The sequence below is a fragment of the Rana temporaria genome, chromosome 1, assembly GCF_905171775.1.
Source record: "Rana temporaria chromosome 1, aRanTem1.1, whole genome shotgun sequence".
In the NCBI taxonomy this organism is placed as follows: domain Eukaryota; kingdom Metazoa; phylum Chordata; class Amphibia; order Anura; family Ranidae; genus Rana; species Rana temporaria.
In genome coordinates, this window is record NC_053489.1 from 157,371,159 (window position 1) to 157,515,337 (window position 144,179).

Here is a 144,179-nt window from a genome sequence, read left to right on the forward strand (position 1 = left end):
TGTTACGCAGAGTCCCGATGATATTTTTAGTGGCATCGATGGAATTGGGTTTTAGAGTGAATTTTGGTGGTTGCGACGGATTTATGTGGGTATTAGGTTTGTGATTTGTGGGGGAGTTGGTGACGGTTCCATTTTGCTGAATACTTTCACGGATTTTTATTTAATTTTATTAATGAAATAATCCGATAATTCGTTGCAAAATTCTTGTGAATCAGAATTGGGGGCCTCTAAACAAGCTGGATTCATAGTCTGAGTGACCAGCTTGAAGAGTTCTCGGGGGCGGTTAAGGGCATTTGCGATGATGTTGGAGAAATGATTTTTTTTGGCCGTGAAGATTTCTTTGTGATATTTCTTTGTTATTATCTTGTAAATGGTGTGGTTTTTATCTGAAGAGCACCTTTTCCACGCAGGTTCTGCTCTTCTACGCTCTTGCTTTAGCAACGTCAGCTGGTCATTAAACCAGCTGGAGTTGTTTTTCCGGATGCAAGTTTTGCGTTTTGGTGCTACCAAGTCAGCTGACTGTAGTAGCGCCTTGTTGATGGCGTCAAGTGTTTCTGTGGCTGTTTGTTTTTTCATGGGTTGTTTTTATTTTGTTCCCTAGTGTTGTTTTAAAGAGTTCCAAGTGGAGCTTCTTCTCAGATATAGTCCAGTGAGTTGTCACCGTTTTTTTTTTTTTTTTTTTGGGCTGGCATTTTTGGTGATTGTGAATTTGATGGCATGGTGATCGGTCCATGGTTGCGGCTCATTTCCCAGGACGTCAATTTCCAAATCTTGTTTGAAAATGAGATCGAGCGTATGGCCTGAGGCATGAGTAGGGCCATGTGGGGAATCAGGTTACGCATAGATATGCCTAAGATCCGACAGGTGTAAGTGACTTACACCGTCGGATCTTAAGCTGCAATTCCAGGCCGGCCGCTAGGTGGCGCTTCCGTGTCTTTTACGCGTCGAATATGCTAATGAGCATTTACGCCGATTCAGAAACGAACGACCGCCCGGCGCTTTTTTTTTTACGTCGTTTGCATTCGGCTTTTTCCGGCGGAAAGTTACCCCTGCTGGGGATAGCAGGGGTAAGTGCGGCGTATCCTATGTTAAGTATGGCCGTCGTTCCCGCGCCAAGTTTTGAATTTTTTACATCGTTTGCGTAAGTCATTCGCGAATACGGCCAGACGTAATTTACGTAAACGTCGAAACCAATGACGTCCTTGCGACATCATTTGGAGCAATGCACGCTGGGAAAATTTCCGGACGGCGCATGCGCTGTTCGATCGGTGCGGGGACGTGCCTGATTTGAATAGTACAATCCCCCTAGCCGCGGAATTTGAATTCCGCCGGGGGATTTACGATACGCCGCCACAAGTTTTGAGGTAAGTGCTTTCTGAATTAAGCACTCGCCTCAAAAACTTGCGGCGGCGGATCATAAATCAGATTCGCGTAACCTATCTGAATCCGGCCCATTGCATACAGCTGGATGCTACCCATCAAATATATCCTACACTCTGATTCAAGCAGCTGTTGATTCATCTATGTGATTTACTTAATTTAGCTTCTAAACAAAGGTGTTGTAATCAGACAAATGCCCCCTTTACCTTTTACATGTGTTGCAAAAAAACGTTATCCTCTGAAAAATGTTATACTGAAATAGGCTTTCTTTGGGAAAATGCTACCCATTAATGAATTACAATAGTAGATGGTTATATATTTCTCATTGACATTTGTATTCTGTAGATACACTGCATTTACATCTACTCCTGAAGAAGAGAGCAGCGACTCACGAAACGCACCGAGTTATACAATGCTTGTGTATTACTGTACATCAACAATTCTAAATATATATGTATGTGGACGCTTGACAATGTTGTGTTTTATCACTGCCAAGTGGTTTGGCACCTTTGTTTATGCATTTCATATACGATGAATGTTATACAATTTTAATACATTTATAAACCATGTTTACTTTGTATACTCTCATTGACCCTTTTGTGCTCACCTCATATAAAGTCCCACGGGCGCAATTCTTCTTTGTAGCACGTTATAGGGGGTTATTTCTCAATTAGTTGGCCATGTTTTAAATCCTTCTTACATTCTACCAATAGATGAATAAATACATAGAAAAAACTATTGCTAAATCAATGGAGTAAAAAAAATAGTCTCTCGCTACTAACAGTAAATTTCTATAAAGTTGCAAATACTTCTTACCCTCAGTGAAAGCATTCCCACTGCCAATATATAAAAAAAGTGCATGGAACATATATGTATCTACTTATAAAAAAAAATCTTACAATGACTGGTGGTCTTCTTTAAAAGGGCTTTTTGTGTATCCACAAAGCAATCGAATGAGTGAAAGTAATACATTATATGGAAAAGGAATATAAAACAATAACATTTAACTACTGTATAGATCCACTTATTGTGAACGATAGTATGAACAAAGCACTGAAGGTCACCACTGGGAAAGTACAAGGTTCTTTTATTAAAGTCTGGCTGTCCTCCAGCAGGCAGGGTGCTCCTTCACTGCACCTATCACATTAGGAATCTGCGCATTGCATCAAGACACAATTTTATTGACACTTTTGGGAAGAAATGTGATCAAAATACTAATGTCTATGCTGTAAATTGATATCACATTTTATATGAGTTGGTGCTAAATGAAACACGAACAATGGATGAATGTAATATGCAGTGAACAGAGCACACAGTGCAAGAACAATCAACTTTATGCCCGATCAACATTTTTTAAATAACCACAATAAATAAAATGAAAACATATTTTTTTCACAACAAATAGCAATGTGCTCTCTAAATGATAATTGTAAAATAATCCTCATGCATCCACCTAAATTTAGGTGACTAAAATAAACAATGACAACTTAATACTTACTGTTATTCACTACTTTATTTTTGTTCTGCGGTGAAAGCTGTGCTAGCTATCTACCTAGTTGCCCTTAATAAACTATAGAAAAGCCGGTTATGATTATTCTAGTTATTAGTAGGTTTGTGCCTCAGTGGTTTGCGTGCAGAATCTCAAACCAAAATCTAAGTTATAGTTTTGTTTTTTAATCCAAAAGAATGCTTTGTTGTATTAAAATGGACATGCAGTAACAAATGACATGCACCTATGCTACAAGGTCTCTGCAATATACCGTATTTTCCTGCGTATAAGACGACTTTTTGCATCTAAAATCATGCCCCAAAAGTCGGGGGTTGTTTTATACGCCGGGTACCTGTCTGTCAGACGGCGGCCATCCATTATTCAAAAGCCGCGCTTCCTCCTCAGACTGTTCCATGATAGGCGGAACACAAATTTTCCCAGCAGAGCCTCTGTTCAGTGTTCTGCCTATCACGGATGCCTTGTCATCCTCGGCCTCAGATGAGAGGACATCCGTGATAGGCGGAACACTGAACAGAGGCTCTGCTGGGAAAATTAGTGTTCCGCCTATCACGGAACAGCCTGAGGAGGCGCAGCTTTTGAATAATGGACGCCTGCAGCCTGAGAAACTCTGCAAACATACAAGGTAGGAAGATCGTCGAGGCAGGCATACTGGCACAGTGAGGCAGGCATACTGGCACAGTGAGGCAGACATAATGGCACAGTGAGGCAGGCATACTGGCACAGTGAGGCAGGCATACTGGCACAGTGAGGCAGGCATACTGGCACAGTGAGGCAGGCATACTGGCACAGTGAGGCATGTATAATGGCACAGTGAGGCATGTATAATGGCACAGTGAGGGGTCGTCTTATACAGTGAGTATATCCCAAAACCAGCATTTTAGCTGGAAAATTGTCTTATACGCCGGCAAATACGGTAGCATACACAGAAGGAATGTATGTATTACACAGACAATAAAGCAAGTTATCAGATTGCTAAAAAAAAAAAAAAAGATATAATCACAGCATGTTTGCAGAAGTATGTACATATTTATAATGTATCTAGCCCATATAATTATAGTGGGATTGGTTGAGAAACTAGGGAACCCTAACCAAAAGTTTTGTGTGCTGTCTCGAAACAGGAATATTTGGAACCTAGTAGATTCTTTAAACACCACAGATAATAAATATGTATATGGGACTGCAGCCTTAGAACATTGGACCTTAAACACATAAGCGCTACTTACCCCAAAAGTGCATAGAAAATATGCAACATATGTGGGAATAATGTGACTATGAATTAAAGTGTTTGTTTACCAATGCCAGAAATCTGCCAAGCAAAATAGGATTTAATTGGTATTGCTGAATCGTGGCTTCATTCTTCATATGACTAGGCTATTAATATTCCTGGCTATGCTCTCTTTTGTTAAGACAGGGTAAAACAGAGGGGTGGTGGTGGCTGTCTCTGTGTGAGAAGTGATCTCAAAGGGAGTGTGAAAGAGGACCTAATTGATGGAGAGTATGATGAGTCTTAAACATTATGGGTGGAACTGTACATGGGGGTGCATACTGCAAAGGTTATCATTGGAGTTTGTTAAAGACCCCCCAGTGTTAAAGATGAGGTGTAGACTGAGCTCCTTGCACAGATGGAAAGGGCTGCAAGGGCTGGAACCAGTGGCGGAACTACCATGGTCACAACAGTCGCACTTGCGATGGGGCCCTGGCATTCCTTCACTGTGGGAGGCGCCCAGCGGGGCTGCTATTCACACTGCTCTGAGTGGAAAGTCTCTCTCTTATAGAACAGCATCACAGGGACACTGGCCTTCACAGTTCTATCTCCCCCTCACACGGGATGACAGAGGACACAGCCAATCTGCTCCCCCTTCCCTCTCCTGTGTGTATAGCAGTGTGCACCTTCCACCACACTCTTCTTAATCCACCACTTGTGAACACTCGCCCCGTCGGGGTTCAAACTCACCACAATGAAATGAATAATAGGCTTTTCAGTAAATCATATTTCATTAGCCATGAACCTCTGCAAACAGCATCTATCAGGGAGCCACTTGTAGGAGGGAGCCTCAGATAAAACAAGTAAAAACAAAGGAAGCCGACATAGCGTAATCCAGTTTTAATTGTCCATGGCTAATGAAATATGATTTACTGAAAAGCCTATTATTCATTTCATCGTGGTGAGTTTGAACCCCGACGGGGCGAGCATTCACAAGTGGTGGATTAAGAAGAGCGTGGTGGAAGGTGCACGCTGCTATATTCTCTCTAAACATTCCTCCTTGGACATTTTCAGAAACACTTACCTGCTGTTTTCCATCTATCATCATTTTTATGGTGGTGGTGGCCACGCTGCCACTTAACATCAGCGCTGTTTGTACTTTATTTTATTGAATGGACTGATTTGTCTTATTTATAAGTGTTAGAGTACCTTTTTGCATATATATATATATATATATATATATATATATATATATATATATACACACACACACACACACACACACACACACATCACTGGTGTCCCTTAACAGGCTGAACAGTGGAGCTGGCTTATACCTGAATTGAGGGGGTAATTCTCACTAATGCGTGTGAAGGGCCTTGAAAGGTTTTATCTAGTAAGGAAGGTATTTTTGTCTTATCGATCCCTTGGGCAGCACGATGTGATACACCTATCGTTAATTGGAAGGACACCACCCTTTTTTCACCTAAGGATTAACTGGTGTTTGGACACTTTCATCACTTTAAACATTTATTGTGTCTTGGATTATATGAAGGACTTTAAGGCCTCGTACACACCAGAGGATATCCGCTGGCGGATTTGGATCTGATGGCTGTACACACCATCAGATCTAAATCCGCGCGGAATACATCCGCGGTGACGTGTCGCGCCGTCGCCGCGGCGACGTGCGCGCCGCTGGAAGGTAACTACTTCCACGCATGCATCGAATTATTACGACGCATGCGAGGGATGGGAGCGGACGGATTGATCCGGTGAGTCTGTACAGACGACCGGATCAATCCGCTGGACACGATTCAAGCGGATAGATTTCTTAGCATGCAAAATGAAAACCACAATATAAATGCTCATAAAAAAAAAAAAAAAGAAGGAAAATCATACAATTTGTAAATGTTTACCCGACTACCTTGCTTTTCAATATACAGTGCCTTCAAAAAGTATTCATAGCCCTAGAAATTTTCCACATTTTGTCATGTTACAACCAAAAACATAAAAGTATTTTATTGGAATTTTATGTTATGGACCAACACAAAGTGGCACATAATTGTGAAGTGGAAAGAAAAATATTAAATAATTTTCTATTTTTTTTTACAAATAAATATCTGAAAAGTGTGGCGTGCATTTTTATTCAGCCCCCTTTACTCTGATACCCCTAACTAAAATCTAGTGGAACCAATTGCCTTCAGAAGTCACCTAATTTGTAAATAGAGTCCACCTATATGTAATTTAATGAAAATATAAATACAGCTGTTCTGTGAAGCCCTCAGAGGTTTGTTAGAGAACCTTAATGAACAAACAGCCAAGGAACACACCAGAAAGGTCAGGAATAAAGTTGTGGAAAGGTTCAAATTAGGGTTAGGCAATAAAAAATATCCCAAGCTTTGAACATCTCACGGAGCACTGTTTAATCTATCATCTGAAAATGGAAAGAGTATGGCACAATTGCAAACCTACCAAGACATGGCCTAAACTGACTGGCCGGGCGAGGAGAGCATTATTCAGAAAAGCAGCCAAGAGGACCATGGTAACTCTGTAGGAGCTGCAGAGATCCACAGCTTAGGCTGGAGAATCTGTCCACAGGACAACTATTAGTCGTGCACTCCACAAATTTAGCCTTTATGGAAGAGTGGCAAGAAGAAAGCCATTGTTGAAAGAAAGCCATAAGAAGACCCGTTTGCAGTTTGCGAGAAGTCATGTGGGGAACACAGCAAATGTGGAAGAATGTGCTCTGGTCAGATAAGACCAAAATTTTACTTTTTGGCCTAAAAGCAAAGCGCTTTGTGTGGCGGAAAACTAACACTGCACATCACTCTGAACATACCATCCCCACTGTGAAACATGGTGGTGGCAGAATGAAGTGGGGATGCTCTTCTATGGCAGGGACAGGAAAGCTGGTTAGAGTTGATGGCGAAATGGATGGAGCCAAATATGGGGCAATCTTAGAAGAAAACGTTTTAGAGTCTGCAAAAGACTTGAGACTGGGGCAGAAGTTCACCTTCCAGAAGGACAACGACCCTAAACATACAGCCAGAGCTACAATGGAATGGTTTAGAACTTTAGCTCAAAGCATATTCATGTGTTAGAATAGCCCAAAGTCCAGACCTAAATCCAATTGAGAATCTGTGGCAAGACTTGAAAATTGCTGTTTATAGTTCTCTATCCAATCTGACAAAGCTTGAGCTATTTTGCAAAGAAAAATGGGCAAAAATGTCACTCTCTAGATGTGCAAAGCTGGTAGAGACATCCCCCAAAAGACTTGCAGCTGTAATTGGAGTGAAAAGTGGTTTTGACTCAAGGGGGCTGAATACAAATGCACATCGCACATATTTATTTGTAAAAAAAATTGAAAACCATTTATAATTTTCTTTCCACTTCATAGTTATATGCCACTTTGTTTTGGTCTATCAAATAAAATCCATTTACGTTTTTTGGTTGTAACATGCCAAAATGTAGAAAATGTCAAGGGGTATGAATACTTTTTCAAGGCACTGTAAATATAGCAATACACCAGCGCTGCACATTACACCTTTAGGACACGTGCATAACATTCAATGGTGAAAATATTTACTAAAGAAGAACTGAAGTCCTTTGTGTATTGAGCATCAAGCAATCTGTACTGTATAGTTTCATTTTTTTTTATCTAATATTTTTTTTTAACCACTTCCAAAGCGGGCCTAGTCTGGCACTCCTCTCCTACATGTAAAAATCATATTTTTTTCCTAGAAAATTACTCAGACCCCCTAAACATTATATATAATGAGTTAAAAAGAGACAGTAAAGTTAGCCCACTTTTTGTGAAAAATTATGTTACACAGAGTAGACACCTAGCATGTCACGCTTTAGAGTTGTGCACACTCGTAGAATGGCGCCAAACTTTGGTGCTTTTCAAAATCTCCATAGGCGATGCTTTAAATGTTTTTACAAGTTACCTGTAAGAACGATCAACCAGCTGAACTGCCGCTATGATTGTTCTTACAGTGCACAGAATCATATAATGACCTAAAGAATTAACCCAATCAGCCCAAATTAACTTTTCCCCTTACGTATTTTACTTTATGTATGTATTTATTGGCTGCTTTAATTTTTTAATTATTAAGAAACTTTAAAAAGTTTTTTATTCCTTTTGTTTAAAATGAGTGTCGAATAAAGAAAATACACAAATTTGAAAAAGAAGTCACACATTTAATTTAATTTGTAAATAACTTTACATTGCTTTATACCATAATTGTGACATTCATGTCATTTTAAATAGGTCAAATTGAAGAATAACATTTGTACTTTTTATTTGCAGTATTGCCATTTTTTAGCTAATGCCATTCAAAGCAATTGTTTAACTTGCCCCTGTTGCTTTAGTGAACATAATAATATTGATAATGTACATCATCTGTCCTAAGGTGGCCATTGGTGGATTGAATGTGTGGCCATTACAGTTGAAAAGGAGTCGATCTACTGATCGACTTCGGTTCAAACACTGTCAGATAAAAGCCACTCGATCATCGGCTGCTGCACTGATCTGTGTATTCTGACAGCGGGGGAGTCTCCCAGCTGCGCTATTTTATTCTGAAGTGGGGATTTCACCATCAGCCTGCTGGCTGAATGAAAAAACTGAACCATGTATGGCTAGCTTTACTCAATAAGGCAATGTAACGATGAGGTGCAAAGTGCAAAAGCTCATGGCAACATGTTAAACAATCATACATTAACATACATTAACGCAGAATAATTAATACCAATCGATCAGTTTTCTCTATTTTGCAGCTCCAGTTTACTAAGGGACATTTCCAGCTTCTTAAGGTCTACCCTGTGCATCATCAGAAACTGTCCATTGAAGTGAAACACAGGAATGTCATATTTATATCGGTCGTACCAGATTGAGTTTTCAGGAAGGGTGATGTCCACTTGTTCTAAAACAAACTTAAAAAGAAATTATAAAATTAATACACAAAAACACAATTTTACATTAGGATTTCTCATGTTGAGTTTATGCATGCAGCACATCGTTAAATCCTAAACATTTTTCCTTTTCTTTTTTTTCTGGAAAGAATTGGGAAGGGGGAAGAATCTCAGTTTTGTTTATTTTTCATGGTTGGTTGTCCCCTATTTGGATATATTTCTTCAATTTTCACTTTTCTTTTTTAATATTTATCTAAATGAATAGGAAGTGACAACAACTTCCTTAACACGTACATAGGTAGTAATAAGGGTGTTCTAGCAGAATGAGAAAAATTTAGAACCTCTGCCAGGTTTTTCTTACTGTCAAAGGATCACGGTACATATTTCCTCTTATTTCCAGTGCAGATGAAGTGTGTCAAACAGAAGAGAAAATTAAGACATCAGATCTCATTTAAAACCTGAGGCTGTAACACTTCTCCAATCTATCGAAAATAAAGTTTGGTTTGGATTGGACTTTAATAAAGCAAAGAGCAATACCCTATTGTAAGCAAACATAAATTATCTTTCTAACCAGTTTCAGCTTTTGGAAGGTGAAAACAGTTTAGTTTCTTTGAGTTACTACATTTTAAGCAACATTGTTACATTATACATTGTATAAATGCATGTTTAGAGCATGTACCCACTCGCTTTAAAATGACATGAGAATTAGATCATAAATCATACTTTGTTACCCACCCTAACTATGGAGGTCTGCAGGTTACACCATGGTTGAGCAGAGTTTCTTAAAATCAGGAGCCAATACACATGTAATAAATAGTAGAAAGTCCCTCTCTCTGCTAGCTTATAGTGCTCTGAACATACCGATATGCTTTTAGGAGGTTCTCCACTTACTAGGGTCAGTCACTCAGTGACTTAAGGCCTGTACACACAATCAGAACATCGGACAAGAAATACCACTTTAAAAGCGATCGTACGATAATCTGATCATTAGTACGCAGCTTTTGTCTAAAATTATCTGAAGGGACAAACACAAAAAAAAATTCTTGTACGATACCAGATCGTACAATTTTCGTTCAATCAGTACAGTTTTCATCCGAAAGTACAATACAAATGCAATACATTACATCACTTCCAAAATTTTAATTCAATTGTACGAGAATTTTCCTACTTTAGTAGCCTCTTCTTTTTTGACATGCACAGACTAGCATGCAAAAAACAAAAACTAATCATCTGTACCAGGCTTTACATCCCTTGCCTTAGGTTTCTGGGTTGATAAGATAAGCAGTTCTAGAGGTTAATTTATGTTAGGGAGTAGGCTGTGGTTATGCATAGGGTCAATAAAACCTGTAATAAATGAAATATGTAGGCAGCTTTTTTTGATCCCCTGCTGAAAATGCTAGTTCCCTGGTTGTTGTGGATTTAAAGCAAACATGTGCTTTGCTCAGCCAAGGCAAAGCAATGGGTTTGCTTAAAACCCCTCCATTCCCAACAACATATACCTATATATCCATCCTGGTCTCATCAATTCCTTCAGAGCCAATGTAAATGTCTGGCACTTGGGTATGGAGGAACATGTGGCTCAACCATGTCACAGTGCTGGGGCAATTGACAACGTCTTACGACGAGTGCATAACCATGTATAAACTTTAAGTCTGGCAATTCAGGGCTGCAGATATATACTAGTGACATAAGGTTGGGATGTGTGCCTGCCACAGGCAGATGCAGGCATTCAACACACCCAGATATGTCAAACGCTGGAAGAGTCTAGCTGTAGTTCTAGCTCTGCAAAAAAATGGAAATCTGATGCAAAAAAGTCAGTAATGTTATAATACAGGTATTTTACCATAGTGTGCTTGTTTACACTTTGTAATTTAAAAACAGTCTCTTACTGTAAAAGTAAAAAAAAATAAAAAAGAACAAAGATTCAATCCATGGATCTTTAGTATAGATCAGTGGTCTCCAAACTGTGGCCTTTTGTTTGCCTTTTTTTGGCCCTTGCCACTGACACCAAAAATGGGGCATACTTCCTGCCCCTAACACAAACTAGTATTTCTCCCCTTAATACCAAAGATCTGGCATTATTTATTAAGTCTAGAGGACAGTAAACTGGCCCCTTTTTTTTTTTTAGAAAGTTTGGAGACCCCTGGTATAGATGTATCTGAAAAGAATTGTATGTTGCCAATAGCAACCAATCAGCATTCACCCCCCTTATATGTGGTGGTCAGATACAGTATGAAGAATCCAAAAATGTGCCATATGCTACAGAATTCTTAAAATATTGTTTGGATGACCATGAAGACACAGTAGTTTGTAGAAGATACTAGAAGTTAAGAACCACTCGTCTGGACATACTTTTTAATCTATAAACTGAAAAAGCAAGAAACAATATCCAAGAGTGGTCTCTGGATTGTCAGTTATTACCTCATTAAATTATGAATATTTCCATAAACACAATTTTGTCAACAGAACGCCATATCTATTACTCCTCCCAAGATTTTTTTTTTTTACTTTGCAGACAAGTATCTTGTAACAGCATGAGGTCATACTACTATTATAGTACTGGTGACCGTTCTTGTTTATAGTAGTACAGTGATCTACACTACAGAAGCGGTTGAAAATGTTGTCATGGACAGCTTGGTAATTCTGCAAAACTGATGAGGACCACCTACTGTAAGGTCATTTCCCAGGTGAAAATGTGTTTTCTAAAGGACAACTAATATTAGTCCAAATTTAAAGTTTCCTTTTTTTAATTAGTGAAATTACTTTATTGTGTATCTGTGGTCCAACTGTTAAGAACCACTAATGTACTGTAAAGGTCCCCAACCTATACATATAGGTCCCCATTGTATACATTTCTATAGGGGCAAACACCCAAAATGAAGCTAGAACCGTGCATTCTATCAGAGCAACTAAGTGGACCTTAGACTATAAATGATCCCTGGTAAAACACAGAAATCATATTACAGTTTTGTTCAAAATTATTCAACCCCCCAATGCTGTAAAGGGTTTTAGGGAATTTAGTGTACATTTGTAATTGTATTCAGAATGAAATCCTACAAGGACTTCCTAAAGAACCATATGCAACTAAAATGACATCAATTGGTTTTGTAATACAGTAGTAAATGTTTATTTTGTGAATTCTTCATTTACACAAATTATTCAACCCCTTGAGGCTGGGTTCACACTACTACACTACTTTCATCCTACTTTGCTCTGCTACATCGGTCCTACATTTATCCTACATTGGTCCTACATCCATCCTACTTTCATGAACAGGATACTACTTTGGTCCGACTTCAATGATATTCAATGGGCCTGAAGTAGGATCAATGTAGGACCAAAAGTAGTACAGGGAGCATTTTCAAAGTCGGACCGACTTGTGTAGGACGCTACAAGACGCTCTCATAGGGAAACATTGAACACAGAGCAAAGTAGGATGAAAGTAGTGTAGTAGTGTGAACCCAGCCTAAAGACTACCACTTTAAAGAACAGAGATTCATTGAAGTGTTTTCAATGAGGTATTGAAAACAACTGTGGATGTCAGGGAGCAGCAATAAAGCCTAATGAGCACCAGGAAGACAAGAGAAGAGGTGATTACTCTTCACAGGAAGGGCAATGGCTATAAGAAGATTGCAAAGGTGTTAAACATACCAAGAGACACCATAGGAAGCATCATTCGCAAATTCAAGGCAAAGGGCACTGTTGAAACGCTACCTGGTCGTGGCAGAAAGAAGATGCTGACTTCGACTGCTGTGCACTACCTGAAGCGTAGAGTGGAGAAAAGTACCCGTGTGACTGCTGAGGAACTGAGAAAAGATTTGTCAGATGTGGGTACTGAAGTTTCTGCTCAGACAATACGGTGCACACTGCGTAATGAATGCCTCCATGCCAGAACTCCCAGGCGCACCCCCTTGCTGTCTCCAAAGAATAAGAAGAGTCGACTGCAGTATGCCAAAAGTCATGTGGACAAACCACAGAAGTTTTGGAATTGTGTTCTGTGGACTGATGAAACAAAATTAGAACTGTTTGGGCCCATGGATCAACGCTATGTTTGGAGAAGGAAGAACAAGGCCTATGATGAAAAGAACACCTTGCCTACTGTGAAGCATGGCGGGGGGTCAATCATGCTTTGGGGCTGTTTTGCTTCTGCAGGTACAGGGAAGCTTCAGCGTGTGCAAGGTACCATGAATTCTCTTCAGTACCAGGAGATATTGGATGACAATGTGATGCAGTCCGTCACAAACCTAAGGCTTGGGAGACGTTGGACCTTTCAACAGGACAATGATCCCAAGCATACCTCCAAGTCCACTAGAGCATGGTTGCAGATTAAAGGCTGGAACATTTTGGAGTGGCCATCGCAGTCACCAGACTTAAATCCGATTGAGAACCTCTGGTGGGACTTAAAGAAAGCAGTTGCAGTGCGCAAGCCTAAGAATGTGACTGAACTGGAGGCTTTTGCCCATGACGAATGGGCGAAGATACCCGTAGATCGCTGCAAGACACTTGTGTCAAGCTATGCTTCATGTTTAAAAGCTGTTATAACTGTAAAAGGATGTTGTACTAAGTACTAAGATTGAATGTCACTTGGGGGTTAAATAAAACTGATAATGATGTGAGCACAGAAAATACATTTGTGGTTATTTCATTATAAATGTTATGTTATATTTGTCTGACCTACACGTGCCTCTTTGATTTAATTGTAAGCAGGATGACTGAATGATCAAAATCAATGTCAAACTGGCCAAAACAATCAATTTCAGTGAGGGTTGAATAATTTTGAATACAACTGTAAAAGGGGGAGAGATTGTTTTTGATTCCTAACTCTTCCCACTGTAGACCATTATTCATATTTTTTTGCTACATTCTCCAAAATTTAAAGCAGTGTTCATGAAGTGTTCACAAATGTTCTGTGGCATGTTGACATGCTGTGTGAGCATGACAGTGGGATGTACCATTATTGGTGGCAGTGGGTGACTTGAATATTTGCAGTGTGGCACACCACATTTCTACATTGCTAGTAGGGATGAGCTTCGTAATCGAGTCGAACTCATGTTCGACTCGAACATCATATGTTCGATCGTTCGTCAAATTACGAACGTTTTGGGCCGTTCGCGCCAAATTCGAGTTACGTTTCACAGCCCATAATTCACTGCGGCATCGCAGTGCATTGCTGGCTGATGATTGGCCAAGCATGCACTATGACCCGCATGCTTGGCCAATCACAGCTTGCAAAAAACGGAGAGCCATAATTGGCCAAAGCCAGGGTGGCTTTGGCCAATTATGGCTCAGGGGGTTTAGTACACGCCCCACACTATAAAAGGCCGCCTGCATGTTGGCCTTGTGTAGTGTGTTGCGGTGGTTAAGAGAGAACAGAGAGAGACAGAGTGTCATTTTTTGCAGGTAGATAGAGCGGCAGGCAGGCAGGCTAGTCAGTTAAAGTTACAGTGTGTAGAGGATATATATGCATCCCAGGTGTTGTATATATATTTATACACTGTATAGTTTAGCTAGATCAGCTCTTCCTAATTTACTGGCAGGCAGGTGATTGTGCTAGCTGCAATATTCTCACGTGGTGTATTGCCTGTGTCCTCTGAAGTGTGCACCATAAAGCTATGTGGTGTGTGTACTGCCTTTGTCCTCTGTAGTTTGCACCTTAAGCTACGTGGTGTGTACTGCCCGTGTCCTCTGCAGTTTGCACCTAAAGCTACGTAGTGTGTGTACTGCCCGTGTCCTCTGCAGTTTGCACCTAAAGCTACTTAGTGTGTGTACTGCCTTTGTCCTCTGCAGATTGCACCTAAAGCTACGTAGTTATTTTTCTCAATGATTTTCATCCATATTGCAGGGACATTACATTAAAGCTGCAAGCAGTTTTAAATTACCTTTTTCTTATAGTAATCTCATTTTGTGCAGGGACAGTTCTAAACATGTGTCACTTCACAGGCATACTATAGACACCCACCAGGTACAATATTTAAAGGAATTTTTCATTTTTATTTTTTTATTTATTTAAGCATCATAAAATCACTGCTCCTGAAAAAACGACAGTTTTTAAAACTTTTTCTTCATTGATACATGTTCCCTGGGGCAAGACCCGGGTTCTCAAAGACGTTTTCACAGGCATACTATAGACACCCAGCCGGTACAATATTTAACCGCTTAACGACCGCCGCATGTATATGTACGTCCACAGAATGGCACGTACAGGCAGATGGGCATACCCGTACGTCCTTGCCTTTCCGCGGGTCGGGGTTTCGATCAGGACCCCCCATGTTACATGCGGCGGTCAGTAGCTCTGGGAGCGATCCGGGATGACGGGGCGGCTATGGACAGGGAGAGTCGTATGTAAACACGGCTTCCCTGTGCTTCACTGTGGCGGCTGCATCTAATGCGTCATCCCTTTTATAGGGAGACACAATCGATGACGTCAGACCTACAGCCACACCCCCCTACAGTTGTAAACACACACTAGGTGAAACATAACCCCTTCAGCGCTCCCTGTGGTTAACTCCCAAACTGCAACTGTAATTTCCACAATAAAGAATGCATTTTAAATGCATTTTTTGCTGTGAAAATGACAATGGTCCCAAAAATGTGTCAAAATTGTGCGAAGGGTCCGCCATAATGTCGCAGTCACGAAAAAAATCGCTGATCGCCGCCATTAGTAGTAAAAAATTTTTTTTTTATAAAAATGCAATAAAATGATCCCCTATTTTGTAAACGCTATAAATTTTGCGCAAACCAACCGATAAACGCTTATTGCGATTTTTTTTTACCAAAAATAGGTAGAAGAATACGTATCGGCCTAAACTGAGGAAATTTTTTTTATATATATATATTTTTGGGGGATATTTATTATAGCAAAAAGTAAAAAATATTGCATTTTTTTCAAAATTGTCGCTCTATTTTTGTTTATAAAGCAAAAAATAAAAACCGCAGAGGTGATCAAATACCACCAAAAGAAAGCTCTATTTGTGGGGAAAAAAAAGGACGCCAATTTTGTTTGGGAGCCACGTCGCACGACCGCACAATTGGTCCGGGGCTTAAGTGGTTAGAGGAATTTTTCTTTTTTTTTTTTTTTTTATTTAAGCATCATTAAAATCACTGCTCCAGAAAAAACGACTGTTTTTAAAACTTTTTTTCCATTGATACATGTTCCCTGGGGCAAGACCCGGGTTCTCAAAGATGTTTTACGGCAATAACTTGCATATTAGGCTTTAAAATGAGCACTTTTGAATTCGAACGTTCGAGTCCCATAGACCTCAATGGGGTTCTTAATGTTCGCGCGAACGGTCGGTCCGTTCGAAGGTTCTGGTGCCAACCGAACTGGGGGGGGGGGGGGGTGTTCGGCTCATCCCTAATTGCTAGTAACCAGGATGCAATCATGAATGTAGCTCCTTGGCAACACTGGGGAGGGGGGGCGTTAATGTTCACAACATTGGGTATCTAATACTATTTAAGCATCAAAGTTCAAGGTAAACTTCACCACTGAACCTCAGGGGTGTGTCAGACCTCTCCAGAGAGACCACCGCTTCAACACAGAGAGCAAGGATCCTTCTCTGTGGAATGCTGGCCGAATACAGGTTTTCTACTCATGTTTTGGCTACATTGCATACATTTCATATTAATGTATCTGGAAAATATGTAAAGTAGAACTCATGCCAAACGTTATTTTTCCATTTTTGATAGGGCAAGGGAGAGTTATAAACCCCTGTCAGTCTTTCTAGCCATCTCTATACTACTGGGATATCCCTTCACTTCCTGTTCTATAACCACAACAGGATATCCCTTCAAAGTTAATGTCCCCATTGAAATATCTCCCCTCTAATCCTGTTCTGCGCAAAATTTGTGAATCTTTAAATCCCAGTCATAATGGTTACAAGGACATTAAGGTGAATCTCCTAAACAGGGACAGAGATAGCAATCAAAAACAAACACATTTTCTAATACCTCCCCACTCTAAAACTAAGAAAAAAAGCATTGTCTTTAGTTACACTTTAAATTTAAAGTTCAATTATGCTTCAAAATAACCAATAACCAAACTTTAAAAAAAAAGATTGCTAGATGCTGGTGCTTGGAAAGTCCTGAACAGGCTATTCCCATGCTCCTAGCAAATGTATTTCTTGCATACACTGCCTGTGGTGCATGTGCATTGCATATACACTCCCAGATCATTCCTAGCATCTGTAAGTTGCTGAAAATGTAGTCCAGTGCTAGGACAATGTAACTCCAGCATGCATGTGTAGAACGTAAATCATTAGTGACTGCTCAATGGCTGAAGATTAAAGATGCCAGATGTGAAAGAATACAAGAAGATGGCAGTGGCAGTCAGCACTGGAAAAATGCAACTAACTTTGCAACTTGCCCACTGCATTTCCCTCTGTCATGGCAGAAATACCTGAATTACAAGCCTGTCCAAATAAGAGAGTTTTTTTGTTTTAAATAACACAGTTAAAACATACTATATGTATTTTAACACTGAACAAATGAGTCTGTCTAAAGTTTCAAATTTAAAGAGGTTGCAATCAAAGATAAAAAAAAAATGCATGACATTTTTTATTTTTTCAACCAGCTCCCTGGGCAGGAACTGTCTCTCCCTCAGAGTGGACGTCATTTGACATCCTTTGCATCGTGGCCGCTGGGCTGTCCTTTGCTCGCAACCTGGTGCGCGTGCCTGGCCACGCGATGTCCGCTGGGCACCCGCGATTGCCAGCAATCATGGCAGGAGTGTGGATCTGTGTGTGTAAACACACAGATCCACCACCTTTCAGAGGTGAGGAGACCGATGTGTGCAGGGCAGGACTTAGAGTGGTGGGGGCCCCTGGGCTTGAGTGACTTTCGGGCCCTACCTTCTATACATTAGAAAAATGGGCGTGGTTCATGCAAAATAGTGGGCGTGGTTAAAATTGGCGTGGCTCGGAAGGGGGTGTGGTTAGAGTCTGAGATTAATGAGGGATAGAGGGAGAAAGAAATAAAGAGGGAGAGAAAGAAAAGAGGGAGAGAGAGAGAGAGAGAGAGAGAGAGAGAGAGAGAGAGAGAGAGAGAGAGAGAGATGGAGGGACAGCAGGCCCAGATCCAACACCATACAAAAAAATATGTGTATCTATCTATCTATAACAAGCTCTTTAATGCATATTTGCTACCCCCTGCACACCAATGACTCTGCCGCCGCTAAAATATCCACAAGCAATATTTCTTGGTCCAAAAAGAAACAAAAGGCCTACTTGTGCACTCACCGGAGTCTTTGGAAAAAACGAGAGCTAAATAATAAAAATCATTCATTAGTCATTACAGAAATATTCCCTTTTCCCTACGATTTACATCCTAGTAATTATCATCTGACCAGCCTAATACAAACCGCGAAAAAACGAAGGTCAACTAGCAGCGACAAGTGTTCATTATACAATAATTACATTGTGATTGTGCAGACAGAGCCTTGAAACTGGTTTACCTTTCAACAGCCTCCGGTGTTCTGCCGAATAAGTTCCCCTGGGGGATAAGGACCCCCCTGTACTGCGCAGGCGCGGCTTGCCGTCTAGAGCTGACTTCGTCTCAGCTCTACATGATCGGCTATTTTCGGAGGCTCGGTTCAGGTTCGTGCTGCACTTGCGCAGTACAGGGGGGGTCCTTATCTGCCGAGGTAAAAAATTTTCAGCATGACACCAGTAAACTTTTTCGGCAGGACACACGGTCAGTGTCAGACTGTCAATAGCTCAGGGCGGGCGCTACCTATTTATGTCACGTGTATGGAGAAGGACACGAGGGGGAGACGGGGACCCTGAGTACATTGTGGGGGCCCTACGCAGCTTGCGTAGCAAGCATATAGGGCGGATCGGCCCTGGGAACGGCACACACAGAGCGTGCCGTGACTCAGTGGACGGGAAGCACATGCGCTGAAGAAATAATCAAAGAAAAAAGTAAGGAGACTTAGGAGACTTTAACAGGCAGGGGCTCCCTATTGGACGGGGCACATAGGCTTAAGCCCAGTCAAGCCCAATGGTAAGTCCAGTCCTGGATGTGTGTTCCCAGTAAAGAGGAACACAGATCGGTCTCCTCCCCTTGCGAGTCCCCCTCCCCTACAGTTAAAATCACTCCCAGGGAACATAATAACCCCTTCAGCGCCCCCTAGTGTTAACCCCTTCCCTGCCAGTCACATTTACACAGTAATCAGTGCAGTTTTATAGCACTAATCGCTGTATAAATGTGAATGGTCCCAAAAACGTGTCAAAAGTGTCTGATATGTCCGCCGCAATGTCACGGTCACAATAAAAATCGCAGATCGCCGCCATTACTAGTAAAAAAATAATAATAAATAAAAATGCCATAAATCTATCCCCTATTTGGTAGACGCTATAACTTTTGCGCAAACCAATCAATATACGCTTATTGCGATATTTTTTTTTTTTTTACCAAAAATATGTAGAAGAATATGTATTGGTCTAAACTGAGGAAATTTTTTTTAATTGATATTTATTAAATCAAAAAGTAAAAAATATGGTGTTTTTTCAAAATTGTTGCTCTTCTTTTGTTTATAGCGCAAAAAATAACAACAGCAGAGATAATCAAATACCACCAAACTAAAGCTCTATTTGGGTACAGTGTTGCATGACCGCGCAATTGTCATTCAAAGTGCAACAGTGCTGAAAACTAAAAATTTGTCTGGGCAGGAAAGGGGTGAAAATGCCCTGTATGGAAGTGTTTAATAAGACTGCCTACTCTAGCATCATATATTCCACTGGAATTTACTGTAGAACTGTTAAGACTCTATAATGTTACTCAAAAGTTATACCATCTCTGTACAAAGTGATTTGTGAAAGCTTTGTGCATACTTCATTATGTGCCACTGTGTATTAAAAGAACATAACTGTCTGTAATCGAGCTTCAGTGTTACTAAATATTTAATTTCCCTTTTGAAGGAAGAAAACGGAAAACAAATGCAACAAGGGTCAAACGGTTACAGCCAACACATTTAGAAAGTACAAACAGAAGTCGAAAAACCAAGGAAAATTGTGAACCCAGCATCAGAGATAGACTGCAATCTATTCTGAACCATTTCAAAGTGCAATTAGAGGGAAAGTTTATTATCATATAAAATACCACCCAATCCCTGAGATCTTTAACCCTTTGATAGGATAGCCAGTGTTTACTGGATAGCCAGCAAGTTTACATGAAATAGTTATGGTAAACTTAAAGGAGTTGTAAAGGCAGAAGGTTTTTTATCTTCCTGCATTCTATGCAGTAAGATAAAAAGCCTTCGGTGTGTATCAGCCGCCCCAGCACCACCTAATACTTACCTGAGCCCCATCTCTGTCCAGCGATGTCCACAAGTGCCTCGGCTGTCAGAGACTCTCTCTCCTGCTTGGCTGAGACACAGCAGCGGTGCCATTGGCTTCTGTGGCTGTCAATCAAAGCAAGTTAGCTAATCAGGAGAGAGAGGGGTGGGGCCGAATGGGAGCTCTGTGTCTGAAAGGACACAGGGAGCTGCAGGTCGGCTCGGGTGCCCCCATAGCAAGCTGCTTGACAGGGGGAGGGGTCATGAGCAGTGAAGAGGGACCCGAGAAGAGGAGGATCCAGGCTGCTCTGTGCACATCCAATGCACAGAGCAGGTAAGTCTAACATGTTTGTTATCTTTTTTTATAAAACAAGACTTTACAAATCACTTTTACAACTCAGCCCTCTTTAACAACTAGAAGGGAAAAGCAAGGTAGTATTTTTACGCAGGTAAAAGGCAAGCAGCAATTTATTTTTTATGTTTCAATATGTGAATGAGAACATGTAAAAAATTATTGTTATCCCAAAACAACTGCAAAAGTTGAAATACACTTTAAAGGATCAATATTATTTAGAACATTGTTTTTTGTTAAAATTGTATTCATTTTAAAAAGCAGGTACAAGAATGTACACGTGTTACATAAATAAGCAAGTTTCTGCACAAGGAGGAATAATTAGTAGCTTTTTCAGTTTAATATTCACTTGAGTGACCCTATGTTTAGTAGCCAAAGTGCAGTGTGTAGGTTTTTTTCAGGGCCTGGCAATAGTTTGTTTTGCTTCTGTAATGACTTGTAATAGCTTAAAGTGGCTTCTCCTCAGTCCCTGGGTGTTATTATTTTTAAGGGCAATCTGGGGGTCCGGTTGGAGGGCAACATCAAACAGGCAGGTAAAGATCTAAAAGATTCTTCTGTTAAAAAACAAAAAAGATCAGTACGGCTTTTCTGGCACAAGATCTTTCAAAGAGGCAAGCCTACTAAATATGTAAGTAAATGCCGGCCTTGCCACAGCCTCAAAAGCAAGTAGAAAGGTAACCTGGAACGTACTTTGCTTTTCTCGTTGGAAAAAGGTATCTGGACAGCATCGTATAGGTTGTTTCCAATGGTGTAATATTCTGTAATGATTTATAAGTGACCAACCATATTTCTGACTAATTTTCCTTCCCTAGGGAGAGGTTCAAATTTGTCGTCCATAATGTAATATAAGTGGAAGGGACAGTCATTAACATAGATAATAAGATACCATAAAGTTGTGAGATAGCCTATTCACATGCGGGTTACTGGAGCACAATTCAAAGTCTGCTGAGGTTGCAGTTTGAGCCTGGTAAACGTCTGATTTGCAGGTGACAAAATATTTAATAGCTCAGAAGCTTATTTTGCTCTAATCCCTATCCAAAGCTAAAAAACAAAAAACAAAAAAAAAAACAACAACTTTAGTTAAACCCTACGAACAGAATAAATCAGAAAACCAAATTATTATCTGCTTGTTGCCCAGCATACATACAGAAACATCCTGGGCAGCAAGTGGTCATACCAGTTTTATGGCTGCAGCAGGTGATCAGCTTTCATGCAAAAGTGATCCGGGCGGCTTTACAGCTGTAAAGCCACTCAATTTTTACAGCGCTGCAGAGCCCCCTATTCCCTACTCCCTCTGCTGCTGATCCCAGTCTACCCCGTTCCACTGGGGAACCCAGGGACATGGTAAGCAGTCGGATTGGCTGCCTATAGAGGAGATTGGGAAACATCAGTCCCCCAATCTCCACTGTGTCTAATGAAGTCAGAACCGGCAAGGACTTTGTCACTTCTGGTTTCAGAACTGTCATTCCCTGGCTAATACGGCCATGGAAGCAGCTGATTTAACAGATATGTGTTTGATTAGCTGCTCTGAAGGGCTGGGAATACATTAGGGGTCCAACGTTCAATTTAATAAAAAATAAAGGTAAATAAAAATAATTATTAAAAGCATCCCCTGTGCTTACGTGCAAATGCATACGCAAGTCCAGCATGTATATGTAAACAGTGATTGCACCATACATGTGAGGTACTGGCCTGAATTCCAGGCTCATAGCTCACATGTAACTCTAAACTGATAACCTGATAACCTGTAAAAGCTTTTAAAGTGTTGCGTATGGACAATTTTTTTTTTCGGCACTGTGTCGCTTTAACTGACACTTGCGTGGTCATGCGACACTGTACCCAAACAAAGTTGACGTCCTTTTTTCCACAAATAGAGCTTTCTTTTGGTGGTATTTGATCACTTCTGTGGTTTTTATTTTTTGCGCTATAAAAAAAAAGAAGAGCACCAATTTCGAAAAAAAAACCCACAATATATTTTTCTTTTTGCTATAATAAATAGCCCATTTTTTTTCCTTCAGTCTAGGCCGATATGTATTCTTCTACATATTTTTGATAAAAAAAAAAAAATCACAATAAGTGTATATTGATTGGTTTGTGCAAAAGTTATAACGTCTACAAAATAGGGGATAGATTTATGGCAATTTTATTATTATTATTTTTTTTACTAGTAATGGCGGTGATTAGCGATTTTTATCATGACTGTGAAATTGCGGCGGACAGATCAGACACTTTAGACACATTTTTAGGACCAGTGACTATTATATAGTGACCAGTGCTATAAAAATGCACTGGTTACTGTATAAATGCCACTGGCAGGAAAGGGGTTAACACTAGGGGGTGATCAAGGGGTTAAATGTGTCCCCTCAAGTGTGTTCTAACTGTGTGTGGGATAAGACTGACTAGTAGAGATGACAGATCGTTGTTCATACTTCGTACACACGATCAGTCTCCTCTCTACTGAGAGAACCAGGATTTGTATTTACACACACAGATCCCGGTTCTCATTCTGTCATGAGCGATCGCAGGTGCCCGGCTGTAAGTCATAATCATCAAAATGAAAAGAAAGAAATGCTTGAAATAGATCACTCTGTCTGTAATGCATCTACCGGTATATATAATATGAGTTTCACTTTTTTAATTAAATTACTGAAATAAACTTTTTAATGATATTCAAATTTCTTGAGTTGCACCTGTAAGTGTCATTTTATTAAACAGTCAGCAGGTACAGTTTTTAGTAGCTGCTGACTATAAATGTTTTGTTCCTAGGCTGAAGAGACACTGCAGCTTGTGTGTCTTATTATAGTATGATAACCTTGGAATTCCATAGTTAGCAAGAGAACAAGCAAGAAGCAAATCTTTTGGGTGTTATGCAAAAGAAAGCAATCCAGCTATGAACCTAGAAGCCCCATTACTTTGTTTTTATGTGCTATTTATGTGCCAACATATTATTCTAAACAGAACAAAGCTGCATTTTTATTTCTTTGTACTCCATTAGTTGGCTTGAAGCATATCTAAACCCAAAATCGAAAATGTATTGCAACCTATCAGTACTTAGTAGTAGTAGATGTATGCGTTTTCTTTTTCTCAGTCTTTTTCCTTTATTTTTCATCTGGTAATATTGCAAATATCAAACTTCCTGTCCCTTTGTGTCTGTTTTCCACTGTATCTATGGGGCAGTCATAGTTGGCATGCAGGCTAGAATTAAAACATTTCTGCCTTTGTTTATATCTATTACATGGTGGATGGATGGGACTAGCAGTTTACACAATACAGATATTGTTCTTTGTGCTTTTTTTTCAGGTCACAGAAAATGGCAAGGGCACAGCAATTCTAGAAACATCAACAGATATTTTCCTTAACCACTTGACCACTGGGCACTTAAACCCCCTTAATAACCAGACCAATTTTAAGCTTTCGGTGCTCTCACATTTTGAATGACAATTACTCAATCATACAACACTGTACCCAAATGAAATTGTTGTCCTTTTTTTCCAACAAATGGAGCTTTCTTTTGGTGGTATTCAATCACCGTTGTTTGTTTTTTTTTGCGCTATAAAATAAAAAAATACTGAAAATCCTGTAAAAAAATGAATTTTTCTTTGTTTCTGTTATACAATTTATCAAATTTGTAATTTTTCTTCATACATTTTGGCCAGAATTTATACTGCTACATATCTTTGGTAAAAATAAGTACAAATTGGTGAATATTATTTGGTCTTTATGAAAGTTATAGCATCCACAAGCTATGGTGCCAATATCTGAAAATTGTTCGGGGGTATTGCAGAGTATTGCGCAGGGGGTATTGCAGAGTATTGCGCAGGGGGTATTGCAGAGTATTGCGCAGGGGGTATTGCAGAGTATTGCGCAGGGGGTATTGCAGAGTACTGCGCAGGGGGTATTGCAGAGTATTGCTCAGGGGATATTGCAGAGTATTGCGCAGGGGGTATTGCAGAGTATTGCGCAGGGGGTATTGCAGAGTATTGCGCAGGGGGTATTGCAGAGTACTGCGCAGGGGGTATTGCAGAGTACTGCGCAGGGGGTATTGCAGAGTATGGGTATTGCAGAGTATTGTGCGGGGGTATTGCAGAGTATTGTGCGGGGGTATTGCAGAGTATTGCGCAGGGGGTATTGCAGAGTATTGCGCAGGGGGTATTGCAGAGTATTGCGCATGGGGGTATTGCAGAGTACTGCGCAGGGGGTATTGCAGAGTACTGCGCAGGGGGTATTGCAGAGTACTGCGCAGGGGGTATTGCAGAGTACTGCGCAGGGGTATTGTAGAGTATTGCACAGGGTATTGCAGGGATGGCTGGATCTGTGACTGCAATAGTCACAGATCCAGCCCACAGCACTGCTGACACCCGCTCTCTCCTCTCACACTGTACCAATCGGTACAGAGAGAGGAGGGAGGAACCGGTGTCATCAAATGACGCCGGTTTGTTTACATGTGATCGATCTGTCATTGGACGGAGCGATCACGTGGTAAACAGCCGCTATCAGCTGTAATTTACCGCGATTCGGGAGCGCGATTCTGGGAGGACGTCCATGGACGTCCTCCCAGAGTTAAGGAACTGCCCTGTAGCCGTAATTTGGCTATGAGGCGGTGATTAAGTGGTTAATATGGCATGCAGGTACCGCCGCACACTGTATTCAACTCCAATGTAAGGTAAATGAAAGACGGGCTTCAGTTTAGATTCCAGCCCATTGGATACACCCCTCTGACACGTTTTACCCACATTGGGCTTATAAGAAACGTTCAAGATTTTTTACTACCTAGGTGGATGCAGCATCGGTCCAATTCTGGCTCTAAGACTGAGAACCAAGGACCCAGACTATCAACAACGTTCTACCACTTTACAGGATCACTTATGAAAGTAGACAGTGCCCAGCAAAGTTTGACAAGGTGTGGTCTGGATGGATTGATGCCAGGGGTTAAGGTTTGGTTTTGGTCCGAATAATATGCTGTACCTGAATACTTGGTGATGTTTTATGTGATCAGTGACATGTGATTTTCACCCGCTCTGCTTTGCGCTCTCCCCCCCTGCCCCTTTCCCCCCCCCCCTCCGAGGGGTGCCTGTTTTTATCCTATTCCCACTTCTTTTCCCTCAGGTGACCCTTGGGGGGGCGGGGGCTGAGTATGAATCCTGGTATGAATATATGTCTTCTCCCTTGGGGTTCGGGGGAGGGTTGGCTGGGTGCGGGATATGATGTTTTTCCCCCTGCTATGGTATTACACTTAGTAATTTTATCCTGCTCTAAGTTCCTGAGGCGGTCCTGTAACTTTTCTTTTGTATTTGACTGTACCTATATTTATCTGTGACAATGTAAACCTGATTTGTTTTCTCAATAAAACATCTCTGTTAAAAAAAAAAGACTGAGAACCAAGCAATCAACATCGCTGATTGCTCAGTTCTCAGAAAGCTGATGACTGCTAGTGCTGAGCTGTGGAGGGGGCAGGAGCGACTGGTCCAGGCTCTCAGCAGCTCTCCAGGTGCTGGTCCAGGCTTCTGGGCAGATATGGTTGTGATCTTTCCCCAGCCTGGACCGGCTCTGTGACATCAGCAGGCTTCGAGTCACAGGAGTGCACAACAAATTGCACTCCTGTGATCCACAGGAGAAGTACAGCCAAACGAGTTTTGGCTTTTACTTCTCCTTTAATTGTTGAATACAGTTAGGTCCATATATATTTGGACACAGGCACAATTTTTTCAGGTATTTAACAAAATGTATTCAAGCTATAGTTATATAATGGATATGGGCTGAAAGTGCACACTCCCAGGTTTAATTTGAGGGTATGTACATCCAATTCGGAGTAAAAGTTTAGGAATTACAGCTCTTAAGAATAGCCACCCCCCATTTTCAAGGGACCAAGAGTAATTGGACAATTTAATCAACAGCTGTTTCATGGCCAGGTTTGGGCTACTCCATTATTTATTCATCAATTAAGCAGGTAAAATGTCTGGAGTTGATTCTAAGTGTGGTATTTGCATTTGGAATCTTTTGCTGTGAATCTAAATCATGTTTTCAAAAGGAGCTGTCCACGCAAGTAAAACAGGCCATTGTAAACCTTCAAAACGAAACAAATGCATCAGATAGCAGCAACATTAGGAGTGGCCAAATCCACAGTTTGGTCAATCCTGAGGAAAAGAATGCACTGGTGGGGCTCAGCAACATAAATAGGCATGGACGTCCACATAAGAAAACAGTGGTGAATGATCGCAGGATCCTCTCTATGGTAAAGAAAAAATTATTCACAACATCCAGACAAGTGAAGGACACTCTCCAGGGGGTGGGCATATAATTGTCAAAGTCTACAATCAAGAGAAGACTTCATGAGTGCAAATACACAGGGCTCACCACCAGGTGAAAACCATTCATAGGCCTGAAGAATAGTAAAGCCAGATTAGACTTTGCCAAAAAACATCTAAAAAAGCCAGACCAGTTCTGGAAAAGCATTCTTTGGATGGATGAAATTAAGATTAATCTGTACCAGAATGACAGGAAGAAAAAAGTGTGGAGAAGGCGTGGAACAGAGCTCATGATCCAAAGCACACAATGTCATCTGTAAAACATGGTGAAGGCAGTGTGATGGCATGGGCATGCATGGCTTCCAGTGGCACTGGGTCATTGGTGTTTATTGATGACGTGATAGAAGCAGACAAATTAATTCTGCAGTGTTTAGAGATATACGATCAGCCCAGATTCAACCAAATGCAGCAAAAAAGTTGATTGGACGGCTCTTTATGTACAGATGGACAATGATCACCTCTTTAGCTAATGGATCTGAACATAACATAAACAAAATGATTAAATGTAAAAGCACCCATGTAACTTATGTCATTGAATGTCCATGCCGGAAGCAATATGTGGGCAGAACCACAAGAGAGTTACACATCAGAATACGGGAACACATAACCAATATCAAAAACGGGTTTAACAAACACAGTGTTTGCAGACATTTCAGAGATTACCACAACCGGGACCCCACATGTATGATCTTCTATGGAATTGTTAAGATTAAGGGACATTGGAGAGTGGAAAATAAAAAGATTAACCACTAGCTGCCGGTCGTACGACTTTGTACGGCCACAGTGTGGATCCCAATTGCCAAGAGGCCGTCTATATACGGGCTCCGGCCTCCAGCCACTGGGGGGCGCGTGTGTGCCCACCGCATCACTGAGATGCCGATGCGCGTGCCTGGCGGCCGCGATGTCCGCCAGGCACCCGCGATCGGCGGTTACACACAGATCCACATCCTGTCAGGGAGATGCTGTGTCCCTTGTACATAGGGACACAGATCGGTCACCTCTCCCAGTCAGTCCCCTTCCCCCACAGTTAGAAACACTATGCAGGGTACACATTTAACCCCTTCCTCGCCCCTAGTGTTAACCCCTTCCCTGCCAGTCACATTTAAACAGTAATTAGTGCATATTTATAGCACTGATCGCAGTATAAATGTGAATGGTGCCAAAAATGTGTCATAATGTCGCTGTCCCAATAAAAATTGCAGATCGCCGGCATTACTAGTAAAAAAAAAAAAAAAAAATAGAAAAAAAAATAATTCTGTCCCCTATTTTGTAGGCGCTATAACTTTTGCGCAAACCAGTCGCTTATTGCGATTTTTTTTTTTTGTTACCAAAAATATGTAGAAGAATACGTATCGGCCTAGACTGAGAAAACATTTTTTTTTTTAATTGGGCTATTTATTATAGCAACAAGTAAAAAATATTGATTTTTTTTTCAAAATTGCCGCTCTTTTTTTGTTTATAGCGCAAAAAATTAAAACCGCAGAGGTGATCAAATACCACCAAAGGAAAGCTCTATTTGTGGGAAAAAAGTACGTCAATTTTGTTTGGGAGCCACATCGCACGACTGCGCAATTGTCAGTTAAAGCGACGCAGTGCCGGAAGCTGAAATTTCACCTGGGCAGGAGGGGGGTATATGTGCCCAGTAAGTAAGTGGTTAAAGTATCTCAGAATGAGACCCGATGGATTTTTCAGCTAGACACTCTCCAGCCCTCAGGCATGAACATAGATCTAGATCTTAACTGTTTCCTAACCAATTTGTTAGGAATTTGTTAGAAAAAATTTGTTTTAACACTTATTCTTTTTTTCCTAATTCCCATTTTATTAGGTTTTATAATTATCTTCCACCCAAGACACTTCCAATGTAATCACACAAATGGTAGGGGGTATTTGGATAGTAGGAATATTCCTTGTTCATATTTATTTTTATTTAAAATATATCACCACATTTAATTTTATTGATTCATGCATAGTCTTTATTCCTGGTTTATTTTCGCCTTAATTGATGTAGGAACATAATAGGATTAGTGCATTACCATGGCACATATATACTGTATTTAATATTTTTTTAACAAATTTTTTTAACCTAATTTTGACCAATTTTTTTAGCTTGTTGTTATCCGTCTTAATATAGCACATCGTGACCTGGGGATTAGACGTTATAAGATTCCAGTAACGCATAGCATGTTTTACAACCTTGTATTGATCTGTGTCTCCAATAATTTAAACGGCCGACAGGCTAATACTAACAATTTAATTATAGGGAGTAAGACTTATGTCTCCAAAATCCCACCAAACATGGCCGCTGCCTGACTATTTGTGGTCTTCTGTCTTCAAAAACCTACCCAAAATGGTGGGCGATATATTTCAGGCTCCAGTCTTCAATATCACACCCAAAATGGTGGAAGACAGGTCACGGTCTGCTATAAAAAGGAAGTGAAAGTGACGCTCAGCGTGTTCCAGATGAAGTTACACAACAAAACCGGTAGAACACGCTACGAACGTCACATCGTTTCCAGGCATCAGACTGTTATCCACATTATATGCCATACTGTTTTTGTCTACATGTGAGTACCCATTTTTTGTTTATTTAAAGTATAAAACTATACTACACTATCTGGGGCTCCTTTCTCTCCTATGTATGAGCTATTACTGGACTAACATCATCAGCGCAGGGGGACGAGTAACGGCCAGAGGGCTACACAGTGGCCTATACTGTGAAGGCACCAGACCCTAAGAAGGGGTGAAAAAGTTGGTGAGTGCGGGGTGTATAAGAGCACGGATTGCAGTGATCACGGCATACAACAAGAGCACAAAGCACTTTTAGAATCACTCAGCACTTGGCAATTGGATTTGTTTACTTCCAATAAGGACATTATGTTGCACTAAAATAAAAAACAAAACATTTTTTTTGTTTATCAGCACATCTTCTAAAGGGTTAATATAGGTTCCCTAATGGTATAAGGAATTTTTCACATTTTCTTTACCTAGCAGTGTTTACATATAGGCACAATAGCATCATTATGCTGTGGTCCATTATGTCCACTGGTTGGCTGCTCCATGACTTCTGTATGCCTTTTATCTCCCATGGAGATACTGTACTTTCTTACCCATGGTTGCATTGTATTAATTTGCCATGGCACAGCACTCCCCACCCCACATGTGGTTCTCCTGATGTCTCATTGGCAGCCCTCATCCACTTGAGCAGTTGTCAATGCACCTGGATATTTGTATATTTTAGCAAAGCCAGTGTGCATGCCTGCTATACCATAAGATGTTTTATAAGCTATATTGAAATTTGGGACAAAGTAAACTGAACTTGGAATAGCTCAGTCTGGGCCAGTGTTTTTCTGAGCTGTGATTTCATACAATATTTCACTGTTCCAACTTCTGCTCTTCAATTACAGCAAAATCCTGCTGAACATTCTGTAATCTCTGACGTCAGTGGAAAATGTATTGCAGAATGTGCCATCACAGGACCAGAGAAAAGGGTTAACCATAGCTATAAAATGGTCCCATTTACCTTCTTACCATATATTAAGCCAAACGCCTCCAGGTTTAGTGATTGTATTCAGCTGCTAAATTCCCAGGTGGTCTATGTATTTTGTTCTGGCATTAAAAGCATGCACAAAGACTGAAAAAACAGTATACTAGGTTTGGATTTACGGGTCTCTGAATGGAGGTTTTCGGCTTACAATTTTTATTAAGGAGGAGCCCCTACTTTGTCCTTTCTGCTTGTTATAGCCAGTGTTCTTACACGCTACTGCTCCATAAATGCAATACAACCAGAGATGTATTGGCGGAGTTTGGTTAGTGTTTTTTGTTTTCTTGTCTTGAAAGTTTTAAAGCCGTATCTGGTTGCCATATTTTTAGCATATGGGAAAAACCCTGCCACTGACATGTACTTCTGAAGCTCATAAAGACACATTTTAGTTTGCTTATTTACCACTGCGTAGCCCGATTACTGTAAGTGATTCTTTCAAAAGCCTTCATAAAATGTTCTTTTATTTTACTGTATGTCTAATGCATGCCACCACAATTGACACCTTTAATGGTTTTCAATAACACTGTACTTAGAGTATCTAATATTAAGTATCTGGTTCTATTGGGCTGACGTTATATACTCGTCAGCCTATCAGACATTCTTATCAGCCTCTTGAGTAGCTTTGATTATGTTATAATTGTACTCGGGTCCCACCTCTGGTGGTGTACTCTCCTCTCAACCACATAACCCATTAATACAGTGGGGAAAAAAACTAATTTTTTTGTAAGTCTGCTCACTTACATAGAAATGAACCACTTCAGCCCCGGACCATATTGCTGGTCAATGACCGGGCCCCTTTTTGCGATTCGGCACTACATTGCTTTAACTGACAATTGCGCAGTCATGCGACGTGGCTCCCAAACAAAATTGGCATCCTTTTTTTCCCACAAATAGAGCTTTCTTTTGGTGGTATTTGATCACCTCTGCTGTTTTTATTTTTTGCGCTATAAACAAAAATAGAGTGACAATTTTGAAAAAAAATAATTATTTTTTAATCTTTGCTATAATAAATATCCCCAAAAATATATTAAAAAAATATTTGTTTCCTCAGTTTAGGCCGATACGTATTCTTCTACATATTTTTCGTAAAAAAAAATCGCAATAAGCGTTTATTGATTGGTTTGCACAAAAGTTATAGCGTTTACAAAATAGGGGATAGTTTTATGGCATTTTTATTAACATTGGCATTTTTATAGCGATCAGTGCTATAAAAATGCATTGGATTACTATAAAAATGCCACTGGCAGGGAAGGGGTTAACACTAGGGGGCGAGGAAGGGGTTAATTATGTTCCCTGTGTGTGTTCTAACTGAAGGGGGGGTGGGACTGACTAGGGGAAATGACTGATCGCTGTTCATACATTGTATGAACAGACGATCCGTAATTTCTCCCCGACAGGACCGGGAGATGTGTGTTTACACACACAGCTCCCGGTTTTTGCTCTGTAACGAGCGATCGCGGGTGCCCGCCGGGCGCACGCGCCCCTATTGCCTGGAACGTGAGATGACGTATAGCTACGTGATCTCGTGCAGCCGAGCCGACCTGCCGCTGTATAACTGTGGCGGCTGGTCGGCAAGTAGTTAGGGGTCTATAATTTTTGTCATAGGTGTATTTTAAATGATAGAGACAGAATAGCAACCAACAAAAACACATGATACAAATGTTATAAATTGAGTTGCAGTTCAGTGAGTAAAATAATTGTGGAGAAACCCTTGATGGTATGCACAGGGGTAAGACGTTTCTTGTAGTTGGTTACCAGGTTTGCACATATCTCAGAAGGGATTTTGGTACACTCCTCTTTACAGATCTTCTCAAAATCCATAAAGTTTCTTGGCTGTCGCCTGGCAACTCGAAGTTTCAGCTCCCTCCATAACTTATGTACAGGATTAAGGTCTGGAGACTGGCTAGGCCACCCCGTGACCTTAATGTACTTCTTCTTGAGCTACTCCTTTGTTGCCTTGGCAGTATGTTTTGGGTCATTGTCATGCTAAAAGACCTGTTCTGGGAAAAAGGTTCCCATGCAAAATTTTACAATACATGGGCCCTGACCGTTGGCCCCTCAATGTGGCAAAGTCGGCCTATACCTTAAGCAGAGAAACAGCCCCAAAGTATAATGTTTCAACCCCCTGTGCTTGACTGTAGGAATGGTGTTATTAGGGCCATAGTCAGCATTTTTCTTCCTCAAAACCAGACGAGTCAAGTTAATGCCCAAGAGCTCAATTTTGGTCTCATTTGACCACAGCACTTTCTCGCAATCCTTCTTGGAATCATTTAGATGTTATTGGCAAACTTCAGATGGGCCTGTACATGTGCCTTCTTGAGGGGGTCCTCGCAGGCACTGCGCCGTATTGTGTTACCAATGGTTTGTTTTGTGACTGTAGTTTCAACTGCCTTAAGACCAATTACAATACTCCTCCTGTGTAGTTCTGGGCTAATCCCTCACCTTTCTCATGATCATTCTTACCCCATGAGGTGAAATTTTGCAGGAATAGTCAGACTGGGGGCGATTGATGGTTATTTTGTATTGTATTTCTTCCATTTACAAATTATTTCTCCAACAGTTGTCTTCTTTTCACCAAGCTTCTTGCTGATGGTCTTGTAGCACATTAAAGCCTTGTGCAGGTCTACAATCTTGTTCCTTTGACAGCTCTTTGATCTTGCCCATGATAGTGAGGTTTGAAAGGAATTAAGATATTCTGTGGACAGATGTCTTTTATACACATAATGAGTTGTGGTTAGGAGCACCTTGTTAAATTGACAGGGCTAATCTGTGTACCACATGAGCACATACTGTATCCAATTATTCCAAAATATAAAAGACGCCAACCCTTTGTAAATCTGTGTGACAGCTGCCCCTTTAAGTGTAAATCACACTAATCATACAAAAAATATAAAATAGGCACCAATTAAACTAAATGCATCCTAAAATTGACATGTGCCAAGTATTAAAGATTACACTCACTGTGATAATCACTATTGTGCAATACCTAAAACAACAAAAAATGCACAAAAAAGTTGCACAAAAATGCCACAAAGATGCTGTGTAAAAACCTTTTTCGTTAATACCAGTGTTCTATCAGTGATAACTAAGCATATAAATTAAAAAAATAAAACAATGTGGTAATCACTATTGTACAAGGCCAAAAAAACTAAAAACGCACAAAAAAAAATGCACACAAAAAAAAAAAAAAAAAAAATCGCACACAAAGTTTCTTAAAGGTGCTGTGAAAAAATTCTAAATATTAGTGTTCTATAAGTGATAGCTTAGTGCATTTACATATCAAAGATGAAAAGTGCTGTAAAAATATGCAGATTGAAGTCCTTATTCAACTGTGACCAAGTCCTTGCACTTTAATTAAAATGAGTCCACCGTGCATCTTTATAGGATTCCAATAATGCAAATGCTCCCTCACCAGAGCCCAAAGGCCTGCTGGACCACAAAGCATGTGTAATGATATTATTACAATCTCTCAGCATGGGGTTCCAATTTTTTTCCTTTCCAGCTCACAGTTGCTCCTTTTATTAAAAAATATATGCGCGTACATGTCAGGGTGTCCAGACGGGAACCAGCTCGACCAGTAGAAACGTTTTAGTTCAAAGGATAATATCCAACACACTGCCATTACAATGGTACAGACAATGGGGCAGATCCACATACATCTGCGCCGGGCGCAGCGTATGTAAGATACGCTACGCTGCTGTAACTTACTTTGCTTTTGTTTGAATCCTCAACGAATTTGCGCTGTAAGTTACGGCGGCGTAGTGTATCTCTCGCGGCGTAAGGGCGCGGAATTCAAATGGATCTAATGGGGGCATGTTTTATGTTAATACGTTGTGACCCGACATAAACAAAGTTTTTTTGGAACTGCGCAATGACGTAAAAAAAAATCAAAATTGTACGCGGGAAGGACGGCCATACTTAGCATTGAGTACGCCTCAGTAAAGTAGCTTTAACTATACGCCGGAAAAAGCCGAATGCAGAAGACGACGGAAAAAAAATAGCTCATTTGCATACTCAATGCGGATTACGACGGGAACGCCACCTAGCGGCCGCCGAAAAATTGCATCTTAGATCGGACGGCGTACGAAGACGTACGCCTGTCGGATCTAGCCGAGATGCCATCGTATCTTGTTTTGAGGATTCAAAACAAAGATACGACGCAGGGATTTTGAAATTACGCCGGCATATCAATAGATACGCCGGCGTAATTTCTTTGTGGATCTACCCCAAAGTCGCTGTCAGTCCCACCAGATTTGGGCATGCGTCTCACTGCTCAAATGGACGTGACATCAAATGCGGTCCATGGTAATAGCGACGGCATTTCACTATGAATTTCACTGTATAGCTTCATCAGGAATTTTTTTGTGCATTTTTTCTGTGCCTTTTTTGTTTTTGGCACTGCACAATAGTGATTACCACATTAATTTTAATGTCTGAATGTACATGCACCAAGTTATCACTGATAGAACACTGGTATTAATGAAAACGTTTTTTACACAGCATCTTTGTGGATTTTTTTGTGCTACTACTTTGTGCATTTTTTTGGTACTTAGCACGTCAATTATAGGATGCATGTAGTTTAATTAGCGCCTACTTTATATTTTTTGTACAATATACTGTATTCAGTATGTGGGAGAATTATTGTTGGTTAGTAGGATCAAATACTTTTTTTTACAAATTTTACTCACTGAACTGCATCTCAATTTATAACATTTGTATTGTGTGGGTTTTCTCTGGATTTTTGATTGATATTCTAAATGTAGAGGGGGATGACAGAGTTAGTTAGCTCTCATCCAAGTGATTTGTGCAAATTGGGCCTCTGTTCTAGCTGGGCTGTGCTGTCGGTTCATTCTGTGTTCCTGAGGTGCTTTACCACCCCGGGGCGGCAGTGGAGTTCAGGCTGGAGTGCCTCTTGCCAGCAGCCAATCGAGAGGGGTTTTCCCTCACGGGGCATGCTGGGGAGGGTACTTCTGGAGCGGACGCCATTAGGCGGGAGTCCAGTTCTTGTTCCGGGTGTGGCACCCACCTTCAGGGTGACCACACATCACGGGCCATGGCGATATGGCCTACCAGACCGGGGCACACATGCTACGCGGTGTTCTTGGTTCCGGGACCACAATGGCCCGGGACAACTGAAGCTATGGTGGGGCCCCAGTGATCTACTGGGTTCCCAAGTTCTGAGAAGAGATCCCAAGCGAGATAGCTGTTCGCTGAGGAGTCAGCCTGAGGAGAGCCAAGAGAGGCAGGCAATCCAACAGGGCCTCGACAATTCATCGGGGTACGGGGTGACCGGACACTGGGAGGTTGGATGTCAGCAACCTGTCAGTCGGTGACCCAAACTAAGAAAACTACCTGAGGGTGATTCGGGCATTAATATTTCTGAGCAAGATTTACTTCACTATCTACATTCCAGAGAAGGGGGCCTGTGGCAGAAGTTCCACTCTAAAGTTCATTCCTACCAAGTCTGTGGCAGAGACTTGTGTCACTTCTCAAGGTTCCGAGTGATACCCTGGCTGCCAGGTCGGTGTGAGAGGCCTGTCCAGGTACACTATACCCACTCCGGCTGGAGTGGCGACAAAATTAAAGTATCGTTGGAAGCAGGATTGTTTCCGTTGCTGTTAGGCCTGAATCTGCAATTCTCCTCCTCACCCATCTTTCATCTATCTACCTCAAGTTTATTGTTTTCCCTGAATAAAAGCACAAGAAAGACACCTGCTGTTTGGACATTCCATCATTGCTGCTCTCATCTATCTACCCCTAGACGCTCGTAGAGGTAACACGCCATCCCTATTCTATAACCAGCGGCTCCTTCGGGGGTGAGCGCTACATATGTAAGTGGGAAAACTTACAAAATCAGCAGGAGATCAAATAATTATTTCCCCCACTGTATTTACTACTGTTTATTCCCCTTCCTTTACCCATCTTTACTTATCTTCCCTCAAAAGAATTTCCAAGACATTAGATATACCATGGAACACAGTGAAGTCATTGAGTGGAGAAAATATGGCACAACAGTGACAATACCATGAACTGGATGTCCCTCCAAAATTGATGAAAAGACGAGAAGAAAACTAGTCAAGGAACTCCCAATAGGCCTACAGCAACGTTAAAAGACCTTCAGGAATATCTGGCAAGTATTGGCTGTGTGGTACATGTGACATCAATCTTCCGTATTCTTCATATGTCTGGGATATGATGTAGAGTGGCAAGACGGAAGCCTTTTCTTACCAAGAAAAACATCCAAGCCAGGCCAAATTTTTCAAAAACACATCTGAAGTCTCCCAAAAGCATGTGGGGAAAATGTGTTATGGTCCAATGAAACCAAGGTTGAACTTTTTGGCCATAATTCCAAAACATATGTCTAGTGCAAAAACAGCACTGCACATCACCAAAAGAACACCATACCCACCATGAAGCATGGTGGTGGCAGCATCATGCTTTGGGGCTGTATTTCTTCAATGGAACAGGGGCCTAAAGCCTCGTACACACGTACAGAATTCCCAGCGGTAAAAAGTCTGCCGGGAAAACCGAGAACCTGCTTGGTAACTTTTTCCCCCTAAACACGACCGGGTTCCCTGACAGGAAAACTGCCATGAGAGCTTTGGTCGAGAATCCCGGCCGTGTGTATGCTCCATCACAGTGTTTCCCATACTAAAACTGTCGGGTTAAAAACCACCGGGAATCCTGGCGGGAAAAAAGAGAGCTGATTCTCTTTTTTTCCGGCAGTTTTCCTGATGGGAGCATACACACGGACGGTTTTCCCGGCCAAAAGCTCTCATGGCAGTTTTCCAGACGGGAAAACCAGTCGTCTGTACGAGGCCTTAGTCAAGGTAGAGGGAATTATGAACAGTTTCAAATACCAGTCGATATTGACACAAAACCTTCAGCCTTCTTCTAGAAAACTGAAGATGAAGAGAAACTTCATCTTTCAACATGACGAAAGCATACATCCAAATCACCAGAAGGTCAAAGTTTTGGAATGGCCCAGCCAGAGCCCAGACCTGAATTTGATTGGAAATCTCTGGGGGTGTTCTGAAGAGGGCTGTGCACGGGAGATGTCCTCGCAATATGACAGATTTGGAGTGTTTTTGCAAAGAAGAGTAGGCAAAAATTGCCAAGTCAAGATGCTGATAGACTCATATCCAAAAAGACTCAGTGCTGTAATAAGATCAAAATGTGCTTAAACAAAGTATTAGTTTAAGGGTGTGCACACTTATGCAACCATATTAATTACATTTTAAATTTTTACTTCCCTCCCACTTATAAGATTTCAGTTTGTTGTTCAACTGAGTTGTACAGTTTATAGGTCACATTAAAGGTGGAAAAAGTTCTGAAATTATTTATCTTTGTCTAATTTTTTTTACATCACAGAAACCTGCCATTCTAAGTGTGTAGACTTTTTATACTCACTGTATGTCTTGTGCCTTAACTATACAGTCTTAGCCAGGTTGAATTTGACTTTTCTGTTTTGGACATATTTCTATGAGATGGCATATTGCCTTTTCTGGATGGACTTATGCACTTTGTACACCTCTCAGGATTGTTCTGCTTTATTAAATTGTACAACTGTCTATTTCCTTTTTGCAAAAAAATAAATAAATAATTAAAATGGTTGTAACCCTATAAAAAAAAGATCCAGTTTCTTTAAAGCAGGATATACAGCACAGTGCTTGTGCGGAGTCATTTGTTCCTCTCTATACTGTAAAATACCTAGTCGATTCTGCCTGTTCCTGTGTCTCCCAGTGTGTGCTGACCATGGTTATCATGGCTGCTGATCCCATGGTCAGTTAACGTGTCTCTGTCATCCCGCTGCTCTCCCCCTGCCTGTCATCTATTGAATCAGTGCCCATCTGCTCCCCACCCTCCTGCTGCTATTGTGTGTAAAGTAACTGTTATCAATCTATAACCGTTTTTTTTTATTGTAATCTTAGCTTATTATAGTAACTACAGTTACTTTAGAAAAATATTAAAGTCAGCAACTACAAATACTGTAGTTGCTGACTTTTAATAATACAACAACACTTATCTGTCCAGGACTGTACTCACCCAGGCCGGTTCTTCATCAGTCGTTGGGGGCTCAGCGCTACCATGCCGAGTGTGGGAACCAGCCTTGTGGCTTCACAGCCAGCTCCCTTCTGAGCATTTGCTAACTACGCAGCCCTGTGTGAATGGTCCTGCAGCCTCTTGTGACCTATGATGTGCATGTGCAGGCAGGGATGGAATGGGGTGGGATCACCTAGGCGATTCCAGCGGAAGTGGGGAGCGGGTATCTGTCAAAACTAGGAGAGGAAAGTCGAAGAAGAGGAAGAGCGGAACTTCCTTTTTTTTGTGAAGTTCCACTTTAACTAGTAACTGTAATATCCACAGGTGAAGAGAAAAATCCACAGGTGAAACTCTTATATCTCAAGCAAGTTGTCAACTGGTACTCTCATTTGATCACCCACAATTTCCATTTTGCATAAGATTATCATTGAACATCGCCACTACTACTTGTGGATATTTTGGCAAAAAATAGTAATGCTTTCAGATTACCGCAAGACACATCCTCCCAATCATTCTTAGGGAAATAGCTGAATGGCCAGACTGGCTTTTCTAAATCCATCACTATTGTTTCTCTGCAATCAGGCCAATATCATATGTGTCTTTAAACTCTATTGTAAAGACAGCCATGTCCATGCACCGATTTCTTAAACAAATATGAACATTCAGTGGTCACATCGTATCTGGTCATCCAACCTTCTTTAATCTCATGTGTATTACTAGTGTTAGGGCCTCAGTTTAGGTTATAGTCACAGCTCAGGCATCTCGGCACAATCAAGTAATATTGATCAAGAGTAAATGAACTCTCTAAGACAGTACTGTACTACACTGCCCATACAAATCATAACAATTTTTTTTATTAAACCTCTATTAAATCCAATGTTTCTTTGACGTCATACACTTAAGGTCAAAGATAATAAACATATGGCAGAGGTTCTTCAGCACCAATTCCACATAGATTCCTTCCGTCTCTGACATTTGTGCTACATTTTCATCTATACAATTTAAAAGACATCCAAATGCAAATCAAATGGTTGAGAAATGTGGCAGCTTTTTGTGTCAGGAAACGATCAAGCTAAATTCCTCAATTCCAGCAATCATCACCAATAATTTACTGTGACTTTTGATTTCCATTAAAATATCAAATTACTCTCGTAGTCTCTGCTCGGAAAACAAAATATACTGAGACTTGAGTGCAGAAATCTGAGCCATCACATACTGTGAAATGTGTGTTTCAATAAGAAGACAAAATATGATTAGAGCAGAGAAGAATATGTGGAATTCGATCCACGCAGGCAATTTTTATTGACAAATACAATATATTAGTCCCACTGAGATTTTGGGTTTTTTAAAATTTACATTTTATTATTATGTGGAATTCAATAAAAATGTCTTATTCAATCACTGTTTTTCCACATTAAAATGAAATGTAAATTATGTATATATGTATATATATATATATATATATATATATATATATATATATATATATATATATATATATATATTTCACACTGCAACTTTGATTTCTGCCAATTGCTACACTACCTGTGTGATATTGAAAACAATTATCTCCAAGATTTATACTAAACCTAATATACCTACAATGAGAATATTAAAACCTTGTAAAAGGTATTCTTTCATGGAAAACAAGTAATAAGGATGAAGATGTCAAAGCAAAAGAATCACTTAGACTATGCTGAGCCACTGGCTAAAATATGCATTCTAGATGGAAAGGGGTTTTTGCTTTACCTTTTAAAAGTAGCTGCTAACACCAAAGCCCTTCTCCACCCCTCCCCCCTCCAATTAAAAAACCCTTACACAATCTTTACTTTTGTGGCTTAGATAATTCAAAAACGCTTTTTTTAACTACAGTAGTTTTGTAGTTGGGTGAATTCAGTGTGTCACTAAGGTGGAGCAATAGGAACATTTTTAAAGTGGTTCTAAAAGGGAGAATGTTTTTTACCCCAATGCATTCTATGCATTAAAAAAACCTTGTCTGCGGCTCCTCCCCCCTCCCCAGCCCCCTATATACTTACCTGAGTCTGATCTTGATCCAACACTGTGCCCAAGAGCTAGAGAAAAAGAGGAGAAAATCCCCCGATGCTAGACATTCACGCAGGTATTCAGTGGTAAAGTGACAACCTCAACTGGGGCTACCAGGCTGCCAGGCGACGCCCCCATGTGTTGGTTTGCTCCTTGGAGCTTAGTCATGGGGTTGGACACTATGCCCGAGAGCAGCGACTCTCTCTCCTCACTGGAGATAGGCAGGAGCCATTTGCTCCTGCTGTTGTCAATCAGAGCCAGTTAGGAGAGTGTGGGGGGAAAGGTTAAACTGTGCTGTGTGTGTCAATTGACATACACAGCAAGGCCTGGAAGCGGGCCTGCACGACTGCCACATAGCAAGCGCATTGCTGTAGGGGCACTCAGAAAAGCAAAAGGAGAGAGAAGTGCCAACGAGGGGCCCCAGAAAAGGAGAATCGGGGAAGCTCTGAGGTAAACCAGTGCACAGAGCAGGGGCCAGTATGATATGTTTGTTGATAAAAATAAATCCTTTATAATCACTTTAAGACTTAAACCTACTTAACACAAGATGAGACTAAGTACTAAACAAATTACAAACAAGTTGGGTTACTTTATGAAATTTAGATAAAAAGAGAAAGCAATGATTTGGAAATCTCTTAAACCTATATTTTATTTAAAATAAAAAACACATCAATTTTTTTAAATTAGAAAATGTATAATTTTAAGAAAAAAAAGATCATTTTGAAATTGATGGCAGTAACATGTTTCAAATAAGGGGACAGGACAATAAAAAAACTGCCAAAGTACAGCCCAAATTCCCAAAAAGTTGGAACAGGACCGTGTTTACCTGTGTAGCATTCCCTCTGCTTGTAAACATCTGGGAAATGAGGAGACCAATTGTTGGAGTTTTGGGAGAGGAATGTTGTTCCCATTCTTGCCTGAGCATATACTGCCCTAACACCTGGATGTATCTTTTAGTTTTAATGGTGCCTTTCCAGATATGTAAGCTGCCTATTCCATATACACTACTGCACCCCCATACCATCAGAGATGAAGGCAAATCTCCCTTCATCCTAAAAAATGTGCCCAATACTCAGGTGCACACAGGCGTGCATCATTATAGATGGGCACCACAAACTTATAAGCCCTCTTTCAATGGCGGAGAGCACCCCTCATGTACTAGGCTGGTATCTGTGCAAGTGAGAACATTCATTTACAAAATGTCATTGTTGAAAAAAAAACTTGGGAAAATAAAAAACCTCTCGATCGGTATGGAGACTGGATTATTTGTTCATGTATATTCATAAATTTTACACATAGCTGTAAGCAGCTAATACATTACCCTTTCCATATATGGTGTAAGTGTTTCCTTTGCTTCATCACAAAGAGGACACGGATCCTAGAAGTGACAAACAAAAGCCTTGTTAAGCTGTGCAATGACCCCCAGTTAAAAAGCTCAAAGCTGTTCTATCCCTTCCCCCACTCCATAAAACACTTATTTGGCAAGCAATTTCATGTTAAGTTAAAAAGATCCAGTTTTAATAATTGCATAATGCTGGCATATAAACAAATTCAAGAAAACAATAGTCCGGGCGCATAACACATTGGGTCTTCTTCCTCTTCGAATCTTCTCCTGGAGGAGGTGGCTCATTATACTGTACCATTATACTGCGGGTGCAAGGAGCCAAGGTGATGCCCCCTCAAGGGGTGGGCCATGGTGCCCTGCACTTGCAGAATGTCTTCAGTCTACCAAGTTAATTGGCGTCATTTACTCAGAAGACTAAGTATATCTTGTGGCAAAAAATCCATTAATGCGGAGAACCGTACTAATGAGGAGAGGAGTATTGCAGAGTAAGCTTTTTATTTTAAACAGTTTTTGGTAAACATTTAAAGTTACATAAAACCTAGACTATTAAAAACTCTCACTATATGCTATGTAACCGAGTGTTCATGCTCACAAAGCCACTAAAGCATTTGTTTTGTGTAGCGTTAAATATACGTAGTTGATCTTGCCTTCAGCTTTCCCTCCCATCTTCTGTGTCCCCACTGCAGGCTGAGACCAGCTGGTGTCCTCTACAGAGCATGCTTAAATTTCAGTTCCCTTCTAAGCCCTTCATTTGCCTTTTCTTATCTGTGCAGCCCACATGACTATAGTCACACATGTGGGCGTATACACAACGATAAAATTAAAACCCCCTCCCTCTTTCCCCATGTCCTCTTATTTCTAAACACTAGGGGGGCACTATATAGTATTTTGATTGATTACATTCACTAAGAAACTGACAAAAAAGTTTTATTGTAATATAAATCGGTATTAACAATGACAAACATAATTGTGAATACCTGTAAAGTAAAAAAAAAACCGCCTTGGATGAAGATGCAGTCTGAACAAAGTGAAAGCTAGGGTCAGTCATCTCTGACACCGCCCACACTATATTAATGCACAAAAAAAATCCACATTTGAGGCCCTTCATTTGCCTTTTCTTATCTGTGCAGCCCACATGACTATAGTCACACATGTGGGCGTATACACAACGATAAAATTAAAACCCCCTCCCTCTTTCCCCATGTCCTCTTATTTCTAAACACTAGGGGGGCACTATATAGTATTTTGATTGATTACATTCACTAAGAAACTGACAAAAAAGTTTTATTGTAATATAAATCGGTATTAACAATGACAAACATAATTGCGAATACCTGTAAAGTAAAAAAAAAACAAAAAAAAACAGCCTTGGATGAAGATGCAGTCTGAACAAAGTGAAAGCTAGGGTCAGTCATCTCTGACACCGCCCACACTATATTAATGCACAAAAAAAATCCACATTTGAGGCTCAACCACTTACCGACCAGCCGCCATCATTATACTACGTCGGCCCTTTAAATAGCTATCACAGGCGTGCACGTGCACACCCAATTCACGGCAGGGGAGCTGATGCGTGTGGCCGGGGCCACGATGTCCACCGGCCACACGCGATCACTCCAGAGATAGGCAGAACGGGGATCTGTCAATGTAAACAAACAGAAACCCGTTCTGTCAGAGCAGTAGAGAATGATCGTCTGTTCCTAGTAACAGCGATCTCTCTCCTCCTCCGGTCAGTACACTGACCCCACAGTTAGAAACACCTCCCAGGGAAAACATTTAACCCTTGATCGCCCCTGGTGTTAACCCCTTCCCTGCCAGTGACATTTATACAGTAATAAGTGCATTTTTATAGCACTGATCGCTGTATAAATGTCAAAGGTCCAAAAAAAATTCAAAAGTGTATGATCTATCTGCCGCAATCCTGCTAAAAATCGCTGATCACCACCATTACTAGTAAAAAAAAAAAATGCCATAAATCTTTTCCTATTCTGTAGACGCTATAACTTTTGTGCAAACCAATCAATATACGCTTATTGCGGGTTTTTGTTAACAAAAATATGTAGAAGAATACATATTGGCCTAAACTGATGAAGATTTTTTTTTGTATATTTATTATAGCAAAAGGTAAAAGATATTGTTTTTTTTTTTTTCAAAATCGCACAGATGATCAAATACCACCAAAATAAAGCTCTATTTGTGAGAAAAATAGGATGACAATTTTGTTTGGGTACAGCGTCGCAGTTAAAGCGACGCAATTCCGTATTGCTAAAAATGGCCTGGTAATTAAGGGGGAAAATCTTTCAGTCCTTAAGTGGTTAATAAAGATGTCTAGCTTTAAAACAGTTATTTGATATTTATAATCAAATTAAATTGCTCTTCTTAAACAGTTTTTTTTTTTTTTTACTGGTACAGCACAAATCAGGGCTGGTGGTCAGACACACTCGTACTGTAGAGAGCATACATCCACAGAGTAATAGAAGCCCCTCCCAAGGATCTTTCACTGCAATTGCCAAAGAACAGGAAAAGATCATGTGACCACATAACAGTGTTGCAGGAATAAGGTACTTACAAGGCTTACAAAAAAATACAATGGCATGATATTTATGTGAGTGAATTATGGCAATAAACACTTCTCTGTTTAGTACCACTTTAATAATAATAATCTGGAGTTGTAATTTCACCCAAAGCAAAGCATCATTTGATTCCAAAATGCTACAAAAAGAGTAAACAATCTACTGCAAGGGGGGGGGGGGGTCAAACTCCATTTCATTGCGGGCCGCATCAGCAATATGGATGCCCTTGCAGGTGCAGGATCTGTAAGAGGAGTGTTGTTGTCCTTTCTGCTGTCGACTGCTGAGACAGGAAAGGGGGCAGGCAGACTCTCTGCAACTGCACAGGAAAGCTCAGGCACTGGTGGAGGAGTTATGCCCTCTTCTCTGCTGACAACTGCTGAAAGCACCTACCTGCAATTTGTGCTCTGCAGGAAACTCACCTGGTACCTGAGACTTTATCGTGTGTGCAGTTCTCTTAGCTGGGTGTGGCGTATTACTCTACCTCTACCAACTACTCCAGGGGGGTGAGTGTCTTGATACACTGATCCTTAGATTTTCAGTTATTTGACAAAATTGATTGATTGATTCAGAAGGGAGATACGTGATCCTGTTATGTAGAATATTTCAAGTTAATTGTATTTTTGCTGCAGCATATATACTGCCTCCTTTTAACTCCTTAGTGCTAAGAACTCTTTTGACAGATCAGCTGGGCAACCATGACATTACCTTGATTCTAGTGGGAGACCTTAATGGCTATTTTGATCCTGCTCTGGACAAACATCCCCCCTACAGTAGGGTCTAAATATCCCCGCACCACATTACTGATACTTAGAGAAAGTGGGGTGGATAGATCCATGGCATTGCCAAAACCCGCAGCAGAAACAATTCTCGTGCTTCTCTTAGTCGCACTTATCTCGGTTTAGGATTAACCTATACCTCTGCACTCAGGCTGCTTCACTTCTAGTTCAAGACATACAATACTTAGTCAGAGGCATTTCCACTCCCTCCTAATAGTCTACCTAAATGTTAGTCATGCTTCGACCCTACCAAGGGCTCCATGCTTAACGCTTTTTGGCTAAACCCCTTTAACTGCCACGACAGGATTGCAGACGAGATTTCTTCTTACTGGCAGAGCAATAGGGATCACTCTGCTCTTGGCGGTTGGGACGCTTTCAAAGCATTTCTAAGAGGCATATTCATAGCTGAGGTCAATAATATATATATATATATATATATATATATATATATATATAGTATATAAAAAATACTCAAGCACAGAAATAAATTATTTTTGCCAACTCATCTAATGTCACTAGATAGCCGCTTAGACTGCAGTGGACCGCTTAGCGGCATTCAGCCTTCCTCAATCAATGTATTTTCCCTATGTGCAGCTGCATCATGCCGTTAGGGCACAATCAGATGGAGTATTGTGGGTACAATCCCCCGACCCTATTTTTCACTATATGGCGCACTTGAAAGGCTATCTGTCCAGAGTGGTGCCTAAATGGAAGAGTGATGTGGGCACATTTGAGGAGGGAGAAAGCTCTGCAGGTGGTTCGGCTGTGCTCTCAATGTGGTGCAATGTCTGTCCCAATTGTATATTGTCTTACGGTTACACCTTAGTCCCATGCTATACAATCTTGCCAGGGTAATGGAAAACTGAGTGTACTAGGTGCTCTAGGGACCATAGAGACCTTATCCACCTGCTGTTTCATTGCCCCAAGCTACATCTCTATTGGTTGGGAGATGTCGCCACAATTAATAGGGTATTTTAGGTCAATATCCCGATGAACCCTAAGCCCTGTGTATTGGAAATTCTAGATGACCTTTCAGTTGAAGTCAACCCTAAACAAGCCATAGCCAGGTCACTTTTTCAGGCACACAAGCTTATTCTCAGGCATAGGAAGGGGACAGAGCCTCCTATACTATGAGAATGGACTACTCAAATGGGGGACACCATGTGGCTGGAGAGGTACATTTTCCTGCACCGAGGTAGCCCAGGAAAGTTCATTGATCTATGGTTAGATACTTCTGGCCTTTCCCCAGTGGATTTGGTTCTCGACAGACTGCTTCTTTAACACAGAAGTTGACTCTGCTCATACTGTATAACTGTTGGATTTTGGTCTGTTATACTACCCCTATCTAAAGGAGTTGGGTGTAAGTCAAGGGGGAGGGCGAAACGGGGCAAAAAAAGCAATAAATGTACACAAATGTTCATAAAGGTGGATTGTGATGACATGTCTGATTGTATATGACAATGTTTTATCTGGAACCTACAATGTTTGATGGTATGTCTTTGTTTGTCTCAATAAACTCCTGAGAAAATAAATAAATCAAATAAACAAATGGTGCTTAGGCATTAAGATATGTTTTACTCTTAAGCGCAAAGGAGTTAATTTATCTCAGGCACTGTCCACTCCCCAAATTAACAACCAAAACAAAACTCTAAATAAAAACAGGAGCCATCTTGCTTTCCAAAGAAGAGATGGGGCTGTTTGATAACAGAAAGTAGATGGTATTCTGAGGCTGTTTGTCATTCTGAGATTGAGTGTTTTAGAATAGAAATTATTTATAGATGTATAAAAAGGTTGTCAGCATTGCAAACTCCATTTTTCATCTGATACTATGTTGTCATGCTCTGCCAATTTGGCTCTGCTTATTTAAATTTCAATCTCAGGCAGCAGAAAAATGGATTTATTTCCCTCTGATTACAGCCCATTACAGTTATAAGTCAAGAGAAGATTAGAATGCATTCAGATGCAGAGCCAATTTTTTTTGTCTTGTGTATATATGACAAGAGTATAAAAGAGGAAAAAATAAAAAATAAAAAAGGAGAGAAATTATACAAGGGTTTTTGCTTCAGTGAATGATATAAAGAGCATAATCTGATTTACTACTGGCAGTGTACGTTTATACAAAGCCGTCATCGCAGCTAAAGTCCTTTGCCAACAAAAGGTGCATATTGCTAGATTTCATTGTTGTACAAGTAACCATTATGTTATTATTTACACAAAATAGTATGTTTTTTTTCTCAGGAAACATGACACCACTGAGATTGATACAAGTTATATTTCAAAGTACTGTGCAGTGCTCTGAATAGTGATATTTCGGGATCTGTACCAGCCAGTCAGTAATCAGCTTTCATCAGGCTAGGGTGGGCAAATTGATTTCTTGTTTGTTGCCATGGATATTTACAGCAAACTTATGATGCAATCAGTGTTTACCTTAGTGACTGTCACAGTTTTGCATGACATGACAGTTTCTCAAATGTTTGTTGTCTTGCATATTATAAAACCAAGTTAATTAACCGGGGTTTCCAATGTTTCCAAACACAGGGTCAGTTAACTGTCCTTCACACTTTAGAGGGGCCAGACATTAATTGCGGCCACTGGGGAGTAAAAAAAATGCATCTTTGGTATTAGTGGGTGGAATAATGACCCATTGTTGGTGTCAGTGGGAAAAATAGTACCCCATTGTTGGTGTCAGTTTGAAGAATAAATAACCTATCGGTGTCAATGGGAGAAATAGTGCCCCATTGCTGATGTCAATAGCAGGAATTATGCCCCATTGTTGGTGTCAGTGGGAGAAATAGTGTCTTGTATCAGAGTCCCAAGGGCCAGATAATGGCAAGCAAAGGGCAGCATCCAACCCCCGGGCCACAGTTTGCAGACCACTGCACTAGAGGGACATCTATATTCCACTTGGCACCATTTACCCTACATTCTTAACTGGTTGATGACCAGCCACCGTCGTTTTATGGCGGCAGATCGGCTCCCCTGCGCGAGAGCACGTAATATAACGTCGGCTCTCGCGCAGGCCACTAGGGTCGCGATCGCCGCTGGGCACACGCGATCGCTCGTTACAGAGCGGGGACCGGGAGCTGTGTGTGTAAACACACAGCTCCTGGTCCTGTCAGGGAGAGAAATGCTGATCTTCTGTTCATACAATGTATGAACAGAAGATCAGTAATTTCCCCTAGTGAGGCCACCCCCCCTACAGTTAGAATACACCCAGGGAACATACTTAACCCCTTCCCCGCCCCCTAGTGTTAACCCCTTCACTGCCAGTGGCATTTTTTTAGTAATCCAATGCATTTTTATAGCACTGATCGCTATAAAAATGCCAATGGTCCCAAAAATGTGTCAAAATAGTAAATTTCGCAGATCGCCACCATTACTTGTAAAAACAAATAAAAAATAAATAAAAGTCCCTAAATCTATCCTGTGGTTTGTAGATGCGATAAATTTTGCGCAAACCAACCAATATATATATATATATATACACACACGCTTATTGTGATTTTTTTAACCACAAATATGTAGAAGAATACATATTGGCCTAAACTGATGAATACATTTATATATATATATATATATATTTTTTTTTTTTTTTTTTTTTTTGGATATGTATTATAGCAGAAAGACATTTTTTATTTTTTTCAAAATTGTCACTCTATTTTTGTTTATAGCGCAAAAACCGCAGAGGTGATAAAATACCACCAAAAGAAAGCTCTATTTGTGGGGAAAAAAGGACGCCAATTTTGTTTGGGAGCCATGTCGCACGACCGCGCAATTGTCAGTTAAAGCGACGCAGTGCCGAATCACAAAAAGTGCTCTGGTCTTTGACCAGCAATATGGTCCGGGGGTTAAGTGGTTAAAATGATTTTACATAATTTTGTTTATATATTATTTTTATTAGTCGAGACTGAAAAAAAAAAAAAATAATTTCACATACATTTTCATATGCATTTTCATATACAGTACATTCATATGCAGCCAGCAGCAGGAGCTCTTAGTTCTTTTTCAACTTTCCTTATCTCCTCTGTCAAAAGAGATTTCTTGGGAAAGCTCCCCTAGACATTTTAAATAAGGACAGGAAGTCTGGGGAGCAGGACCTGCTCTCACCACAATGCTATTGTGTTATGGGTTCACCCTGTATTAAATGCTTATTTTGTAATAATGTCAATTAACATATAAGCCACACAGGAAGTGCATTGTTTTCAATTATGTCTGCCAACTCATAGACTGGCACTGTAGGAAGGAGCAGTAGAGAACAACCCTCGTGTCCTACTGCAAAGCAGGAAGAACAATTTGTGTAATCCACTTATATGACTGCTCCCATATGCATATAGAATTTAAAGCTCAACTGTGCAGCCTACAGGTCTTATTCGTCACACATACCCCTAATGCAGGTGGTTAGGCACTTTAGCTGACTACAGTGTTCTTCACCTATAGAAGGCCCTTTTCTCAAGGCAAGCAGACCTACCGGTCCTTGGTTTCCCCCCCCCAGGACTTAAACACAATGCTATGGTGCCTGGCTACCACGCCTGGCAGGTACGAACTGAGCAAACAGGTACTTGAGGTTGGCAGACAAGAAGGTGGACAGACAGACAAGGAGAATACCACAGCCAAAACCAGGATGCTAAAAGCAGCAGCTATAATGGAGCAGAAGTGCACACTCTCCTGACATTATTGCCATTCTTTATGTTGTCGCTTTAGAACACCACTGCTGTAAAATAACAGAGCCATTTTATTGACTATTTTCATAGCCAACCGGCAGTGCATGGCCACTGCAAAGAAGTACCCTCCCACACAATAGATCATAAGAAAAAAGGATTGGGATGCAGTCACGTGTTCACAGTTTCAGGTAAGATTTTGGAACTTTTTATTATGAAAACTATACATTAGCTAGAGGTGGTAGTAGTGGGATGGGAACTTTTTTTTTTATGATGAAAGTTTGGCATCCATTGATAAGATGTTAAGACTTACATCAAGCAAATTTCTTTTACATTTACACTGTATGTAGCCAAACAAATAATTTAAAGGACCATTTTCCCCCTTTTTATTATGTAATAAAAAATTGACACGTTTCAGTTTTACGGTAAAGTCAGGGAATTCTTCTTCATGCAAGCAGTTTTCCTTCAAGAAAAGCATGCACTATTACCAGCTCCTACTGAGCTATAGAAGACCTGCTATTAAGACCCAGTAGTTTGATGTTCCTTTGACAATCTCCTTTTCTTGTCACATTAGAACGTGCCTCAATACCAGTGAGGTATTCATCTAGCTCTGACAGGTGCATCTAGTGAGAGGCGTGAAGAGCAATGGGGGAATTTTCCCCCTCCCCTTGAGTTCTTTACAATTATGGCCACAAAAATAATATATTTGCATGACCATGTGGTAAATACGAACAAATACACTATAATATTATATATTGTACCTGTTGACACCTGCCTAACTCTTCAATTTGCAAATAAGTTTACCTGGCAAATCTGATAATAAGAATAGTTTGGTTTTTAGCATTTAATCACAGTTTCTCATTTATGGATCAGTGGAACCATTAGAGTCTTGCAAATATTCTGTTTTAATTGGGATTTCGGCTCGGGAATTGTCTGGATGTAATGTTAATCCTTTAATAATCATTGACAGCAGTTCTATATCCTATTGTGTATGCTGTTTTTTCAGTACCAGGATAGCTCCATGCAACAGTTCTACTACTGTGTGTTTGTGAACCCTGAGGGCCAGATCCACATTGAATTGGATAGGCGCAGCGTATCAGAGATACGCTACGCCGCGTGTTATCTTACCTGGCTTTAAGTCGAATCCTGGAAGATTTTGCGCCGTAAGTTACGGCGGCGTAGTGTATTTCTGGCGGCGGAATTCAAATCGGCGGGTAGGGGGCGTGATTCATTCAAATGAAGCGCGGCCCCGCGCCGATTGAACTGCGCATGCTCCGTTTCGAAATTTTACTTACGCAAAAAAATGCCGTCGTATCTTGGTTTGAGGATTCAAACTAAAGATACAACGCGGGTAATTTGAAAGTACGCCGACGTATCAGTAGATACGCCGGCGTACTCGCTATGAGGATCTGGCCCTGAGTCTTTATTCTTGGGTAGACAACTTTGACAGATTTGCACAGTTCTCAGATTGATGTATCACTTCAAACAGAGGGACACAGATATAGAAATGGGAGCCATTGGCTCCTGCTGCCGTCAATCAAATACTGTGAGGAAGAAATCAATAGACTGGCTCAGGAGTGAGACTACAGGTACACCACAATAAGAAGTAGATTCCTATGGGGGTGCACCAAACAGAGGAGCAGCCAAGAGGACCAGCGTGGAACCCTAGAAGAGGCTTGGGGCAGTTGGTCAGAACAGATAAGCATAACATGTTTATTATTTAAAAAAACATATGCCTTTACAACCACTTTAAAGAGGAACTTCAGCCCTTTTTTTTGTTGTTCCGCCCACCCTCCTCAAGCACCTCCATTATGGCGAGTGCACAGATATACTGAAGAGCTCTGCCTGGGGGAGAAATTGCAGGAGATTTCCTATGCATGCACAAAGACAGCAAAGATTCAAGCCTTCTATAATAGCTGTCTTAGCTCATGCACAGGTATAGCCACACATTTGCAAATGTGCTGGGTAAAGCCTTACATGCAAAAATGTGTTGCAGAGCTCTGTGGAACCCAAAGCCCTATGGTGCATCTGCGCAAGTTCAGAATCCAGCATGGGGGTGGAGTGACACAAATGTCATGGGAATGTAGGCTATACCAACTCTTAACTTAATAAATGACCACACCAAACCAAGACCATCAAAGATGGTGATAAATGGGCCGCGGCACCTTTATTGGTGTAAATATAATACAAACATCGAAATATAAATTAACACTTATCTTTATTCAATCCGATCAATAAATAAATAAATATTTAAAACTTAAATTATTTTCCAAATATTTCAAAAAATCTCACTCAGTCTTAGGACTCGAGCGAGTATCATCAATAAATTATTAAACAAAAGTCCCCCCTTGATACAAGGGTGACAGACCACATGAAAGGTGCTGCGACAGGGTGGGGGGGGGTGGGGGAGCTCTTCAATCCTGTCAGGTAAAAGTGCCTGCCTGCTTCTGTGAGGGAAGGCTTTATATACCCCTTACATCACGTGTCTGCGTCCTGCAGTACACGTGATGTTCCCGCTCTAAAACACCTGTGTCCTCTGTTTAAAAACGTGACCTTCCCGCCCAAACTACCTCACGACTCTAAGCCTATTAACCCCTTCCATATCCTTACTGTTGAATGGGATAGCCACAATCCCATGCTGTGGGCACTATTTATGCCCCCTCGCTCATGGGAATGTAGGCTATACCAACTCTTAACTTAATAAATGACCACACCAAACCAAGACCATCAAAGATGGTGATAAATGGGCCGCGGCACCTTTATTGGTGTAAATATAATACAAACATCGAAATATAAATTAACACTTATCTTTATTCAATCCGATCAATAAATAAATAAATATTTAAAACTTAAATTATTTTCCAAATATTTCAAAAAATCTCACTCAGTCTTAGGACTCGAGCGAGTATCATCAATAAATTATTAAACAAAAGTCCCCACCTAGCCTATTTTGTTTAAAAAACAAAAAAGGCTACCCCAACACCGCAGCCTTCTCAATCATGGTTTGGATATCAGTGTTAAAGATGTCCAGGCCTACATCAGACAAGTGGACGCCGTCTCGTCTGTATAAGCCCGGAAACCCCCCTTCTAACTCTGTGTGTCTATAAGAAAATCCACCCAAGCTGTGCATAAATTTCTCCATAGAATGATTAAACCTTCGTCTTATTTTTTCCAAATTCTTTTGCTTCCCGGCCGACAACCAAACTAACCTAGGGACTATTTCTGAAAAAATTAATTTCGCCTTGGGAAAAATCTGATGTATTAAATGTAAATCATTCTTAACCTTCAACAATAACTCTAACGTGGATTGTTTACCCACATCATTACCACCCCCATGTATAATTATAACGTCAGGGGCAGGCCAATTTTCCGTCAACTTGAAAAATTGCACTGAAAAATTGTTCCACTGCAAACCTCGAATACCCTTCCACCAAATTTGACATTTATCAGGAGAAAAGGATAAGTTAGACGTATAACATCTCAAACATGCCCTCTTATGCGCCCAGTGCACAAACGAATGTCCAAATATCCAGATAATCAGACCTGGAAATTAAACAAATAGGTTAGGGCGAACATACAAATTAAACCTACTAGACTCCCACCTTCCCAAACTTTTAATCACAGCATCATCAAGGCCCATTCTTGCTGCCTCGGTTGCCGCACCAATTCTAAAAGAGTGCGATGAAATTTTTAAGTGTGAAAGTCCAATATGAGATATGCATTTATGCAATATCGCTGAAAATTGGAATTTCGTCAAAGGTAGGCGATCTTGATGAAGCAAAAAACTTCCCTTACACTGCGGTCTGTTCTTCAAATATTTAGATACAAACAATAAAGGGCAAACAATAGGATCACCGCATGCATTTAGCGTTAACCAGTGACCTTTTCCCTGTACGTCAGTCTTTGATCTGCTAATAAAAATCCACACTTTATCTTTGTCTATGAACACTTCCCCAAACTTCAAACCCGATGCACCTAGCTTGTTTGCGGGGACCAGCTCAGAAATTCGCAGAGCTGCAAAGAAAATTAAAATAAACGCCGTCTGAAACAATAGCGCCTCGTAATCCGAGCTACACAAAGTAACAGTAGCAACGCAAATCTTTTTTAAAATATCGACAGAGATTGGTCTGCGAGTATCTGGCCTATATGTCTTCTTTTTATATCCCTTCAAAGCTTGACGTACCGAGAAATAATTATTACACACTGGCAGACCATTCATTTTAAAGAAAAAAGAAATACCCACCATCGTCTTATTAATATGATTGAAGGAGAAACCTCCCTTCATTAATGAACTCAAAAAGGCTAATAACGAGTTCTCCGAGGGGTACAATCCTGAACAGCCCAAATTGTCATTAAACAATAACCATTTCTTCCATGCCATGGAATACTCCATCCATGTCCTAGGAAGTACCGACTGTTTAATGGAATCTAAGACTGGCGTCAGATCAATTCCCATAAGTGGCTTGGGCATTTGGAACCTACCAAATCCGCGTCTGGAAAAAGTCTCCTGAACCGAGAGATCTGAAATCGAGATAACGAATCAGCCACTGAATTCTCTTTTCCTGGCACATGTCTTACCTTTACCCAAATATTGTATTTCAGGCATAACAAAACAAAATAACGCAATAACTTTATAACCTGTTCTGATTTTGATGACAAACAATTTATGGCAAATAAAACTCCCTTGTTGTCAGAATGTATTAATATTCGCTTGTTGGCGAAACTGCTTCCCCACAATTCAAACTCTACAATTATGGGGAAGAGTTCCAACAGCACAATATTCTTAGTTGCCTTACACTGTACCCAAAAAGGAGGCCAAGATCCACAACACCAATGTGTTTTCCAAATCGCCGCGAAACCTAATGAACCCGCGGCGTCCGTATATAGATGCATATCCGCCGAAAAAATGAATTCCTCCTGGAACATTGTACGACCATTATAGTCCTCTAAAAATTGGGACCATACCAATAGGTCGTCTTTTAATTCCGTGGTAAGGCGTATATGGGAAAAAGGTGATTTTAAACCTGCCGACGCCAACGCCAATCGTCTGGAAAAAATTCTGCCTACCGGCATAACCCTTGATGCGAAAGCTAATTGCCCGAGAAGCGATTGTAATTCCTTTAAAATTACCTTTTTCCTGCGTAACAGACAACAGATTAACTGTTGTATGCGCACAATTTTTTCAAACGGAAGTTGAAACTGAAATAATTCCGTATCAATGCTTATTCCTAAAAATTCCAGCCTTGTCACTGGTGTGAAAGTTTTTTCTGCCGCAATTGGAATACCGAAGTATTCCATAATCATTAGAAAAAGATTTAATACTAGATTACAAATGGGCGAAACCGGAGGTCCTATGAAAAGGAAATCATCCAAATAGTGGATGATTCCCGCACTACCTGACTCAAAACTAATCACCCATTGCAAGAAGGATGCGAATAATTCAAAATAATGGCAAGACAGTGAACAACCCATCGGAAGGCACATATCATAGAAGAATTTATTCTCAAAACAAAAACCAAGGGAGCAAAAAGATTCAGGTGCAATTGGTAATAACCGAAAAGCCGATTGTATGTCGGATTTTGCTAACAACGCGCCTGTCCCAAATCTTTTTATAAGCCGTACGGCGTCCTCAAACGTGGCATAAGACACTGAAGCCGACGCGGGATCAATTTCATCATTCAGCGATTTACCTTTAGGGTAAGAGAGATGGTGGATTAACCTGAATGAGTTGGGTTCTTTTTTAGGTATTAGACCCAACGGGGATACCCGAAAGTCTTTAAACGGCGGAGAAACAAATGGACCCGCAATGCGACCCGCCGCTATTTCTTTCAGCAATTTTTTCCTCACCACTTCTTTATTCTGTAAAACCGATTTTAAGTTGTTCACCGTCTCACAACCTGTACCCAAAAAAGCGGGTAATATAAAACCCGTGGAAAAACCTTTAATTAAAGCTTCCGCCCTCCCCCTGTCGGGGTAAAGCAGAAGCCAAGGTACCATTTTTTCCAGCTTCACTGGAGTTCGCTCCTTTGGGATTGTCTTTTTGTTGGAAATTTCTTTTAAAACATTTCACAACCGGGTGGGGCCCGAAACAAAAGGAACATTCATGCCTATACTTGCACGACGCCGCCCAGCGGCATTGCGACTCGTTAGAGGCATAGCATATTCCTTTCTTGTACATTGAAGACGAAACATTTTGTGCAGCGTTCGGCTGGTTTTTTGTAAAAACTGGTCTTTGAGGCAATATGAGGTTTAGCCACAACCCCACATCCTTCATTCCCCATTTTAGATTTTTGTAAACTGATAGTTTTTGACGAAACGACTCGTCGTAGTTATACCAGCCGAACCCGCCAAAATTTTTATACGCTTCTAAAATGTGTTCCAGATGCTGGAATAGACCACTACACTTCTCAGGAAATTTCTCCCCCAACACTGCCGAAAAAATACAATAAGCCTGAAGCCAGTTATGGAAGGATCTGGGCGCCGTACGCCGCCTATCCTCATCCTCTGATTTTTTATCGCTTCTCAATGTGAAATCTTTTGTATTAGGAAGCAACGTCATCAAATCTATGAATTCATTGTTCCAGATTTTTTCCTTTACAGTGTTGGACAGGTGAAAACCTAAAGGCGAGATTTCACACGGTAAAACCTCCTTAAAACAATTATCCGGTACATTACTTTGACCCCTCTCCCTAAACTCACAAGTGTTTGCAGGTAAATCTTTCCAAACACTTGCAGGAGAATTGGCAGGTACTGTAGTAGGTTTTAAAGAATCTGTTAACTGGTCAATTTTCTTTAACAATTTTGCAATTAAACTGTCTTCTGATGACTCACCAGCAGGGGGTGCTGGAGCACCTGTTGCAGCTGAAGCTCGACTTGAAATACTGTCCTGTCTTGTGTCAGCTCTCGCCGTACCCAGCTGATCCAGCCTGGAGACACGCGAAGCTGCCGGTCCTGCTGCACTTCTTCCTGGGACCTGCGGAAATAAAGACACTTTTTCTCCCCTAGTCGGGGATGGAGTTGTCTTGTTCTTTCCTCCTCTCCCCCGCCCGGGGGACGGGGAAGCGTTCTTACGCTTTTTTGTTGCCTTCCGTGCACCGCTGTCCCCGGCTCTGACGTCACTCCCGGTCTCTTCCGACACACGGAAACCCGGCACCTCACGAGACTCCTCTGACGTTGCCGGCCGCTCCGGTGGGCGGTTGCGCTGGGACCTGCGGGCTGGTGGAGAAAGTGCAACGAGCGCGAGCGGCTCACACGGTGATAATACTTCACCTTCTTCACGGCCGTCCACCGCCGCTTCACGGATATCTCCGCCTCGCTCTGCCGCCCTCGATTCTTCCATGCCCGACAGGCATTTCTCCAGCCATTCCTCCCCGCCTTCTGTCTCCGCTCTCTCGAGGATCCTCTGCACCAGCGACCTCATCGCCTCAGAAGCCAGGAGACTCATCTTCGCCGGGAGCTCTTCAATCCTGTCAGGTAAAAGTGCCTGCCTGCTTCTGTGAGGGAAGGCTTTATATACCCCTTACATCACGTGTCTGCGTCCTGCAGTACACGTGATGTTCCCGCTCTAAAACACCTGTGTCCTCTGTTTAAAAACGTGACCTTCCCGCCCAAACTACCTCACGACTCTAAGCCTATTAACCCCTTCCATATCCTTACTGTTGAATGGGATAGCCACAATCCCATGCTGTGGGCACTAATTATGCCCCCTCGCTCATTCTCACCTAGGTTGCACAGTGTTGGCACAAAAAAAAGCATTATGAGACTTTGTTTAGGGTGAAGGTCCACCCCAAAGTGCTTTGATTGGCTGGACAGATCATATGACAAAGGAGTGCACAAGACTAATGGTGTCAAAAGAGTATAATTCACAGTATTGTTCCTTAACCATCAAACAGCAGTCAGAAGAAACAGGCAATTTAAAGTGATGTTTGTCTAAGAAAGAATATTCACGCAAAAAATATATTTTGTAAATCTGTCTGTTTATGGATAGCCATAAATATTGTTTGGAATTAGAAGGGTTAAAGTGTGTGTCACGGCAGAAAAAAACATATGCAGTACAATGCTGCAGCACATGCACATATTCCACATGTTATCCCTTTAACCACTTAAAGCGGTTGTATACCCAAATTTTACACTTTTACCTACAGGTAAGCCTATAATAAGGCTTACCTGTAGTTAAAATAATATCTCCTGAACCTGTACGGTTTAGGAGGTATTCCCTATGCATGCAGCCGCTGACGTCAGCGGTGCATGCGCTCTGAATTCCCCCAGCTTGAGGTTCGGCAGCTTTTCCGGACCTTTCCGGGAAGAAAACTCCTGCGCGAATGACGTCATCGCGGCTCCGGCCACTCACAGTGCCGGAGACGCGAACTCGGAAGACACGCCGAGGTCAAGATGTCGGTTCCCTCGGCGTGGACCGGGCTCTGATACAGGGGCTTCGTTCTGAAGTAAGTATTTCATAATGAGCTAGTATGCGCTGCATACTAGCTCATTTGCAGGGTTTTTGTTTTCCTGTTTTTTTTTGTGCGGGTTTACTACCGCTTTAAGGACCGAGCCTGTTTTTCAGACTCGGGGTTTACAAGTTTAAAACAGTTTTTTTGCTAAAAAATGACTTAGAACCCAAACATTATATATATTTTTTCTAACACCCTAGAGAATAAAATGGAGGTCATTGCAATACTTTGTCACACCGTATTTGCGCAGAGGTCTTACAAGCACACTTTTTTGTGAAAAAATTCACTTTTTTTAATTTAAAAATTTGTAAAAGATAATGTTACGCCGAGTAAAATGATACCCAACATGTCGCGTTTCAAAATTGCGCCCGCTCGTGGAATGGCGTCAAACTTTTACCCTTAAAAATCTCCATAGGCGACGTTTAAAATTCTATAGGTTGCATCTTTTGAGTTACAGAGGTGGTCTAGGGCTAGAATTATTGCTCTTACTCTAAAGATTGCAGCAATACTTTACTTGTGGTGTTTGAACACCGTTTTCATATGCGGGCGCTTCTGTGCGCGAGCTCGTTGGGACGGGGAGCTTTAAAAAAAAAAAATGTTGTTTTCTTATTTATTTTACTTGATTTTATTTATTTTTACACTGTTTAAAAAAAATGGCTCACTTTTATTCCTATTACAAGGAATGTAAACATCCCTTGAAATAGAAAAAAGCATGACAGGCCCTCTTAAATATGAGATCTGGGGTCAAAAAGACCTCAGATCTCATATTTACACTAAAATGCAATAATAAAAAAAAAAAAATCATTTGAAAAAATGACAACAAAAAATTTGCTTTTAAGACGCATGGGCGGAAGTGACTTTTGATGTCGCTTCCACCCTGCTATGCTATGGAGACTGGTGGGGGCCATCTTGCCCTCACTCGTATCCATGACACAGAGGGAGAAGGACCCGACTGATTCCGCCGCTACCGACGGCTCCGGTAAGCGGCAGGAAGGGGGCCCTCTCCCGCTGCCGATAACGGTGATCTCGCGGTGAATCCGCCACAGAGACCACCATTATCGTTTACAGGACCGGCCACAGAAAAGATGGATATCCCGGTTGTGGCAGCAGCTGCTGCCGTTACCGAGATATCCATCTTTAAAGTGCTGACATATATGTACATGAGCCAGTGCTTAAGTGGTTAAAGAACCTGCAAAAACAGAAACACACTTGTTGATCTGCCAAAAAGTAACTTCGCTCCTAATTTCTAGTTGTAGGCTAACAAAGCACAAGATATTTTGATGTGTATAAAACCTTGTGAGCGGCTCTGTAAATTAAAATTGAACATAGCTGCCCGCACTTCCTTAAATTATGTTATTAAAATGTTAGAATTTAATAAGCGCAGCGCTTGATAAATATATAAAATGATTACATTAGTAGTCATGTGCATAAAATACAAACAAAAATAGCTAAAAGTGAAAAAAAAAAACAATATGTTACATCAATCCATATAGTGTTCTTGTGAACAACTTTGTGGTAAAACGTGCCAGTCCTCCTAAAATAAACAACAATTGATTGATTAATCTCTCCACCGACACCCACCAAGTGCTTATTCTTATATTCCTGTGATCCCTCCACTGGGTGTGCCCGTACCTATAAATTAGTGCCTTTGTAAAAGGGTATTCCTCTGGAATTGTCCTCTTGGTAATTCCCCTTCCTTATCGATATTACTTCAAAACCCCAGTCAGAGTTATGTAAAGCAATCATACCTTGCAATAGTGCTTTATCCTTTTTATTTATTTATTGATATAGTAAAACAAAAACCACATAGTAAATACTGGACCACATTTCATGATTAAATTACAGCCATGGTCGAAATTGTTGGTACCCCAGATTTTTTTTTTTTTTTCAGAAAATCAAGTATTTCTCACAGAAAAGTATTGCAGTAACACATGTTTTGCTATACACATGTTTATCCCCTTTGTGTGTATTGGAACACAACAAAAAAAATGGAGAAAAAAAGCAAATTGGACATAATGTCACACAAAACTCCAAAAATGGGCTGGGCAAAATTCTTGGCACCCTTAACTTTTTTAATTCAATACTTTTTTTTATTGTTTCCATACAAATACAAAACAGAAAATATAAATCCATATTTTACACTCAGTGCATTTTATGTGCATACAAAAAATTAATTACAAAAGCTAAAAATATCCATCAATCCCAACCCTCCCCTCCCGCCCTCCCTCCTATCTTACTTTTAAAGTGCATACACGTTTTTAATCCTGTTCTTAGCATAGGTAAAAAAAAAAAATTCAATGAAAGGGAGTTTAACTGCTTGCCGACCTGCCGCCGTCATTCTACGGCGGCAGGTTGGCACTCCTGTGCAAGAGCCCGTAGCTCTACGTCGGCTCTCTTGCAGGCAACCAGAGGCGCGCCCCCCCCCCCCGCTCGCCCCGACTCCCTGCCCGGCGGACGCGATTGCCGCCGGGCACACACGATCGCTCGTTAACAGAGCGGGGACCGGGACCTGTGTGTGTAAACACACAGCACCCGGTCCTGTCAGGGGGGGAAATGCTGATCCTCTGTTCAAACAAAGTATGAACAGAAGATCAGTGATTTCCCCTAGTGAGGCCACCCCCCCCCCACAGTAAGAACACACCCAGGGACATACTTAACCCCTTCCCTGCCCCCTAGCGTTAACCCCTTCACTGCCAGTGGCATTTTTATAGTAATCCAATGCATTTTTATAGCACTGATCGCTATAAAAATTCCAATGGTCCCAAAAATGTGTCAAAAGTGTCCGCCATAATGTCGCAGTACCGAAAAACAATTGCTGATCGCTGCCATTACTAGTAAAAAAAAAACACTATAACTTTTGCGCAAACCATTCAATAAACGCTTATTGCGATTTTTTTTTTAACGAAAAATATGTAGAAGAATATGTATCGGCCTAAACTGAGGAAAAAAAATGTTTTTTTATATATTTATTTTTGGGGGATATTTATTACAGTAAAAAATATTCATTTTTTTCAAAATTGTGGCTCTATTTTTGTTTATAGCGCAAAAACTAAACACCGCAGAGGTGATTAAATACCACCACCAAAAGAAAGCTCTATTTGTGGGAAAAAAAATACGCCAATTTTGTTTGGGAGCCACGTCGCACGACCGCACAATTGTCAGTTAAAGCGAAGCAGTGCCGAATCGCAAAAAGTACTCTGGTTTTTGACCAGCAATATGGTCCGGGGGTTAAGTGGTTAAAAAGACATTCTTTGAAATTAGAAGAGAAGCGGTCTAACCTGAATCAGCGTAGAGGGTTCTTTACTGTCAGAGCAGTAAGGATGTGACAACACTCGCAAACCGAGTCAGGTTTTTTTTTTAAATAATAGTTTGTCTTGCGAAACGCTCGTTAACCAAGTTACTCGCAATCCGAGGTATTACTGTGCACATTTACTCCAGGATGTTGTTTTTTGTAATGTCGCCAGAAATATTGCCACACCATCTTCTTACAATTCTTTATCTGAAACTGACAATTCTGCACTATAACCCCAGAAATGCATTTTCTTATGGCTGAAAAATGAAAGTTTGGGAAAATACAAACAAAATCAGAGGGGTGTCCATATTTATGTGATTTAAACTCATAATACCAACCTCTCAGAATGCACATACCAGGTCATACCCACCTTAGTAAACAGAGTAAGAATGGGTTTTTCCTTCTGGGTCACATGGCATCTCTTTAGCTCCTTTAGGGGAAACCTCGCCTTGTACCAATGTCTCAGATGGAACATCTTCTGTAAGAATTTAAGACCAGTGCCAAGTCAGATGCTATAGCATTCAGCAAAAATAACTTTAAAAAGAAAAAAACATCTTAATAAGCCAGTCAGTATCAGCGCTGTTTGAGTAAAAGAGAAATATTTGTGAAACAACTGTTGGTTTTGGATTGTGAAGGTAGTGGTACCACATATTTATAAAAATATTACAGTAACTGATAGTGCAGACAGTGTGCTCATGAATTATATCTATAGTAGAGCACATTTAAGACAGATAATATTATAGTCCATAAATAGTACTGCTAAAAGTTTAAGTTCATATAATAAGATAGATAAGATTGTCTTTCTGCTTCTCCTCCCAGCCAATCGGGAACCAGGTTCTAAAACCCGATTGGCCAAGGAGTCTTAGGACTCCTGGCCAATCGGGTCTCAGGACCCACTTTTGGTTCAGCCGGGAGGAGAGGCAACAGCTCCTCAACAAGCTGGAGCGAGGAGGGAAGGGATGGAACTGATGGATGCAACGATTGCCCTGATTGCAGTTCGGAGAATGAGCGAGAGCCGATGCGGAGAGCAGGGAGCAGTGTGAGTACCGAGGCGCCTTGGGAGGGGGAGGCACGGGGGGGGGGGGTGTTGATGTCGGTATGTGCACCAGCCGCTACGGTCTTAAAGTATGATGTAAAGACATTTTTTTTTTCAATTGAATGTGAAAGGATTAGACCCTTATCAAGTTTTTAGGGCACTTTTTTGTTTACAATGGGAAGGTTCACCCCTCAAATTGTGTTTGTGACCATTGTCGCAGAGACAGAAAAGGCGAATAAAGCTACAATTTTACTTGTTACCAAAAGAAGAGGTGAGAGTAAATCTTCCAATGTGTTGTCTATTCATATATTTTAATATTCCGCCCCACTATTCCCAATCTTCATCAAACCTCAGCTACTCCTGTACGTAGTTGTCATTTTCCTTTCCCAGGCAGACTACGAAGGTCTATCTTTATTTTCACAAAATAGATGTTTACAATCTAAGCTTCTATTTTGTCGATGGAGGATGGGCCCAACATAGCCACTGTCATTTCCTATCTACCATATCATACATTTAGAATGAAATGCACAGAAAGCTTCTGAAATGTTCTGCATAAAATGACTAGAATATATTACATTGTCTGAGTAGAAAGCCCAATGGCAAATTTGAGTGAGGATGAAATCAAACATGAAATAATAGACTGGGGCTTTCTGCAGCATCTGATACCTAGCAGGAAACCTCTTAGTAGAAAGAAATATTCTAACTGCTGCAGCCTTTCATAGGAACAAAACCAACACAGGATGCAACACTATTTTGTAGCTACACTGGATGTATTGTGAATTATATTCCGCAAGATGTGCTTTTATATTTATACCTTGTCAGTATGTGACAAAGTTCTTTTGTAACATTACTTTATAAAATTCAATAATTGTATATAAAAGGTCCAATTTTAATCCAACTATAATCAAGCCATATGGGTTTCTATACTATGGCCCAGATTCTCAAAGGCGTTACGACGGCGCAACACCATTTGCGCCGTCGTAACACCTCATCTGGCCCCGGGTATCTATGCAACTGATTCTCAGAATCAGTTGCGCATAGGTACCCATTAGATCTGACAAGCGTAAGGCTATTACGCTGTCAGATCTTAAAAGTAATTTTTTTTCCCGCCGCTAGGTGTCGCATCGTCGCTTTTCCCCGTCGTCTATGCAAATTAGGTAAGTACGGCGATTCCCGAACATACGCGAGGTCGACGCAGCGAATTAACGTCGTTTGCGTAGCGTACCCGACGCGTAAGGTTGCCCCTGCTAATTAGCAGGCGCAACCAATGTTAACGATGGCCGTCGTTCCCGCGTCAAATTCAATAAAAATTACGTCGTTTGCGTAAGACGTCCGTGAATGGCGCTGGACGCCATTTACGTATACATCTAGGCAAATGACGTCGGGGCGACGTCATTTAGCGCAATGCACGTCGGGTAATTTACCCGACGGAGCATGCGCAGTACGCTCGGCGCGGGAGCGCGCCTAATTTAAATGGTGCCCTCCCCATTTGAATTGGGCGGGCTTGCGACGAACAATCTAACGCTACACCGCCGCAAGTTTACAGGTAAGTGTTCTGAGAATCAGGATGTAAACCTGTAGACCTGCGGCGGTGTAACGTAGATCTCATATATTACGCTGCCCAGGAGCAGTGCGAATGTATGAGAATCTGGCCCTATATCTAAACTGGACTCCTTGCTGCAGACAACTCGATGTAGCACGTCTCACTTTAGGCTTATTATGAGATAATCAAGAAATAGCAGAGCTCTGTAAAAATAACCATGCTTCTGTCCTGGCACCAGCAAGGAAGATCTTTCCTAACACTAACAGGATTTATGATTATCAGTTTATCAAATTAAACCTTTCCTAAAAGAAATATGGGGGCTGCCATTGCCGATATTCTTATACAATTGCTAGCTACCTCGCTGTTATGGGATTATATATGTTATATTATTCAAATATTAAAATACTGAGGCAAGAGGGTCAAAATAACAGCAAGGCAAACTAGAATTGCAGAATGAGAAATCAGCATCTATTATTCTCACGACAAATACAGGCTACCAATAATGATCTTCCCTTTGGAATTTCCTTAGCATGACTACCAGATAACTAGGAAGTCGGCAATGACCGTCCCTTTATTTCCCTCAGAACAGGTCAGCCTAGAACAGCAGTCTCCTTCCTGCATCCCTTTGCTTGCCTTTGGAGCACTATTCCTCCCACTGACACCAATGATGGGGCCCTTACTCCTCCCACTGACACCAACAATGGGGCACTATTCCTCCCACTGACACCAACAATGGGGGACAATTAATCCCACTGACAATGATGGGGTGTACTACTCCTCCCACTGACAGCAATGATGGGGCACTATTCCTTCCACTGACACCAATGATGGGCACTATTCCTCCCACTGACAATGATAGGGGCTTTATTCTTCCTACTGACACAAAATATGGAGCACTATTCCTCCCACTGACAGCAACGGTGAGGCACTATTCCTCCCACTGATACCAATGATGGGGCACTATCCCCTCACTGACAAACAATGGGGGAATTTTCTCTGATGGGTTTGTTTTTTCAGCCCAATGATGTCTTGCTTCACTGATAGTGACAGCTCTTTTGATCTCATATTGATAGTTGACAGCAACAGATTCCAAATGCAAATAACACACTTGAAATTAACTCTGGACCTTTTATCTGATCCTGGTAAATGGGATAATGAGGGAATAACACACACCTGGCCATGGAACAGCTGAGCAGCCAATTGTCCCAATACTTTTGGTTCCTTAAAAAGTGGGAGGCACATATACAAACTGTTGAAATGTCTACAAGTTCACCTGATTTGGATGTAAATACCCTCAAATTAAATCTGAAAGTCTGCTGAATGCCCAGAAATTGAGGGGTTTCAGAGAGGTAGGAGGGAGGAAAAAAATAGCACTCTTTGCAGATGATGCACTGGTGTTTCTAGGGGACACACACACCTCTCTCTCGACAGTTACTTTGCTTATAGATAGGTACGGTACATTCTCAGGATTTACTATCAACTGGGATAAGTCAATAATAATGCATATTGATCCCGTTGACCCGTACAGCTGGAGCAGCCAGGCCAGGCTCACCAGATGAAGTATGTTTTATCATTTAAGTACTTGGGGATAATAGTCACTCCAAATATTAACGATTATATAGACAAAAATATCCTTCCTCTTGTCGATAAATTTAGGCAACAAGGTAAAACTTGGTGCAGATTCCCATTGACTATTATAGGTAGAGAAAATCTGGTGACAATTGTTTGGTTGCCCCAGCTGCTATATTTACTGCACAACTGTCCAGGTTGGTTGACATTGAAACTATTCAGGACAATAGATGCGACTTTTAGAGATCTTATATGGAAACATGGAAAACCAAGTATCAAACTTGAAACCCTGCAACAAGCAAAGGATGGGAGGAGGGATAGCTGTCCCTAATTCAAGATTATATTTTATTGCAGCACAACTTCAACACTGGTGGAGGAGGTAGATAATCAAGATCCCATACAGAATTTAAATTATCCCCATTAGTACAGAAGATAGTGTCTCATCAATTCTATGCGAAGAAAAAGCTTCCAACATTTCAGTTAATCCATAAAGTATGGGAAACAACACATATTATTACTCACCATAAGGGATATACAAAACATATGCCAATATGGGAATTTGATATATGATTTATTTACTACGCCTTCTTATATATTTAGAAACCAAATGAAATGATTGTATCCCTTTTTTTTCTCTATGAGTAATCTCTCCTGTTTAAAAATGTTTTTTGTATGGCATAATAACAAAAAAATAAAATAAAAAAAACGCATCTCAAAGCTGAAAGCCTGCAGTTAAAGCACATCTTGTTAGTTTAATTTCAAATCCATTGTGGTGGTGTATAGAGATAAAAACATTACAATTGTGTCGATGTCCCAATATTTATGGACCGGACTGTATGGCCAGGAAGATCGTAGTGTCTGAATCCCCTTAGAAGTGATTAATCCTTCGGGAGAATCTTACAAAAACTAGATTTTTTTTCTTGCAGTAAATGCCTAGAATGTGACCTGTAATCTTGTGACTTGTGCAGACTTCTGGGAAAATCAGTAAACCAATCACACAAACAGGTCCTGACATTTCCCGGGGGTCTAAGGAACACCTCCAAGTTGCCACATTTCATTGAATTTCACAGAGACTTAAAGAGCTGCAAATTGAAAAATAATTTTAATAATATGCAATTCAAATTACTACACAAGCCATATTGTATACACTAGATTCGTTTTTAATTTTATTTGCAATTTTTTTTTCACAAAAATGTAAATACTGGAGTTACGCTTTAAATGAGACAGCTGGTGATCCAGCCAATCACACTTCCTGTGTTAGGGTGCCTCCACACGGGGTGGAGGAGCATCGGAAGCACCTTTGAACTGCAGTAATGTCAATCTGGGGAGAGGGTAGTGTTAGATGTACTAGCAGATTTAGATGGACTTGACTAGCAAATTTAAAAAGGAGAATCTACTTCTCAAGCTCTTTTGGCCCTAATTCTCCTGTAGGTTATAGGAGGGCACATAATTTTGCACTCCTGTGACCGATATTCAGCCAACAGACAATTCAGCCAGTCCAGACTCTACAGAGATCACAACTTTAATGTCAGGATCCACCTGCATGCCTGGATCGGCAGCTGGCTCAGCCTCTCAGCATGCCCCTGAGCCACCCGCTCCTGCCCCTTCCACAGCCTAGTGCTCCAGTGAGCACTGGAGGGGCAGACAGCGGTGGCTGATAGTGACTCACTGAAGACCAAAAATTGAGTAATCAGTAGTATTTAATTATTTGGTTCTTGATCTTAGAGGCAGCAGGGGACATATGGAGTATATATATATATATATGCGTTCACAGTAAAGTGCTGCTTTACCGCTGTTGCGTCACTTTTCTGCCTCAAACGTGGTGCTTTTAACCCCAAAAAAGTGCTTCTGAAGCACTGCCCATTCATTGCAATGGGCAGGGGCATTTTGCCAGCATTGTATACAGCGCTCCCAACCCGCCTCAAAGATGCTGCTTGCAGGACTTTTCCAAACGCCCCACAAGCGCACCGCCCGGGTGTAAAAGCACCCGTTGCAATGAATGGGAGACAGTTTTCAACGTCTGAAAACTGCCTCAGTGTGAAAGGGGTCTTATAGCAACAAGAAGCCCGATCCGTACATACATATGACATGGTACTGTAGAATAAACTCCCTAACATGCATTTGTGTTGTATTTTAGTTGCACCTGATGTTGAATTGTTTGTGCCTGCCTGGTTATATTACTTTTATTGATCCAGAACAAGTATGCTTATCTGGAAAGCCATATACCTATAGACGGACACAGCAGATCATATGGAAAAAATCCTAATCAGCTACATAAAGGTTTTTTGTATTTGTATTTTAAAGACGTACCCATGATTTACCTAATATATTTCTGGCATGGGTGGTTGTCCTACTATGACCTTTCAGTTCTAGCTCTGGTCATCTGTACTGACAGCATATGTTTGAACTGCTTTCACTGCTATGATCAACACATAGTATACAGTACTTGTCCTCAGAAGGCCAAAAAGCCAAATATCAAACATTCTTCAACTATTTTCTCGACAGTACATAGTTGTCCTCCACTGTACTAAAGGTACTCAACTAGTAACTGCACAAAGCGTCCATCATAATCTAAGTTTTCTATTCATCTGAGCAATGTCAGGCCATATGTCTTGAACGAGGGTGAAAAATGCATTAAAATGCAGCAGTGTGGACTAGCAGTAAGTGCATTACTGAAAGGGAGACCTTTTAGTCTGGAAAATGGAAACTCGGCTGATAATGACAAGTAGTAAACAGAAATTACATTTTACAAATGCTTTATTAAACTACAAAAAAGACAACCAGACATGCAGCACGTGGTATGGAACACAATTTGAAGGGCAACAATGACATCATAAAAAAAACAAAAACAAACAACTATCTTGCAAGATACCTGCGACAGTGGGTTTATCAACATTTCAGTAGCAATGAACAGCTATAAAATGCCTATGCACTCATGACTGTACAGCTCCTAACAGTAATGTGATCTATTCCATCGCAGCCTTAAATTATAAATTACACAGAACATGAATATCAATAAAGATAAAAATAAATAGGACACTTGATCTGGCCGCCACGATTCCTGTCCACCTGGGGATTTTAAGTGCTTTCATCCAACTTTAGGTGTTCTAGCTCCATCAGTTTAACCGCTAAAGACCCGGACCATTATGCAGGTTAAGAATCTTGCCCCTTTTTGTGATTCGGCACTGCGTCGCTTTAACTGAAAATTGCGCAGTCATGTGACGTGGCTCCCAAACAAAATTGGCCTCAGTTTAGGCTGATTCTTCTAAAAAAAAATCGCAATAAGCGTTTATCGATTGGTTTGCGCAAAATGTCTAGCGTTTACAAAATAGGGGATAGTTTTATGGCATTTTTATTAATATTTTTTTTTGTTACTAATGGCGACGATCAGCATTTTTTTTCATGACTGCGACATTATGGCGGACACAATCGGACAATTTTGACACATTTTTGGGACCATTGTCATTTTCACAGCGAAAAAGTGCTATAAAAATGCACCGATACTGTGAAAATGCCAAGTTTAGGAGTTAACCACTAGGGGGCGCTGAAGGTGTTAAGTGTGACCTCATACGTGTTTCTAACTGTAGGGGGGCGGGGCTGGACGTGTGACGTCAGTTATCGTCTTTCCCTATATCAGGGAACAGACGATCACTGACATTGCCACAATGAAGAACAGGGAAGGTGTGTGTTCACACACCTCTCCCTGTTCTTCAGCTCCGGTGACCGATCGCAGAAACACCGGCGGCAATCGGGTCCGCAGGTCCCACGGGCGCGGTCACGGAGCTTCGGACCAGGTCGCAAGCACGCCGCCGGCTGCGCACTCGCTATCCCACGGATGGGCCTTAAAGAGAGACGTACAGGTACGTGCTTGTACCCAGCCGTGCCATTCTGGCGACGTATATCGACGTGAAGGGGTCATTAAGTGGTTAAGTCTCCTAGAAACAAATTGTCAGGTGGTTTTACTGAGAATCTACAAACAAAATTGAAGCTTAAAGCAGAGTGCCACCCAAAGGTGGAACTTCCGCTTATCTGCTCCCTCCCACCTCCTCCGGTGCCACATTTGGCCTGGACTTGAGGGGGGGAACTGGGTACTATATATTAGTATCTGTAGTGTAGCCATTATGGTGTAGCCTTTATATGACTGCCATCTCAAACTACAACTCCCTGCATTCTCAGCACTCTGCATAGAAGTCTATGGGCTTGCTTGGCTTTAGCTCTCCTCCTCCTGCTGGCTAAAAGAGCATGGTGCAGCATAACATCAGAATCTCAGTAGAGGGGTAGAAGAATAAAAGGCAATGTCTTCTTCTCCATATTGCTGTTGCCCAGCACCTGGCTACATTCAATTTAGTGGGAAAAAATAAAATCAGCACCAGGGGGGATACTTATGATGAATGAAACGTGTCCACTTTGATTTCAAACGCTGTGTTGCTTAACCACTTGCCGCCCGCCAATGACAGATTGACGTTGGCAAAGTGGTTGTAGAATCCTGACTGGACGTCATATGACGTCCTCAGGATTCTTAGCCGCTGCGCGCCCCCGGTCTGACACCCCGCAACACCGATCTCGGTAGAGTCTCTCACGGAGACTCTTTACCACGTGATTAGCCGTGTCGAATCACGGCTGATCACGATGTAAACAGGAAGAGCCGTTGATGGCTCTTCCTCACTCGCGTCTGACAGACGCGAGTAGAGAAGAGCCGATCGGCGGCTCTCCTGACAGGGGGGGTTTGTGCTGTTTATCAGCGCAGCCCCCCCCCCTCGGATCGCCACATGGAACACCAGGGAAGCCCACCCTGGGAAGGGCAGATAAAAAAAAAAGGCTGAAAAAAAAAAAAAAAAAAAAAAGCATAAAAAAAAAAGAAAAAAAGATGCCAGTGCCCACAAATGGGCACTGACTGGCAACATAGGTAAATCAGTGTCGCCCCAGTGTCCATCAGTGCCACCCCACATTGTCCATCAGTGCCACTCTACAGTGTCCATCAGTGCCACCCCACAGTGCCCATCCATGCCCAGTGCCCACCTATCAGTGCCCATCTGTGCCACTCATAAGTAGCCATCAGTGCCACCCATAAGTGCCGCCCATGAGTGCCCATCAGTGCCGCCCATGAGTGCCCATCAGTGCCGCCCATGTGTGCCCATCAGTGCCGCCCATGTGTGCCCATCAGTGCCGCCTATGTGTGCCCATCAGTGCCGCCTATGTGTGCCCATCAGTGCCGCCTATGTGTGCCCATCAGTGCCGCCTATGTGTGCCCATCAGTGCCGCCTATGTGTGCCCATCAGTGCCGCCTATGTGTGCCCATCAGTGCCGCATACAAGCGCCGCCAATCAGTGCCACCTCATCTGTGCCCGTCAGTACTACCTCATTGATGTCCGTCAGTGCCATCTCATCGATGCCCATCAGTGCCGCCATATCAGTGCCCATAATTGAAAGAGAAAACGTACTTATTTACAAAAAAATTAACAGAAAAAAATAAAAACGTATTTTTTTTTCAAAATTTTCTGTCTTTTTTTAGTTGTTGCGCAAAAAAAAAAAAAAAAATCGCAGAGGTGATCAAATACCACCAAAAGAAAGCTCTATTTGTGGGAAAAAAAGGACGCCAATTTTGTTTGGGTACAGTGTAGCATGACCGCGCAATTGCCATTCAAAGTGCGACAAGCTGAAAATTGGCTTGGGCGGGAAGGTGTATACGTGCCCTGTATGGAAGTGGTTAAAATCTTCAGTCTCACTCCCACTGTGATCTTTTGCTGCTGCCGTCTTTAATACAATCTTTCCATGTTTTGCAGCTCACAGAAAACTGCAGGGCTGGGACTGAATTGGTCCACAGTTCAGTACAAAAAAGCTGCATTTTCGAACGTTCTGAATTTGCTTAAAAAGATTTTTACCTTTACATTTCTGATGTAAAGAGGATGAACTGCGTTGTTAAATGCTAGGCAAACAATGGCACTCCAAGACAATTCTTCAAAGTCATGAGATAAATATGGCAGTCACTACTGACCTTCTCCTCAAAATACCAGTTGCTTGACTGCTAGGTCAGATTAAAAAAATCACAAGTCCTCATCTGCATACTGTGATCAAAGTATTGACGCCAAAGGATTAGTGTGACAGCCAGGCCACTGGCATTTCCAGAAGGAAAGGTTAGCAAAGAAAGTAAGGAAATATGTCAGATAAAAATGGCAGGTAGGACACAAGACTGCAGGGCACAGACTTATTGAATAAAGCAACCAGTGTTTAGATCAGTCACCTATGGCAAACAATCAGAAGCACTATTTTTTTTGCCAACTTATTTAAAAATTATACTACGTGCAATTTGCTATAATACTTTTTTTTTTAAACTCCTGTTTAGTCACTGCACACTAGTTAACATCATAAAGCTGACAGAGGCACCTGTACTAGCTGTTGTTGTTGTTGATAATAATAGAGAAGGGAATGACACAAAATCATATATGCAATCTAAAGCTGACAGTTTTTGAATGTGGGTGGGGGCGGTGTTTGGGCAGCTAGACAATCATACATCGGTCAGCATGTTTTAGGAAGCAGAATAGAAACTCACCAGTGAAATAATTGCAGACTCAGAATAGCAAATTTTACATTTCACAGTAGAACAGAAATAATGGCCAGACCAAATGGATGCAAAGAAGAATTTTTTAAAGCTAGGCATTATTAACTTTAAAAAATGTGCTTTTTTAAGTGCTTTTCCTTTTTAATTCATTTTACCTACAGCTTTGAAAGCTGGCTTCCCAAAGATCATCAAATGGCACGGATCCATGTATGAGACATCAAATGAAGAATTCTGTTTTTTTCTAGTACAGGTGACAGGTACACTTGATTAACAGAACAAACCATGATTTTGATCCAATCCCAGTGCAACAAAAGTCACCAGTGAGGCTGTTGAACAATATACATGTCCCATGGCTTCTCTTTACCTTTTAAAAGGCATTATAGTTAACTCAGCACTCTATCATTAAATGACAAAGAAAGCAAAAGCCAGACATGCACAAAAGGTGCGGCATATGGTTAGTCGCTTCAAGCGGCATTAAAATCAGCCCAAAGTGTGAGCTTTCAAAAGAATGGCCTTTTAATGTTCTTAAACCCGCTGCTTTGTTAGGGTAGAGCGGGAAAAAGGCAGAATGTTCAACTACATAAGCACAGTGCTTATTAAAGATAAAGGCGCTGATTCATGTAGAGTTGAGACAGGCGGTTTGGCATACAGAGTTGAGACACATCGTAGATTCCGACCGTAACCTTGAAGTTTAGGGGTAATTAGTAACAAACTCAGCTTCGCGGCACAATGCCAGCAAATGACAGCTTTAACACAGCCTGCTCCTGAGCGGGATTTACCACCGCAGTGCCACATTCTAGTCTAATCCAAGTATTATTAAATATAGAAAACCTATCAAGAGTGACTTTTTATCCATCTTTTTGGGTCTTTGATAATCCAAGTTCCTAACCAATCAATACACTGTATAAAAACAGTTCTGTGGGTGTGAATCCAAATTGTCAGATTCAAGTCTGTGTAAAGACAAATTGCTGTTTTGCTTTGCCGAAAATCAGCATGGCTTGAAAACAAATCATGAAAACTGTACTGCAGCCATTTATGAGGTTTAAATCTCAGAAGTGCTTACAAACAAAAACAAAAAGATTAGAACAAGGTTTCAAAGGTTCTTGGATGTTCTGTCATTTTAAAAGGCATTAGGCATTCTAGGTACATTTCAGTAGTTAGAACTAGCTAAAGGGTCAGTTCACTAGGATGGATTTATTATTTTACATAAGGTATAATAATAATAATAATAATAATAATAATAATAAAGAGGTTCTTCAGCCCTGCCCTCCCCCTTCCAAAAAATAAACGTCAGCTTCTACAAATACTGACTGCTGACTTTTAATAAAAATACATTTACCTGTCCAGGGATCCAGCGCTGTCCTCACCCAGGCTAGTTCTTCGGTCCCTATTGCTGCCATTCTAACTGTAGGCAGCCAGCTGTGACGCCTTGTGGCTTCGCAGCCGGTTCCCCACTGCGCTTTGTAAATGGCCCTGCAGCCTTCTGGGACTTGTGATGTGCCCCAAGACACCGCGGACAAAGGAGCGGGAGCCAAACTTCTGCTCAGGTCGCCTAGGTGATCTGTTGTGGGTTTAATTTTGTTGGCAATTAATAAAATATGGGACAGTGGTATGTTGACTGATGATCAACTATAAATTACTAGTGCTGAGAACACTGTATTTAAATGAAATTAAGTAAAATAAAAAATTATAAAAGGAGGAGGAGAAAGTTTGCAAAAAATGAATAAAGGCAATATTGAATAAGGTGAGACAGGTGGTCACAGAGAAGTGGGTGTCTTCCACCCTAAGTTATAGAAAACTATAAATGATAGAGACTTGTCTCAACCTAGAGCAAAAACACCAAGATGCCACCATCCCTAAAGGCTACACAAGAACAAAAGTAGTGGGGTTGGGACTTTGCATGAGGCATGTAGTGTGTGCAACGATATATAGAATGAACATAAATAAATTGATTGTCACAATTCTAGACTATTTGACATCCACTCCCACCGCTGGCTGCCATGTGGGGATTCTTAAGACTGAATTGTGGGATCTATATAAGCACATATATATATATTTATATATATTTACACATCATGGGCCAAATCCACAAAGATCGTGCCTAACTTAATTTTTTACATTTAAGTTACACTGCCCTAAAATTTCTACCTAAGTGCCCGATCCACAAAGCACTTACCTAGAAATTTTGGGCTGTGTAACTTAAATTCCGCCGTCGCAAGGCGTTCCTATTCAAATGGGGGCGATTCCCATTTAAATTAGGCGCGCTCCCACGCCGGCCGTACTGCGCATGCTCGTGACGTCATTTTCCCGACGTGCATAGCGCGAAATTACGTTACGACGAGCTTTGTGGATTGCGACGGGTCAATAAATTTGCGTCGGGGAAAAAAAAAGATACGGCGGGAATTTTTTTTTTTTTACATTTAAAAAAAATTGCGTCGCTGGACAGAAAGGTCTGCTTTTACATGGTGCACTAACTTTACACCATTGACAACGTCCAATGACGAAACGCGTCTGGGAGGACGTGCGGTGACGTCATCACGTTTGGAGGAAGGGCTCCGCTCTGTATACATGCCGGCCGGCAATTTTAAATGCTCGTTTGACTTTCATATCATGTGAGTAACCCCTTTATATTGTTTTTAATAAACTTCTTAACCTACGGAGTTACGCTATGTACGGTGACGTCTTTGGTAACTATCGAGGGTGCAAGTGGTGATTCCCACCAGGGAGTGGAATCTCCCCAAAGGCCACGGCTGGGTCACAGCCGACTGCTGTTTGAGATTGGTGTTCTGGTAAGCTGCTCCTAATACCGGTGGTGGGATCTCACTCAAAGTGTGCTGTGAATCACGGTGGACCTTCTCTTGCATATTCTGCGGTTCTGTGGTAATCCCTGGGGAGTGAGTGTCATATCCAGGAAGGGGCTATTCCCCCCCCCTCCCCTTAAAGGCCGCGGCTGGGTCACAGTCGACTGTCGTTTTAAGTCATTTATCTGGTAAGCTGCTCATGACTCTGGCAGTTGAGTTTCACATGTATTAGAGTGTGGACCATCACGGTGGAATCCATCATTCCGTATATTAGGATCGTGGAACTCCTGGATAATATATTGACTTTTCTTCCATTTAACCCTTTGAGGTTTATTCTATTAAATTGACTTTATAACACACAGTCTGGGTGCCATGGCGCAGTTCTAACCCCCCTTTTCTCCTTTGTTCTTTATATTTGTGCTTCGGCACCAGAACTGCTGCCTTCCCAATTTTCAATTTTTTTTGTGATATATTAATTTATTTACATTAATCATTTAGCTGGATAAGCGCAATTTTTATTATTGTACAATTCTTGACCATTGTTCTTTACAGAACTGTTTCAGTTCAGCAATATTCTTGGGATGTCTGGTGTGAATCGCTTTCTTGAGGTCATGCCACAGCATCTCAATCGGGTTGAGGTCAGGACTCTGACTGGGCCACTCCAGAAGGCGAATTTTCTTGTTTAAGCCATTCTGTTGTTGATTTACTTCTATGCTTTGGATCGTTGTCCTGTTGCAACACCCATCTTCTGTTGAGCTTCAGCTGGTGGGTAGATGGCCTTAAGTTCTCCTGCAAAATGTCTTGACAAACTTGTGAATTCATTTTTCAATCGATGATGGCAATCCGTCCAGGCCCTGACGCAGCAAAGCAGCCCCAAACCATGATGCCCGCACCACCATACTTTACAGTTGGGATGAGGTTTTGATGTTGGTGTGTTGTGCCTCTTTTTCTTCACACAGTGTTGTGTGTTTCTTCCAAATAACTCTACTTTGGTTTCATCTGTCCACAGAATATGTTGCCAGTGCTGCTGTGAAACATCCAGGTGCTCTTGTGCAAACTGTAAACGTGCAGCAATGTTTTTTTTGGACAGCAGTGGCTTCCTCTGTGGTATCCTCCATGAAATCCATTCTTGTTTAGTGTTTTACTTATTGTAGATTCACTAACAGGGATGTTAGCATATGCCAAAGACTTTTGTAAGTCTTTAACGGACACTCTAGGATTCTTCTTCACCTCATTGAGCAGTCTGCATTGTGCTCTTGTAGTCATCTTTACAGGATGGCCACTCCTAGGGAGAGTAGCAGCAGTGCTGAACTTTTTCCATTTATAGACAATTTGTCTTACCGTGGACTGATGAACAGCAAGGCTTTTGGAGATACTTTTATAACCCTTTAAAACTTTATGCAAGGCAACAATTCTTAATAGTAGGTCTTCTGAGAGCTCTTTTGTGCGAGGCATCATTCACATCAGGCAATGCTTTTTGTGAAAAGCAAACACAGAACTGGTGTGTGTTTTTAATAGGGCATGGCAGTTGTAACCAACACCTTCAATCTCATCTCATTGATTGTTAGCCAACACCTCACTCCAATTAGCTCTTGGAGATGTCATTAGTCTAGGGGTTCACATACTTTTTCCACCTGCACTGTGAATGTTTACATGGTGTGTTCAATAAAAACATGGTAACATTTAATGCTTTGTGTGTTATTAGTTTAAGCAGACTGTGATTGTCTATTGTTGTGACTTAGATGAAGATCAGATCACATTTCATGACCAATTTGTGCAGAAATCCATATCATCCCAAAAGGGTTCACATACTTTTTATGGCAACTGTGTATGTATATACACACCAGGGTATGTAAACTTTTGATCGGGGTCATATATATATGTATATTATATATATATATATATACACACACACACACACACACACACACACATACATACATGCGCACACACACAGTTGTGCTCATAAGTTTACATACCCTGGCAAAATGTATGATTTCTTGGCCATTTTTCAGAGAATATAAATGATAACACAAAAACATTTCTTTCACTCATGGTTAGGGTTTGGCTGAAGCCATTTATTATCATCCAACTGTGTTTACTCTTTTTAAATCATAATGACAACAGAAACTGCCCAAATGACCCTGATCAAAAGTTTACATACTCTGGTGATTTTGACCTGATAACATGCACACAAGTTGACACAAAGGGGTTTAAATGGTAACCATCCTCACCTGTGATCTGGTTGCTTGTAATTAGTGTGTGTGTATAAAAGGTCAATGCGTTTCTGGACTCCCGACAGACCCTTGCATCTTTCATCCAGTACTGCACTGACGTTTCTGGATTCTGAGTCATAGGGAAAGCAAAAGAATTGTCAAATGATCTGTGGAAAAAGGTAGTTGAACTGTAAAAAACAGGAAAGGGTTATAAAAAGATATCTAAGGAATTGAGAATGCTAATCAACAGTGTTTAAAGTCTAATCAAGAAGTGGAAAATTTTACGGAATGCAAAGAAAACTCCACAAATAAGTTCAGGTGAAATACTGGACACTCTGAAAACATGTGGTGTGGCTGTTTCAAGATGTACAATAAGGAGGCACTGCATGGTCTGCATGGTCGAGTCACCAGAAGAAAGCCATTACTATGCAAATGCCACAAAGTAACCCGCTTACAATACACCAAACCACACAGAGGCAAGCCTCAAACCTTCTGGTACAAAGTCATTTGGAGTGATGAGACCAAAATTAAGCTTTTTGGCCACAACTATAAACGCTTCATTTGGAGAGGAGTCAACAAGTCCTATGATGAAAGGTACACCATTCCTACTGTGAAACACGGAGGTGGATCGCTGATGTTTTGGGGATGTGTGAAATACAAAAGGCACAGGAAATTTGGTAAAAATTGATGGCAAGATGAATGAAGTAGTAACAAATACTGAAAATTCCGCGCTGCCTAAATGGTGAGCAGCTACGAAAAAACAATAGACAGATGGTAAAAACAAAACAACATAAAAAGTGTAGCGCTAAACAAATGAAAATACACCAAGTGATCTCAACACCATGTGCAGCAATGTATAAATAAATATATCAATAAACATATGCCTTTAACAAAACCATGTAAAAAGTCTCTGATATGCAAAAATGGTGAATGTTGAAAACAGTCCAATATAAATGAAAGTGCTGGTGCTCCCACAATCCAAGATGAAACAAGTGAAGTGAAGATGGCCACCACCAATATATGAGAGGCTTACCAGAAATAGTGAACCCTAAAGAACATATGTTCAAAGGGTCAACTGGACATGGTATAAACCACTGTAAAGACCGGATCCTCTGCTGCAGTTCCCACACAACGTCTCGCACACCAAGCCACTGTACAAGGGTATGTTGATAATGGGTGCTTATGGGCAATGACCCAAAAGATGCTGGGCAGTAGAACCAGATGAGATATGTTTAAGAAAAAAAGAGAAGGGCACATAGCGTGTAAAATTAAGGATTTTAATGTAGGTAGGAACACTTACATTTGGAGATGAAAACAGCGCTTGTCAAAGTATAAACGGCAACAGTGGGCTCTCCCAATGCATTTCGCAAACATGGCAAGATGAATGAAGTATGTTATCAAAAAATACCAGAGGAACATTTGCATTCAACAGCCAGGTGCTGCGCATGGGACATACTTGGACATTCCAACATGACAATGATCCAAAACAGAAGGTGACCTGTCATTGACTACAAGAGAATAAAGTGAAGGTTTTGGAGTGGCCATCTCATGTCTCCTGACCTTAACCCTTTCATGCCTATGCCTATGTATGACATTTGGTGTTTACAAGTTAAAATCCATATTTTTGGCTAGAAAATTACTTAGAACCCCCAAACATTATATATATATTTTTAGCAGAGAATCTAGAGAATAAAATGGCGATTGTTGCAATATTTTATGTCATACGGTATTTGTGCGGCGGTGTTTTAAACACAACTTTTTGGGAAAAATTTACTTTCATGAATTTTAAAAAAATGAAAAAGTAAAATTAGCCCAATTTTTTTGCATAATGTGAAAGATGATGTTATGCCGAGTAAATAGATACCAAGCATGACACGCTTTATAATTGCACGCACTCGTGGAATGGCGACAAACTACGGTAACTAAGAATCTCCATAGGCGACGCTTTAAACTTTTTTTACGGTTACCAGGTTAGAGTTACAGAGTAGGCCTAGTGCTATAATTATTGCTCTCGCTCTTACGATCGCGGCGATACCTCACATGTGTTATTTGAACACCGTTTTCATATGCGGGCGCGACTTCCGTATGCGCTTTCTTTGCTGCGCAAGCTCGCGGGGAGGGGGGCGCTTTAAAAATTTTTTTTTTTGTTTTCTTATTTATTTATTTATTTTTTCTAATATTACATTTTTTTTTTTTTTTTTTTTACATTTTGATCACTTTTATTGCTGTCACAAGGAATGTAAACATCCCTTGTGACAGCAATAGGTCGTGACAGGTACTCTTTATGGAGGGATCGGGGGTCTAAAAGACCTCCGAGCCCTCCTTTGCACTTCAAAGTATTCAGATCGCCGAAAACGGCGATTCTGAATACTGTGTACTTTTTTAAATCCGGCGCCATAGGCAGCCGAGAAACCCGGAAGTGACGTCATGACGCCGCTTCCGTGGTTTCAATGCGGACACTGAATCAAAGCCGTTTACGGCTTTGTTTCAGAGCGCGCCGAGACGCTGGAGGCGCCGGATCGTGGATCGGGTCTCCCGGTGGGACGGGAGGCCCGGTCAGAGCGGCGAGAGGCGGCGGGAGGGGGGGGATGTCCCCTCCCGCTCCTCCGGCATAACAACCGAGCGGCTTTTAGCCGCATCGGTTGTTCTGTTTGGAAAGCCGATCGCCCGCTCTAAACAACGGTACCGAGATGATGCCTGCGGCTGCAGGCATCATCCCGGTACAACCCCTGAAAGCCGAGGACGCATATATGCGTACGCTCGGCGTGAAAGGGTTAATATAATTGAGCCACTCTGGGGAGATATCAAAATGTGCAGTTCATGCAAGACAGCCCAAGAATTTACAGGAACTGGAGGCTTTTTGCCAAGAGGAATGGGCAGCTTTACCATCTGAGAAGATAAAGAGCCTCATCCACAGATACCACAAAAGACTTCTAGCTGTCATTGATGTTAAAGGGGGCAGTACACGATATTAAGAGCGGAGGTATGTAAACTTTGATCAGGGTCATTTGGGTAGTTTCTGTTGCCATTATGATTTAAAAAGAGTAAACAGTTGATTGATAATAAATGGCTTCAGCCAAACACTAACCATAAGTGAAAGAAAAGTTTTTGTGTCATTCATATTCTCTGAAAATGGCCAAGAAATCATAAATTCTGCCAGGGTATGTAAACTCATGAGCACAAATGTGTATTATATATTACACACACACACACACACATATAGATATATACTATATATATATTTTCACACTAGACTCTTATCCCTTTTAGCTTACCTTTTTTTGTAGAATGAATTCATAACCTACTGAAAGCCAGTGGAAAAAAGAAATGTTACTGGACTGCTGCATTTTGATAGGCGATTTATTGAAACAAAATTAACAAACGATAAAATCCAAAGCTGTATAACATCCAAAAATTCATGCAACACTGCTATCAATGGTAGAAAGTGGACATAGGGGACAAAAAAGCTAACATGTTTGACATGGATAGATGCTTAGTCATAGCTGGGTTATGTGAGGATCTAAAAGGATTTAAATAGAAAACTTTGAATGCATCCAAACCAATTAGAGCTGGTCTGCACAGCATTAGAAAATTATATACCCGATTTAAACTGACAACCCATGGTCAGAACAGCATCTGCACAATCAAAAACACACGTGTATTTGACATTCTAACCTAAAACACATTTTATAATATAAACTTTATAAGTGTATGTAAAAACATACAAAGAAATGCAATAATAAATATATATATATATAAATATACTGCAAATATAAAGTGCTATTAAATAAATATAAATGAAAATGTGGAGACAATGGCCCGGATTCACAGAGAGCGGGCGCATATTACGCCGCCGTAGCGCAAATAAGTTACGCTACGTCGACGCAGCGCAGAGAGGCAAGCACTGAATTCACAAAGCCAGTGCTCTGGGTTTCCTAGGCGTAAGCCGGCGTAGGTGGAAGTGGGCGTGAGCCATGCAAATGAGGCGTGACCCCATGCAAATGATGGGCTGAGTGTCAGACAGATACGTATAACGAACGGCGCATGCGCCGTCCCGTGGACGCATCCCAGTGCGCATGCTCAGAATCACGTCGGAACTACTCCCTAAGATACGTCGGATCACTGCCTACGGCGTGAACGTAACCTACGCTCAGCCATATTCACGTCCAACGTAAACTACGTAAAATACGCCGGCTTGTGTTCCCTGGTGCAGCCCTTTGCATGGATGCTGCCGAGTTACACCTCCTTTATGGGGCATAACTTTACGACGTACGTATATAACTTACGCGCACTTGCGTCGGGCGCACGTACGTTCGTGAATCGCCGTATCCCCCTCATTTGCATATTTGAATAGAAAATCAATCAGAACGCCATATGCTCCCACTCTACGCCGGCGTAGGCAAGTTACGTCGGTGGGATGAAGCCTGTTTTTAGGCGTATCTTAGTATGTGGGTCCGGCGCACAGATACGACGGCGCATATTTGCACTTACGGCGCGTAAGGCGCAAGTGCTTTGTGAATCCGGGCCAATGTGTGAATGTGGAGTTGTTCATAAATACGGTGCTGATCTGTGTTGGAAATAAAACATAACAATGAATTGTTGATATGCAAGTGCGCAAAAACTGCAATAAATATATGAATATAAACGTGTGTGTATTATATATATAAAAAAATTATGAAAACATGGTCCAACATTAAGTGAAATAAATAAAATAGACTGAAAGCCAGTCTAAATCTTGCCACCTTTACCCAATGGCACCACCAAGAGATTTATTCACTTTCTCATTCTCTCTTGCCTTGGCTACCGCAACTCCCTCCTTATTGTCCTACCTTAACTTTGGCTATCCCTTCTTTAGTCTTTCACAAAGGCTGCTGCATGACCTATCTACTTTATCAACGGCTTAGAATTTACCGACCCTTTCTGCCAATCACTCCACTGACAACATCCATAACTCGTCCCTAAACCCTGTTACCCACAACATTTCAAAGTGTCACCTAAACAGACCTCTTCGCTCCTTCCAAGACCTACTGCTCTCCAGTGCAGTCATGACCTCCTCCCATGATTGCCTCCATGACTTCTCTACAAGTTCCCAAATTCCTCTAGAACAGTGGTTGTCAACCTTAATAGTGTTGTGACCCCTTGATAAAATTTCCCAGGTTGTGGGGACCCCTAACAGTATTTTCGTAGCCCGGGTTGTCAGCACCCAAGATAAGACAAGTAATTTGTGCCCCTAACCCATGGACATTTAGGGCTTCCTGAGTCCCTTCCACTTGTACAGTATTAAAACCCCTTCTGTTACCTTTTAGGATGTACCACTCTCTCTATGTTCTCCTTTCTTTCCCTTTTATCCCTCTATCTTAATTTCTTGTCCTGTCCCCCCCATCTCTCTCTCTAGCCATCTTTCCTGTTCTTTCTCTCCCTCTTTTCCTCTCCCTTCCATGTATTCTCTATTTTTATTCATTCTCTTACTCCTTTTGGGGGAGATGAGTGACAGTACTGGCGGGGAGTTCTGATCAGCCAACTTGGGAAAGGTCACCTGCTGATCTGAGAACTGTAGTGGGCACTTTAAATGGCAACTTTAATCATAGGTAGTGTTACTCAATGTGTCTCCAGCTCTGTAGTGTCTAGCAGCAGTGACACCTATGCCGAAATCAGGAGATAGGGTCTCCTCCAGCCCCTCACACTTCACATTTATCACCAGTCAGCTGACCTCTAGTCTCTGTCTGCCCCACAGCCATGTCGTGAACTGAATGGACAGCCACAGGCTCCAGGGACTGCCCTGCTAGGCGGCTGCGAAAAGGCTGAGAGTGCTGAGGGCTTTAGGAACAGCCCAAGATTCGGTGACCCCTGACAAATCATCATTTGACCCCCGAGGTGGTCCCGACTCCCAGGTTGAGAACCACTGCTCTAGAACTACCTAACCAAATCTCTCCTGCTATCGCCTATTGTTCGTGATCCCTGAAAACAAATCTATTCAGGGAGGCCACATTTTTACCTTCCGCATCAAATCATCCCCCAACAGTTACTACCTTTTGTCACGCGTGCCCTTTAGATTGTAAGCTTCCACAAGCATGTCCCTTCTTTTCCTATCGTCTTGAATTGTATTAAAACTGTATTGTCTACCTTTATTTTGTAAAGTGCTGTGCAAACTGTTGAAGCTTTTTATCCCATATTAATAAAAAATAATAATACAGTTCAGATAGTTTCAGAATGCATTACACTCACTGTTCTGTGCATTTGCGTGCATCCAAGCAAATCCACATAGATTCAGTCTGGTTTGTAATTCTTATTCTTTGTTCATAAGCTTTAACAGGCCTGTCCTGGAAAACTACATTTCCCATTAAGCCCGAGTAACAGGCAATATACAATTTATAGTCCTTGCCATAGATTTTTATAATGTCAGTTGTAAAATCCTCCCTCTCTATCACTGTGCATGAAGCACTGTAACACTGCACGCGACTGCTCAAAGCTAATCAGGAAACGCTGCTGTATTTCTCTTTGCCCTAAAAACAAGTGAGCGCGATTATTACCACAAATAAGCTGCTACCTTTCTCCAGAATGCTGACATTACATGTGGTCACAAGATGACAATAGGAAAATCGACTTGCCCAAGTAAACACAAAAAAATGTTAGTATAATGTGCTGAGATTTAGGTCCGGTTAGTATGATCCCCCACATTTGTTATTCAAGAAAAAAGTAGGCCGCAGACTCTTGGAGCGTTTGTCTCACAGCACAATTATGCTGTCATACTGAAAATGCATAGGATATTTGAACTACTTTTGTTATTTTGCCTCATCATAATTTTCTCATAAAAATGTTACATTTACAAATAATAGGATTTTTATAACAGCTTACCTGTAAAATTATTTTTCTTGGAGACAGAGTGACATAGTAATTACTATGTAGGTTATAGAGCCTACCTTCAGGTGATGGACACTGGCACACCCAAGACAGGAAGTCCCCTCCCCTATATAACCCCTCCCACACCGGGAGAACCTCAGTTTTTGTAGCAAAGCAATAAGTGTCCCAATATCCCCAAACAAGAGGAGCGGGAGCTCTGTGTCCGGTGATGTACTCCAAGAAAAGGATTTTACAGGTACATCACGGGGACACAGAGGGACATAGTAATTACTATGTGGGATGTGCTAAAGCAATGCCAAATGAGGGGGGGGGGGGGGAGACACCATAAACAAAGCCGGGCGCCATTAGACGTGAGAATCTATACTGCAGCCTGCAGCACACTGTGCCCAAATGCGGTATCCTCATGTCCTCTTACATCCAACTGATAGAGTTTAGTGAATGTGTGTACTGAAGACCATGTTGCGGCCTTACAGATTTGAGCCATAGAGGCTTGGTGATGAACTGCCCAAGAAGCACTAACTGCTCTTGTAGAGTGCGTTGACCTGTTGGATCCACTTTGAAATAGTAGATTTTGACGCTGCCTGACCCCTTTTGGGGCCTTCCATCAGAATAAACAGAACCTCAGTTTTCCGAATCTGAGCAGTAACTTTAAGATAAATCCTGACTGCCCTCACTACATCCAAGGAATGTAATGATTTTTCCTCCGCAGAACTGGGTTCAGGAAAAAAGAAGGGAGAACCACATTCTGGTAAAATGAAAACTTGACACGACCTTGGGAAGAAAGGCCGGATGAGGACGTAAAACCACTCTATCCTTATGAAGAATCAGGTATGGCTCTTTCTTGTAAAGAGCCGCAAACTCTGATACCCTTCTTGCCGAGGATATGGCTACCAGGAAAAGCAACTTCCTGGTCAGGACTAAGGAAATGTGAGGTAAGGGTTCAAAGGGCTGCCTTTGCAGCGCTGATAGGACCAGATTTAAGTCCCATGGACATAAGGGGGGCTTAACTGGGGGATTGATCCAAGTCACCCCTTGTAAAAGGGATTTGACCAGCGAATGCATAGCTAGTGGCCGTTGAAAGAAATTTCTGCGTACCAAGATCTCCGGGGCCATGCTAGAGCTACTAGGATCACTGGTTTCCCCTCTAACCTGACCCTGCGAAGGAGTCGTGGCAACAACTGTAACGGGGGGGAACGTATAGATTAGGGAGAACTGATCCCATGGAAACACTAGCGCATCCGTCTTGCAAGCGTGTCCCTTGTCCGGGATACAAAATTGTCCACCTTTGCGTTGAAAAACGTCTTTTTTTCGATCACATAAAGTGATGGTGTGTACGCGGCATAAGGCTTGGACCTTTTTGTTCCAAGCGGTTAGGATGGCGTTCTGTAACTTCCTTGAATGGAATTGGGCAAACGGGCGCCCCTAGTGGCCTGCGAGAGACCCGACGTAGAGCTACGGGCTCTCGCGCAGGGGAGCCAACCTGCCGCCGTAAAACGACGGCGGCAGGTCGGCAAGTAGTTAAGGAAGAGATCTTTGAGGCAAAAATATCTTTCTTTGGTCTGCATCTATGAGCAGGCCTAAATACTCTAGTCTTTTCACTGGTTGTAAGGCTGATTTGTCTAGGTTGAGGACCCAACCTAGCGACTCCAGATACTTGACTGTTTTGTGCACAGCTAGGTTTAGGCTGGCAACCGAGTGATCTATCAACAGTAGATCGTCCAATTAGGCCATTATCAACACTCCTTGAGTTCTTAAATTGGCCAATAGGGGGGCCAAGACCTTTGTGAACACCCGAGGTGCAGTGGCTAGCCCGAAGGGTAAGGCCACAAACTGGTAATGACGCTGCTCTACCACGAAGCGCAGAAGCTTCTGATAGGCAGGAAAAATTTGAATGTGTAAATATGCGTCCTTGATGTTGATGGACGCTAACAGTTCTCCCCCCTGCAGGGAGGAGGCTACTGACCGAATGGATTCCATACAAAAAGACCGAACAATTAGAAACTGGTTTAGACCTTTGAGATCCAGTATCGGCCTGACGTCTCCGTTTGGCTTTGGGACTGTAAAGAGGTTTGAGTAAAAACCCAAACCTTGCTCCTCTACCGGTACCTCCATGATCACCCCTTGGGACAACAGTCGATCTAATGCCATAAAAAGAGAGTTTCTTTTTACTGGGTTCTTTGGGAACGCTTGATGCTAGAAAGCGAGGGAGAGGAAATCCCAGTAGCTCCAGTTTGTACCCCAGGGACACTGTGGAGAGGGCCCAACTGTCCTGAATCCCCTCCTGTCAAGTCCCTGAGAACAACCGAAGCCTCCTCCCCACCTGAGCGAGTGGGGGCGAACCTTCAAAATGTCGACTTAGGGGCTGGTTTACCAGGCTTGCGATTCCAGGTTTTTTTGTGGCCCTGGCTCTACCCCTAAACGTTCCCTCCTGGATTTGACCAGGAAGACCGTCGGAACTGTTTAGAGGCCCAAGTCCCCGGGACTGGAGAGATGGACCGTTTAAAGGAAGGGCCTCTAAATCTCTTTTTGACTGGCAAGAGAGAACTTTTTCCATTCGAGATTCTTTGAATATCCAAATTCTCTCCAAACAATCGCTCCCCATGAAACGGGAAGCCAGCCAGGAGTTTTTTACAAGGTGTCTCGGCTGACTAGTTTTTTTAACCATAGTAGCCTACGCATGTGTACCAATAGGAGGGTAAGGCGGGAGGCCTGATGGATTGAATCCTTAAATTGCATCTACCGCGAAACATAACGCCTTAGGCAAGTCGGTCAGATCGCGAGCTTGCTGAGCAGGAATATCTTTCAAAACCTGCTTCATCTAATAGTTAGTCAGGTTGAAAAAAGACAAAAGTCCATCCAGTTCAACCACAAAAAAATAAACAAACAAAATAAAAAACACAATACAATCCCATACACCCAACTCCATACCCACAGTTGATCCAGAGGAAGGCAAAAAAAAACCAGCAATCCTTCAGGGCTTGACAGGGCCTATAGCAGCCACTGCAGGCTGGGCTACCGCACCAGCTGTAGCAAAGGAAGTTTTTAATAATGTTTCCAATCTTTTGTTTGTAGGATCCTTAATAACATCTGCACATTGTCTACTGGACACGTCAGAGTTTTGTTCACACAGGAGATAGCAGCATCCACCATAGGAATACTCCACTTTTTGGAGAACTCTTCCTCCATAGGATATCAAATAGAATTGTTTTTAGGAGGAAGAAAAAGATCACCCTGGGCAACACCTCTGACTTATCAGAGGAGGAAGGTACAGCGGAGGCATGACCTAGATCCTCAGAGCCCAATGGCGAACCTTTCGGCTTCTTAGGATTTTTAGACCCAGAGCCCTTAGAAGGCATGGTCCCAAGCACAAAAGCCGAGGCACTCACAGCCAAAAACGCACCTACCACTGAACTATAGACCAGCGTACAGGCTGCTATTACAGGGTCAGTTAGGTGCAAAGTCAATGTGTCTTGGGAATGCCTGTATCACTGCCTGTTGTATGCCAAACCACTTTACACTCTGCCACAGTCACAAAACGCCAGCCTCACGCTCCTAAATGCATCCAAATGCCAGAGCGTCTCTCAGAGACCGTTTTTAAGGCAGACTATATGCTGCACATGCGCAGGATGAGCCGGCAGACTGGAATGTCATCACACCAAGCTCCGCCCACCTTCGTAACTCGTTCCTTGTTGTTCAGTAGGGCCCGTGCACGACGGTGCCGCTGGACCGCTCGCTGAGGAGAGGAACGAGGGGGAGGAGGGGGGAAACCACTGGGACCTCGTGAGCTGTGAGCCACACAGTGAGGGAAACCAGGCCACCTGTGACAAGACAAGGAGCAGTGGAACTAGAGGTTGAAAACAAAAACCTTCCTCCACACTGCATACTCTTGCCGCATCAAGGTAAGCCTCAGATAGACATTCAAAATGGGTTGAGCACGCTCCAGTGGTCAACCACCAACATTACAACAAATGTCACCAAACTAAAACTGAAATTCAATTCAAAGTTTCACTGGTATAGGCATCCCTTCAGGCAATGAATATTCCTGACAGACAAAAAAACACATCAACTAACAAGGAAGGTCCCTTGAGGAACCAAGTTCGCCAAGGACCTTCACTTACTTGTTCACGCCCCAGGGCTTTGTTAAGACAGAAAACCCAACGCTAGAGGGGTTCTGGCAGAGCCAGTTTTCCCCAGCAGCCAATTGGAGGAGTTTTCCCTCGCGGGGCATGCTGGAGGAGGGTATATCTGTGGCAGACGCCATTTTTATTGGTTCTTCCCACGGTTTCCAGGTGCAGCACCCACCTTTAGGGTGCGCACATCCAACGGACCCCGGCGATGGCCTTCCAGGCTGGGGTCCAATGCTACGCGGAGTTCTATGTTGCTGAGAGGGGCCCCAGTGACTTGCTTGGTCCCCCGCTTTACTAAGAAGATCCCAGGCTGGGTGCCGCTCGATTGGGGGATCGGCTTGAGGAGAACCCGAAGGCAGGTGATCCAACAGGGCTTTAACGAACCATCGGGGATCTGGTGACCGGGACATTGACAGGTACACTTCAACTGTCATTCGATGACCCTACTCTAATCTACTGGGAGGATCCGCTCAATCTAATCAGCTAATCAATCTAATAATCTAATTAATAGGCCTGTGGCAGAGGCCCTAGAGCCAGGCCTGTGGCAGAGGCCTGTTCCTCCCAGCAACACAAAGTGACACTTCGGCTGCCAGGCTTGTGGCAGAAGTCTGTTCGGGGGCACTTCACCCACTCTGGCTGGAGTGGCGACGAACTGTGACTACTACTACTGTACTACTGAGAGCAGGATTGCTCTTGTCCATATCCAGGCCTGATACTGCAAAGTTCTCTATCGCTTCATCAACCTTTCCTTCCTATTCCATGTTGATGTTGGCTATGTTGGGCCTGAAATAAAGCATTTGAAAACCTTCCTTCATTGACTGGACATTCGCTCTATGCTGCTATGCTCATCAACTACACCCCTAGACAACATTGTGAGGTAACTTAATACACCGATCCCAATAACAACTAGCGGCTCCTTCGGGGGTAGCGCTACACACACAAAAGAAAAAATACAAAAATAACAGGATACTTTTAAACACATGTACATGGTACAACAGGCACATATCAGGAATATGAAATGGTGGGGCTACATACAATTAATTTTTAATATCCAAAGCAAACTCAACCATCCATTCATGTCTCTGTGCTTTATTTTGTTTGTAAATTCACTTTGAAGCACCCCCCCCCCTTTTCCCTCTAGCTTTTCTAGTTGCATCCAACTCAAGTAAGGGCAGATTATTAATCTAGCATTTACTTCCTGGCATCCATTTGCCCTTAGCTCAGGCATGCTTGGCTGAGAAATCCCCTCCTCCAGATGAAAAGAATAACATGCCCATGAAGACTCCTGGGATGTAGAACATCATTTTGGCCTAGGACAGGAACCAACTGAATAAAAGAAACAAAAAATAATAATTTGAAAACAAGCTAATAAAATATACTGTACCTTCCCGATCCTATTCATATTTAGCATGGCTAACTGCATTAGGAGTATAAATAATTTGTTTTTGATTGAGATTCTAAAGTTCTGCTTTACCCACAAAATACAATTATTAGTTTAGAGCTAGGATACCACACGGTGAAGTGGGAAAGTCCAAATCAAAGTTCACCTTACAATCTGTGAGAGCTTGTTCCCCTTTTTGATGTTACATTCCTACGCACATTGGTGAAAAATGTCTTTGTGTGAAGGGTAATGGTAGTGTAAGATAAGAACAAGTCAGTTTTTACATTTGCTATTGCAAAATGCTGACTGTCATTGTGCAGGTTTACATAAGTGCAAACGTCATCCAGAACATCCAATGTGTCCACTGAGACCTGAAGGTTAATGGAGGTATATTTTCTTTCAATTTCTTCATAAGAGAATGGATCAGATGAGAGGGGACGAGATCCAGCCTTCATTGGAATGAATCAGTAACTGTGTTTACAAGTCTGCTTAACTACTTCAATACAGGGCACCCTTCCTTCCCAGACCAGGGCACCCTTCCTGCCCAGACCAATTTTCAGCTTTCAGCACTCTCACATTTTGAATGACAATTACTCAGTCATGCTACACTGTACCCAAACAAATTTTTTATAATGTTTTTTCCTCACAAATAGAGAGTTCTTTTGGTGGTATTTAATCATCGCTGTTCTTTTATTTTTTTGCAATATAAGTGAAAAAAGAGCGAACATTTTGAAAAAAAAAATGCTACATATTTTTGATAAAAATAACCCAAATTAGTGGATATTATTTAGTCTATTATTTAGGCCAATCTCATTTCTTGAGACAAGCCAGGACAGAACAAATACCCCCCAAATTACCCCTTTTCGGAAAGTAGACAATCCAAGAAATTTAATAAGGGGCATGGTGAGTTTTTTTAAGTTGTAATTTTTTCCCCACAATTCTTGAAAAAATTAAGATTTTTTTTTTGCACAAAATTGCAAAATTAACAAGTTAGTGGTCTCACACAGCACATGCATACTTGCAATTACACCCCAAAATACATTCTGATACTCCTCTTGAGTAAAGCGATACCACATTTGAGACTTTTACACAGTCTGGCCACATACAGAGGCTCAACATGAGCCAGGGGTCATCGAATCTTGGGCTGTTCCTGAAGCCTGCTCTCTCAGCCTTGTCGCAGCTGCCCATTAAGTTCATGGCATGGCTGGGGGGGCAGAGACTAGAGGTCTGACTGGTGAGGAATGTGAAGAGGGAAGGGCTGGAGGAGACCCCATCTCCTGATTTTGGCATTAGTGTCACTACTACGAGACACCACAAAGTCGGAGACACAGTGAAGCCAGAGACACAGTGAGTAACACTACCTGTGATTATAGTTTCTTATTAAAAGTCCCCACTACAGTTCTCAGATGACCTCAGGAGCACCTAAGTTGGCTGATCAGAACTCCTCACAGCATTGTCACTAATCCCATTCCCCCCACCAAGGCGTAAGAGAAGGAATAAAAATTGAGAATACATGGAAGGGAGAGGAAAAGAGGGGGAGGAACAAAGAAAAAGGGAGAGAAAGAATAAGAGAAAAGAACAAGAAAGACGGCTAGAGACAGGGATGGAAAAAAAAAAAGAGATTAGGATAGAGCGAGACAAAAGGGAAAGAAAGGAGAACAAAGAAAAAAAGAGTGGTACATCCTAAAATGTACCAGAAGGGGTTTTAATACTGTATGAATGAAAGGCACTCAGGGAGCACTAAACGTCCATGGGTTAGGGGCGCAAATGATTTGTCTTGCCTTTTGTGCCGACAACCTGCACTACGAAAATAATTTTACTGTCTCCACAATTTGGGAAATTTTATTAAGGGGTCACGACACTAGTAAGATTAAGACCACTGAAGCAGCACCTCCAGGTGCTCTGGGAGCATAAATGACATCTAATTTAATGATGACCTATCACACTTTTAAAGGCCCTGGAGCACCAGGATAATGGAAACACCCAAAAAATTACCCTATTTTGAAAAGCAAACACCACAACGTATAATCTAAAGTGCATAATGAGTCTTTTGAATGGTTCATTTTTTTCCAGAAGTTTTTGGAAAATGTGGAAAAAAAGTGAAAAAACACATTTACACAAAAGTGTCAAATTATAAGATATTTCTAATATTCTACTACTCCTCTTGAGTATGGCGATATCACATGTGAGACTTTTACACAGACTCGCCACATAGAGAGGCACAACATCCAAGTAGCACTTCCAGGTGTTCTAGGGATATAAATTACACACATAAATTCCTGTCAACCTATTACATTGTTGAAAGCCCTTCTTATTTCTAAAACATAGCATGTACTGTACATACCAATTACAAACCAAAATAAATTCTGCAGAGCAAAAGGTAAACAAAAGATTACCTGCGGTTTTAGTAGAGTAGTGGTCCACAGAGGAGACCATTGGTCCAGACAGCAGGCAGGAGCGTGGACAGCGACAGCAAAACAGGCAGCAATACTGTCCATAGTCAGTACAGGTAGAGATATTGTCAGCACAGCCAAACCATTGGTCCAGGTAGCAGGCAGGGATGTAGTCAGCAGCAGCGTAAGAATCATCCATAGTTAGTACAGGCAACAGGCAGAGCTATGGTCAGCACAGCCAAAGTATTAGTCAAGGCTTGACACATATATAATCCTGGGTCAGTGCAGCCAGAAATATTGTCAGCACAGCCAAAGTATTAGTCCAGGCAGCAAGCAGGACTATAAAGTTTAGGGCCTCAGTCAGGAAAGAATGCGGACAGGGGTAGAGGCTTCTCCCACCCAAATCGCTTTGAAGCCTCTGGACTCCAGACTCTGTTCTGGAAATTACAAAACAAAGAAAACCAAAAACCGTTTTTCTCAACTCAGAAGACTATTCTGGAGCCGCTGACATATGTGAGACCCCTGTGTAGCAGGGTGAAATATCCGTCCAAGTGGCAGGCAAAAACATGGTCAACAGGCCGAGGTCAGTGTGGGTAAAAAGCAGAAGACGGTAGGCAGAGGCATAGTCAATACAGTCCAGGGTCAGTTCACGTGAAAGGCAGAAACATGGCAAATAAACAATACAGACGGTAGGCAGAGGCATAGTCGATAAACAGGCAAGGGTCAGTTCACATGGAAAGCAGGCATATAGTTGGTTGAGGCACCAGGGAAATAATCAGCACAGAGATCAAAAATGGGGAAATGGCAGTCTATTAGAAATTTGGGCTAATAGTTTACGAGCGTTTGATAGTGTCTGAAGCCTTCTCTGATGCATAGGCCAGGTTGGAAGAGACATTGGGCACAGTGGAAACTGGGGTCTTTCCCAACTCCTCTTTTGCTGCACAACTGACATTTTTTGGGTGTCTCCTTCCGGTTTCTGATGGTGGAATATTGTCAGGAAAATGTCGCTCATGCAGTCCGCTGACACAATCAGAGAGAATGCTTTCTGGGGGGATCCTTGCTGATAGATCAGGGCAGTGACAATATCTTCAAAAAAAATTGAGGTATGACGTATCCATTAAAATTGGCCAAATGGAAGAAGTACATTTTATACCAGAAGAGGGACTTTCGTGTGGTTAGATAGGGTTGCAGCATTTGATCCTTTAAATAATCCCCCTCCCCCATTAACTTGTTGTATTCGTGGTGTGATATCGGGGGATGTCTAGCTCAGTGATAGATGTGTTTTCAGTGAGTTCACAGCCAACAGGAACTTCAGTTTAAGGGCGTGGTAGCCTACTTTTATTCAAGGTAGCAAACATGAAAGTTCATATACACATGGATTGCCCTCACAGGGGTTCTTCTCCAACAGAAATACAATAAATTAAAAATGCCAAGCCATCTGGCTCTTAAGGCTCACTCAGCCTTGGGTGCAGTACCTTGCTGCACAGGCCCCCACCTGGCCTCTAGGAAGATGCTCTCCTGACACTCCAGGATTTCACACTCCTCTAAGACTCACGGTTCCCTCTGGTCCCCAGGACTCTCTCTTCCAATTGTCTCAACTATGGTCTCCCCGACTCTCTCAGCTGGCCCAACTCTCTCAGTCCACCAACCTGTAACCTCTCCCACATGGAGCGCCATCTCAAGGTTATTGCCTGGGTTTTTAAACGGTAGCACACTTCCCTCCTGTCTGCAGCAACTACTCCAACACCAACTCCTTTCCCACATTCTCCGAGCTATGCTCAGCTCTGCCTTATAATGGGTGTGTTCACCTGGACACACACACAACCTGTAGAACTTCTGGAAAGCCCGAACACAAGACTGAAGACTCCATCCCTCCCAATGCTCTTTGAAGTCTTCAAGTTTTCAGCCCCAATCCAGACTTACAAAATCCAGAGAAAAACTTAAAACGTAGCTTTTTTCTGCTCACAATTTCTGCTGGAAATTCTCAAACTGTCTCTTTGAGGATCCTGTGTCCATTTTACCCTTGTTTTCTCTGAGACAGGGGTTCTCACTCTTACATTGGATATAGCAAGGCTTTTAAAGGGGACCGGATCTTCTGTGAAGTTCCACCGAGGTGTCATTGTGGGTGGTGGACATGATGTACACATCTTTCCTATCCCTCCACTTCACAGCCAACACTTCCTCGTTCCTCAGGCTTGTCGATTTCCCCCTTTGTAGCCTTGTGATAACTAGACGCTGTGGTAAGCCATTTCTATTTTTTCTTGATGTACCACAGGCCAAAGTTTTCTGAAGGTATTATTATTATTATTATTATTATACAGGATTTATATAGCGCCAACAGTTTGCGCAGCGCTTTACATCAGGGAAGACAGTACAGTCACAATACAATTCAATACAGGAGGGATCAGAGGGCCCTGCTCGTTAGAGCTTACAATCTAGAAGGGAGGGTCAAGTGGAACAAAGGGTAGTAGCTGTGGGGGATGATCAGATGGACTCAAATGCAAATACAGTTGTTAGGTGTGGGTAGGATAGGCTTCTCTGAAGAGGAGGGTTTTCAGGGATCCTCTAAAAGCTAATAGAGAAGGAGATAGGCGGATAGATTGGGGTAAGGAGTTCCATAGGCTTGGAGAGGCTCTGGAGAAGTCCTGGAGACGAGCATGGGAGCAGGTGATGAGAGAGCTAGAGAGTAGGAGGTCTTGAGAAGAGCGAAGAGAACGATTAGGTTGGTATTTAGAGACTAGGTCAGTGATGTAGCTAGGGGCAGAGTTGTGGATGGCTTTGTAGGTAGTAGTTAGTAGTTTGAATTTAATTCTTTGGGTGAGTGGAAGCCAATGGAGGGATTGACAGAGAGGGGAAGCAGAGACAGAGCGGTTGGTAAGGTGGATCAGTCTGGCAGCAGCATTCATGATGGACTGAAGGGGGGTTAGAGTATGCAGAGGTAAGCCAATGAGGAGGGAGTTGCAGTAATCGAGGCGAGAGATGACCAGGGAGTGAATTATGAGCTTTGTGGTGTCATTGGTTAGAAAGGGGCGTATTTTGGAGATGTTGCGAAGGTTGAGGCGGCAAGATTTGGACAGTGATTGAACGTGAGGTTTAAAGGACAGTTCAGAGTCCAGGACTACTCCTAGGACCTTGACATGTGAGGATGGGCTAATAGTTGTGCCATTAATTATGACAGAGAGATCAGGAGAAGAGGCACGTGGGGGAGGGAAAATGATAAGTTCCGTTTTAGATAGATTGAGTTTGAGGAAGTGGTGCGACATCCAAAGTGATATATCTGATAGTAAATTAGTGATACGTGAGGAAAATGAAGGAGTGAGTTGAGGGGTAGAGAAATAGATTTGAGTGTCGTCAGCGTAGAGGTGGTATTGGAAGCCGTGGGAGGCTATCAGCTGACCCAGGGAGGCGGTGTAGATTGAGAATAGGAGAGGTCCAAGAACAGAGCCTTGGGGGACCCCAACAGAGAAAGGAAGAGGAGAGGAGGAAGTAGAATTGTAAGTAACGCTAAAGGTACGGTTGGATAAGTAAGTAGAGAACCAGCGAAGAGTACAGTCACGGAGACCAAAGGTGTGGAGTTTTTTGAGGAGGAGGGGGTGGTCAACCGTATCGAAGGCGGCAGAGAGGTCCAGGAGTAGGAGCACAGAATAGTGTCCCTTAGTTTTGGCCGTTAGTATATCGTTTGTAAGTTTTAGGAGAGCAGTTTCTGTGGAATGTTGAGGACGAAATCCAGACTGAAAGGGATCAAGAGGGTTATTATCAGCAAGGTGGACGCTCAGTCGGTTATAGACTAGACGTTCAAGGAGTTTGGATAAAAAGGGGAGCAAGGAGATGGGACGTAGGTTGTCAAGATTGGATGGGTCCAGTGAGGGCTTTTTAAGTATGGGGCTGACTAGTGCATGTTTCAAAGAGTTAGGGAAGATGCCAGAAGAGAGGGAGAGATTGAAGATGTGGGTTAGAGAGTGTAGAATAGAGTCAGAGGGTGAACGTAGCATTTGCGAGGGAACAGGATCCAGAGCGCAGGTGGTAAGATGGACGTTGGCAAGTAAATTAGCGACCTCGTCTATAGTGGTGGGGTTGAAAGAGGGAAGTACAGATTGTACCTGTGGGCATGAGGTGGGAAGTGTGGAGGGTATCTGAACAGTAGAGATCTCCATGCGAATTGTATCAATCTTCTGTTTGAAGTGATTGGCGATCTCCTGGGCAGTGAGTGAGTTGGTGGGTGGAGGCAGTGGGGGACGAAGTAGAGAGTTGAAGGTAGAGAAGAGTTGACGGGGACGGGATGATAAGTTTTGAATGAGGGTGATGAAATAGGTCTGCTTGGCAGTGAGGAGACTGGAATTGTATTTTTGGAGGGCAGATTTATACTGGACAAAGTCTTCCTTGGACTTGCTCTTGCCCCACTGGCGCTCAAGAGCACGGCTGTGTTTTTTCAGACTTCTGGTATCATCTGTTTGCCAGGGTTGAAGGGGGCAGGGCCTTATTCTGCGTGTAGTGAGGGGGGCCAGTCTGTCCAGTGATGCTAAAAGTGAAGTGTTGTAGACAGAAGTGGCTAGGTCAGTGCAGGACAGGGGTGCGATTTTGTCATAGAGGTGGTCAGTCGCAGAGTATAGAAGAGAAGGGTTGATATGGTGAAGGTTTCTACGAGAGACCGTTAGGCGTTTGGGTGGAGAGGAGGTGGAGGAGAAGGAGAGAGTGAAGTTAATAAGGTAGTGATCAGATAGGGGGTAAGGATAGTTGGAGAGGTTACGTGGAGGGCGCAAGAGAAAGGGAGTCTGGTCTTGGAAAGAAGAGTAATGGGAACTAGATTGTGTGCATTGCGGCTGCAGCCAGAGGGTGTAGGGTAATGGGTGTGTTGAGCACGGTTAGGAGGCCCAGGGTTTGGTGATACATCACCAGAGGATAGGAGAAGCAAAAGGGTGAGGGAGGTAATGTGGGAATGTGATTTATATGAGGGGACATTCCCCAGTGGTTTGGAGTATTGGGCGTGTAAATTTAGAATTAGCCAGAGTTGGTGAGCGCAGTAATAAGGGGAGGACAGAAGTGAGGGTGATATATACAAGGTGTGGGGTGGAGAAGAGGGATGAAGGAAAGACAGTTTAAGGATTGAAGATGCAGCTGTCAGAAGGAGTGGTAGACAGTGCATTTTAGAAGGGGGAGGAAGAGCAGAGAGTGTGAACAAGGTTACCTGTCTAACAAATCTCTATTTTTTTCTCTTCCTACGCTTTGTGTATTCGCTGAAGTGCAGGCTCAGAAGTGCTACCACTTAGATAAATCCCCCCACTTTGGGAAAGAACCCCATTTGCAAACGTGCCACCCCTAGGCAAACGTGCCTTTCCCAAGAGATGGTTAGATATATACTGTTAGGAATGGGGGGGGGGGGGGTTCTTCCAATTACTAATTAGGAAGGTAATAAAATGGCTGGCTATGCAGAGCAGAATTCTCACTTAAGAAACAGATTTGCAAGTGGACAGCTAATAGAGATAAGGAAAGGCCATAATTTAGGGGTAAAGCAAAGGGAGGAAACAAAAACAAAAGCAAGGTATGTGGATAGTCTACAGATTGTTAAGCAAAAGGCATAAGCAAAAAACTTTCCATTATTGCAATTAAAGATGGCGTTACTTCAGCTGCAAACATACCAGCAATTTAGACTATGGGGAATTAAAACACGTTCAATATTCAATTCTGGGCGGATTCAGCTGCAAACATACCAGCAATTTAGACTATGGGGAATTAAACACGTTCAATATTCAATTCTGGGCGGATTCAGCTGCAAACATACCAGCAATTTAGACTATGGGGAATTAAACACGTTCAATATTCAATTCTGGGCGGATTCAGCTGCAAACATACCAGCGATTTAGACTATGGGGTATAGGTGACGAAAAAGGGAAAACTGGTATAATAATTGTCCATGTAAATGTGATACCCCGAGTGGAAATGCCAACTCCCAGCCAATTTTCCTGCTTATTCCCATGTACGTTGGACACTCAAGGGGCTGGACCCGGGAGTCTTTGCCTTTGCACACGTGAAAGGCATGTACATATCCAGTGGACCTTTCACAGGTTAGCTTGCTGAGCTTCAATCCGTACCTGGCCCTCTTACTGGGGATTTACTGCTTGAATCCCAGCCGGCCTGTAAAATGGACCAGGAATTTGTCCACAGAGATGTTCTGGTCAGTGATATAACGTTTGGCAAACCTCTTATTAAAAAAACAAAAAAAAAACAATTAGGGGGCAATTTTTTTACACTTTATAAAAGTCGGGATGATTTTGTGGGGGGGGGGGATTACGAGTTATCACTGAAATACCGGAAGCGCATTATCATGTCATAGCGGGACCTGGACATCACAGCTGAAAAAATTGGTATGTGGTGGATGGGGTAGGTAGACCAATATGCATGCACCTAATTTTTTTTTTTTGTAAGCCCCATGTTGAGCGTAGGGCCTAAAAACAATCTAAGCTCCTCCACTGGGTCTCCATTCGAAAGGGTGGGCATAGCTTTAGCTGGGGTTGTTTTCTATATATCGACAGGCAAAAATATGTTTTTGATCCACAATGCTTTCAAGTAACTCATCAGGGAAAAATAAAGTAAACAAAAAAAATCTATTTCAGAATCGCTACGCTGCACGTCCCTGGGAGCGCGCACAGCAATCTTCTTCAAAGTAACCGGCTGTGATTGGTAAAAAGCCAATGTCATTGGCTCTTTACCCTGATTGAGGAGGGGCTGTGTCCTGAGGGACATGCCTGATTCCCGATCGCCACGCTGCGGCCCCCTCATGGGACAAAGTACATGTAGTACTCTGCCCCATGTTGTTAGGTGCTTCCAAATCCTAGCTATGAGGTTGGACTGGGTGCCTCCCCCCTGCAGTTGACATGATACCTTTTCCTTCTGCATTGCTCTTGCCGCCACTTGTCTTGGGAAAGTGCACAGAGCCGAGACAAGAGGTCGTTGTGAAGTGGCCCTCCTGTTGGATGGTTGCAGGAGAGGGGAGGAAGCCAGTCTGACATCATAGCTAGGCATGCCAAGTTGCTGCTTTAAAGTTGGGCTTTAAAATACTCTGTTGTCAACCTGACAGTCCAAATAAAAGATGTGCCTGTAAAGAAGAGAGTAAATACTTGCCTCTCTTGTTGCCTGCACCACCAAACATTATTTTATTGAGAACAAATCCCCAGGACCAGGAGATTGAGGTCTTCAAAATAGTGGCATTTCCTGGAGAAGAAAAGGGAAGTATATCCTTTCTTTTTTACAGGGACATCTTTTATTGGGACTTTAATGCCGAAATTTACTAAATAAATAAACAGTATTTACAAAATAACAGTGCATACAAAATAAACCAAGAATCTGTGTTGCGTTATCAAAATGAATATGAATTTAGATCATGTGCATATCACAAACTAAATAAATACTTAAAATGTGCATATATGAACACAGAAATAATGAAAAACATCAAGTGCATGAAATACCGTGAATAAATATAAAAATGAACAATTCATAAAAAAGTCCCATAGAAAAAAGTCCTTCACGTGAACAAGTGCCCTCAATCAGAGAGAAAATGATAACTGAATATCACAAAAGATCCCTCTTCCATAAACACCTATGTGCACTAAGCCACCAGTGACATTTACAGCCACTTAGCACAAACCTAGGCCACAAATTATAAGAGGTCTAGCAGCGCTTGTAAGAGAAGAATCCAGAACATGGATGGGCAGGAGTCAAACCAGCGTTTCCATAGCCAGCCGCTTATACCACCACTTTGTAGAAGATTACATTAAAGTAGAACTATAGGCAAAACTTTTTTTTCCACCCGTCTGCGGATCGGATGAACACAGACAGACGCTCCGTGTTCATCCGATCCCCCCATAGAGGAGAGCGGAGATCTGACAGGGCAGTCCATGCACAGTGTGCGGGGACCACCCTGTCATCTGCTGGCTCAGCTGGGATCAACGGAGGGATCCCCGCTGAGCAAGCAGGTATTAAAGGTAAGGATCCTCACGGGATCTGTACGTGTGAAAGGGCCCTTAGCACAAGATTTATTTTTAGTAGATAATTCATACCTGCGAAGATAAGATTAAAAATAGCATATTTTCAAGCACACACAAGGTCTGCAAGTCCCTTGTCTTGACTTCAGTCTAGAGCTGTGGCACAATCATTCACAATTACAGTCCCAAGGAGCATGTCCCACATGAAAGATGCCCATACAAACCCCCTTACCAAAATCTTGCAAGCCCCAAGGTGATTATCTCACCTATGCACACTCAGATGATCAAAGCCTAATTTCAGCCTCTTCCCTTAAGCATCACGAATGTGTGGCACCACATCCTGTTTTATTTCCCAGTGGTGAAGCTGGAGCCATGACTAGCCAGTGCTATACCCGCTCCTGTCTTTTTATTCCATGTAAACACACTGCAAACCACACCACCCAGAAATCAACATCCAGCCAGGACTGGTTTCTTACAAGGCTGAGAAAACTGCCCCCAACACCTGTAAAGAGAAATAAGCACCCCTCTACATGCAGAGAATCTGCAAAGTATTGAGCAGAAGTTAAGGCATGATTGGTCTTATACAGCCCAGAGTGTGTAGTACTGCGTGGAATGGTAGATGAGAATAAATTCTCGTATGACCATGACAGGCTTAAAGTGGAAATTTACCCATAACAATTTGATGAAAAAAATGTTCTTTAGCAAGGAACTTACATTCCACATGAATAATTATGCTACAAAAAATAGCGTGTGCTGTAAATGTCCTCCAGCATTGCTCTTGTTTATTCTTGCTGGAGGCTATTTTGCTGACGCCCAGAGCCCTGACCAGCAGTAAATCATGAAGTGGAACTAAACCCATCGATTTAATTGTTTAAAAAAAAAAAAACAGCTACATTCCGTGAATGCCAGGATTTTTAACAGTTACATTTACTTGTGTTCTCAACCAAACTGCCAAACCATCAAATGGCAGATGTCACATCTGCAGCGCCATGGCAGTTGCAGATCAAACAGAGGCAGCTTCCTTGGCTGAAAGGATATAAGGGTTTCATTTCACTTTAAGGCTTTCAGCAGATTAGCCTCTACAAATTCAGCAGTGACTAAAAATCAAGATCAACTGAGCATGTGTAGAGCAGGTTGAACAGTATAGACACTTATTTTTAATTATTTACATAGCTATACCTGCAAAATGGGCCAGCCTGAACTGATCTAGCAGAACTTACTTTTCTGACTAATGTTCCACATTAAGCCGGCCACGCATAAAGCCATCAAAAAAAGTTGCTTGATTCCCCCATCAACAGTCAGGGTTTATGGTGGAATCCCTCCCATGGAGCCATTATGTTCTCCTGGTGGAGAGAGCTGTCCTGGCCCGGGAGAACACACACTAATTATTGCTTGTGGCTATAGCCTCTGGCAGTATTCGCATGAAAAACGCGACAGGCTGGTTGTACCCAAGTTGATCAACTTGGGTACAAACAGCCTGCCCCTGCTCAACCAGACAAGATTAGAACCTCCTATGGCCACCTTTACTATGAGTGGTGTTTAAAACATTTGCTGCATAGCCTTTATATCTGCTCAAGCTCCCCTGTGTCAGAGTGGGGTGGCCAGAGTGACGGGGAGGGAGCACCAACAATGGGAGGGCAATGGGAGCCAGCAGGTGACATCATGGCTCTGGGAATTCCATTGTCAAGTGCTCTCTGCAACAGGGGACCAGAGGTTCTAAATCACATGACTGCAGGGGAGCAGATAAAAATAAAAGGTATTTCCACTGATCTTTTTAATAAAGACCAGGGTGGATAAAAATCAATGATTTAAAAAAAAAAAAATATTTCATAAAAGGCTTTTTGAGTAAAGATCTATCCAAAAATCGTTTTCTATTTAAAGGGGTTGTAAAGGTAAAAAAAGGTTTTCCTTCACCTTAGTGCAGTCCTCCTTCACTTACCTCACCATTTGATTTTGCTTTTAAATGTCCTTATTTCTTCTGAGAAACCCTCACTTCCTGTTCTTATGTCTGTAACTACACACAGTAATGCAAGGCTTTCTCCATGGTGTGGAGTGTCGTGCTCGCCCCCTCCCTTGGACTACAGGAGAGTCAGGACTCCCACTAAAACACAGCTCCTTTATCTGCAACGTAGAGAGCGTCCTGACTCTACTGTAGTCCAAGGGAGGGGGCGAGCACAACACTCCACACCAGGGATAAAGCCTTGCATTACTGTGTGAAGTTACAGACAGAAGAACAGGAAGTGAGGATTTCTCAGAAGAAATAAGGACATTTAAAAGCAAAATGTAAGGATGGAGGTAAGTGAAGGAGGACTGCACTAAGGTAAAGGAAGCTATTTAGGAAAAACATTTTTTACCTTTACAACCCCTTTAAGATACATTAATCATTTAGTCTATTCAGCATGAAATGGAGCTTAGTTATGTAGCATGAGGCTGTATATTCGGCAATATTTAAACTTTTGATAAACTCATTCAATGAATCCAAGCTCTGCAAGATGAAATAACATTGATGCATTCACATAATTTCACCGTAACCATGAGAAAAAAACAAAGTTCAGGAATATTCCTTTAGCCCATTGTTTTGTAAATCTATGTACACTACAAACTGTATGATTGAATCGGTTCACCAATTTACTAACCTGACAGCTTATTATTCTAAATAGGAAACCTTCAATTTGTTTGCAAATTTTAAAGATTCTAATAACCAGCAGGAATATGTCCGTACAAGAGCACTTCATTTCAGATCCATCATGGCAGCACCTGTTAGCGGGGATCCACTCACCTGCTGCTGCTACGTCTCTCACCTTGTTGTGTCACTGCCGCATCACCAGCCAAAACATTAAAGCGGGAGTTCACCCATTTATTAAATTTTTGCCCTTGTCCCCTTAGATCAGTGTTTCTCAATTCCAGTCCTCAGGCCCCCCCCAACAGGTCAGGTTTTCAGGATTTCCATTATTTTGCACAGGTGATTTGATCAGTTTCACTGCCTTAGTAATCACCACAGCCTTTTCATCTGAGGGAAATCCTGAAAACCTGACCTGTTGGGGGGGCCTGAGGACTGGAATTGAGAAACACTGCCTTAGATGGATGCTCGTTCGGTCTAGGGGAATCGGCTATTTGTATTAAAATATGATCCGTACTTACCCGTTTTCGAGATGCATCTTCTCCGTCGCTTCCGGGTATGGGTCTTCGGGAGCGGGCATTCCTTCTTGATTGACAGTCTTCCGAGAGGCTTCCGACGGTCGCATCCATCGCGTCACTCGTAGCCGAAAGAAGCCGAACGTCGGTGCGGCTCTATACTGCGCCAGCGCACCGACGTTCGGCTTCTTTCGGAAAATCGTGACGCGATGGATGCGACCGTCGGAAGCCTCTCGTAAGACTGTCAATCAAGAAGGAACGCCCATTCCCGCAGCCCATACCCGGAAGCGACGGAGAGGATGCATCTCGTAAACGGGTAAGTAATGCTCATATTTTAAAACAAATAGCCGATTCCCCTAGACAAAACGAGCAGGAATCTAAGGCTAAAAAGTGCCCTCTAAGGGTGAACCCCCGCTTTAAGGCTGCATTTACACCTGAGCGTTTTCAAAAAAACACTCCTAATATGCCTGAAAAAACGCCCAATAAGCAAAATCCCATTTATTTCAATGGCACCTGTTCACATCTGAGCGTTTTGTCACCTAAAGCAAAATGCCTGAAAAACGCCCTAAGCTCAAAACAGAAAATTTGCTTCTTTGGGGCAGATTACAGGCATTTTTCTGCTTTTTACATTGGTGACCTGAACAAAATCGCGGCATAAACGCAGTAAAAACCACGCAACTTTGAAACACTCAGGTGTGAATGCAGCCTGAAGTGAATGGGACTGTCAGTGAGTCAACAGCGGGTCAGAGGAGGAGCCACTGGGGGACAGAGATGACAGTTGCTCTTTAAAAATTATGATTTAAATCAAGCCTGTTTACTAGTGATTTAAATCAAATCCATTCTGATAAAGACTATGCAGAACAGGTAGGAGGAGGAAATTTTAACACCACTTGTTTTTAGCCTTTTTTCCACTTTAAGTATTAAAATTAGCGGGAGGAAATGGGGAATGTGCATTATTTCACACGTGTGGTTCGATCAGGTCGGCCTGTAAGTCTTTCAGGCAGGCCTTATCAGAAGTGCCATGTAAGTATATGATGTAAATGAATAAGCATCTGTTTACATCCACCTACTTCCAAGTCTGTACAAGTCAGGAAACAAAGGTCTACTTCCTTTCCATTTTGAATCACAGGGGGTCTAATGTAAATGTATGCAAGTCAGTTTACATCCGGCTGCCCAAAGATCCAACAAGGGTCCAGAAAACTCTGGTTTATGAATGCAATCAACACTGGACTGACATGGATGTCGCAAAAGTATGTTCATGGATTCCTCACTGATCAGACCGGATGTGAATGTACAATGTATATGTACAGCGCTGCGTAAATTGGCGGCGCTATACAAGTACCTGAAATACGGTAAATAAATAAATATCTCCTGTGTGAAAGGGGCATACGTTTTCTTTTTCAAGCTAAGAGCACTTTTAGCAAGTACAGAAAATACCTGGTGATCTTGTCAGAATCAGAGTGTCTGTGTCACTTCCTGTGAGCTGAAAAAAAAGCACAAAGAACGGAATCTTCATTGTGTAAAAATAATGTACCGGTATTTATTAATCCAACATATATTAGAGATGAACAAAGACAGACATGTTTAAAGCTCAGCATTGCTGACAACTAGAGATCAGCTCAGGTGTTCTCCGAACTTACCTCTAGCAGAACTCCAAATTCACAGTCTTTTTTTACACCAATGAGCTCTGAGTTATTCCCTCCCCCACAGCTGTGGAGCAGGAATGACCTGCAGCTCACAGAAGTAAAAGAAAGTGTGAGCTTGGAGTTAGGCTGGCGATAAGTCTGGAGAACGCTGGAGCTCATTTCTAGTACTAACCATGGCTCCTTCCATAGATACAATGAAGGAACAAGGGCTCATTTACACTCTGTTTGGCTTCAACACACATTATCGGCTAGTTTACACTTGCTTCAAAACAAGGATTTGGACAGGCTTTGTTAACGTCCCTGGCGGTATGATTATTTCAGATTTTAGGTGCTGAAAGCGGTACCATTATTTGCAAGGAAATTTGGCGTTTTATACTGTAGGCCTGTAATTTTTAGGAATAACTCACTTAAATCTGACCAAACAAGAGTCTAGTAGGCATCCCGGGTATGACATTTTTTTAAAAACAAAATTATAAATTATTATCGCCTTTAGGGATCAGGAAGGAATTTTTTCCCTGCCGCAGCACATTGGCCAGCTTGCCCAGGGTTTTTTGCCTTCCTCTGGACCAAAAAAAAAATAAAATCCCATTTTCCCTTGAGCTAGGATTCTCGAATCCTCTCTCACCCTACGCCCGCACCCCAGCCCTTGGTGACTGGCAACAATGGTTAAGTTGCGTTACTCTGCAGAAACCATTTGGGGTCTGAGACAATTCGCTACTACATTGCCTGCCGCCACCACAATAACCTTAAAATCAGATCAACTTTTGAGGTTCGATCATCGATCGATCGATCAAATATTTCAATCATTCAACACAGCTCAAGCACATATCATGTGCTTTGCTTAACACTAGATCAGCAGTTAAACACCGATCAGAAATCCATGATTTCTTACTACAATACGATCTAGACTGCCTCTTTATCACGGAAAGTTGGCTGTCAGACGATTGCAACACCATTCTCGGAGAACTGGTGCCAGCAAACTATCGCATCTTAACGGAAAATAGAATAGGGCAAAGGGGAGGAGGACTGGCGGTGATTCATAAGTCGCATATTGCAATCACTAAACCGGTCCTTCAAAATCCTCTTCCTTTCATGGAAACCCTTACGCTTCAACTTCAAGCTCATTCTCAGGAGACCGTTCATATTCTCCTCTGCTATAGGCCCCCTGGGCCCAAATCGCAGTTGATATCAGCATTAACGGAGTTCATCTCCACCTACACCCTTAGCGGTAATCATCTTTTGCTGCTCTGGGATTTCAATTTGTGGGCTAACTCCTCACAGGATCCCATCGCGGATGCCTGCATCAACCACCTGGAAGGATTTGGACTTCAACAACTTATACGCGGACCAACGCATGCTTCAGGTCACACACTCGACCTAATTTTCAGACAAAATCTGAAAATTAATATTGTGGGAAATGAACCTTTGCCATGGACAGACCACCATGCAATCAGCTTCATAATCCCCAGAACTCCATTAGTCATGAAAGTACCCAAGCCGGTGACAATACACTGGGCTAGATCTCAGAGGAAGCTCCACTCGGAACTCTTCAGATCTACCCTGGGAAACCGAATTGGGGCTATTCCTCCTCAGTTAGCAGCCTCAGATACTTTGGATGCCATTAATGCAGCTCTGCTACAGTCAGCCGACTTAGCAGCACCAAAGCGCAAACTTCGCAGCCGGGAAAATAAGTCCAGCTGGTTCAATAACCAACTGTCGCTATTGAAGCAAGAGCGCAGAAGGGCGGAAGCCTCCTGGAAAAGAAGTCCGTCAGAAGACCACCTCAACATCTACAAAGCAGTAACTACGCGCTATCACAAGGAAATTTTCAAAGCCAAAAAACTTCACTTCTCCAGGGTGATTAACAGCGCACTGAATCGCCCTCGCGAACTCTTCAGGATGGTCACCCAGACCATGAATCCTGGATGTCTAGAAGTCCCCACTTCAGACACCCAAGAGTTCTGCAATGAACTATCGGATTTCTTCATCGACAAAATTGAGAAAATTCGGGTAAGTATTCGGCAAAACAATACTCCACTCAGCCCCGTCTTCAATCAAAACAACGACCGAACGCCTCTACAATCAACTAAGTTCACTTTGGAACCCATCTCCATCGATACAACAAAAAAAATTCATTGGCCTGCTGCGCGACAGCACAGCACCGAATGACATCATTCCCACCAAGCTACTGAAGGAATGTGCCGACATCCTGGCGCCTCCGATCACGCAGCTTATAAATCAGTCATTTAAGGAAGGCATAGTGCCTTCCCTGCTGAAAGAGGGCACAATCCTGCCGATCTTGAAAAAACCTAATTTGGATCCTATGGACCCAACTCACCGCCGTCCCATAACAAGTCTAAATGCTCTGTCCAAGATAATGGAGAAAGTGGTGGTAAATCAGCTGCAACAGCATCTGGACACCCACAACCTACTCGATCCATTTCAATCCGGGTTCCGTCCCGGACACGGGACAGAAACGGCCTTACTGAAAATATGGGACGATGCGCTCGAGGCCGCAGACGAAGGAGAATCATCTCTCCTGGTTCTGCTGGACCTAAGCGCTGCTTTTGACACAGTAGACCATGGACTGCTACTGAGACGACTAACAGAAGTCGCCGGAGTCTCAGAAGATGCCTTACCATGGTTCTCCTCTTTTCTAGGAAACCGATCACAAACAGTGAAACTGGGATCCTTCACGTCAGAAAAACGCACGGTGACATGTGGGGTCCCCCAAGGATCCCCCTTATCACCAGTGCTGTTTAATATCTATCTTCGTCCTCTCTTTGATATTATCAGTAGCCATGAACTACTTTATCACTCTTATGCAGACGACACGCAGTTGTATTTTCGCATCTGCCACAAAAAGGATCATCATCTAAGTTTAGAGAACTGTCTCTCTTCAATAGAAAACTGGATGACTAAGAGTTATCTCAAACTCAATAGTGCTAAAACAGAACTCTTTATCTTCGATGCCAGTCGGAAGAAATCACCGACAACAAACTGGACACCATCTCCCATCCTGGGACAAATCATCGCCCCTAGCTCCAAAGTCAAAAGTCTGGGAGTCACGTTTGACACCTTCATGACAATGGACGCACAAATAGGGTCAGTAGTCAGCGGGGCGCACCATTTGATGCGCCTACTACGCAGACTGATTCCATTTATTCCCAAAGAAGACGTAGCAGTCGTGGTGGGATCTATCGTGAATTCCAGACTGGACTATGCAAATGCCCTTTACCTCGGGCTACCCAAGTACCAAATCGCTCGTCTCCAAGTCGTACAGAATACGGCCGCTAGACTGGTGACTGGGAAAAAATCTTGGGAATCAATCTCACCTTCACTGAGATCCCTTCACTGGCTGCCAGTGAAAGACAGAATTGCATTTAAAGCACTCTGCCTGACACATAAGTGCATCCATGGGAAGGCTCCTAGATATCTATGCGACAAGATCAAACCGCACAATTGCAGCCGCATTCTGCGTTCCACCGACCAAAATCTGGTCAAGGTTCCTATAACCGAATACAAGTCCAAAGGAGAAAGAAGGTTTGCTTTCCAGGGCCCCAGGCTTTGGAATGCTTTACCAACCAGCATTCGGTTGGAGCAAAACCACCTGTCTTTCAGAAGGCAGATCAAAACCCTGCTTTTCTGAAAGGCATGAGACACTAACAACAAGCGCCCAGAGGCGATTCAGTTCGCATGTGCCGCGCTATATAAGTTTTTCATTCATTCATTCATTCATTCATAATATAATAAATAATTATAACAAATAATAATATAATTCTAATAAAAATTATTCAATAATGTAATCAAATCAAAATCACTGAAATTTGCTCAGTTGCAGAATTGTCGCTGTCATTACTTTTATTTTTTTATGACGAATTTCCCCACAAATCGCTATCGCACAATTCTGCAAGTGATTATAATTTATTATCGCTGTTTTCTAGCTGCTCTAAAACCATTTTTGACATAAAGGGACACTTTTGGTTGCTATGGACAATCTACACTCTGCAGGCAGAAAGAACAGTTTTCACTATATAAAAGAACATGTAGGACACAGGACAGACCACTAGGGACAAGGGGGGTGTGTATTTTTTACATACAGTACTGTAATCTATAAGATTACAGTATACTGTATGTAATGTGTTTGTTTACTTTTTGGAATTTGGCGCCGTTCTCCGTCCCCATGCATCGTAACGTCGCAGGGAACGGAGCTCGGCGGCACACAGGCACTGTGAATCGAGCAAGGAGACACCGCTCACTCACACAGCGCGGCAGTGTCGCAGGATCCAGGGACAAGGTAAGTAAACACTGCCTGTGAATGCTGCAAGGCGAGCCCGAGTCTGACTCGGGGGGTTACCGATCGCAGCACAAAAATGTAACCCCGAGTCAGACTCGGGAATACTGCCCAGAGGGTTAAAGCTCTCTGAATGCCAGTAAAAGCTCATGTCACTAAATAAAATGTTTAGCTTACAGTCCTGTTTACACCTTGCTTTTGCTGTGCTTCAAAAATTATAACCCATGTAGCTTTAGTGGTGCTTCAAAGTCTCTATAGAAGTCTATGACAAAGCTCGCTTGAAGCCTTACCTAAAGCACCAAGCAAAAAGCAAGGTGTAAACAGGACTGTAAGCCAACTATTTTGTGACGGTATCGGTATGATATCCCCGTCAACGTTCCCTTCTTCCCATAACGACAATCACCCCAATATTCCACGAGGAGGGATATCCCTGCAATCGCCCAGAAAGCCACACATGAGACAAGCTTACTGCTAGAACAAGACACTTTATTGACACAAAAACTCAGCTTATATGTGGTTACAGCCTGTTAGGAACGCCCCCCTCACACAGTGGGGTTTCCCATACAGATTATAGGAGACAAGTCGGAGCCGACCCTGCAGACACGTTTCTTTAGATAAAGACATCAGCGGAGTTAATTACTAGGTGTAACAGCCTGACCACAATGAAGCAATCAGAATAATTAACATGAGCCACTTATCTAATCATTGTAAACAGTAAGGCTGGTCTCCTTCCCACACACAATAAATCAATTACCATTTGAACTAGGGAGCTGGCTGAGGAAGGGTCATTAACATGTCAATAGCTTGTGACACATGAATCCATCTAACCCACAATTTAACCAAGCAGGGAGATTTACACTGACATCCTTCACAATGGCCCCCCTTTTTCTCCCTGCTCCGGCAAACCCGGTTGGACCTTCCCTGGTCCAGTAGGGTTGACGGGTTCAGAGCTTTTAGTCCGAGGTTAACTCCGTTTGGCGTGACTGACCTCCATTGGTAACTGCTTCCGACTCAGGTATGCCACCGGGTCGTCAGATCACACGCCGGTCAGTCCCCAAGTCTTTGTGCGATCTGCAAAGTCACCAGAAGTCAGTGTGAAGACAGCGAATGGGTCTGTGCGCCGCCGTCTAGGTGTCCCGCTATGGGAGGGGGCAGGTTATGGCTCTGAAGTGACAATCACAGGAGATTCATAAAAAGAAAAAGTTATATTTGTTGAAATGCTGTAGCACTGGTGCGGGGGGGGGGAGAGGGGACTCAGAGCCCCATAAGGTCAGCCACCCCCTGCTCCCTCCGCAGCCGCCGGTTCTCCTCTTTGAGCTTCTCCAGCTCCATCTCCAGTTCATGGAGCCTGGGGGGGTCAGCCCGCTGTGACCTCAGGTGGTTGTTCTCCTCCTCCATGCGGCTTATGCACTCCTCCAGCTCTATGTACTCACGGATCAGATCCTGCTTGCTCATGTCCTGCAGGCTCTCCACGTGGTCCTTCATCATCAGGAACTGGGTGGTGGTGTAAGGGGCCACCGGTGGGCCCTTGGCGAACATCTCGGCCTGCATCTGGGGCGCCCGCTGCGATTCCATCTCCTCCAGTCGCTTCTTCTCCTCCCAGGTCCGCTGGTTATATGACTTCCAGGACCTCTTCTTCTTGGAGGGTAGCTGGCGGTGCCTCTTTCTGCCCAGCTCCCTCCAAGGCCCCTCCGGCTCATGGCGGTCGCCCATGACCAGCTGACAATGGTGTTCCCTGTTGTCCGTAATAACAGATTGTACCATGAGGGCTTCGTAAGGGGTGCCCAATGGTTCTTCCTGACCCAGCTCCTGGGGATCCCAAGCCGAGTCTACACAATGGGCTGCTGCTGGTGGGCGGTACCCCGGTTGAGACCAATTTGACCTGGTGTTGTCGTTCATGGGGCAATTCTGCTTGAAGTGACCCAACTGTTTGCACCGGAAGCAGCGTTGTTCGTTGTCCTCCTGGCGTGGGTAGCGAGGGCTAGATGTCATCGGTCTGTTAGGCGGTTGGTATCTAGCGGCTGGTGGGTGTGAGGGCGCCGTTGGTTGTGGAGGTTGTACCCGTGGTGTGACCTGGTTTGTCTTGCGAGTATCCGCATATTCATCCGCCAACTTCGCGGCCTCTGGTAGAGTCATGGGCCTGCGATCTCTCACCCAATCTTTGACATCCGTCTGGATGTGATTGTAAAATTGCTCCAGGAGCATTAGTTGCAAAATGTCCTCTGCGGTGGTGGCCTGGCTGCTGTTAACCCAGTTAGAGGCCGACAGGGACAGCTGGCATGCCCATTCTGCGTAAGAGTCTTTCGTGGTTTTGCGCGAGTCCCTGAACTTCTGTCGGTGGGACTCTGGGGTTACTGCATAACGAGCCAGGAGCGCTTCTTTAACCCGGGCGTAGCTATGGATATCCTGATCTGGCACGGTCCGGAAAGCATCAGAAGCTTTGCCTGACAGTTTGCCTGACAATATTGCAACCCACTCTCTTCTAGCTATTCGGTGCAGGTTACATTGTCGCTCAAAATCCGCCAGGTAGTTATCAATCTCACAGTCCTTTTCATCAAAAGCTTTAAAAGCGCTAAACGGAATCTTCCTTGCGTCTGCTGTGCTGTACTCACTGTTCGTAGAAGGTGCGGCTGCTTGTTGGACTGCTGCCAGTTTTAACTGTAGCTCTGCGTCCCTTATTTGTTTAGCCTCCTCCGCTAACAGGTCCATCACTTTCAGAACCACATCCGGCGTTGGGTTCGGGCCGAACCACGCTAGCTTCTCTCTCATTAGCTTGTTGGTTGGTGACTCCTCCTGAATCACTGGTGTCTCCATCTCTTGTACTGCTGGCGTTGCTGCAATCCCGTTCTCCTGGTCTAGCTCCATTAATTCTGCTATGATGACCCGCTTGGTTTTGTTGCTAGCGATCCTTCCACGAACTTCCAGTAGTTCTTCCAGTGTCTGCTTGGAATCCGGGTGTGAAGGGGAATAGAAGGGAAGATCCCGCTGCTACCAACCAATTGTGACGGTATCGGTATGATATCCCCGTCAACGTTCCCTTCTTCCCATAACGACAATCACCCCAATATTCCACGAGGAGGGATATCCCTGGAATCGCCCAGAAAGCCACACATGAGACAAGCTTACTGCTAGAACAAGACACTTTATTGACACAAAAACTCAGCTTATATGTGGTTACAGCCTGTTAGGAACGCCCCCCTCACACAGTGGGGTTTCCCATACAGATTATAGGAGACAAGTCGGAGCCGACCCTGCAGACACGTTTCTTTAGATAAAGACATCAGCGGAGTTAATTACTAGGTGTAACAGCCTGACCACAATGAAGCAATCAGAATAATTAACATGAGCCACTTATCTAATCATTGTAAACAGTAAGGCTGGTCTCCTTCCCACACACAATAAATCAATTACCATTTGAACTAGGGAGCTGGCTGAGGAAGGGTCATTAACATGTCAATAGCTTGTGACACATGAATCCATCTAACCCACAATTTAACCAAGCAGGGAGATTTACACTGACATCCTTCACATATTTTATTTAGTAACAGGAGCTCTGACTGGCGTTCAGAGAGCTTTAGCAAGGCGTGTCTGCAGCCTTGTATTGAAGCAAGTGTAAACTAGCCCCAAGTGTAGAAATGAAAGGAGATAGGAAGTGTTTTATTTCCATCATTTCTAGAGGAAAAGTAAAAGGGTATTTCCTCCCAGATCTGGACCAGAGCATCACTGAGCTCCTGAACAGACTGAGGTGCAACCTGGTGGCACTGGATGGACTAAAACATAATGTCCCAGAGGTGTTCTTTTGGATTTAGGTCAGGTGAGTGTGGGGGCCATTCAATGGTATCAATTTCTTCATCCTCCAGGAACTGGCTGCATGCTCTCGCCACATGAGGCCGGGCATTGTCGTGCACCAGGAGGAACTCAGGACCCACTGCACCAGCGTAGGGTCGGACAATGGGTCCAAGGATTTTGTCCCGATACCTAATGGTTGTCAGGGTGCCATTGTGTAGCCTGTAGAGGTCTGTGCGCCCCTCCATGGATATGCCTCCCCAGACCATCACTGATCAACCACCAAACTGGTCATGATGAACGATGTTACGGGCAGCATAAAGTTCTCCGCGGCTTCTCCAGACCCTTTCACGTCTGTCACATATGCTCAGGGTGAACCTGCTCTCATCTGTAAAAAGCATGGGGCACCAGTGGTGGACCTCACAATTCTGATGTTCAATGGAAATTGCCAATCGAGCTCCACAGTGTCCGTCACAGAGCACACTAGGGGATGTTTGGCCCTCAGGCCACCCCCATGAAGTCTGTTTCTGACTGTTTGGTCAGAGACATTCATACCACTGGCCTGCTGGAGGTCATTTTGTAGGGCTCTGACAGTGCTCATCCTGTTCCTCCTTGCAAAAATGAGCAGATACCGGACCTGCTGATGGGTTAAGGCAGGGCTCGACAAACACCCTAGAGAATAAAATGGCGGTTGTTGCAATACTTTCTGTCACACCGTATATGCACAGCGGTCTTACAAGTGCACTTTTTTTGGGGAAAAAATACACTTTTTTTCATTCAAAAATAAGACAACAGTAAAGTTATCCCAATTTTTTTTATATTGTCAAGGATAATGTTACGGCCAAACAAATTGATACCCAACATGTCACACTTCAAAATGGAGTCCGCTTGTGGAATGGCGACAAACTTTTACCCTTTAAAATCTCCATAGGCGACGTTTAAAAAATTCTAAAGGTTGCATGTTTTGAGTAACAGAGATGGTATAGGGCTAGAATTATTGCTCTTATTCTACCAATCGCGGTGATACCTCACATTAGTGGTTTAAATATGCGGGCGCTACTCGCATATGCGTTCGCTTCTGCGCGAAAGCTCGGCGGGACAGGGCGCGTTTTCTGGCTCCTAGATTCTAAGCAAATTTGTCAAACGCTGGGTTAAGGACCTTCTACGGCTCTGTCCAGCTCTCCTAGAGTAACTGCCTGTCTCCTGGAATCTCCTCCATGCTCTTGAGACTGTGCTGGGAGACACGGCAAACCTTCTGGCAATGTCACGTATTGATGTGCCATCCTGGAGGAGTTGGACTGCCAGTGCAACCTTTATAGGGTCCAAGTATCGCCTTGTGCTACGAGTAGTGACACTGACCCTAGCCAAATGCAAAACTAGTGAAAAAGTCAGAATAGATGAGTAGGGAAAAAAAATGTCAGACACCTCCACCTGAAAAAACATTCCTGTTTTGGAGGTTGTCTCATTGTTGCCCATCTAGTGCACCTGTTCATTTCAATTAACAGCAAAGCAGCTGAAACTGATTAACAACCCCCTCTGTAAACACCCCTCCCCCTCTGCTATTTAACTGACCAGATCAATATCCCAGGAGTTCTGATTCAAAAGTGTTCCTCAAATTTTTTTGAGCAGTGTATTACATTGTATTCTTGGTTTATAAACCCTTTTAAAGTTGTACTAAACTTAAGTATTAAAAGATAAGCTTACCTTTTTAGAATAAAAACATATTTTTGCAGAAAAATAAAAATGTGCACATGTATTATTTTCCCTGCAGGAGTCTGGAAAGCATTGCACTCGTGATCAGTGGTACAATGTCAGGCTTCTGCAGACAATCCCTGCAGCTTTCAGCCCATACCTCCACAGGGCTGTCAAGTTTGAAAGCTGCAGAGCTTTTAAATGAACTACAAGGGCGCTCATCAGCGCCCTCACCGGTCATTCAGAACTACAAGCCATCTGCCCCAGTAGATTACGGTACTTGGAAACTGAATGAATGACGTAGCCGTGTGGGTAAAGCCCTGCATAGCTATGATGTGTTTTTTTATTGTGACAGCGAGTGTGGGGAGAACACCCCCTGTCTACTGTTACAGGGGGAAGGGGAGGGAGAGGTGGTAGGAGCTGGAATGTGCTACATGCGTTTCCCCAAATATGGGTGGAACATGTTCCAAAAGGTGGAGTTTAAATAATTGTGAGCAAGCTGCTCTGCATTGCATAAGAGACATGCAATATATCTTCTGCAATAACAATCACTTACCTGCCTACTCACTGGGGTGTGTATGTGCAGCTCAGCATGCATTCTCAGCACACTGCAGCTGTACTGCAAAAAAAAAAAAGACTAACACCCATGTGCATGTGTGGAATGATGTCATTCCACCACTGACCAATCGATGGGCTAAAATCCAAGCACCCAGAAGTAATCGGGTAGAAGATGACAGTGGCTAGTGAGGGGTGTAACTGCTGCCTCACTGCAAGGTAAAAGGAGTATTTCAGAAAGTTTAGTTCTGCTTTAACCACTTAAAGACCGCCTCCTGCACATTTACGTCGCCAGAATGGCACGGCTGGGCACAAGCACGTACGTCCTCTTTAAGTGCCCAGCCGTGGGTCGCGTGAACGTGACCGCGGGACCCGATCGCTGCTGGAGTCCCGCGATTGGTCCCCGGAGCTGAAGAACGGGGAGAGCTGTGTGTAAACACAGCTTCCGCGTTCTTCACTGTGGCGCCATCATTGATCGTGTGTTCCCTTTTATAGGGAAACACAATCGATGACATCAGACCTACAGCCACACCCCCCCTACAGTTGTAAACACACATGAGGTCACCCCTTCAGCGCCCCCTTGTGGTTAACTCCAAAACTGCAATTGTCATTTTCACAGTAAAAAATTGAATTTTTTGCTGTGAAAATGACAATGGTCCCAAAAATGTGTCAAAATTGTCCGCCATAATGTCGCAGTCACGAAAAAAAAATCACTGATCGCCGCCATTAGTAGTAAAAAAAAAATATATATATATTAATAAAAATGCAATAAAACTATCCCCTATTTTGTAAATGTAATTTTTTCAAAATTGTCACTCTATTTTTTTTTTTAGCGCAAAAAATAAAAACCGCAGAGGTGATCAAATACCACCAAGAGAAAGCTCTATTTGTGGGGGAAAAAGGACGCCAATTTTGTTTGGGAGCAACATCGTACGACGCAATTGTCAGTTAAAGCGATGCAGTGCCGAATCGCAAAAACTGTCCGGGTCCTTTAGCTGCCTAAAGGTCCGGGTCTTAAGTGGTTAAGGGCATAGTTACACAAGCAGAGAGAGCCATACACTGTAAAAAAAAAACACGTTGATCTCCGCAGCCACCTGCACAGACCAAAGGCAGGCTGCAGCTGTACGCTGGCATATCCAAGCGCTTACCTGGGTAAGGATGTATGAGCGGACCTGTACGCAAACTTGGTCCTGGAGGGCATATCCATCCCCACATGCAGGTAAACACTCATATTATATATATATATATATATATATATATATATATATATATATAATATAATTCCCAGCATGCAGGCACAGGCTGTCCATCATTCTACAGACGGTGTAAACAGCGGTCAGTCCCGGCCGGGTACAGATACATGTTTTTTTATGGTGCACAAATCTCTGCACCCGGGTGAATGAGCCCTCATCCTGCTCACCCGACCATCCCATCACAGGACAGCTCCAGCTGCACAAAAAGATGAGCTTTGTCCTTGTATACTGCTGTATGGTGAGTGTCAGTATAAACCTGTCCACACAGAAACACCAATACCTGAACCAGTCCCTGAGTGATCATTATACTGACATGTTTTATAGCAATTGGAAGACATACATTGTCATTGTATCAGGGAAGAGGCAATAACTTGTAGTAAACAGTACAAATGAAACATAAACAGACACACGAAGTACAGACAACACACGTGTGTCACCCACCTCTTTCCTCACTATAGAGACGTCTCCCACGACTTTCACTTCCTGGGACCGCAGCTAATGTCACACTGCCCTCTAGTGGCGATATGGTTACACTGACAGAATCCATGTGCGAAACGAGCCAGCATTTACCATCGCCAAAATTTTCAGTACAAGAGCCACATTGTATATTTTACAAATATTCAATCATCAGCCAAAAATTTAGCAAACCTGATCTATTACAAAAGAAAAAGTCTTTAAAGCGGAAGTTCACCCAAACCACCCCTCCGGTGTCACATTTGACACCTTTCAGGGGGGAGGGGGTGCAGATACCTGTATAAAACAGGTATTTGCACCACTTCCTGGTATAGTCTGGGCCCCTCCACATCACCCCCATGCCCCAACCCCCTGTTGTGTTCTGGGAAACACTCGGCTCCCATAACACAACAGGGACCAGTGGGAAAGGCGCAGCGCAACTCGCGCATGCACAGTAGGGAACCGGGCAGTGAAGCCGCAGCGCTTCACTTCCCGATTCCCTCACCGAGGATGGTGGCGAGAAAAGCCGAAAGCGTCCATTTTTTAAAAGTCAAAAGCTGCTGGCTTTTAAAAAACAAAATTCAGGTGAACCATCGCTAAAGGTTGAAGAAAAATAAATTCAGTCTGCACCTTTCTCATAGTCCCCTTTACATCACAGTCCCCATAAGATTACCCCCTCACATCATGGTCCCCATCAGAGTACCCCCCTACATCAGGGTCCCCATCAGAGTACCCCATTACATCAGGGTCCCCATCAGAGTACCCCCTTACATCAGGGTCCCCATCAGAGTACCCCCTTACATCAGGGTCCCCATCAGAGTACCCCCTGACATCAAGATCCCCATCACAGTACCCCCTTACATTATGGTCCCCATCATCAGAGTACCCCCTTACATCATGGTCCCCATCAGAGTACCCCCTTACATCAGGGTCCCCATCATAGTACCCCCTTACATCAGGGTTCCCATCAGAGTACCTCCTTACATCAAGATCCTCATCACAGTACCCCCCTAAATCAGAGAACCCCTTACATCAGGGTTCCCATCAGAGTACCCCCTAACATCAAGGTCCCCATCACAGTACCCCCCCAAAGCAGAGTATCCCCTTACATCAGGGCCTCCATCAGAGTACCCCCTTACCTCAAGATCTCCATCACAGTACCCCCCAAATCAGAGTACCCCCTTACATCAGGGTCACCATCAGAGTACCCCCCTACATCAAGATCCCCATCACAGTACCCCCTTACATCAGAGTCCCCGTCAGAGTACCCCCTTACATCAGAGTACCCCTTACATCAGGATCCCTATCAGAGTCCCCCTTTACATCATGGTCCCCATCAGAGTACCCCCCTTACATCAGAGTACCCCTTACATCATGGTCCCCATCAAAGTACCCCCTTACATCAAGATCCCCATCACAGTACCCCCTAAATCAGAGTATCCCTTACATCAGGGTCACCTTTAGAGTACCCCCTACATCAAGATTCCCATCACAGTACCCCTTAAATCAGAGTACCCCCTTACATTAGGGTCCAGATCAGAGACCCCCTTAACTTTAGGGTTCACATGAAAGCCCCCCTTAACATTAGGGTTCCCATCAGATTCCCCCCCCCTTTTAGGGTTGCCACCTCATCCCTTTAAACCCAAACACATATGAAACTTTTTTTTATTTTTATTTTTTCTACTGAAGACTGCACGGTTTTGTTTACGTACCTTAATTACGTACAATTGATGAAATGTATTTTAGCTTGGTAAAAAAAAAAGCTGCTGTGTGCAAGAGGTCTTACAGTATAAAAAAAACTGAATAGGCCCGAACTCTGAGGTCAAGTGCAGGATTTAATACAGACTGAGAGCTGTCTTTGACAGCTCGGTCTCTATACTGGGAATGAACAGCTAGCACAGAAACCTCTGCCACAAGCTGCACAACCAATTTAACCACTTGCCTGCTGAGCACTTTCAGTCCCTTCCTGCCCAGGCCAATTTTCAGCTTGTTTGTGCGGTCATGCAACACTGTACCTAAATACATTTTTTATTATTTTTTTTCCCCACAAATAGAGCTTTATTTTGGTGGTATCTACTCACCGCAGTTTTATTTATTTATTAAAAAAAAAAAAAAAAAAAAATTGTGAAAAAAAAAAAAGTTTTTCTTCTCGGTCAGAAAATTTGGTAAATAAGTACATTATCTCCTTCACTGATTTGTGCTAATGAGGCTGCACTGATGGGTAGTGATAGGCTGCCCTGATGGGCACTGATGAGGTGGCACTGACGAGGAGGCAATGATAGGTGGCACAGATGGGCAGCACGGACTTGCATCACTGATGGGCACAGAATGGCCTCACTGATGCAGACACCCGAACCTGCAAAAACTAATTTCAGGGAGGTGGCAAACTCATTTCAGGGAGGTGGCGCTCCACACCTGCAATAACTTTTTCAATATTTTTTAACGGTGCTTTGGGGGAAGGGAGTGGGGGATATGTGGCAGTTGACGGTGTCAGTAGTTTTTTATTTTTACATATTGATTTTTTTACAATTTAATTTTGGGTGGAGGGAGTTGGGGAGTGGATAGCGTTGGTAGGGCAGCGGGGAGTTGTGTCAGTAGTTTTTTATTTTATATATTTGTTTTTTACACTTGAATTTTTTAGAATTCGTTTTTTTTAATACATTTTTTAGGGGCTTTGGTGAGATATCAGCGGTCTAAACAGACCCCTGACATCTCCCCTTTAAGAAAGAGGAAGGATCTGAGGACACAGATTCCCCAGTCCCTTTCTCAGCACTGAAGATGAATGAACAGGAGACAGAGGCTCCTCTCCATTCATAAACTAAAGCACAGTTTACTCTTCTCAGTTATCACAGGATACAGGAGCGATCTAGCTCCCTGTGTCCAATTTTTAACTGGAAGGGGTCGGTAAATGACATATTTATCAGCCCCTTGCTCCACTCTCCATCCTGACAGATCCCCCCCCCCCCCCCACACCTAGTGGGAGAGGAGAGGAGAGAAGTCGGCTGTGGGGGACAAGGAGAGAGGGGCAGATGAGAACGCGGAGCGGGCCGACGGAGAACAGTGAGGGAGGAGAAGGACACAAATGGGGCTGGAGGAAGAGCACACAGGAAGCAGCCGAGAATGATCAGTGCGGCGGGGAACAGCTGTGAACACTGATCTCCCTGTATAGCTTTTTAGCCAACAGCCGCGGGAGAGAGAGAGAAGGAGAAGCGGCTATTTTTTAATCTTATAACAAGGATATTAAATATCTACAACCACTGTTTGCATATAGCAAGAGAGTCCTGGTGCAATTCAATTCCAAAGAGGGGACAAACAACATATTTGATTCTAAAACAAATATAAGGTCAAGGATAATGAAAAAGTACACATCATTTTTACATAAGATATGGTTTTGTAATGTCATATTAAGCACTACCCCCGAAGGAGCTGCTGGATTGTTTTGGGCGGCATGTTACCTCTATTTCTTCGCCGTCTAGGGTATCAGATGAGAGTTGAGGGAAAAAGTTCAAAGGGCCAGATTCTCGTATATCCGGTGTATCTCTGCGGCAGCGTAACGTATGTCATTTACGTTACGCTGCCACAAGTTTTACAGGCAAGTGCTTTATTCACAAAGCACTTGCCTGTAAAGTTGCGGCGGCGTAGCGTAAATCACCCGGCGCAAGCCCGCGTAATTCAAATTAGCCGGGTAGGGGGCGTAGAGCATTTAAATTAAGCGCATTCCTGTGACGAACGTACTGCGCATGCGCCGTCCGGAAAATATCCCAGGGTGCATTGCTCCAAATGATGTCGCAAGGACGTCATTGGTTTTGACGTGAATGTAAATGGCGTCCAGCCCCATTCACGGACGACTTACGCAAACAACGTAAATTTTCAAATTTCGACGCGGGAATGACGGCCATACTTAACATTGGTTGCCCCTCATATAGCAGGGGCAACTTTACGCAGCGCAAACCTAAGGTAAACGTCGTAACTTCACTGCGTCGGCCGTGCGTACGTTCGGGAATTCGCGTATCTAGCTAATTTGCATACTCGACGGGGAAAACGACGGAGGCGACACCTAGCGGCGAAAAAAAATGCATTTAAGATCCGATAGCTTAAGAGCCTTACGCCTGTCGGTACTAATGGATATCTATGCGTAACTGATTCTAAGAATCAGTCGCATAGATACGACGGCCCAGATTAGGACTTACGACGGCGTACATGGCGTTGCGCCATCGTAAGCCCTTTGAGAATCTGGGCCAATGTCCACACTTAGGCTTCTTTTTCTTTGCTTTATTTACCAAACGTGGTAAAAGAATAAAAGTAGTAGTTGAAGAGGTGGAAGGGTAATAGGTAGTAGGTTCAGGTTATAACTTTTGTTGGGAAACACTCCTGCTTTCAGCAACGTAGCTTTCGTCACCACTCTAGCCAAAGTGGGTATTGCGCACCCGGATAGGCCTCTCTCACTAACCTATCAGCCGAAATGGCGCACGGAAACTTTGGTAAAGTCTCTGTCACAAACCTTCTCAAAGTGGAGATATAGTCAGTCCAAAATCCTCTCAGTACAGGATTAAGCACCCGGATCTCTCTTGAATAAATGTGAATTCAGAACTGACATCATTCAGCCTTTCAGTAATAGTGCGTCCTTCGATGAAGTTCAAGGCCTCTCCTGAGATACCAGCCTCTTGCTCGGTGCTCTCCAATACAGTTTATTTATCGAGTGGCTTCCTCCCTCAGAACGGACAGCACAGGACCACTCTGTGATCGTAGACCCAGTCTGACTACCGGGCCAACTTAGTAGATCACAACCCCGGACCAACGTGGTCCCGGAGCCAGGAACACTTTAACACGCACCCCCGTCCAGGAGGGCCACACACGGGGGGGGGGGGGGTCGGGACGACAGACTAGGATCGGCAAAGACGACCCCGAACTAATGACGTCTGTCCCTTAAGTACTCCTCCCCAGCATACACAGCGGGACGATCAACTCCCTCTGATTGGCTGCTGAAGGGGAACACCAAAAACACCTTGACCTGACTGCTGCCACCCTCGGCCTGAAATGGTAACAACACCCCAGACAACAATAGTGGTCACTCACAGTACAGCCATGGCTGGAACAGAGGCCCAAATTTAGTGAAAAATCATACAGTCTGAGTCAACTAACTCTCAGACTACCCTCTAAATCTAAAGCAGCGCCGGCTAGAAAGTAGCAGGCCGCTACACATATATAACAATAAATAAAGGTGGATGAAACCAAAACTCCCTTTCCAATCTCACCCCTTAGACCCCGTACACACGACCGAGTTTCTCGGCAGAATTCAGCCAGAAACTCGATCGGAGCCGTATTCTGCCGGTCGTGTGTACACTTTTGGCCGAGGAAACCGACGAGGAACTCATCGAGCCAAATAGAGAACATGTTCTCTATTTCCTCGTTAGTCAATGAGGAAACTTGGCTCGCCGAGACCCTCTGCGGCTTCACAAGGAACTCGACGAGCAAAACGATGAGTTTTGCCCGTCGAGTTTCTCGGACGTGTGTACGGGGACATAGAGTATACAAGGGACGCAATGAACAGCAGGCTACAATTTTTTTTTAATATATGGTAAAAAAAAGTCACTTACAACTAGTAAAAAAAAACATTTTTGAAATCCTGAGAGTGATGGAGCCCAATAGAACTGTTGCTGTCTGTGATGTAGGGGGATGAGAGAAGGAAGGGACAGGGCATAGCGTGTGTAGATACGGCTTTTTTTCTTTTTAGAAAAAAGAAAGGGGAGCAAGTATATTGGGGTGTCAACACTGCAAAGGTTAGATCATCCTGCAGATTGTTGCCACCTGAAACAAGGAAGTGGAAGTAATTGGCAGGATCAACATGGAAGTTATTGTCAGGATCAATAAGTAAATTATTCGGACTGAAACTCTATAGAAAATAACAATAGAAATATAGATAGGGAAATGTAATAGGGAGCCTTTTTTTGTGGATTTTATTGGTTTACTGACACAAGGATCTGAAATTAATGTTTGAATTTTGAACTGGGCTATATGCAGCAATGTTCACTTCCACTTACTGTTCCTTTTTCTGTAATCATGTTACATTATGTTTTTGTAAGTGTAACATGTCCTGTTCAGTTTTTCTTAATTTTATTTTTATTTTTTCTTCTTCTGCAAAGGTGAATAGTCATGCATGAATAATACCCAACCCTATCTTTATATCAGCCTCCTATCATCACATGATTAGCAACATTCAGACTAGAGCTGGCCATACATGCTTGGAATTTCTCTTGTTCAGCCTCTCAAAATCGATAGTGAAATCCATCAATTCCCCCATCCATGCTAAACAGTAGAGATAGAGGGCCATATTCTCATACATTTCAGGCGGCGGAACGTATGTACTTTACGTTACGCCGCCGCAAGTTTAAGTGGCAAGTGCCGGATTCCCAAACCACTTACCTGTGAACTTGCGGCGGCATCGCGTAAAGTCCACCCGTGTAAGCCATCCTAATTCAAATGATCCAGGCAGGGGGCGTGGATCATTTAAATTAGGCGCGCTCCCGCGCCGATCGTAATGCGCATGCTCCGTCGGGTAAATTACCCGACTTGCATTGCGCTAAATGACGTCTCACGGACGTCATTTGTTTTGACTGTAACGTAAATGGCGTCCAGCGCCATTCACGGACGACTTACGTAAACGACGTTCAATTTTGAAATTTCGACGCGGGATCGACGGCCATACTTAACATTGACTACGCCACCTAGGGGGCATCTTTATCTTTACGCCGCGTATCGCTTACGGAAACGACGTTAAAACACTACGGCGGGCAAGCGTACGTTCGAGAATCGGCGTGAGTAGTCATTTGCATATTCTACGCTGACCGCCACCTAGCGGTCAGCGTAAATATTGCAGCCTAAGATACAACGGCGCAGGCTGGTGTATCTTAGGCATGTTTAAGTGTATCTCAGTTTGAGAATACACTTAAACATAGGAAAGGGACTTACGTAGGCGTATCTGTTGATACGCCTACGTAACTTGTTTAAGAATATGGCCCAGAGTAACGTTAGCTAAGAGCCTGCCAGCTATTTTATTTAATAGCAACTGCAGAATATCAGAATGGTGTTTGCATCTGCACTGTTCGGCTGAGAATTTTTAGATGGCTCCCTGACAAAGGTCTATTAAAAAATGTACTGCTTTTTGAGTGCGGGGGGGCAGGTTGGGGTGCCGATAGGGCCACTCATGGCTCAAAATTCAAGCAGTGCATGGCAAACTTAGGAGAAGGAGGGGGGCATCTTAAGGTACTTTTGCAGTGAACAAATAGACAAGTGATGGGATGGTGATCTAGATTCTTTGGGGCAGATCCACAAAGATATTACGCAGGCGTATCTCTTGATACGCCGCGTAATTTCAAATTTTGCGCGTCGTATCTTTGTTTTGTATCCTCAAAACAAGATACGACGGCATCTTGGCTAGATCCGACAGGCGTACGTCTTAGTACGCCGTCGGATCTAAGCTGCAATTTTTCGGCGGCCGCTAGGTGGTGTTTCGAATTCCGCGTCGAGTATGCAAATTAGCTATTCTAGCGATCCACGAACGTACGACCAGCCCGCGCATTTTGTTTACGTCGTTTGCGTTCGGCTTTTTCCGGTGTATAGTTAAAGCTGCTGTTATGAGGCGTACTCAATGTTAAGTATGGCCGTCATTCCCGCGTACCATTTCGAATTTTATACGTCGTTTGCGTAAGTCGTTCACAAATAGGGATTTGCGTAGAATGACGTCACCGTCGTTAGCATTGGCTTGTTCCGGGTTAATTTCGAGCATGCGGACTGGGATACCCCCACGGACGGCGCATGCGCAGTTAAAAAAAACGTTGTTTACGTCGGGTCACGATGTATTAACATAAAACACGCACCCATCACAGATATTTGAATAGCGCACCATTACGCCGCCAAAGACACACTACGCCGCCGTAACTTACGGCGCAAATTCTTTCAGGATTCGAAGAAACAGCACAAAGTTACGGCGGCGTAGTGTATCTTAGGTACGTGGATCTGCCCCCTTGAATGCATTTATATTTGGTCTTAATAATAACGATATTAAATGAGCAAGGAAGAAATTCACTTTCTGGATTTAAAAATGACCACATCATTTTGAACGTGGTATATATCATCACGTGCCAGTATGATATAGAATTGGCCTCTAAAAAATACATATAGTATAAGATAAGTTAAAAGTACCATCATCCAGGAATCAGAATTGAATAGAGATTGGATTTTGGACCCAAACCAAAAACCAAACAAAAAGAGGGGGTTTTGGGCAATTGGACTATTGCGGTACGGTAAACAATTGTAAAAATTGCACGTATAAAGAAAAGTATAAATTTTATTAGCACAACCAATAAAATACAAACAAAGATGCAATTTAAAATAGTGACGATCCATGTGTATCACCACAGTAATCAACCCCTAGGGAGGGGAAGGTCACAATGGGAATAGGGGTCACTGGGGGTGTCTCTACTAGTTTTGCGGCCATTGCCGCTTCCTCAGGAGAACAATCTGCAATGAATTAACAAACAGTAAATGGACAGGTGACAGACAAAGAGATGCAATCAAGCCTGACATGAAGATATAATATATGGGGGGGGGGGGGGGAACAACAAGGGTTGAGCTGCTTACCCACGACACTCACAGTCCACGGGGGCAGGAGTTACCAGGTGAGGTCTCCTATGGCGACCAAGGGGGACATGTGTGTGGATGGACTTGGAATCTAGGCAAAGTATCCAAAAGAAAGGGGATATAAAGTAACCGTAGAAATGATATGGCAAATTGAACTCCAGAGGGAGGTGCACAAATTGGTGATGAATCAATGGAAAAGGTGAAATAGTGAGGGCGGTGACGATGCGAAGTGAGAAAACCGAAAAAAGGGTTGGGAAGTGGGAAGACGCCAGGTTCCGGGATTTCTGTCACTTTACCCAGTGGACAGTAAGTTGTACCCCCTCTTTACCTATATTGATCTCTTTTACTACACCCTAGCCCTTCAACCGGCCTGTGTATTTAGAGGATTAACCCTTTCTTCCCCCATGTATCTAGGTTACCCTGGCTATAATTTGAAGCTCCAAGTGCGATTGTTTTTGCCCTCCACTTATGCACTAAGCAGTGCCCTTGCTTCTTTCTACCACTATGCTGTTCAAGCACCAGCTCTGGCTGGATCCCTTTCCTGAGGACCCCTTCCCTCTGTTATTCACAAATACAGGTACCTTCCCCTTACACATGGTTTTTAGCACCCACTCCCCTGCCCCCCTTTTCTTACCCCTCCATGTTCTCCCCCTTTCTCTCTCTCCCCCTCCCTTCCCCCTTCCTTGGTTTTGTCCCCTTCCTTCCCCATTGCCCCTCTTTTCCCCAATCCTTCTGTCTGCTACCTGCTTTGACCCCTGGCTTCACCCCCGATTCTGTGCCTGACTGATGCTCCTGTTTGATCCTGCATCTGTTGCATGTGTCCCGACTACGCTACTGCCTGCCGTTTATGCCTGATCTGCCCACCTGTTACTGACCCGGCTCAGCCGACCCTGCTTCCAGCTCCTCCAGCCTGCTAAATCTCCTTCAGTCTAGCTCAGCATCTTCAGGCTCCGGCTTCCTGTTGTGCATCCACAGTCTGTCATCAGCCAAGCCCTGCCAGCATGTCTGCTGTCTCATCTGATGCAATCAGCCAATCCTGACTTCCTTCCTGTGGGTTCCTGTCTACTACCCCACAGACTACTGGACTGATCCTAGGCGCTTTTACCCCGCTGTGCTCCAGAAGCTGCTGCCTTACCATCAGTGGCCCTCGAGCCAGAGCTGTACGAGAGGCATTCCTCTGCACGTCAGGCTCACCAACCAGGTATGTGATAGTTCTGGAGTCCCCTGCTTGCGCTCACTACTCCTTCTTACAAGAGTCCCCTCAGCAATACATGTAGAAAAAAAGGGGGGAAAACTGCACTAATATACAAAAAAACAAACCCGTGTGGCCACGGGGTGACAAAAATGCGGGTAAAGCTAATGTAAAGCTGCGACTTGCTGTGCAACATCAAACAGTGGTCAAATTAGGAAAAAATATAGTCACGCTAAAAGCTTTGTAAATTAATTGAAACAAACATGTGCATATTCCAAAAACAATTCAAAGAAAATATCAATCCTTAACCGCTTCCATACAGGGCATTTTCACCCCCTTCCTGCCCAGACCAATTTTTAGTTTTCAGCGCTGTTACACTTTGAATTGCAATGCAAAACTGTACCCAAACTAAATCTTTATGTTTTTTTCCCCCACAAATAGAGCTTTCTTTTGGTGGTATTTGATCATCTCTGCGTTTTTTATTTTTTGCGCTATAAACAAAAGAAGAGCGACAATTTAAAAAAAATATGGGCCAAATCCACAAAGACCCGGCGTAACGGCGAAATTCTAATTTAAGTTACACTGCCTTAAAATTTCTACCTAAGTGCCCGATCCACAAAGCACTTACCTAGAAATTTCTGGCCGTGTAACTTAAATTCCGCCGGCGCAAGGCGTTCCTCATTTCATGGGGGCGATTCCCATTTAAATGAGGCTCGCTCCCGCGCCGGCCGTACTGCGCATGCTCGTGACGTCATTTTCCCGACGTGCATAGCGCGAAATTACGTTACGCCGGGCTTTGTGGATTGCGACGGGTCAATAAAGTTGCGTCGAAAAAAAAAAAAGATACATATTTTTTCCTCAGTTTAGGCCGATCCGTATTCTTCTACATATTTTTGGTAAAAAAAAAAAAATCGCAATAATCGTATATTCATTGGTTTGTGCAAAAGTTATAGGGCCAGATTCACAGAAAAAGTATGCCGGAGTATCTGCTGATACTCCGGCGTACTTTCAAATTTGCCGCGTCGTATCTTTATTTTGAATTCTCAAACAAAGATACAACGGCATTTGGCTAAGATCTGACAGGCGTACGGCTTCGTACGCCTTCGGATCTTAGGATGCAATACTTCGGCGCCCGCTGGGTGGAGTTTGCGTCGTTTTCCGCGTCGGGTATGCTAATTAGCTGTTAACGGCGATCCACGAAGGTACGTGCATTCGTCGCATTCTCTTACATCGTCGCTAGTCGGCTTTTCCCGTCGTAAAGTTGCGATTGCTATTTAGGTGGTGTAAAAATAGACAGCCCATGTTAAAGTATGGCCGTCGTTCCCGCGTCGAATTTTAAATTATTATTTTTTTGCGTAAGACGTCCGGGAATAGGAAAGGACGTAACGCACGTCGCCGTTCAAAAAATTACATCGGTGCAACGTCATTTCGCGCAAAGCACGGCGGGAAAATTCAAAACGGAGCATGCGCAGTACGTTCGGCGCGGGAACGCGCCTAATTTAAATGATACACGCCCCATTTGAATTAGGCGGGCTTGCGCCGGACGGCTTTACGCTACGCCGCTGCAAGTTTACAGGCAAGTGCTTTGTGAATCAAGCACTTGCGCTGAAAACTTGCGGTGGTGTAACGTAAATGACATATGTTACGCCGCCGCATTTGTACCTGAATCTGGCCCATAGCCTCTACAAAATAGGTGATAGATTTATGGCATTTTTATTTTATAATTTTTTTTACTAGTATTTTTTACTGTCAACGCAGGGAAGGGGTTAACCACTAGGGGGTGTTGAAGGGGTTAATATGTTCCCTAAGGTGTGTTATAACTGTAGGGGGGAGGGGACTCTCAAGGGGAGGAGACCAATGTGTGTTCCTCTGTACTGGGAACACACATTGGTCTCCTCACCGCTGACAGGAGGTGGGTCTGTGTGTTTAACTTTTCTATGCTAGGGGTTGATGGTATTTCATACCATCTCTCTTAGTGGCCTAATACATCTCTATATGTTTAAGTGATATGATGTAGAGAACCCCCAAACTCCTGTTTACTGGGAATGACGCCTGGGGTCCCGTACTGATAATCACTTGCATATAGAGGTGCATTGGAATCTTTAAAGTGTATACTATAGTTTTAAACGCTAAGCTCTGGTCGCATGTTGTAATGCGTCCATCCTTAGTAGCTCAACGCCTATCTTTATGTGAGAGAGAGATGATGTAGAGAACCCTCAAACTCCTGTTTGTGTGGAGTGATGCCTGGGGCCCATTACTGAATTCTCACATAAAGAAGAGCATTAAAATCCTTGCTAACCGCAGTTGTGGTTCACTCCATTCACCAGAACGGTTACATTTTGTCAGTGCAGCTGCTGCGTCCCAATAGGCATGAATGGGACTGCCTGCACGCAGATGTACAGAACACTTGTGCATCCCATAACGGGTAAAGACAGTGCTTTGTATGGGTGTATGAAAGTACACCTCTGTGAATGAGACCTAAAAATGGAAAATTAACATATAAACTAACAATATTAATCATATATGATGACTAGTGTTTGTAAGGCATGAATGTGTCTCAGTCCCTATTATTATACTGAAATACAAAACAAGGGTGCCCAAGGAACTTTGAGAGACACAAAAAGTTAATAAAAATTCCCTTTTATTCAAAAGCAATATCTTAAAAGCTTGCACACTTAAAATGTTGCATTTCAAAATGTTATGTGCATGAAATATAGATAGTTACATGAATTATAACCTGACTGGTAATCCATGGAAAATATGCTTGTGTATTGGATCTCAACGTGTTTCGTGAGACAGCACTCGCTTTCTCAGGAGGAATGACACACTTACTGTATATATCCGAAAGCAGAATCCAGGTTGTTACCAAAAAAAGACACAAAACCCCCCCATAAATTTGGGTGGAAAGGTCAAACACGCTCACAGTTCAAAAATGTCCAAAAATGTCCAAAATCAAACCATTCCGAAATCGGAATTGCCATGATATAGGTGATCGCATGACCCTCACAAATGTGAAAACAAGGAAAAGCAGAAAAAGAGATGCCCAGTGGTTCACACTGTCCCTTCTGGGAGTCGTGAAAGGGGTGGATAAACTAACAATATTGGGCCAGATTCACAAAGAGATACGGCGGTGTATCTCGGAGTTCTGCCGGTCGTATCTATTTGACTGATTCATAGAATCAGTTACGCATAGATATCCTGAAGATCCGACAGGTGTAACTGTGTTACACCGTCGGATCTTAGGCTGCAATTCCAGGCTGTCCGCTAGGTGGCGTTTCGGTTTATTTACGCGACGAATATGCAAATGAGGAGATACGCCGATTCAGAAACGAATGACCGCCCGGCACTTTTTTTTTTACGTCGTTTGTGTTCGGCTTTTTCCGGCGGATAGTTACCCCTGGGTCTATGAGGCGCAGCCAATGTTAAGTATGGCCGTCGTTCCCGCGTTGCAATTTAAAAAATTTACGTTGTTTGCGTAACTCGTCCGTGAATGGGGCTGGACGCCATTTACATTCACGTCGAAACCAATGATGTCCTTGCAACGTCATTTAGCGCAATGCACGCTGGGTAAATTTGCGGACGGCGCATTCGCTGTTCGATCGGCGCAGGAATGCGCCTGATTTAAATACTACACGCCCCCTAGCCGCGGAATTTGAATTCCGCCGGGGGATTTACGATACGCAGCCGCAAGTTTTGAGGTAAGTGCTTTGTGAATTAACCACTTGCCTCAAAAACTTGCGGCGGCGGATCTTAAATCAGATAGGTTACGCGGATCTAAAGATCCGCTAACCTATGTGAATCTGGTCCATTGTTTTCAAAAAGTAAACGATTTTGCACAGAACACATACATGATGATAAATTGTGTGTATTTTGAATGTAAAAGTTTACACAAATGTACATACATATAAACTGATAGACAAAGATAACATTAGACAGGTCTATATCTTAATGACAGAGGGCCATATTCTTATACATCTAAGGCGGCGGAACGTATGTACTTTACGTTACTCCGCCGCAAGTTTAAGTGGCAAGTGCCTGATTCACAAACCACTTACCTGTAAACTTGCGGCGGCGTCGCGTAAAGTCCACCCGCGCAAGCCATCCTAATTCAAATGATCCTGGCAGGGGGCGTGGATCATTTAAATTAGGCGCGCTCCCGCGCCAATCGTAATGCGCATGCTCCGTCGGGTAAATTACCCGACGTGCATTGCGCTAAATGACGTCTCACGGACGTCATTTGTTTTGACTGTAACGTAAATGGCGTCCAGCGCCATTCACGGACGACTTACGCAAACGACGTTAAATTTTGAAATTTCGACGCGGGATCAACGGCCATACTTAACATTGAGTACGCCACCTAGGGGGCATCTTTATCTTTACGCCGCGTATCGCTTACGGAAACGACGTTAAAACACTATGGCGGGCAAGCGTACGTTAGAGAATCGGCGTGACTAGTCATTTGCATATTCTACGCTGACCGTCACCTAACGGTCAGCGTAAATATTGCAGCCGAAGATACAACGGCGCAAGCCGTCGTATCTTAGGCATGTTTAAGTGTATCTCAGTTTGAGAATACACTTAAACATAGGAAACGGACTTACGTAGGCGTATCTGCTGATACGCCGGCGTAACTTGTTTAAGAATATGGCCCAGAATCCACAGAACAGAAATCATCACTGTCTAAAATGGGTGTTGAGCTGATTGCGATTCAAACCATTTTATGGCACTTATTAAATGCAGACAAAAATATAATTTATGAAGATAAGGAAATGAGAGAAAGTAAAGATCTGTTAAATGCGGATGGAAGTGTAACGCAGAGATATCAAGAAGAAAGTATTAAGATCGTGTAAAGTGCAAACAGAAAATGTAGATAATCAAAAAGAAATTGAGGTAAGATGGAAAAAGAAATAAAAAGTAATAATAACATTTTCAGGAAAAATAAGTCTTGGCTGAGAAACTTTACAATGGAAGAAAAATTGGTTTGATGAGGAGTTTAGAAAGACAATTGAAGAAAGAAAAATTGCAAGCCTATAATGTTAGAGGAAAACAAGAGCAAGTATAGATGGATTTTTTGAAAAAAGAATTGTAAATAAAATATGCAGAAGCAAGGAAATGCCAAAAAGAAAGGAAAATGCTCTGGGGAATAAAATACGTGTTTGAGAGGAAAGAACTTAAACATTTTTGAAGAAGTCATTGGAGTAAAGAAATGGTTTTGGCTGAGGATGACGCTGGTTGGGAACGATGAAGAGAACATATTAGAATTCGGGTTGAACATTCTAAAGAACTATTAAACAAACAAAGACTTGTAGAATCAGAAAACAGAACTGAAGAAATCTTATTTTATGGTCCAGGAATAGAACTGGAATTCCTGTTGTATAACAAAGTATGAAAAGGTATCCAACGACTGAAAAAGAATACATTTCCAGGATAGGATGGTATACAGACAATTCATAACTAATACAACATAGATGGGTGAAGCAAACTTTGTTGGTATTCGTGAGGCTACAAAAATAGGTGAATTTAATTTCATGCTGTGCCACCTGCTAACCAGCCAATGATTTTGGGAGAAGGGTAGCTTTGTATGAAACTTTATTTATAACGCAGAACAAATACTGCTATCAATGGACCTGATGGTCTGATGCGTCGGATTGATGTTACACTTATGATGGTCTTGCTCTGATGAATGGCCTAATTTGGAAGAATGGCTGAAGTCCACTGCAGTGCAGGCTAGTAGAATGGTTGAAATCAACTGCAGGACAGGCTGGTGAAATGGTTAAAATTAACCGCAGGGGTGGAAGTGCACAAATGTCCCAAACAATGGCGTCGCTATGGGGGTGTGGACCGGGGTAAGTGACACCAAGGGTAGGCCGAGCCCTGTAAAAAGGTGTCACTGGTCTGGCAGGGGTGCGCTGGTGTGGGCATTGGAGACATCTGCTTCGCACCAGTGTCCGGGGTTCCACATGCTGTTATTGGCTCCTCTGTGGCAGCCAGCATCTCTCCTGGACAGTCCAGTTGCCTGTACACACTGCAGAGTGGATGCCTTCTCCTCCTTAGCTAGGACATTGTACACAGACAGGAGGAGGAGGCGGGGAGGAGGGACACTAATGTGTGATCCGTACTGATGTGAGGGCTGCAGTGAGTTTATTATAAATAGAGAGCTACAGGGGAGGGGCACACAGTGGCCAGGAAGGATAGCGAAGGGGGCAGGTAAAAAAGGGTGTACACGTGGAGGAGTAATTTGGGGGGTCGAGAGTAGAATGACATGTACTGGGTGCGCTTTTGATGGGAAGATCTTAACCCTTCTTCTAGCACAAGTCCTCTCCTGTCCCAAAGTACCCCCTAGCACATATTCAAAACCTGGATTCTGTTTATCCATGCCTCTTTAGCCCCTTCCAATGTAAAGGGCATTGGAGACGTCTGCTTTGCACCAGTGTCCGGGGTTCCACATGCTGTTTTTGGCTCCTCTGTGGCAGCCAGCATCTCTTCTGGACGGTCCGGCTGCCTATACACACTGCAGAGTGGATGCCTCCTCCACCTTGGCTAGGACATTGTACACAGACAGGAGGAGGAGGCGGAGAGGAGTGACGCTACTGCGTGAGCCGTACTAATGTGAGGGCTGCAGTGAGTTTATTATATGGAGGGGCACACAGTGGCCAGGAAGGATAGTGGAGGGTGCAGGTAAAAAAGGGTGTACATGTTGAGGAGTAATTTGGGGGGTCGAGAGTAGGAGGATATGTACTGGGGGGCGCTTTGGATGAGAAGATCCTACCCCACCTTCTAGCACAAGTCCTCTCCTGTCCCAAAGTACCCCCTAGCACATATTCAAAACCTGCATTTTGTTTATCCATGCCTCTTTAGCCCCTCCCAATGTAAAGGGCATTGGAGGCGTCCCAATACTTTTGGCAAAATTGTATATATATATATATATATATATATATATATATATATATATATATATATATATATATTTACACAAATGCTTTACCTTTGCATTTCTATTTTAAACTGAATGGGTTGTTTTACAAGGCGAGGGTCCACATATATTCTAAGGGTAGACTGCTGGAAAGTTCAGTCAAATGTGGGATAGACTTGAGGAATGACCAGAGCTTACTGAAGAACCCCAGTCATATATGCTTTGGGCTTAACACAGGGATATAAGGGAAAATAAGGAGAACACATTGACATGGTTGCTTGGCAGCCAGGTGTTTTTGAAATGTGAGCATGGGCACTGTCCTGTGTTCTCTTTGCTCTTCACTCCCCACCCTGAGCTCAAGGCATACATGGCTCAGGTATTGTTTTATTTTTTCATGCCTGGACCTTGTATTTTATACAGTTTAAATGATGAAGGAGTGATGGAGCACAGGGTGGGCAGGTGGTCAGTATGACCATCCCAGCTTCTCATTGGTTAGGTTTGTATACCAGACAATCTGATGAGCTTGGTTAATTCCCAACATATATAAAAGATACAAGTTGATCTCTTCGTTCATTACTACATCATTAAATGCATTTTTCAAATGAAAGCAGTGTAAATCATTTGAACTTTATTTGATATCAGCCTCTTACAATCCCCTGTACATCAGTACTCAGACAGGCAGAGGGAGAAGCAGGACTTTAAGCCAATCTGGTGTACTGCATGCAAATGTGCTGACAAGCATAGCTGTGCACAAGGGGTGTGCCAGTTGATCCTGGGCACCCCTAATTACTGTGTGGTGCCGATACTCCCTGGTGCCCAGGCACCCCTTGTTTGCCCCCTCTTCCCAACCCACAGTGCTCCTGCCCCCCCCCCCCCCCGGCTGCTGCAAGGGATGTTTTAGGATAGAGAGCAGGGGAAGGGGATGGTAATAATGTAATTTACCAGCCCCTTCCTTTAAATGAACACAGTGAACACACTTGCTCACAGTGTCCATTCATTCACTTCCCTGTGCAGCTGGGGCTGCATAGTAAGGCATGTGTGTTTAAGCTTTGGGGTGCACGCCCTAATGCAATAGGCTGCACTCACCTCTGCTGACAAGAAACATGCTGAAAGCAGGAGAGAACAAAAGTAAGCAGTGGACAGACCTTGTCATTCTGCTACTGCTCTTTCACTGCCCAATCAACAGACTGGGAGGTGGAGGGATGGCACTATTGTACAGGGAAAGTGGTATTATCTGCCTGACTGCCCCTTGTAGTAAGGTTGTGTAAATCTCAGGAATGCATAAAACAATAACTCTTTGACAGCTAAAACAGCTGCCTTATATGCATTTTAGCATTTACAGTGGAACCTCGGATTACGAGCATAATCCGTTCCAGGAGAATGCTCGTAATCCAAACTACTCGCATATCAATGCGGGTTTCCCTATTGAAGTCAATGGAAACTAAAATAATTTGTTCTGCATTGACTTCAATGGCCTGCAATACCACATGCGGCCAGGTGGGGGGGGGGGGAGCACCAGAGAGCCTCGGAAACAGTCGGAAAGGCCCAATGACACCTCTGCTGACCTTGGCAAACCAGAGGTTTGCCGAGGTCAGCTGAGCTGTCCTTGGGCCTTTCCGTGCATTTGCGAACGGCTCCGGCGCCCCCACTTCAGGCCAAACGCGGTACTGCACACCGTTTTGGCCTGAATCCTGCTCGTTTTGCGGGAAAACACTCGGACACTAGGATTTCTTTAAATACAGCGCACGTATTGCGAAACGCTCGTTAACCACGTTACTCGCAATCCGAGGTTCCACTGTATTTATTTTTAGCTGTTTGACTACAGTTTAAATTTAATGGTGTTGTTCTCTCTTTGGGTTCTGGAAATTTTAGTTTAAGGACTTCTGACTTTTTAGATGTGATTACTTTTATTTTTAGGTTAAAAAAAAGTTTGTGCCTTCACAAGTTCACAGATCATTTCCTAACATTTTACACTTCTATGATTTTTTTTTTTCCTTTGATTTTCCAGGCCATTGTCTGCATCCTTTTTTATCGACCTACAATGGTAGCAAAGTTCTGCTTGTTTACTAGTAACATCAAAGTAACTTCAGAACATGTTACTTGGAGTTTTACAAAGAGTTTGGAATGATTAAAACTGCTGCTAGTTTTTTTTGTTGCTGTGTGTCTCCTTAGGGGACTTTTTCTTCATTTGCTGTCCTAGAGAGGAAACACCAAAATAAGCAGAAAATCGATGACAGATCATATTATTGAAAGATTTCCCTTCATCTCCTGTTCTGGTTACAACTGTAAAATTTTGGACTGTCCTTCACTTTCTGTCCTGATGACAACGGTTACCAGGACAAATAGAAAGCAATAAAAACCTGTCAAGGATTTCAACATTTTCACACGCTCCAAAAAAGAAAAAACATTCCCAAAAGCACTGAACAGGAAAGTATTGGTTTAAAGTAGAGCTATAGAAAAAACTTGTTTTTATTTTGGATAGAGTGAAGTAGGGCTATAACCCCTGTCAGATGTTTTTTTCCCATCTGTGTCCCATTAGGGAGAGTTTCCTTCACTTCTTGTCCCATTGACAAACAGGAAATGAGAGGAAATCCCTCCAAATTGAGGTTATTACTTGGGGACCCCCAGGTCACAAGAACTAGCATCCCCATTGGAAGATTTCCCCTCTATTACTTTTCTGGGGACAACCCAATTTTGATTTTTCTTTTACTTTGACTTTCAATGATAATGGTAAACAGGACAAATAGAGAGGGGAATCTCCTTAACCACTTAAGGACCGCCTCATGTAAATATACGTCAGCAGAATGGCACGGACAGGCACATGCACGTACCTATACGTCCTCTGCTTGACGTGGGTCGGGGGTCCGATCAGGACCACCCCCCCCCCGGTACATGCGGCGGTCCGTAAGCCTCGGGGAGCGATCCGGGGCGACGGCGCGGCTATTCGTTTATAGCCGCCCCGTCGCGATCGCTCCCCGGAGCTGAAGAACGGGGAGAGCCGTATGTAAACACGGCTTCCCCGTGCTTCACTATGGCGGCGCATCGATCGAGTGATCCCTTTTATTAGGGAGACTCGATCGATGATGTCAGATGATGATGATGATGTCAGACCTACAGCCACACCCCCCTACAGTTGTAAACACACACAAAGTGAACCCTAAATGTTACAGCGCCCCCTGTGTTTAACTCCCAAACTGCAACTGTCATTTTCACAATAAAGAATGCAATTTAAATGCATTTTTTGCTGTGAAAATGACAATGGTCCTAAAAATGTGTCAAAATTGTCCGAAGTGTCCGCCATAATGTCGCAGTCACGAAAAAAATCGCTGATCGCCGCCATTAGTAGTAAAAAATAAAAAAAAATAAAAATGCAATAAAACTATCCCCTATTTTGTAAACGCTATAAATTTTGCGCAAACCAACCGATAAACGATTATTGCGATTTTTTTCCCCAAAAATAGGTAGAAGAATACGTATCGGCCTAAACTGAGGAAAAAAATGTTTTTATATATGTTTTTGGGGGATATTTATTATAGCAAAAATAAAAAAATATTGCATTTTTTTCAAAATTGTCGCTCTATTTTTGTTTATAGCGCAAAAAATAAAAACCGCAGAGGTGATCAAATACCACCAAAAGAAAGCTCTATTTGTGGGGAAAAAAGGACGCCAATTTTGTTTGGGAGCCACGTCGCACGACCGCGCAATTGTCTGTTAAAACGACGCAGTCCCGAACTGTAAAAACTCCTTGGGTCTTTAGGCAGCATATTGGTCCGGGGCTTAAGTGGTTAAAGTGGAGGTTCACCCAAAAACCTTTTTTTTTAACATTAGATTGAGGCTCATTTTGTCAAGGGGAATCGTGTGTTTTTTTTACAATCGAAGCAGTACTTACCGTTTTAGAGAGCGATCTTCTCCGCCGCTTCCGGGTATGGGCTGCGGGACTGGGCGTTCCTATTTGATTGACAGGCTTCCGACGGTCGCATACATCACGTCACGATTTTCCGAAAGTAGCCGAACGTCGGTGCGCAGGCGCCGTATAGAGCCGCACCGACGTTCGGCTTCTTTCGGCTACTCGTGACGCGATGTATGCGACCGTCGGAAGCCTGTCAATCAAATAGGAACGCCCAGTCCCGAAGACCATACCCGGAAGCGGCGGAGAAGATCACTCTCTAAAATGGTAAGTACTGCTTCAATTTTAAAAAAAATACCCGATTATGAGCATCAATCTAATGTTAAAAAAAAAAATTCGGGTGAACTCCCGCTTTAACGGAGGCACAGAGAGTAAAAAAAAACTGACAGGGGTTCTAATCCTCCTGTACTCTATCCCAGTGGAGGTTAGGGCGACCACATTTCCAAACTGCCATTCAGGGACACCCCCCACCCAAAAATCAGCTTGTGCTGTAACGAATTACAGCACACCCGGGTAGGCAGGTGCGCACTCTACCCACAAGCACCAATCACGCCCCGAAAAAAGGTCACTTTACTCACTGACAGTACTTGTCCTGGCCGGTCGAGATCCATTTTACCTTGTTCCAACGCTAGCTCTACACTGCCCTGCAGTGATTAGAGCCCCCCCCCCCCCACATATCACACATCCCCCCCTCCAATGACAGAGCCTCCCCATATCACACATTCCCTTCCAATGACAGAACCCCCCATATTACACATCCCCCCTCTAATTACAGAACCCCCCATATTACACATCCCTCGTTCCAATCACAGAACCCCCCATGGATGAAGGGAAGACAGTGATGATACCAGTGTCCGTACTTTGTGTTGAATAACGGAACGGAGGAGGGAGAGGAGTCACGCACGGTCATGGTCTCACCTGGTTGGCTTTGTGGCCATGCCACTGACTGACATGCTGTCCCCTGTGTGTGATGGCTGAGGGAGGGGAGCCTGGTGTCCAGCTGTGATCAGCTTCTGACCGAACTCCGGCGGAGCAGGAATGGAGAGGCACAATCCCTGCCCCCTGCTTGTAATTGGAGAATTCATACATCCCTCCTCTTGTGTCCAATCACTGCAGGGCAGAGCCAGCGGCGAAACAAGGTAAAACGGACACCTCTCAGATAGGGTGACCATCTTGGCCGGCCAGGACAAGTACTGAGTAAAGTGGCGGTGCGGCACCGCAGCCTTTTTTGGGGGCATGAAATCAGCCTGGGGTGTTGGCTGTGTCAGTTTCATTCTGGGACACTGTATTGTCCTGGAATGAAGGTGCCCGGGACCCGGGACAGACCTGCAAAATACGGGACTGTCCCGGGCAATCCGGGACACGTGGTCACCCTAGTGGCGGTGCCTCCATAAAGGGCGCAGGAGCAATGCCCCCTCTCTCCTGTCACCCCTCTATCACCATAGATAGATTCATGCATTGCAAATAAATCACTTTCCTAACACTGACCCCCTTCTCAGCCAATCAGGTGCTCGGGTCTTGTTACCTGTCACCTGATTGGCTGAAGCCACAGACTCTGTGATTGGATGCCTATCATAACAGAGGATGGGAAGAGGATGGGAGAAGACATCGAGGACTCGGAGTGTGGAGGACAGCGTCGAGACAGGTAAGTGCCGGGTGGGGGATGCACACTGGCAGCATTTGATAGGGCACAGTAGCGGCAATTGATGGGGCACAGTGGTGTCAATTGATGGGGCACAGTAGCGGCAACTCATTGCAGAACCTAAGGGGTTCATCATCTGCATTGTTTAAAAAGTCTGTTTCATCCTATCTTCTCTGATTCTCCCCTTCTTCCACAGTCCCCAAACCATCTCCTGATAGAACAGAGACTTGGGGGCACTCTGCACATGCTCAGTTTGGCGTGTATTGCTAGAGGGATTTTTTTTTTTTTGGGAGGGTGCATGTGATCAGCACAAGGCCAATAAGCACTGTCCAGACAGAGGGCTAGGGTTCCTGCAGCCTCATAGGACAGTCAGATGAGAATGAAAATACCTCCTACAAGCTTTAACCAGACACTGATAGAAGTCACAAGACTGCTCTAACTGCTGATCAGAAAAGGTCTTTAGCAGTTTATATTTACTAAAATAATTTCCATGTTCTGTGTGCTGTGGGAGACCAGATATAGTGAATGCAGGGTCCTGAGATTAGTAGAAAGGAGAGAGTGATGAGGGCGCTCTGAGGCGGCTGGGCATCTGGTCCTTAGTAGTAGTGGAGAGATGGCACTGAACTTAAAGCAGCTCTTTGTAGAGAAGAAGCAGCTCTGAAGGGTCATAAAGAAAAGAGAAAGGCGCCTCTAAGGCCTCGTACAGACGACCGGATCTATGCGCTGGGATTGATCCGCGGATCAGTTCCAGCAGATAGATCCGGTCGTGTGTACGTTCGAGCGGACATTTCCCGGCGGATAAAAATCCAGCCGACGGATTCCCAGCGGATAAAAATTTTGTAGCATGCTGCAAAATCTATCTGCTGGGATCCAGTCCAGCGGACTGATCCGGTCGTCTGTACAGACTCACCGGATCAGTCCGTCCGCTCCCCTCCTCCTCATGCGTCGTAATGATTAGACGCATGCGTGGAAGTATTTACCTTCCAGTGTCGCGCACGTCGCCGCGGATTTATCCGCTGGAAACGGTGCGGCGGACCGTTTCCAGCGGATATCCTCTCGTGTGTACGGGGCCTAAGTGCCTTAGTTAAAATATTTATTACAGGCACAATGGGATTAAAAACAATTACAAGATAGTAGGAGGTCATAGGCATATTATGATAAATCCTCGTTGTAATCCTTGTCTGTCTGGGTGGGGGGAGGGGGAGAGAGAGCCATCCTGCAGCTGTAAGAGTACCTGGTGACCTGGAATGGCGAGGAGGTGAAGATGCAATGAGCCAGCCCGGGTTCTGCAACCAAGCTGGAACGCGGCTTATGTGCCACCGGGTGAAGTTGGTGGGCGGTAACGCGTTTCGGAGCATGCACAGCTCCTTCGTCAGACCTACACCCATGCTGGCTCGACAAGCTTATGAGAGGTGTGGGGGAGGGGTGAGGAGAGAGGTGGGGGGGTTGGTATCTGCTGATAGGCTGGGGGAAGAGAGAAGCGGAGTGTAGACCTGTTGATGGATGTTGGTTTTGGCTTGGTTTTACATAGTTACATAGTTAGTCAGGTTGAAAAAAGACACAAGTCCATCCAGTTCAACCACAAAAAACAAAATAAAAAAACACAGTAAAATCCTATACACCCAACTCCATACCCACAGTTGATCCAGAGGAAGGCAAAAAACCCCAGCGGAGCATGATCCAATTTGCTACAGCAGGGGAAAAAATTCCTTCCTGATCCCCCGAGAGGCAATCGGATTTACCCTGGATCAACTATACCTACAAATCTTAGTACTCAGTTATATTCTGTACATTTAGGAAAGAATCCAGACCTTTCTTAAAGCAATCTACTGAGCTGGCCAGAACCACCTCTGGAGGGAGTCTGTTCCACATTTTCACAGCTCTTACTGTGAAAAAACCTTTCCGTATTTGGAGGTGAAATCTCTTTTCCTCTAGACGTAAAGAGTGCCCCCTTGTCCTCAGTGATGACCGTAAAGTGAATAATTCAACACCAAGTTCACTGTATGGACCTCTGCGGATCGCACAGGAATGCTGTGCGCCCCCATTCTCCTGTCCAGGGAAGAATCAGGGCCAAACCCTGAAACAGAGCCAAAGACGCACAGCCTTTGTGTAGTGCGCTCCGCAGCCACCCCGGAGGTATGTGAAGTGGCTCCATAGAGAGACAGTTACAATCTCCTGCTATGTAAATTGGATGCAAGCAAACCCACATCCAATTCCTTAGGATGCGAACCCAGCCTTCATAAAGGGCCAGAGTCATGTGACTGGACATATTCAGCACATTAGATTTAGTGTGCGTCTGGTCTTGATGGTCCTGTAAGGAACAGACAGGGTTAGAGCAGGATTAGCACAATTTAACAGTATAATGAGATGGAGGCGTGCATGCGTACACATATATATACCGTATTTATCGGCGTATACCGCGCACTTTTTTGCCCTGAAATTCAGGGCAAAATCGTGGGTGCGCGATATACGCCGATACCTGCTTTCCGTGCCGAGTTTGAACTACTGCGCCGGCATATACCGAGCGCAGTACACTCGTGTATAGTCGGGCAGGCTCGGCTCCTCTCGCAGTCACGTCCTGGACGTACAGGATGTGACCGCGAGAGGAGCCCGACTATACACGAGTGTACTGCGCTCGGTATATGCCGGCGCAGTAGTTCAAACTCAGCGCGGGAAGCGGGGATCGAGCGGGGAGGACACCGCAGAAGGACACTGACCCAACGAGGAGGACACCACCGAAGCCGCAGACGGACGACGGACCCGACGAGGCCGCCGATGGACGCCGCGCAAGACACCAAAACTGTAAGTACTAAAATGTTTTTTTTACAGGAATGCGGGTCCACTTTAGGGGTGCGCGCTATACGCCGGAGCGCGCAATACCCCGATAAATACGGTACCTGTCCGTACATACATATAGGGGAAATATATTACAACCAAAGTTACTACGTCAAGTCAAGTATATGCAATGTAAAAAAAAAAAATATTGAGTACATTTCATGTTGAATGGCAAATGTTAAGTACATTCGATATTGAATGGCAAATGTTAATTACATTGGATGTTAAATGTCAAGTACGTTCGATGCTGAATGGAGAGTGAAATTGTCAAGTACATTTGATGTTGAATGGGAAGAGTTTGGGACATTCAATGTTGAGTGGGAAAAAGGCAGGTACATATGAGTACCTGTCCATACATGTGTATATATATATATATATATATATATATATATATATATATATGGGGGATAGGTTATAACCAAAGGTGCTTCGTTGTGCCTTAATGTGTGTGGTGATAGACGGAGTCAAGTACATTTGATGTAAAATGTTGAGTATATTTGATATTGAATGGCCAATGTTAAGTACATTCGATGTTGAATGGAAATTGTTCGGTACATTCAATGTTGAATGGAAAAAGTTACGTACATTCAATGTTGGATGAGAAATGTTAAGTACATTCGATGTTGAATGTCAAGTCTCCCCCAGACAGACGAGGATTACAGAGATCCACATGAGGACAAATCAAGATATGCCTATGACCTCCTCCTATCTTGTAGGTGTTTTTAATCCCATTGTGTCTGTAATAAACCTTTTAACCACTGCACTTAGATGCGCCTTTCTCTTTCCTCCTGGGATTAGTATGACTTTAACACTGCCTAACTCTATTACACTTTGTTAAAAATATTAGAAGCAGTTGTTATGGGGCAAAAAGCTGTATATGGAAGTTGATATGCCTGTAGATGTGGCAACGATCTCACTTGTGCTTAGCATGAGAGTATATGTATATTGGGGGGGGGGGGGGGGGCGCAGCTTCTGTGATCATGGTAAAACTTTTTTCAGGCTCACTTTGACTTAGGGGTAAACCCTAGTGCACAAGCAGATGTATTTAATAAAACAGTAAAAGAAACCAATCTTGTACTGGTGTGTTGTTGAATAGGATGGCGTGGCATTGTAGCACCGTGTTAGTACAAGCAGTAAGATACAGACCTGACAATGGCAAGTGGCAGCTGAGACGGCAGCAATCAGTTATAACAAAATGAACACAAAATATTCTAAAAGGTTTACTTAATAAGGTAATGTTAAGAGTCAGCAATATAAAATCTATTCTAATTGGTTGCTCCTGCCTTTTTCCTAGTTGTCTTATTAACTGTATATTGCTTGTTACAGTAATACTGGGAAATTCACACATCACAGATGGGACATATGAACACCAGAGGGAGCTGTTTGCAAGAAAATGCAAAGTGACACCACATGCGTGATTGAGCAGACCTAAATAGGTGACACATTTGTAAGACTCCATCAGCTCAACAATACAACTGGAGAGGATTTTTGAGTTTTATAGTGTTATTTAATTAATTTATAGTGCATTAATAAGCTAGCATTCTATATGGAAAGAAGAAAGTAAAAAGCAGAACAGAAAAAGTTTACATTGTGCCGTTGCAAGTTAGAAACAGTTTTAGCACACTGAAGAAGACACTTGCACAATACCTTAGGTATGGTAATGCACACTGTGCAATATTCATCAATAGGTATAAGCAACACTGTGCAATATTCATCATTAGGTATAAGCGACACTGCAATAATCATCATTAGGTACAAGCGACACTGTGCAATATTCATCATTGGGTATAAGCGACACTGCAATATTCATCATTAGGTACAAGCGACACTGTGCAATATTCATCATTGGGTATAAGCGACACTGCAATATTCATCATTAGGTACAAGCGACACTGTGCAATATTCATCATTAGGTAAAAGCGACACTGTACAATATTCATCATTAGGTATAAGCGACACTGTGCAATATTCATCATTACTGTAGGTATAAGCGACACTGCAATATTCATCATTAGGTATAAGCGACACTGTGCAATATTCATCATTAGGTATAAGCGACACTGTGCAATATTCATCATTAGGTATAAGCGACACTGCAATATTCATCATTAGGTATAAG

The 144,179-nt window shown here is 42.9% G+C and overlaps 1 protein-coding gene across 1 annotated transcript; it reads right to left on the reverse strand.

Annotated features, from left to right (window-relative positions):
- Positions 1-8,273: 8,273 nt before the first annotated feature.
- C1H5orf63 (chromosome 1 C5orf63 homolog) lies at positions 8,274-116,438 on the reverse strand. The gene is made up of 4 exons (XM_040344737.1): positions 116,374-116,438; positions 62,023-62,130; positions 41,880-41,936; positions 8,274-9,026 (listed from the first exon to the last, which is right to left on the reverse strand). The coding sequence occupies exons 2-4, from the start codon at positions 62,125-62,127 to the stop codon at positions 8,850-8,852; spliced, it is 339 nt and encodes a 112-aa protein (XP_040200671.1). The 5' UTR covers positions 62,128-62,130; positions 116,374-116,438; the 3' UTR covers positions 8,274-8,849.
- Positions 116,439-144,179: the final 27,741 nt, after the last annotated feature.

Excerpts from the sequence above, each read along its gene's own strand:
- C1H5orf63 (XM_040344737.1), bottom strand. The coding sequence starts at position 62,127 with ATGTTCCATCTGAGACATTGGTACAAGGCGAGGTTTCCCCTAAAGGAG. Across the intron at positions 41,937-62,022 it reads TTCTTACTCTGTTTACTAAG|GATCCGTGTCCTCTTTGTGA; the intron begins GTGGGTATGACC and ends TGTCACTTCTAG. Across the intron at positions 9,027-41,879 it reads TTACACCATATATGGAAAGG|TTTGTTTTAGAACAAGTGGA; the intron begins GTAATGTATTAG and ends TTTCTTTTTAAG.